General features: G+C 40.3%; 1 protein-coding gene across 1 annotated transcript; it reads right to left on the reverse strand.

Moving 5' to 3' along the window:
• Positions 1–16,233: 16,233 nt before the first annotated feature.
• Positions 16,234–104,442, reverse strand: SPTLC3 (serine palmitoyltransferase long chain base subunit 3). The gene is made up of 12 exons (XM_086631109.1): positions 104,329–104,442; positions 69,227–69,418; positions 67,479–67,633; positions 66,424–66,572; positions 55,290–55,414; positions 53,616–53,709; positions 44,404–44,509; positions 36,990–37,209; positions 34,723–34,849; positions 19,830–19,965; positions 18,720–18,849; positions 16,234–16,347 (listed from the first exon to the last, which is right to left on the reverse strand). The coding sequence occupies exons 1-12, from the start codon at positions 104,440–104,442 to the stop codon at positions 16,234–16,236; spliced, it is 1,662 nt and encodes a 553-aa protein (XP_086487235.1).
• Positions 104,443–144,179: the final 39,737 nt, after the last annotated feature.

Here is a 144,179-nt window from a genome sequence, read left to right on the forward strand (position 1 = left end):
GAAACATTCTTGTTAGAGCATATGCATCCTACCTCACTCTTTGATGTAGTTACAATGGAATATTTTTTTTTTTTCTTATAAAGAATGGGGAAAAGACAACTTCAAAATAAATGGATCAACAGCATCTCATCCTGAATTGTCTTGGTAAAAACATCCAGCAGAAATTACAGCAACATCACAAATCTGCAGACCAAATATCTCAGTCAAAGTATCTATTATTGCTTGTTTTCATCTTTCTCTAAAGGGAAGCTATGTTTGACCTCTAAGGAAGGTCAACAACTTAATTATTGTACTCAAGACAAAGCTACTCTGTGCACAGGAAATGAACACTGAAGAGAAGCACTTTGAAAAGAAAGACGTTTTACTCTCTTAAATAAATGAGACCTGCAAGATTCAATATTGTTTTCATCCTGACTGAGTCTTCTGGCTGGATGCTAAGTGATGTTCATGGGGTAGAGACAGGAAATCCAGAGGAGGCTTCCTGCCTTTGCAACAGTAAGCTTGGAAGACAGTAAAAGAAAAAGTCTGTACAGGGAGGGCTCTCACAGCCATACTTTGTTAGAAAGTCAAATCCACTTGCTTGAGAAAACCAGCACCTTGAGACATGTTGATTAAAAAACCCCGATCGCTCCTTACGCCAGGACACTGGTTAGAAGAGGAGAGCTCAGATCTTCTAGAAAGTTGCAATTTGAAGAACAAGGAAGAGGCAAGAGTAGTTAGGCTCTGTGACATGCCACCTTCTGAGAGAACACCTAACATTATAGTTCGTCCAAAAATCCAAAACAGAAAAAAGAAAAAAGCTGCTTTGTCGGCTTGTACCTCAGTTGTTACTTTACTGCCATATGTAGGAGCTATGAGAGGTTTGATTAGTCTTTGAGGTCCTTTCAGCAAAAATGCTGTGCTGTTATTTGGGTTTGAGCTAACTGGTGCTAACCAGGCCAGCAGGAAGGACAGGCTGTTGCTCACAGAAAGCAAGGAATGGCACAGCAGGAATGTGGAGCATTAGGGTTGCAGAGGGAATCCAGCTTCACCAAAAAGCGCAGAAAAGAGATGCTATTTACTGGTGTTGGAACGGCATGAAATTTAACTAGGGTGGTCTGGCAAAGGGTGTAAATCACCAGCCACAGGCCTTTTCCAGAAAGGAAAAAATGCCACTTCTAGTGAATAAGGCAAAGACTGCAGCCCTGCTCTGAGGGAGGGAGTGACCACTTCACCATCAATCAGATGAACGTCCAGAGTACATGAGCTTGGAGCGTTGCTAGTCAGATGAACGTGGGCAAGTGGGTATGTGTCTGCTACCTCTTTCTGGAGCTTAACAATATGTTTTTCCAATATTTGTACTGAAGTTTGTGGCCACAGGCCACAAGTAAGCACCTCCATAGAAATGGCCTGATTGTTACCAGTGCAGAGTGTTGCTGCTTCTCCTATAGCTAATGAGAACTGTCAGCAAAGGGCACTGCTGAGCGCTCTGTTTATGGACTGAAGATCAAACCTCCCACCACTCATCATCATGGCATGGCCTATTCCCACCCTGCGGCACAGACAAGAAGCTCCGCTCACCATCACCGCTAGTTCTCTCTCTCACCATTCCATCCCACTCAGGCTTTGAAATACCTCACTGGTGTTATATGGAGGAGGGTGGGAAGTCCAGGAAGGTAAGGTAATCCCTTCTGGCTCCCTACCTGCAATATATCCACACCTGTGGAGCTGCTGATGCTCATTTTTGGCAGCTTACCTACCCAGTGATGACTCAACGGGATGATGTTTTCCAGGAGCACCCCAGTGATTTACAGCTCACGTTGCGTTTTCAGAAGTCAGACAGAACTCAGGAGCCTGTCTTAAAAATAATACAAATGGCAAATCAATACGGCAGGGGACCTGTGGAAAAATCAATAGCAGTCATGCAATGAGAAGCTATCTTAATCCCCACTGACAAGGAAAATTACTTCAGTTTGCACAGATAACCTTAATCCTGGCATTTCTTACCATCTGAATACCTGACAAATTCTTTCTTACGTAAAAGGAAGAACAATCTGAACTGCTCAATCTTGAAGTGTTTATGAGCTCCAAGAATGCAGAGTGATCTTTCCAATCCAACATCACCATTTATCCAACAGATCTTTAACGATGTTTTGAACTCTGATTTCCACAGGGCCTTGTTTCTTCACTTACAATTGGCAGAGCTACCCTAAAACTAGAATCCTCCTCAGGTAATTGATGTGACAACTGGCAGTGTTCACAATTGCAGGATATTCACTGCAGATGCTAAGGCATTTAGAGGGAGAAGAACCAAAGAAGTTTCAAGTTCAAAATCAGGTACTTTCTGTCTTTTTCCAACTCTTGGGAATATGGGGAAAAATTGTCTCAAGCAGGCAAACTTTCACTGAAGTCTGCACAGTAGCTGAGAACTGAATGGTCTGGCTAACGAGAACGACCGATTAGACAGATTTAACATGAACAGATTTTAGACTGGTTGGGATTGGATTTAATCTGTCCGCGTGCATGTATTGACAAAGCCCACAGCCTGTATCTGGGCCAAGGCTTTCACAGTCACTGCTTCCAGGATGTAAACTGTCATCTGTAGTCTTTGTTCTCCACTGCATGACCTTGCATTTTGCTGTTTTAAAACACGTGTTCAGAGGAGTTTAGTTTACCAAGTGTTGCAGTTTGCCTCGCAGACTTGACCCGTCTTGTTTATTTACCACTATGGTGTATCTGCAACTTTTCCAGCAGCTAATTTATTGTATTTTTTTTCTTTTAAATCCTTGATAACAACAATGAATAGCCTGGGGGCTAAAGAACAAGTCATGGCAGAACCTTCACAAAAATACCCTCCTGATACCCTTCTGTTCTGATATATGTTTACTTATTTAATATGTGCTACATTTTGGGTAGTGACATTTTAAAACTATTTTGTATCATTATTTTTATTATCAAAACTATACTGACTGGTATCATTTATGCCATCCTCTCTTTAACTAGATGTTGACTATCTTGCACAAATGATTTTCTTGCAGTTGTCTCAGAAGGGACATCAGGGTAACTGGCCTATATTTACTTAGAGAGGCTGGAAGAAGGAGGTCACCTCTTCCATCCTTCTAAAATAATGAAACATTTGTTCACTTCTAGCTCTCTGGGATTTCCCTAGTACCTTATGAAGTAAGAGTGTCCACAAGAAATGTTGATATAAAGTACAGACTGCTATAAGCAAGAGAAAAAAATCTTGGCCTCGAGGCTTGGAAATAACGTTGTATAACACTTGGTTTCAACCAGATCAGTATGGATATGGATAATATTCGTTTCTGCGGATTAGTAACCTGTCCTGGTTTTAATTCTGATGTATGCAGCTCCCTTAGAACTACATTCAATTTCTGCAATTTATGTCCATCTAAAATCTCCAATGTCAAATTACGGAGTTGCGCTGACTCCAGCAGCGGCATGACGTAGCATTACCACGCAGTGCCTGGTTTCCACCTGTTACAGTAAATTTCCTGCATTTGCACTAAACTGTGCCCCAGCTTGCAAATAGCAGCACAACTGGCCTGAATTGCAGGATTTTATTAGACCTCCTAAAGTAATCAGTTTTACCTGGTTTTGAGTTTCATTAGGAAAGCTTTGCTCCAGCTTCAACCATTTTTAAGGGTAACAGGGGCATCACCACACCTGTTAAAAATGGAGACAACTATTCATTCTTCAGGAGAACATCAGTGCATGGAGACATCACTAGGAGTCTGTCTTTGACAGCAGACATGTTTTTCTATTTTTTTCCTCAACCTAATTTTAAAGGCTCAGAGAGAGATGGTCTTTGGCTTTTCCCTACCACAGTAAATGAATTGTCTCCTCCTTCACACTTCTGTATGCTGTGCATACATGGAGCCATTTTAATGGGACAGCAGAGTTGCACTGAAGTCGCAGAATACTTCCTGAAGGCCTGATAGATAAACAGATGGCAAAGAAAAGGAGTTCCTATACACCAAGGAAGACACAGCTCTGAGGAACAGCATGAAATATGCCCTGAAGTACCTGCAGCTATGTCCAGTTGACTCTTCTCCTATATACACTAGAGAGAAATTTATTTTACTGATAATTCTGCTGGTCTCTGACACTAAAGCCATCTAAAATCAGAGCCTTAACTCTGTAGGAAGAAGGGTACTTAAACATTGATACCAAATTAGGAGAAATCCCCCAAGAGAGACCTCTTTGCTTAAATGATCTGTCTTTAAGAGACTTCCCCTAGGTTTCCAGAAAACATACAGTAGATTCAGCTGTTTTCTCTCATTCTTGTGCAAAAAAAAAAAAAAAAAATAAAAAGAGAGAAAGACGACATAGCTAGAGATCCCTCTTGTCTTTTTTTGTTAGGGTACATCATATCTGTTTGCTTATGACATTACTTTCTTTTAATCAAGAAGTATGGTTTTCACAGACACACTGTTTACACGGGCATAGGGTCAATCTCTGCATTTTCTTCCACCCCTACTCACAAGAGAAAGAAAAGAAAATTGCATAATAACAGAATAGGTTTCACCACTACTTTTAGGGCTGATCCAATATCAGCATCTCTCTTTCAAGAATAACTCCCACTTTCAACACCACAGAGGTAGAACTGGTCTTTATTCTTCGTTAAACATCCAGAGGGCCAGATATCCTGCTGGAGTGCATTAGAACAGTGGCCATGAAGCTCAGAAAGAACGAACTCACTCCGCACTGTGGTTTCTTTCAATTCTTGTGGACTCTGAAGGTTGGTTTCCCCAGATGAACCCACAAACGCACCTGCAGAGACAGATTCCTAAGCTTGAGAGGCAGTACCAGCTCCACATCCTTCATTTTCACATCTATTTCTTAAAACATTTATTCAGGAGGTCAAAGTCTTAAACTATTTGATGCTTTTTTCTAAATCAAGAGCACTCCTGTTGGGTGACTATTCCGTGGCAATATAAAATTGACCAAAAGGTTTGGTCAACAAAACAATGTGAGGAGTCCCAGTGGTTTAGAGAGGGATGGAGAGTTCCAGCTGTAGACTTTGCACCTTAAGGTTTGCTGTAAATAAATTTATGCCCTGTAAAGTTCCTTCTGCTCCTGGAATATAGCATTTCAGGACATATCCTATATCCACTTAAGCTTTTCCATCGATGTTCTTCAAATTTGTAATGGAAAGATTGAACTGAAAGGTGACACAATAGTTCAGCAAGACCCCTCTGGTTCTTGACATTTCTGCAAAGGCTTCACCCAACACAAACTCCGGGAGTGCCAGCTGTGATACACAGCAAGTGCAATCCACCAGTGGCCAGGCAGAGATAGCCAGCCTCTCTCTCCAAAATGATAGCAGTGGAGTCCCACCTGTGCTTTCCCTCCGGTGTGTTATTCAGATCAGGAGTAGGAATCACCTGTAATAACTGCCTGGTTCAGCCAATTTTACCGTAATCATATCCCGCTTCTTCTCTGACCTAACTGGGTGCAAGCTGTCAGCAAAAATATGCTGGTTCCTTCTTGCAGTATTAATTTTGCAAGCCTTACAGACATTATTTAAAAAAAAAAAAAGAAACCTGTTAAGAAAAACATGTCTCTTGTCTCCATTAATAACAAAGGGTGGAATTCAATGTTGTCTTGATGCATTTGTTACCAGAAGAGTTTCCTTCTAAAGTACAAAAAGCCACTGATATACCACTGATACTAGAGAATTTTAAAAGCCTTTGATGTGCTGCTTCTCGTGTGGAGAAAGGGGCTAACTCTGTCCGTTCACACATCAATTTCTGTCCGTAGCTTGTGTCTTGGGCTGCAGCAAACAAGCACTGCAATTTATACCAGACACTGGAGAATATGAATATTTTCTTTACTACTCAGCTCCAGGAAAGGGTAATTACTATAAGCAAAACCAGATGACAATCTGAGAATATTTTATGATCCACTTTCATTAAAAAAAATCTCTATTAGCCTTAGAACAATGGGGCCAAATTCACACTTGGGGTAACATCACTGACATCAGTAGAATACTAGAATTAATTTGGCCCATGGGAGCTACTTGAAAATATAACATACTGTCACAAGGATGACAGCCAAATTCTGCGAAGAAAATCTTTCTATACCGACTAATTTGGCTTTAAAAAGACAGCACAGCTGTACAAGCAGTAACCCAGTGGGCTGGATCTTCAAGTGCAACTCTGCTTACATCTGTACAATAAAGCTCAGTTATAACTACCTGAGAATCTGGCCAAGTGCCTTTTCCAGACCAAACAGGACATCACAGTACAAATATTATTCGGCACCAGAATGATACTTACGTGACATTCAGAAAAACAAAGAGAAAGATACTGGGAGGTAGAATTTAAGAGCAACCAGGTAGCCAAAGGTCTAAATGAAATGCTGATATCCCTCACTAATCCTTTCTTATCCTGTCTCCTCTCTCTCCCACCAAGCAGTCTCCTGAACCATATTAAGCTGCTGGGAGAATCAACAAGAAAAGCAGAAGGCTCTTTTGCTGTTTCTGTCATCATTTATTTATTTTTAAACAGAAAATTCTTGTCCGTTTCAGTGATGACGTTTTAATGAATCCATCAATCACTGCAAACTCCAAACTAGAATCCAACATAAAAGAGACCTATTTGTAATACGTGACCTAAGCTCATACCTAACAAAATTAGTTCTCAGGGAGACAATGCAGGTCTTTCATTGCTGTCTCCATGGAATCGTAGATGATTAAGCTGGACAGGGTCTCGTGGGTCCTCAAATCCAATCCCCTACACCTAGCATCACTTTATCCCTGCGTTGTTCCCTTGAGTGCATTATCTAATCCTTTGCTGACTGATTGCGACCCACCTTACAACTTCTCTTCCATGGGCAAGTTTTCATTGTGCGTTGCCTAAGCAAGCTCTTGATCATCCTTACAGGTCTTCAGTTCCCCCTTATCGATGATTTTCAGGGTGTTTGGATCCATGCTATCTCCCCTTCCCTTATTTATTTTAAGTCTTTCCAACATTGCCTTTTGCTTTTCTTGATTCCTTGCTCATTTGCTTGGCACATCTCAGTGCTGCCAGTTCCATTTAAAGGGCAGCCCACTCACTGCTGCATCACAATTCTGCCACCATGCTGGGCTCTTCAGGGCACATTCATAGCCAAATTTTGAATTTTTTTGGTGGCTGCCATATGCAGTGAATTCCCCAACCTCACTACATGATGACTCAATTCTTTGTTTCCCTTTTTATGGCTAACAGAACCATTACAACTTGCTTTCACTACCTTTGCACCATTTCTCTCAGGTTGACGTTTCACAGTTCTCACTTCATGCCTCTGCTTTCTTACCATAGCATCACTTTTCTTTGCCACTTGTCCTGTAGATACAGGAGCTGAGCTTCCTTCTTATACCCAGATTGAGAGGATTACTCAACCAGTTGGATTGAGAGCATTCTCCCTACCAACTCCTCTTCCCCAAGACTCCCCTCAGTGATGCCACCGAGATGCAAACCCCTAGGATGATTTTTAAAATAAAATCTGACTTAGAGAAGAACTTGACTCCAAATTCAAAACTTTCGAGCTCTCTACTCTTCACTGGCTGTTATTTTGGCTGCTGGTGATTTAAACTTACACAGATGACAAACACATTCAGTGTGCTGCATCCATGGACAAATATCCCTGCTGGCTTCAGAAGTATCAAAGAAAGCAGTTGCTGCTCCCTCGTGGTCATCAGCATCATCCCTGCTCTGAAAGTTACCATTGCCTAAACTTTGCTTCTATTTACAATCTTCTGTCTACGGTCTGTCTATAGAGATCCTTTTATCTATGCTCTCGGTTAAGTCAAAGCGAACCACGGTAATGAAGACTTACTACCGAAATGGCTTAAATCGAGCCATGTCTGCAGCCTCATGGAAGGACTTGACAAGACTCAGATCGGGACGCTGTTACAAACTGCAGTTTCTAAAGCAACTGGGCGATCCTGAACTCAATGATTTCTCTCCATTCTTTTCCACTTTCTTTTTTACCACTTGGCAAAGTGTTTTCACTGACTATGTCTCCTGTCAGTACTGTCTGGCATGAAGCCGTTTTAAAACTTAGGTGGCCCCTTGATTATCAAAGAACAGAAAGAGACCAGAACCCTTATATTGTATACAATACAGAAATCAAAGCTTAGATGTTATCACACAGCTGACCTCCTTCTGTGCTCACCATGGATGGCATCACACAGTAAACCTGCAATTATAAAGTGAATAGCAATTTCAAAATCTTCAGAAAAAAAGATCTTCTTATATTGGGACCAGCATAGACTGAATATTTTGCTGTCAGTGTGCCTTTATTCTTTTGAGGTCCATTGTCCCTTACCATATTCACAACAACATATTTCTTTTCCCATCTGTTAAAACCCAGCATGAAAATCAGACAGGGCTCTTGTGCCTGTTTCTCCCTGTTTTACACTTGAAAGCTGGCTTTACTCACTGCTGCCAATTTAGTCCTGGAAGGCTAGTATCACAAGTGGCCAAACGGAGACCACCTTCTGAGAAGAATCTGCTTTAGTTGTTTGCCTCTCAGTGATCAAACATGCCCCAGTTTCCTTCACAGAGTCAGTTCTGAGGAAATATATCACTTTTTATTACTTTATCATTTTCCATTGGGACTGGAAGAGTTCTGTGGAAAAACTACTGCAGCATCTGTATCTTAAACCATTGTCCTCTCTCTGCTGGGAGATGTTCTTGGCCTGTTTCCAAAGTATCACTTGTCCTGAACAGAAGGCAATCCTTGTTTCCATCAGCTTTCCTTATTTTTTTTGCCACTGGTTCACATCTAACATTCCTAGTTATGGAAGAAGAAGGCATCTCTGCTTTTGGACTCCACATTGTTCCTCCCTTATTCGAAACAATCAAGGAATCTGTCTGCTGTCACGGACACTGATGTCATACTGGTGTGGTGAGATCTTCTCTTCTCTTCTTCTTGTCCGAAAATCAGTCTGTCTTTGCTTTCCCTCTTCATTCTACCCTGTGGAGTCTCAATCCTGGCTGTCTCCACTGTCTTGTCATTTTGTCTTTGGGGGATAGTTTCCCTTCCTTTCTTCTTTGCTTCTGAATTGTTTTCCTTCTTCAGTTGAACAAATTTGTTGTTCAGCTTCACTTCTCCTGCACAAGCTAATTTCATCCTCTCTCTTGTACTTGGGTAGAGTTCTCCTATGGATATCCCTTCCTGTATTTCTGTTCTCCAGGCCTTCTTCTTCAGAAGGTGTCGTACTCTAGTATTTCTTTTGCTGTCTCCTCAGGATATTCCTCAATCACATCTTTGAATTCCTGTCTGAATTTCAAGTTACCTCCACCTGCCTCTTTAGTGCTTGCATTGTTTCCAACATGACTGTGGTCAAATTACATTCATACTTACGATCCTTCCATCACATGCCACACTGCACTGATGTGCAACTGGGAGCTCCTGCAACCATTCATCATCTTTGTGAACCCATTCCTCTCTTGTCCATTTCCAATTACTTTTCAAAAGAGTCTGACAGAGTTAGGTACCAAAACTCCACTGATACTTAGTAGGTGCTAGGTGCATTGGTTTACAATACGTGTTAGAGAAACAGGAGACTGTCACAAGCTGTTAAGCAATAAAAATCCCTGCAACATCATCTGTTGTGGTTGGACATTTTATTGAAATCCTGGATAGTCATTTGCAAAAAAGCTGACATGCAGGGTTTGGATTTAATCTTTGCATTTCCACTCAAACTGTGGCATTGTTTGAACACAACAGCTTTGGGATCCTGGCAAAAGAGTAAAACTGTCCGAGCTGTTCCACTCTGGTTTGAATTATCTCTCTTTTTATTTATTTATTTTTAGCTTTGAAGTCTGTGTACTTTAAAAATCAATGAACATCATATTAACAAGCAGACACTAATTACATTTTAACAAACTGGAAAGGCTTGGTTACAAATCCTTCAAAAGATAAATTCACATTTTAAAAAGCTTCCTAATCCAACTGGCATCATTGTGGTAAGACACTGACAAAGCCTGCACAGAATGGAAACGTTAAAAGAATCTGTTTTCCAGAAATGTTTTCTATGATTTATAATTAGTCTTCATCATTGTACTGTCTTGTACACTAGGTCTGGTAAACGGAGCACTTGTGACTTGTACAGGATTAATGGAGAAGTTCTGAAATGCAGAAATCAAATGATCACTCAGATAATAACAACACTTAGCTCTTTTGTAGCTCTTCTCATCAGTTCAGCTTCGCATTTTATAAATAAATCAGGATCACTATCACAGTTCTACAGAAGGACAAAAACAAGGCAAGGAACACTAATGTGTCTCATCTGCAATTACTTAGCACAACAGAGACAGATCAGAACTGGGTCTCTTGCATCCAGTTTAGAGCTCTGGCCCACAGGTTAGAGTGGTTTGCTGAGCAGTTTTTAAAATATGGGTATTGGAGTGTGCAGTGGGAGTCAGAGAGTTTGTATGGGAAGTTCTGCACACTTGGAAATGCCAAAAGTGTAAATAGATGGTCCAGGAACTATGACAAATATCATGCCTCTTCTAACCACTCTGGCTGGAAGTAGCTGCATCCTTGGTGTCAGGGATTTTTGTAAAGCAGCACCCACATGAAAGTAGGATCCCCAGCAATGCACAAAACAGTTTCTGTATAGTGCAGAGAGCCGAGTCATCATGAGGTTTGTGTGGTAACAACAAGGGGAGAGTAGGACACACGCAGGATACTTGTGTCGGAACAAGCTCCAGGAGACACACGGGGGAAGAAGCTATGCTTTTGAAAAGTCCCCACTGATTTCATCACTTCTGTGCTATTCCAGAACAGATGCTGAAGAGATCAACAGATGAGGAACTCACTTCAGACAAGAGGCTATCTGCAGCACAGCAAACCCAGCTTGTGCCAGGAAACATTTACTCACTGCAGTGCCATGGACCATATAAGGTCACATTGGACCCCAGTGGGCTGAGCCGTCCACTTTATGCTGTGCTCTGAACTGGTAAGATAGACCTGCTGCTTCTGTGCTGGGAGTGGAAAAGAAGCTACTGAAGATAAGGGCAACAAACATACTTTATGGCATGAGATCAGTTCTATGCTCCAGGAACTGGAGGATATGTATACCATGACCCATTCACAGGATACTAGAGTCAGCTCATGCTCATAGCAAATTCTTTGAGACAATTTCCATGGGGGTGATAGAAAAGCAAGCTTCACCCATCACATCTGGCACCATTGCTCCATGTCACACATACCAAAATTTCTCTGTCTGTTACTGCAAGTACTCGACTTACTTGTGAGAATTGATTTTCTAGACTTCCTACAGCATCCTGCTTTCACAGCTACATCTTCTGATTGAGCTGATTTGCCAGAAAGAAACTCATCTGCAGGAGTGACCTAGAGGCCATGTCCTCCTGTATCTGCAAAGAAGAGGTTAGACTGTCATGCCTGTCCTGGAGCCACATCAGCTACACCTGGCAGAGCAACACAGGCAGTTGTCACCATACCACAGCCACTCCCAGCAGTGGCATCCCAGCCATCACAATAATCAGTGATGCTGTGCACAGTTGTCACTTGAATGATGTCCGAACAATTTTCAGCATCAGCACTGTTGCCTCTAAATGGCGGCTCAAACGTTGCTGCAAACCTGGTTACTCCTGCAGCACAAGCTGTTGGACTTCCATATATTGATAAAAATTAATACTTGTTGGCTTGCCACAGCATCTGGCAGAAGCGACTCTCCAAAAACGATCTATGAAACATAACAGAGTACCAACTATCAGACATACCTGCTATGGCACCCTATCTACTCTGCTTTCTCTTCATAAACAAACTGGAGTAACACACAGGGTGTGATATTGCTCTTTTTCTGCTTTGCAGTCACTATTTCGATAGTAAAGACCAAGTTTTCCACCTAGCTGGTTAAACAGGCTTAACAACTCCTGTAACACTCACTTGCACAAAAAAATTCTTTGCACACAACTGGATCCAGTCTCAGTCCCCAGGTCTACCACATCTCTCCAGATCCTGTGCCTCTACATTACCCTTTTATTTTGATTAACATGGGATATAAATAGATTTATCATTGCTCCCTTGTGTCACTTGTCAGTGATATACTACATACGTGGAGACGCACTCACCTCTTATGTGACTGCTGAGCAACCAGCCTGATTCAGACCCCAGACTCCTGTTCTGATGGCGCTGAATTATTATTTTGCGTGGTCACATGGGTGGTGTTTTTGGGACCATCCTGACAGGTCTGAAGCTCTGCCTCACTAATGGACAGAGTGAGATTGTCATTGTCTTGTGAGTGGTCTGCGGTGAGAACAAACACCACTGGATGTGTGAGTAAACAAGGGAAACACCTAGATACTTTTTTTGAAGGCATCTGGAGGCTCGAATGTTCAGCTGCCAATGTTGGAATGACATCTGCCATTTCTCAGCTGGTGGTGTGGTTTCTTTACAAGTTGGTCCTGATCTGTGTTTCAATTTGAAGAACCATTAAACTTTATGCACAAATAAAAAGCAGATCATGTATTAGAGAATCTCTACTGGATTTCTAAGCAGGCTAGAAAGTACATAAACACCTTTAGTGTAGCTTGCTTTCTTACATCATTATTTCGTTCTCTGTCCCAGCAGGACAGGGAAATACACGATGCACCTTCAACCAAACACATTGGGGGTGGGGGTGGGACGGGCATGGAAGAAAAAAGGAAAAAAGGGAAATTGAAATCCTACCTTGAGTAAATTCACTCCCATATCTCGGTCCCCCGTGAAGAGCAGTGGCTGTGAAATAGTCCAGAGACATCAGCGTTCAAACCTTTCTGAAATAAATGCAGGCAGCTCACCTCAAACTGACAGGTTGCTCTCATGCTTGCACTAGCTTTAAACCAACGGTATTGACTTCAAAGTAAGATTTAACCTGATCTACACTTGCATGATTGATAGATCAAGCCCATTCTTGGTTCAACAGCTTGGGCAGTTCAGATTTGGTTCAGCTTAGAAACTTAGCACCGTATGTGAAAAAGAAAGATTAAAGTCTGCAGGAGCTGATGAGGATACCAGGAAAAACAGACAGAGTGAGGCAATGCCTAAAAAGCCAACTGTTACACTTCAAGTTCTCTGCAGCTGCCAGTGTGCTTTCCCCTGGACCCAGAGGACAGAAACCAGAAGAACAGAGAGAACAATATAAAGAGGCAGGAGAAGTGGATGGGGGAACCACCTTGACAAGTTAGATAAGCTCAGGAAATGAAGGCTTTCTAAAATATGAGGTGGGATAAAGGTATAGAAAAGGGCAAACAATTCAGATACTCTGTCAAAGAAACAGCTCTTGAGTCTTCCCATAGTGTGAAGGCCAATCACGGTTTTAAGTAAGATAACAAGATGCTGGAATTGCAGCTTGCCAACAGAAAGTTAGTGTATTCATACTTACATTTCCACTGGATTAAAATATAACAACTTGACCAATTTTTATTTATGGAAGGCAGTTCTTCTTCAAGACCTTCTAAACCAATTACAGAGAACTACATCTCCCGAGAACATGTATGCCTGAAGATGGAGTATATTCTAGGTAACACGTGATCCTTATGCTGGATGTGCTTATTCCCTAATAAGTATTCCATCCTTTTTTTTCTTAAGCTGGCTAAAATAGAGTCTCCAAGCGCTGATCAACTTTAAATCTATTAAAATTGATGTAAATCTGGAAAAACTCCACTGAAATTGCTCTGGTGGAAAAGCCAGTGCCAGACCATAACTAAGTCTCATGGGGAAAATCTAAAAGTCTGAAGTTCTGGGAGTTTTACTATTGCACCAGTGGAGCAGGGATTTCTCCCTAAACGCTCCCCAAGCCCCGGGATAGTCAGCCTGTACTTTCTCTAATGTGTAAGAGATGGAAGAAATCAGAAGAGAGCATATAATAAATCAACTGAGAGTGTCTAAAAAATAGCTGTCCTGTCTCCTTAATATGAGAGAGAGTAATGTTCTGAGGGCAGGAGGAATTCAGCTTTAGACAGAAAACATTCCCCTATAGGGGTACAAAAAGTGATCATTCTGTAGCTTAATCAATCTCAGGCCTCTCTTTGAGGGAAAGAGCGTGTTGCCTGCAACAGCACGTGTAGCAACGTTTGCTGAAATATAAACTACGGCCGTATACCCCAAGATGGAAGGTCAGAAGTCAACTGAGGATCTGGCCGCAGATGTTCGGCAACTGAGATCAAAACGCAATATATCAAATTCCGTACTTTTTCTCGAGGAACAGGTTGCAGAAATTTCTCAACCCGTCTTCTTCGCAGTAAAGTGCGCTCACCCTGCGTGTAACAAAGCTGTACGTCACAAATTGCCAGGTTGATCAAAGACAAAGTTCACGTTTCCTAATTTCTCTGTCCTGTGCTTGAGTATTTTAATATTTATACACCGAGTTTGCTCTTACCCACAAACACAGCTCCCTTGAACCTCTGTTTTTCAAGTCAGTCTACCAAAGTGAAGAATCATATGACACCGTTTAGTTCTCCCCCAGCCCTTGATATATGTTTCCTAAAGCCGACATTTGATATTATGGAATGTGTTGTAATCAATTCTTAAAGTTATAGCACCACTGGATTTTTATTAACTCGCACAACAACAACAACAACAACGAAAATCCAACAAAAAATAGGCCCTCATAACCAATCAGCCTGGTTATATCCTGAAAGCTGCTTTAACAAGCAGGGAGTAATATAGTGTAATTGGTACTCCGCAATTTAATTGTTCTGTTCTTAAATCTAATATTGCAGCTGTGGGTTAAGTTTACACCACAGCTTTCAAGAGAACATGAAAGTGTGGTACATCTGTGCAACAGAAAGCTAAACATCTCTCATCTGATGTGTTTACAATGACATTTGATAGCGTGGAATGGTTTGCAGTTCATTCTTAAAGCTGCAGAATCGCTTTTCGACGCTGCAAAAAAGGGAAAAAGCCTCCAATCTCCTTCAAACAACTCAGCCCACATAAGCCTGACGATAATGCTGCTGCAGGCATTGCAGGGAAACTGCCGACTGTAACAATTCCTTCGAGTATCTTTGAGCGTTTGTCACTCGGGCAGCAGAAAAGGGGACAAGGACATTTTCTCCCCCAGATGACATAAACAATTATTTGAAAAACAAACCGTTCAAAAAAGTCTGCAGTTAGACAAGTAAAACAACCCCTGACATGCATAAAACAGACAAGTATATTTCAAGAAATGTTATTAAGTGGATGATTTCAGCACATTTAGAAACAGAGTTTTCAATTTAACAGGTGGCAGAATCACTTATGGTATCTCTGACTTCACATTCTATGTAACTAACAGCTTTGGCATTATGTACTTGTTAGTGAATTTATTAAGCCCATAAGTAGTTCAAGAAACTTAAGAACGGGTTCATAAATGTCATCTGCAGTTTCTGAACTGCAAGTATCTGACTGTTTTGATCAAGGTTTTTACGGGAAAGTTAAATGGTTATTAAAATTATTTACTACTGCTACACGAGAAGGGAGCAAGCCTGCTGAAGAACTTACGTTGTGATAAGATGTGAAAGGCTGTAGGTCAAGTGTGTTAGCAGAAAAGCGTTTCTGTTTATGTCTAAGCCCAAATTTTTGTACGTTACGAAGTTTATAGTGTATTTAAGTGGCCGAGAAAGGGTCTGTGGAGGGAAGGAGGCATTTTCCCTTTCCCATACCTGCTGTCAGAAACACATGATCTGATCAGGCTACTTTTCTTGTTCTCAGCATTAGCTGCCTTCTAACATTTTCTGTCCTTAGAGAAATGTGTGATAGGGCAACTTAGTTACAGAGGTTACTTTCTGCTCATTCCTCCGTAGCAGTCCACACCGACGTCTTGATTGATGCCCTTCAACAGATAAAAACAATCTCACTGACAAAGCTCAGCTATATTACCATACTACAGTGGAATATATTCCGGTTTTAAACTTTATTATTTCAGTCACAATTAAGACTATCTGAAGCCTCTTCATAAAAAGGGGCCATAACAAAAGCTGTACGTTAGCAAGTCGATCAATGGACGCATTCATTCTGCATCAAAAATACCGTAAGAAGGACAGATCTCCTGGGGAGGCAAATCTGTATCAATATTTCAGTCTCTTGAATACAGAAATTTGATACAATAAAATGCAACACCCGAGCTTCCCCTCCTTTCAATTAACTGAGAAACAAAAATTGTCCTTAGAAGGGAAGAAATGCATTTGTATTTTTCCATTTTCGGGTTTTCCCCCCGTTCATAGCATCATAATGTTCTCTTCATGGGTGGAAAACTTAATCTTCAAGTTCAAGCCTAGTTTCTTCATACAGTTCAGGATGAGATGACTTGGAATACCGGGAATATTTCAGATGTAGAAAATCACCCAATTCATCCAGAGCATTCAAAACCTGTAAGATCATTATACTGTGTCAATTCTGTTGGAAAAGAAATAAAGTTCTAGTAACCTCTACTTTAAAGCAGAACAAGAAGATCATAAAAGCATCAATTAAAGAAAGTTTAAAGGGCAAATAGGCAAATTTTTCTCTTATTCTCCTGCAGTGAACGTCAATGCAGTTGTAGATGTACAATAGCATCTATGAGAACAGAGTTTACTCCTTCAGTATGTTATGGTTTATTAGTAAGTATATTAATTAAGCACAGATGAAAAAAATGACCTTTTTCTAAAAGCACAGGGAGACAATAATCCAGATAAAAAGTTATCTTTGCTTGTGCAAGAGAGATGTGTAAGGCAATACCTCAATATTTCCCTACAGCTCCCAAAGACTGGAGTTGCCACTGCGTTTTCTTAGACAGGACTCAGCCCACAGTGCTGATCAGAGTCACCATAAATAGTCTGAATAGTTTCAGATATTTTTAGTTCATTCCATTATTTTCTTGTATTAACATCACATTAATAATGCTCTAATATTGTGACACACTTTGCCGAGCTGCGTCCCCAGCTCTCAGTAAATTCAAAAAGTAACCAGGGAACTCTATACCACAGAGAAGCAGCTCAGTGTTTTGCAGCATCTGATCCACATTCAAGAGCAGCCAACCTTTTGGCATCAAAGAAGAAAACCGCAATTTTGATTTTGAGCCTGTTTCTGTTAAGTCACTAAAATGAGCTCAAGAACAAAAAGGAGTAATTTAGTAATGGTTTATGCAGAGAGATAGCTTCAAGGTCATTAGGGAAGTTATTCTTGGGAGCTTGCCCTTCCATGGATCTTTCCTCTTTTTAGTTCCAGGCTGAGATTTGAACCGAATTTTGCCAAAGGGAAAAGTTTTCATTGTGCTTGTTACCTGTTGTTACCCTAGGTTTAGGCATATTCACAAAGTGTTTGTCCTAAAAACTTTCCATCTGCAAGTAATTAAACTCAGGGCATTTCCATCCCCCCATACTGTAAGGACATTTAAAGGACGCCTCAAGTACTACAGCAATGATCCCACTTTCAAAGGCAAAAATACAGCATGTCCAAGAATGATGGCTGGGGAGTGTTTCAGACCTTCACTGGTACCAGGAAGCAACAATGTGCAGGTAGCAGGAAGTGAACACGCAAGGACGGCCCAAAAATGTAATAGGCTTGACATATAGTGGGAGAGGGGGGAAGGAAAAAAAATCAAAGCAGTAACCTCAAGAGATGAATCTTCAGATCAACTTCATCTCCTATTGCTAGTTACATGAGCCAAACTCTACAGAAACAGCAAGAGCTGGCAGTGACCAGACAAGGATGTAGCTATGTCCTGTTCTACGCAACGTTATCTTTATGGTATCATACCTTGTTAATAACTACTGCACCTTTAAGAGCAGCAGGAATTTTACACTGCACACATGCAAGGCAGGTTTTTCCATGTTGTTTGAGAGGGGTCTACACTGGCGTGGGAGCTGGTCAGTTGGGCAGGGCTCTGGCCCCAAGCTCCATGTGAATCTCGGGATGCAAATGGAGAACCAGGGGCTCTCTGCAGGCACAGGTGCTTGTCTGCACAAAAGAGTGGCATCTTTAACTCAAATACCTTCCGTGTTCATGGGTTTTTTGCTTTGACCGAAAGGAAATAGCCTGAAATTTACTGTTAAGCCTCCGTGTTTCGTGCCTCGAAGTCGGCTTATTCTAAGAATGAAAAAAACATATAGCAAGCCAGGCCAAAAACACCTTCGGCAAGAAAGGGAGATGGAAAATTTCAAAGAGTTGATTTTAAACACATTTCTGACTGTGTTGGAATGGAAGTTTATGATGGAAGTCTCAAGATACTCTTAACAGTATTTCTGAGATCAGAGAAAGATACAGAACTGAGACAGGCCAGACAGCATCAATTAAACTTCATTAGGTTCCAACAGTTCCAAATACTGTTTGCAATTTCCACCTGTACCCCCAAGGCTGTCCCATCTACTTCTGCAATTCAAGAAACATGTGGAAATATGGAATGAAAATAAGGGTATGGAAAACTTGATCTTCAATTATTTCCATATCGTTTCATGTTTCCTACTCTGATAGTTCTGACCTAGCATTTAACTTTTGCCTTGCTGTGCTCTTCATGTAGGTCTTTATTAGTTATGACAGATTTGGTCTCTATTAAAAATAGAAGAACATAACAAGTTAACTGTCCCATAATTTATTTTAAAAAATAAAATATATAAGACTAAAATGCCTTTAAAGATCAAGGGACAAGGCCAGAAAAACAAATGTAAAAATGAATTATTGAGATTCAAAGTAACAGACACGCAGCTTCTCCCAACCTCCTTTGCACCTGAAATTAATTTCAGCAGGACATCTGCTGTGCTTACCGTGTCTAACATCTCCCGTGTATGTGCCGCTGACACACAAAACCGAGCCCTGGATTCTGTGATAGGAGTAGCTGGAAACCCAACCACAACCACCCCAATATTTTTTTCTAACATGCGTCTTGCAAAAGCCCTAAGGAGAGAAGAAGGAGAAAAAACAAAAGTAAATTATCTCCAATAAACTGGCCACAAAGAGAAAACACTCAAGTATAATAAAACAATGGGTAAAATCCTGTCTTCAATTGAAGTGGATGGTAATATTCCCATTGAATTCAATAAGAGTCAGAATTTTACAAGTAGGACTGAGATTCTTTGGTGCTTCACAGCTCATGAAGCCAAGTGGCTGTCAAACACTAGAAGTGTGATGGCACAGAGAGCATTGCAGAATAGACATGATTCATTTATGTCAATGAGAGGCTTTGAGTGCAAAACATGTGGGCGTTTATAGTCCCTAAGCACTGAAGAAGTTGGGCTTCTGGAAGGTATGAGAGCTGGGTTCCTGCACATCAACAGGAATAAAACAATCAGTGTGATGGATTTTTTGCTCTCACAATTACTCTGCCAGTTTAGGAACCTTTTGTGTGGTATGTACTAGACTTAGAGCACACAGCCACCCTGAGCTACGTGTAAATGCTCCCAGAGCTCAATCCTTACATTATGCTACTACTGACTTCTCGCCTGCATGTCCAAGCGCACAAGTGCTGCTTGATAGGTGCTGAATGGGAAAACGTACAAAGACCATTCAAAGATCAGATGGGGAAAAAGAACATCCATCCAAAACAATTCATACACCAAAGGCAATATATCTCTTTTTATGATCACAAATTAAAAAAATCTAAACGTATTCAAATTGAAAATGCTATCAAAAGTATTATTCCACAGCAAGTTAAAAAAGATGAGACACTTGAAAAATTCGGAATACTGGAACAGCTCAAAATTAAGCCTAGGGCCAAATTTAAAACAGAACATAACTAAATGAAGAATTCAGCTAACAGTGTATGTTTCTCTTGTGAAGCATCTACCACACATAACTACATTTTTCACAGTGTATACTGAATAAGCTATGAACCTGAAAAGCGTTTGTTTTGCCAACAGTTTTTTTTCAGTACTTACCCTATCTTACCAGGCATATAAAGGAGTAAGGGGACAACAGGAGAATCATCATTGCCATAAATGATGAAGCCCATTTCATGCAGTCTTCGCCTGAAGTATCTTGTGTTTTTCCCCAGCTGGCGCACTCTTTGGAGCCCTGAAACGAGTCAGTCAGGAGAACAGTCAGTGCAAAGATCGTAGCTAGAGTCTAGCAACAGGCAAGAAACAAGGCTGTGTGTAACAGTCCAAAAGAGTTTTGTAGGATAGACAACTGGTATTCCTGTACTTGTGAGGTGCCTTCCCATTGGCAAAAACGATATGTCTTCTGGGGACAGACAGATAGGTGAACAATTTCCTTTACTGTATTGCGCTGAATAAAGCGTACTGAATGACACACACCTACAGAGAAGTAGTTATATGTCTCTGTGGATACAGGATATGTAAATAGAATATGTCCTTTCTCACCCTAATTCACTATAAAAGGAAACAACCGATGTCTACAGATGTTGATACATACGACAGCAGATGCATGTCTTTTCCCGTTAACAATATTCCGCAGGGGTCCTCTTCTATCTTAGCTAGTTCTGTGCATATAGGTTTGGTTTTAGGTTTTTTATTCTGTGACTGTAATAAAGCTTAAAGTAGAAAATACTGCATTTTGGGTCAGCTCGAAATAATGCTTTTGTTGCAATTTTTTAGACAAAGGAAAAGCATGTGACAAAATTTGTTATTACACAAGGTCTGATCTTCTACAGTTTTTTACCAACATTCAGCGTAACTCCAGTTACTTTAATATGCATCTACATATGTAATCCCTTGCTGAGTTCTGCTCAGTTTCTCTATCCTCTTATCTTGCTATTATTACCTCAATATCATCATCTGACAACAGAATTTAGTCATTCCAAGACTTCAAGACACAAGTTCTGTTCTCTGCATTGTCCCTGGCCTCATTCAATCACGAATCCACTGATGTGTCTCCCAGCAAAACTGACAGGAGAGTTGAAAACAATTATTTTTAATGAAGGAAAAATACAAAAAAAGCAACAGAAAAAAAGTGCTTGAAAAGTCATCTCAGCCTTTTCTTTTGCAGTGTCACTAAGGAGCTGGTTTCTGACAAGTGCAGCTCCTTCCCCACCTCTTGCATACAAAAGGGAAGAGCCACACTCAACGTTACTGTAGGTAGAAACAGTATGTCCTTTCCCCCACTTCACCTGCACTATATTTCATCAGCGAGCTGATACATGTGCAGCTCTTCCAATGCTGTAAGGTGCTGACAGAGATGGTGCCACCTACCCCATACTCACATGCTGCTCCTTCCCAGTGCCTCCCCAGTACCAGCCCTGGGTTCACACAGCCAGGTCCGTCATCTGCCTGACCTCCCCAGAAAGGAAACTGCCAAACCAATGTCAAACAGAGCGAGTCTCTAAACCTAATCGCTGTGCAGCTGCTTGTGCCTGCTCAGCAGAGCTGGTGGCAACACATGGCGAGAGTTGGATTTAGAGGGACGGATCTCAGCTGCGCTCTTGTCTTTCATTTTCCTGATGTTCATCAGCTCATACTTTCAATATCACATTATGTCACCAGACATGAACAACGAAGCCCCCAGTACAACTCATTTCCTCTTCTTCACTTTCCTTTTAAGGTACCTTTGCACGGATGTATTACATTTTCACTCTCCATTTGCTTTTTCATTTTACTTTACTTTTCATTCACTTCATTATTCATTTACTACTTTCTGCTGTCACCCTTCTCTGTCTCCTAAATTCCCATCTTCCTCCTTGTAAGCACAGTGGCCAGTTAGGCCTTTGTAGCTGCTACATACCACCTTTGGCAGATTTGTCCTCAGACCACGTTCTGCCCCATCACCTGCTGTGGCTTTTCTTCCTGTTCCCTCTTGGCTAAGGTGGGATCACCACACCGACATAAGCCTCTTTCCCATTAATCATTTCTGAGTGTGCACAGGTTTGAACAAGATCTACTGCTTCATCTGTTCTGTATCTTCCTGAGGTAAAGTTCTGTCAGTGTTCTGGCTGGAAAATTTATAGGGAAACCGGGACTTGCTTCACAGTGATCAGTGTTTTGCTGACAAATTAGAAGATCTCATAAAACCAGTGCATTTGTAACTTTACACACGAAACTGCCCACGCGGACAACCTGTTAGTTACAGTTTCAGTCATTCGGTTTAAAGCATTCGGTGGAAGAGATCTGCTGGGTTAGAAAAGGCCACAAATAGTTTAACCATCTCTCTAATGCTGCTAAAACAAAACCAGCTGTGCCAGAGCAAGGAAAACAAATGAAACACAAAAGCATCCTACTACAAAGCTTTCCAGTCACTAATAAAAACAATAGTCTGTGGTATTTCCAAAAATATTTTTGGTGTAGTAGATCTCAAAGAACCAGGAGGAAATATCGAGGAGGAGGAGGAGAAATGGGGGCAGGGGAGATGGCAAGGAAATGCAGTTAGAGAAGAACCACAGAATAATGTGTCTGAAGTCTAAAGAGAGAAAGTTTTCCCTTGTTAGAATTTGTAAAGATGCTATTAGCACCTCCCAAACGCCCAAATTACAAGGAGGAGGGTGGGGGAGTAACCTGAACTGGGGGCTCAAAACCACTGCTTCTTCTTGCTCTCTTAGGAGCCCCTGAGCTAGTTTCCAAACTCTTAGTCCACAGCATTTGAAACTACTAGATTTTCAATTAGAGAAAGTTTTCATAAATGCAGATGTTCTTGGCGAGGGCAGTTTAAGACTTGCTGCCTTCCCCTTTCTATTCAGCTGCTTACCACAAAGCTGGAAACAAAGTGTCAGCCGTGCAAGATTCCAGGCTGTTGGGCATTTATCAAACCATAGGCACATGGCCCAGAGTTGATCAGTTTGTCTCTACTTATTTTAGGTACCGGAAATCCAGACTCCAAAGCAAGAGAGGGAATCCAGCAAAGGAAACATTAGAGTTGAAAGAAGGAGTTTCAGGCAACCCCTCCAAAAGTCAAACACCTCTTCCTTTGCCAATCTTCCCTTGCTAAATCTACACCCTCAAACAGTTCGTGATGGGACGGACCCCCTTTCAAGATTCCCTGTGGAACTAATTTCAAGCTAGTTGGTCCTGATGCAAAAGAGCCACTTTAAAGTTTTAGCAACATCCCAGAATAGTAATTTCATTTGCAGGGATGCATTAAAAGAGCCAAATAAAAGATCAGAGCACTCACATATATCTGGAGGGGAAAAAAAGCACATTAGGAGACGATTGCTACACACACTGTATTTGTGGGTGGGTGGCTGGGAGGAACCTATTTCTTTACCAAGTGTCAACATTTTCCTTTCTCTTGTTAACTTTTGTGGTCAAAGACCACATACGCACATCATACACACAGCCATCCTATATGCTGTCCTGATAAGAGCAACAAAAACCTTAAAGTTTCTAACTGTACTTCAATGCTCTTTTTCGTTCCTTTATGGGACTCTCCAACGTCAGATAAGGAGGCAGATCTGAGCAAAATGTTTATTTTGGTCTCATTGGCCCAATTTTTCCCCCACATTGCAGATTAGATCAGTGTAAGAGTGAAGAATTCAGTGTAGAACCAGATCTTAGTCCAAATTCACTGTGGTACGTTTAACTGAAGACATCACATTTAAAACTGTTTTCCTTGATTCTTTAGGCTGTGATCTTGCATCTTTTATTATTTATTGAGTGAAAATCCACAGAGTCAGACCTTTGAGCTAAAACAATATAGCTGCATCTATTTGAGTGTAAGGATTTATCTGTATGGCACTAATTAGAGGATCAGGTCCTTAGACTGTAAACATTAAAAAAATGTTAAAAAATTCTGTAAAAAAATTCCTAGCTTGCAAAATTATTGAGGATTTACAGTCTATACAAATAGCTTATAGCAGATCATGCAGGATATTCAGACAGTTATATTCCATAAAACATGTGAACCACAACACAACATATGTTCGGAAAAAACAGCCTGGACAGGGAAAACTGACCCTTAGCTAATTAAAACTAAGCCTAAGCTTAGTTTTAAAACTAAGCCTAAGCACCAGAGTTTTCAGCTAAGGTTGAGCATGACCTTATTAAGAGCTCTACATCTTTTTATTAGCTGAATTAAGAGCAGACAGAAAGAGAGAAAAATGAAGGATAAAGGATTCTTAAATTTCACAAGTTATCTTCTCACTGCTTGGAACATACAGTGACACAGGGCCAGCTTACTGTGATTTTGTTGAAATATAGGATTAATCACCTGGATGGTAAAACAAACCAGATTTACTGCATCTGTAATCCACCTACTGCTGGCATTTACATTTGTTGCACTGCTTTAAAAGTGTTTGGTTTACTGCAAAGTTTTAAGGTGTTGGCAATCCTGGGAAAAATGCTGATTACATTTTTATTTGACATGCATAATTACGTATTGCCAGTTTTAGCTCATTAATTTCTGCAGGCTTTTAGAAGGCTTTATAGCTCAAAATTAATATGGTTTAGTTTAAGGAAAAATACAAAGAGAAAGCAAGAGAGAGAGAGAAATGATAAATGATAGTGGCTTGCTCATAATTTCTTTGAAGCAACAAGCTTTTTAAGAGAGTCACGTGGAGTAACAGACTCAGTAGATGCTTTGCCACACGCCAGGCTATGGCTTCAGACCTGCTCTCAGTGAGGAGCTGCTCTGCAGTTCGACAGCAGGAAGGTATCCTGACTACACGTCCGAGGGCCTGAGCTCAGGCGGGTGTCACCTGGCACAGCTCCACGCACTTCAATAGCGCTTTGCTATTCATGCCAGCTGAAGACCTTATCCTGGCAGCGGAAGAGGTAGTAAAACTGTCTGCTCTCTGAAACAAAAGTTTGTTTTCCTCTTCCAGAGATGTCTGCTTTTCACCCCTGCAAGATTTTAATAAGCAGAGAAGCTGGCTGCGTTCAATTCCTGCACAAACATTCTACCTTTGAACTCTTCCTGTAGGCTTCTACTCTTGGAAATTCTGACTCAGTATATTGAAAACAGGAATAAGCAACCTGTAGCCTTTCATATCAAGATCTCAGGTGTATTTTAATTGAAGGAGAGCTATTTTTCCTGAACTCCTTCCAGGAAAGATAATCCCACGCCGTACTTTTTTTTTTTTTGGCGTGCGGTGGACTCTTCAAGACACAAATCCACCTGCTTTAATCTTCTCCAGCTGTTGTTTCATAGGGTCTTTCTAGAAAATTAGTTACACAATCGAACTTTTGCATACTGGTGTCAGCGTGTCACTTCAATCTGTGTTCCTTGGATGGAGAACTCTACTCCCTACCCTCCTCTACTAACAATTAGATAGTAAAAAGCAAACTTTCATAGGCTGAAAAAAATTTGGAAAACAATAGCTCTTCCCCACTAAACTGTTGCAGATGGACAGATTTTCTTTTTTTTCCTCTGGTTCCATTATAAGAGTAACACACATGTACCTCCATGTGCATTAAATCACAAATAGAATGCTATAAAACTGGGGTGCCTAAAGGAAATATGTTCTCAGATAAAAAATCTTTATAAAAGAATAACTTTGCTATGAACTGGGGAGAAGTGAAGACATTTTCTTCTACAATCTAATGCCAACTAGAAACCTAGTAATTTCAGCTTAATTCAGCTGCTAAATAAGCCCTTAAGGATTTATTTTAACGGTGAACTGCTGCAAAACATTTTCCAGAGCAGATTAAGGGCAGGAAAAGTGGCAATTTCAGCTGAAGCAAAAAGGAGAGAAATGGTACAAATTCTGTCTTTTTTACTTTATTTCTCAAACGAGTCAACTACGCCTACCCAGCACCTTATCTATATTCCGATATATCGTGTAAGCATTCAGTGTCCCGCACGAGAGCGGGGACAGAGCAGCCAGCCTTGGCTGAGCCTTATTTACTCCCAGCACAGGTGATTAATCACAAAGCCCGTCAGTCCCCCTGCTGCAAGCCAGGCAGCGCGCAGCACGCTCCATCTGAATCGCATTAGGTGTTTCTGAAACGCCAGTGATCTAAACGCCGTCAGCAAAGGCACTTCTCTCCTTTGTGCTCCTCAGGCTGATAACAGCGCTGGATTCCTCGGGCAGCGGCAAGCAGCATCTGGAACAGAGGAGGGATCCTCATGGTCTATCCCGGTAGCAAAGACACCCTTAAAAGGTGACCATGTCATGGAGCTGTGTGTTGTGGTTCCCGGTGAAAGTGTTAGCTTGCTTTGCTGGGTACAGGCTACGAGTCACATCCAAGCCTGATCACACCCCTCCTCTGCCTGAAGTTAATGCTGATTTGTGAACACAGGAGACACCTCTCCATGGGTAGGGTCTGCTAGAGGACAACAGCACTGGTTTCACTGTGAACTTTGAATATGGAAAAAGTGACTTTGAATGAGGTAGAATTTGATCAATCCTCAGAGCTCCTACAAATCACTGCAAACACTATTACTCCAAAGCTCCTGCTTGTTCAGATCAACTGACCCTCCATGAATATAAATTCCAAGCTCAGCAGAGGTGCATCCCGATGAAGAACAAGTCGGGCAAAAAGACCAGGAAGCCCGCGTGGATGAGCAAGGAGCTCCTGGACCAACTGAAAATGAAGAGGTTAGCCTACAGAGGGTGGAAGCGGAGACAGATAGCCTGGGAGGAATACAGAGAAGCTGTACGAGTGACCAGGGATCAGGTGAGGAAGGCTAAAGCCCTGAAGGAATTGAATTTGGCAAGGGATATAAAAAGCAATAAGAAAAGCTTCTATAGGTATGTAGGGGACAAAAGGAAGTCCAAGGAGAATGTAGGCCCCCTCCGGAAGGATACTGGTGCTCTGGTTACCCGCGACATAGAGAAGGCTGAGGTACTCAATGACTTTTTTGCCTCAGTCTTCACTGGTAAAGCCTCTTGTCTTACCACCCAAGCTGTGGAAAGAACTAGCAGGGACTGTGAGGATGAACCACCTCCCACTGTACTTGAAGAGCAGGTTCGGGAACATCTGAGGAACTTGAAGGTGCACAAGTCCATGGGACCTGATGAGATCCATCTGCGGGTCCTGAAGGAACTGGCGGATGAAGTTGCCAAGCCACTGGCCATTGTATTTGAGAAGTTGTGGCGGTCTGGCGAGGTCCCCGATGACTGGAAGAGAGGGAACATAACCCCCATCTTTAAAAAAGGGAACAAGGAGGACCCAGGCAACTACAGGCCGGTCAGCCTCACCTCTGTGCCTGGCAAGGTCATGGAGCAGATTCTCCTGGGAACCATGCTAAGGCACATGGAGAGCAAGGAGGTGGTGGGTGACAGCCAACATGGCTTCACCAAAGGCAGATCGTGCCTGACCAACTTGGTGGCCTTTTATGATGGGGTGACAGCATCGGTGGACAAGGGTCGACCAATGGATATCATCTACCTGGACTTGTGCAAAGCTTTTGACACTGTCCCACGTGACGTTCTTCTCTCTAAACTAGAGAGGCATGGGTTTGATGGATGGACCACTCGGTGGATGAGGAATTGGCTCAATGGCCGCACTCAGAGAGTAGTGGTCAACGGCTTGATGTCTAAGTGGAGACCGGTCACGAGTGGCGTCCCTCAGGGGTCCGTGTTGGGCCCGGCCCTCTTCAACATCTTTGTCGGTGACGTGGACAGTGGCATGGAGTGCACCCTCAGCAAGTTCGCTGATGACACCAAGCTGTGTGGTGCCGTCAACACGCTGGAAGGGAGGGATGCCATCCAGAGGGACCTCGACAGGCTGGAGAGGTGGGCCCGTGCCAACCTCATGAAGTTCAACCAGGCCAAGTGCAAGGTCCTACATCTGGGTTGTGGCAATCCCAGGCACAAATACAGACTGGGTGGAGAATGGATGGAGAGCAGCCCTGAGGAGAAGGACTTGGGAGTACTGGTGGACGAGAAGCTCAATATGAGCCGGCAATGTGCTCTTGCGGCCCAGAAGGCCAACCGCATCCTGGGCTGCATCAAGAGGAGCGTGGCCAGCAGGTCGAGGGAGGTGATTCTCCCCCTCTACTCTGCCCTCGTGAGACCTCACCTGGAGTACTGCGTCCAGTTCTGGAGCCCCCAACACAAGAAGGACATGGACCAGCTGGAGAGGGTCCAGAGGAGGGCCATGAAGATGATAAGAGGGCTGGAGCACCTTTCCTATGAGGACAGGCTGAAAGAGTTGGGGCTGTTCAGCCTGGAGAAGAGGAGGCTCCGGGGTGACCTTATAGCGGTCTTCCAGTACCTCAAGGGGGCCTACAAGAAAGATGGGGAGAGGCTGTTCAGGAGGGCCTGTTGTGATAGGACAAGGGGTAATGGTTTTAAAATAGAGGGAGGTAGATTCAGATTGGATATTAGGAAAAAATTTTTTACCATGAGAGTGGTAGAACACTGGAACAGGTTGCCCAGAGAGGTGGTGGATGCTCCATCCCTGGAGACATTCAAGGCCAGGTTGGACGAGGCCCTGAGCAACCTGATCTAGTTGGAGATATCCCTGTTTGTTGCAGGGGGGTTGGACTAGATGACCTTTGAAGGTCCCTTCCAGCCCTAACCATTCTATGATTCTATGATTCTATGATATTTGGCTTCCTTTAGGACATGGACTGCATGGCGGGTGGCCACACTGGAACGGCTTGTCTCACTCATTTTGAGTAAAGATGGCAGAATTTAGCTCTGTTTCATCATCTGCTGCCGGGAGAACATCTGTGATGTTCAGCTCAGACAAATAATAATTGTGACAGCATATTATCATCACTAGCATCTCCACCGTCATAGTGACTGGGAGCCCTAGTCATGGAGCCAATGCTGTGCAAACAGGGAATAAACTCACTTAAGCGCTTTTAATGTAGACACATACTTATTGGGAATATTAACTTACTTAAAATTAATCTGGGGTTCAAGCATTCTGCTTGATGAGGACCCGGGAGGAGCAATCATCTCAGAATGAAGCAGCAAAATGAGAGTTTGAGAGGGAACAGTAAAAAGATACGCTTCAGTAGGACTGAGTCTGCAAGCTGTTTCGAGCAGGTTCAAGGGGTCCGTCGCTAAGCAGCTCGCAGTATTAAAACTTCCAGCTATAGTTTCATGACCAGTTCGGTCTGGCACAGACTTATTTTGCCGCAAAAGGGACCGTTCCTCTTGGCTCCAGCTGCTCGAGTCCTGGCACTGGGATTATGTAGCCATATGGTAGATTGGCTCAGGGAACCAGTTTGGCTGTAGGCTAACCATTCGTGGCAGGGTCGGTTATTTTTCAGCGAGATCAGTTCCCTGATTCAGTTCATCGCACGGCTGCACGAACACTGATGCTGGCATGAGGAAAAGGGGCACGAATAAGGGGACAGGCAGAGGGTGAAAGGCAAAAAGGAGGGCAAGATTGCCCTTCCTGGCACCAGTTTACATCAGGTTGTGGTGATGCGAAACTAAGGTTTTTGAATTTACAGAGGAGCCTGACAGGCAGAGCTAAAGCAAAAGATTGCTGAAGCACAGATAAGCAGTGGAAAATGTTGGAAACTGAGCATTGTAAGAAGCTAGTCCTCCAGTTACACAAAACTCTAAGGCAGATGAAAATGTTTTAAAAAAGAACCTTTAAAAAACAGATCTTTTTAATGCCAAGCCAAACCAGAAAGCAGTGTTCTGCAGCTTCTCGCAATCTGAACGATCTCAAACGCAAGAACTCAAAATCTGCCAAAAGTAAAACCAAAAACTAGCCGTTGCAAAAAGATAAACCAATCAGCACAAACAGCAAAGTAAATTAACATTTTAAAGAATCCCAGGAATTATCTTTTAACATAACAAGGACAGTAGATTCCTGAGGATAGGGTTTTAAATTTTTCAGCATCCCATAAAAACATATGAAAAATGCCTATTGCTGTTAGTGAATTACTGTTTGCCACACATTAATCAGAAAAATGGTGTCTTTGCAAATGCTGCGATTTGCTTTTTACATCACTATAATTTATTATTAGTCATCAAGAAAATTGCTTTAGATCTTCTAGCAGTCTTAACTCAGTCTGCCTAGTGGTTCTATTTTTTACCTACCAGATTTAAGTCTCAAAATATGCTTTTAGTATTCTCAGGCAGAAAGGGGAAAAAACCAAACGTCCGAGGTCACAGCTGGAGGGGCTGTGTTGCATGCAAGTAAGTGTATTTGAAAATTTGCGCAGGGTCCAAACACTCTGAGTCAACTACAGTCTCATCACGGGGATAAAACCACTAAGGCAGCTGCTGAGTTTCCTGAAGTGTCTCCAGTGATGTAACGAGAAGCCACGAGGAGAACATATAAAGAATATCTATACAATGAATTATAAGGAGTAAATGCCATGGGAACTTCTGCTTCCCATATCTCCTAGTAAATGAGGGGAGACACATTTGAGATGAAAAGGCCACAAAGACTTCAGAGGGATAAAATGTTATTTTTTTTTAATAGACTGTATGAACTGAACCGTGGAACTTATTGCCTTATGACATTACTAAAGGATATACAGCTGCCACAAATTCATAAATTTTTGAACAACACTATTATAGGAACTATGATACTGTCTATGACATTATGGCACCAAGAATAAATGCTTCTTGTTCCACAAGCTACTGATTTTCAGAGAGTCCTGTAAAACATGGCATTGAAAAATGCCAGGACTTGTACTCTACAGAAAGAACTTGGTCATAGTGACCCCAGCCTACCCCTCTGTCCCAGGCAGGAACAACTGTGCATATCGGTTTTGAGGAAACTACTATCTTCTCCTAACTCAGCATTTCTTGTGCTTGGTTTTCTCAAGTCACAGCAGAAAACATGGCAAAAGAAGGAAACTGTAATAGCTGGCTGTGGGCTCTGCAGTGTCCTCCCAGTCACATTATCATGACATTAATGTCTCACAGCTATCACAACTACTGATATGAGACATACCTACAAATTTATAGATCATTTCTGTGGGAGATACTATGTCTTCTCCGTATCTTTTTACTTATGTCAGTGCAAGGCTTTTAAAATGAGAACGTCCCATCCAAATTGGAGTCTCCTGCTGCAAAGGAAGGTAAGCACACAGTTTTCCACAGGAGTTTGCCGACCAGAGAAGAACAAGGAATATCTGAGGTGCCAGCACTAGTTTGGAGGGTTGTGTGTTTGCTGTAGTTTCTTGCAGACACATTTGTCTCTCTTCCTCTCCTTCCCCACACCAGGTCCTTTTTGTTCACAGCCTCTTCAGTCAGTCTTTCTCAGCATGTCATTTTGGTCCTAGTCTCAATCCTTATCATTCACTTGTTGTCTACTCCCTGTTCTGACTCCTTTGCTTGTCAGTGTCTCTTCTCTTTTTGATCTTCCTGGCTCACCTCCCTAAGTGCCTGAAATGCAGGATGAACACAGGTGCTCAGGGCCCCAGTCCTCTGCCCAGGCTCCAGGTGGGGGATGCTCTGTTCAGGACCACTGAAGATGAAAGATGCTCCTTCACTGAGTGGATCTTGAGTTTTGTCATCGTTCATTCCAAGTAGAGATTTTTTTTTTCAGAGACTGTAAAATCACAAGACTTAGATGGTATTTCATAGACATGGCAAAAATTATAAGTTTGGCTACCACAATCCAAATCTTCATCCCAAAGTCTGGAGAAATTGAAGCTCTTCAGGAGAAAAAGTTTTGTTCTTTTTTTTTTAAATTGGTTCCACCTCCCCCCTGCTTTTTTTTTTTCCCTAGATTATCAAAACCCATACATGTATCTAGCTTTCTTCTGAGGAAGGCTGAACCTTTTTTTTTCATATGAAAATATTGAAGCCTGAAACTATCCACCTGTTGTGGATAATTTCCAGCTAAACAGCTCAGGTTTCATAGAATCATTTTTAAAGTGCTAACCTATTCCTTCACTGTAATTAAGCTGTACCCTCTGTGTCCATACACATTTATTCATATTTTGCAGTCATGCATCCAGTATACTGATCCAGTCCTGGAAATGCACACCCTGATTCCTTTTCCAAACAACCATGTTCTTACTAATTGAAAATAAAAGAAGAGAATATGGGAGATCAATCATTTGGATACACACCAGGATAAACATCAGAGGTATTTCACTGAATTTCTGGCCTCTGGCATTATCCACTATATAATTCCACCTATGTTACTTTTTTCCGGATCAGCTGCTTAACAAATTAGTGGAAAATAACTAGCAAGAAATTGAAGGGAAAGTAAAAGCATAATGTCTGGGAAAATATAAAAGACGACCGTGAAGTGCTAAAAAATATAGAACAAAGAGTTTTCAAAGCAGCAATTTAAGTGACCAAATCAGTCTTCCTTCCCTTAGTTTTCTGTTAATCTACTGAGGAGTCAGCCACAAAGTTCAGATGTAAGAACTAGCCAGGTTAATACATTTGTCATTCCATTATTTCACACCCTTTTCAAGAAGCACCCTCTAGTTGACATGCAACTTTTTAGCAAACTAATTTCATTCTTTTCCAAAACATCCCAGCATTTTTCGCAAGGCTCCCTCCTCTACAGAAATGCCCTCCCCTCCTACAGAAATTGTGGAGGACAATTTCCATTTCCAAGATGGAAATGTCCTCCACTTGGAGGACAAGCCATCAGTGGAGATGTCCTTATAAATGATTCTCCAAATGGTCCTGTGGGAAGAGAATGCCATTTGACATAAATTGCAAAATAAACTCCTTTTATCGATTCAACAGACTTCCAGAGAATAAAGGGTCCATACCACCCTGTGACAACTCTGGTTCACTTGAAACTTCTCTGCCAGGTGCCTCTGCTACACGGCCCATGGTCTCACAAGGGCAGCTCACATGAAGGATTCACCATTTTCTAGGACAGCAGACCAAAAGAACTCCACCAAGGCCACTGTTGTCCTTGGAAACAAAAATATCTAAGAAGAGACAGTGTTTTCTCCCTTCTGCTCCCCCCTCCTTTCTAAGCCACCACCTTCCTCTCTCTGATGCCAAAGCAGCATTGTAGTGTGGTCCAGCACAACATTTTTTCCTGTGTTTTGGGTTGTGGGTTTTTTTTGTAGTCCACAAGACAGCCTAATGAAGGGAGGCCCACATGAAAGAAAAACCAATAGACTAAAATAATGAGTCTGGCTCAGAAGGACAAGAAACATTTTTACACATCATAGCCAGTTTGCTAGCCCTTGTGCAATACTCCAAGTTGTGATATATGATTTATTAATTTGTTTTTCTATTCATTTGCATTTCGTATAACAAGACAAATTTAAAAAAAAACCTGACAGAACACTAATTTATTTCATAAAGGATTTGCAGAAGACTTAACAAGCCCTCATTTTGTGCAGAAATACAAACATTGTGTCACTAAACGACACCGCTTCTGGAAAAGAAAACGCTGCAAACTCTTAGCCCTAAGACACGCACATCTTAAAAGGCTCCGTCTTGAACCGAGTTCTCCTATTAGCCTGCACTGAACTGCATGCAGAATCACGCTAGCTGAAGATCATTTTTAAGAGGCTTTGAAGGCTTGGAAATGCTCTGCATGTTGAATATTTTTAGTGTGTAACTCCCGGGAAGGCTCAGTGTAAGGCCGCCCTCTGACGGCAACCAATTCCCACAGCCAGCGCGGGGAGCGGCACAGCGGGACAGGCTACACAGAGTCCCCGAGGCAGGAGAAACATGTCAGAGCTGGTCTCTTCTGTCCAACAGAGTGTGGGCATCAGCATACGCAACCTCGACCTTTCCAACGTCAAGTCGGAAACAGTTGCTGCGCTCTGACTTCTCTGCCAAGATGACAAAAGTGTCATTTCCTCATCGTCTACACGTCGCGCTGGGGTTTCGCTGCACTTCGTTATCGCACTAGGCAGAATTTGGCACTGGGTCAGGATTCTCTACCTCTCCTTTTGTACATCGGGGTTGTGTAAATTCTGGCCTTGTTGAAGGGCTGCAATAAACGTCTTAATGGCCTTGTATCTCTCATGGTTTGAAACACTCTCTAGGGTGCTGCAACAGAATAGTGCAGAGCAGTATCTCACCTGCTCTCATAACCCCTTTTTCCTTTCCATTCTCACCTTACCCCGGTCATATCTATCAGGGAGGACTACTACAGAATTACTCTGTTAGTCCTACACAAGGTAAGAGAAAACAGCACAGCACGGTGCTGCTGGACCAGTATAAAAGAGACTGCAATTCAGAGCAGAATCTGTTTCTGCGACTGCATGTTACACAATGACACGATTCTCAGGCATTCCTGACAAAAACTATACAAATTCAAAAACCATCAGCTTTTATCTGAGTTGGGTTTTAAGTCCTAGAACATTGAATACATATCAGTATCACTTTGAAACAGCAGCAGGTAGATATGTCACGCAGTTGTTTTGCTGCTTGCTGCCTAGAAAGTGTGTTACTCAGACGACCAGACTATAGCTGCAGCTGCAACTTCAGGAGAGTAAATCTAATTAATTTTTCATAAAGACATCAAGTAGTCAATTATTTTGGAACAAAATGTACTTTAGAACTAGCTTCAGGACACCATAATTAAAGCCTGAGTGAGGCAGGAATCAGTATAATCATCTTCTCATACTATTATTTAACATACAATACCTGTTTTGAAACTGCACTGTGCTTGAGTTGCTTGCCATTTTGAAGGTTCACACTTTCAAAGAAGCTAAACTGACAGCATCTAGCCCATAAATGGCTAGCACGTCCTTATGAACCCCTCCTACAAAGTCAGACAATCTACTCAAAGGCCAATTCATGTACTTCTATTTGTTGCTGCTAAGCAGAGTGGGCTGGCAACTACAAACCCAGAATTCCGGATTACTTCCATCCCTGTTGCATGTGGATGAGTGTGGAAAAAGAAACAGAGTTGAGAGTACTTAGAAACAGGATGATTTGGATACTGATTTTACAATCAGAATTATTTCCCTTGCATTGCATTACCATACTACTTTGCTGCTGGAAGATGTTTCGTGTGCACCTGTACACAGTAGATGCTCTGGTAGTAATTGAAGTAAGTGAAGTCAAAGAAGGTGGCTTACCTTGTGTTGTCCCGTCTAGTCCCATGAGACATTTCATTGCCCTGATGATCTGCTCTGCTACGGGTGGACACATAGATGTGGCGTACACAGCACTGTGAGAATGAGTTCGTAAAAAGTCCACAAGGTCCTTACACAAGCAAAACAAAGCATGAATGAGCTTTGAGACGGCCAAACAGCAGATTTCCCTCTTAACTACTGCAGGAGTGAGAACACGCAAAAGGAAGAGGATGTTTCACCAGTTATCAGTTTGCTTTCTTGGCCGCTGCGGTTAACACATGGCCTGAAGAAACATCAGGCAGGTGGGAACACTTCACCATGTAAGTGGGGCAATTTCAGCTGAAATGCAAAGTCTGGAATAAAATAATATTTACTTCTGTGCTAAGACTTATTATAAAAGAGTCAAAATCATTTAAAGACCAATAAACAGCTGCACTTAAAATACTACTCTGCTCCTCTCTGGGAACAAAGCAAAGCCTACATGACATCAGTATAGTTCCTCTGCCACAAGACCTAATCCAGGAAAAGCAACCTTATTGGGATCTATCTTTGGCTATTAGCATACAAATTTCTTCCAAATTGAAATTTTCCATCAGTGTGGCAGAGACAGTCACATTAAAGTTGGTGTAGTTGCTTAAACATTTCCTTGTATAACTAAAAGCACAGTCTGTGCTCCTAAAAAAAAGCACTGATGTACTGTAGGCATGGCTAAAGCACCAGTAACTCTCCTGAATCCAGGGACACTGCTGGAATTCAGCGCTTGATGAAGACCATCGCTGTTACGACAGCTTATACTTCCTAGTGCAAAACAGCAGAGTAACAGTTACCACACTAAAAGCTGGATGCATGTTAGTGAGAAAGGGATGAGACCTGATTGAAAGCTGCCTTTGATAAAAAACACCACCAGAAAAAAACCCAAAGACAGTAACACGAATTACTGCCAAAAAAGCTGTGGTAACTCTAATGCTAAGGACAAAGATCTACCTAACCTTATACGGTTGTGCATTGCTATATTGCAATCATAATCCTAAGGGTTTGACCAAATAGCTGAGAAGGCTTCTGCACTCTAGCAGATGCAGAATAAACAGTGCCACAGGGATTTTTTGGCTGCAGAAATTAACGTAAGTGTGCTAAGTATGTCGGGTGAGCAGCTGCCACCAAGGCCCGAAAGCCTGAGGCAAAACTTAGTGATACGCACAGAAGTGAAAAGAGCAACTCACTTCCATTGGAGAAAACTTGCAAGGATTAGATGATGAATTACTTCAGGCTGCTTTGCACAGGTCTGGGCTTCCTATAATTTCTAGCTACATTAGCCACATTGTCTTTGGTACGAGTTAAACTTTCTGGTACAAATTCACAAAGCAAAGGAAACAAAGAAAATTGATTCTTGATGTATATTACCATAGCCTGTTTTAAGATCTCCAAGGGCAAAACCAAAAGAGTCAGTAAAAAGGACACACTTCATACTTTCTTGTAGCCCTTGTATTCTACTCAAGTGCTACCCTTATTAATGTTATCCTGACAACAACCATGTAGGCCGTCTAAGCAGGCTTCCGGCTCATTCAGCAAACTACTTAAGAAATACATTCGGCAGGATCTGAGAAGGGTAAATAATCAGCAATCACTTGATATATCTGTCAAACAACAAAACCGATGACATTTCACAACGGTGCTGATTAGGCTTTCTCTTGTTCTGCACCCCCAGTTAAAAAAGCTCTACTTTTTGTTAACATCTGCTGTTGGCAAGAGGTGGTTTTGTTAATGTACGCAGAGCAACTGAGGACACGGGTTTTCCTATTGCAAAAGGCCCTCAGCAACTCTTTTTCTCCATCCTCCTAAAAAATGCAACTATGACAATCCACAACTGTTTAGTAATTTTATTATCAGTGGATGAAACTGTGGCTTTAATCTCCCAACGTTGCTCCACACACTGTTTACAAATGTGAAACAAAGTAATGAGCAATCTGCATGCAAATTAACGTCGTGAAGTATGTTTAGCCAACGTGTCTAAACATTTCCAAGAGAAACAACAATCACCAGGGTGGCACAGAAATACCCAACCCAAGCAAATTACATAACATGAACATGAGACAAAAATAAGAAAGTCTGACTGTTTGATGTGCATTTGGGATCCAGACAAAAACGCTGCTAACTTTAGAATAGTGCTCCTGCAAAACAGTCTACGAGAAAAGATAAATGAAATACGTCATGCATAATGAGAAGGTACTTCCCCCCACCTTGATGCTAAAATGTTTGCGTCTTCCTTTTACCTTTCTGCCAGCTATGTATCCTCCAGCTGCGCCAAAGCTCTTTGTGAACGTTCCCATTAACACATCAACATCGTCAGGACTCATACCGAAGTATTCCACAACCCCTCGGCCCGTTGCGCCCACTGCGCCGATGCTGTGAGCTTCATCCAAGTAGAGGTAGGCTTTGTATTTCTTCTTCAAGGAGACTATCTCTGGCAGGCGCACGATGGACCCTTCCATGCTGCAGATGGAGAGAATCATGGATGAACAACCAATCCTGTACTCTCGCTTTTTAAGATACTGACAGAAAATAGAGGCATTAATTGCCTTACTCCATGAAAGATCTTCTGGAACCTCAATTTTTATCTACAGTTCAAAGAAAAATTGCAACCCTTTCCCATCTGCAGTGAGAATAAAAGTCAGTTTTAGAATTCAAACAATCAAAACCAGTCAAAAAGTGTTTGAACACTCGCAAATTTTCAACGTGCCAGAAAAGAGAAGGAAAGGTATGAAGTGAGCGGGAGATACTCACACAAAGCAGCACATTACAATTCATTACAAAACAAATACTATAATGAATTATAAGGCACTGCTGTAATTCAGTCTGGTCCTTGCTTCATCGTCAGCTACTGTGGCAATATTTGGGATTAACAGCTCTAGAACAAATTACCCCGGTGCAAAGTAGTTGGGTCTGACGTGCACAGGAGATGGGCCACCTGAAATGCACAGATGGTGCCATCACTCAAAGCAGCTTCGGTCTTCAGAGTGGACAGAATCAGGGATTAGAAAAGGGAGCTCCAACCTTCCCCTGACATTTTTTCCTCCCAATATGTACTTTTTAGGAATTGCAGCCATGCAGGAAAAGGAAATATTCTGAACTTGCACTAATGGTGTATTGAGATTTGTAGAAATAAGAATTTCTTCTGTATTGTTGGTAATGATGTCAGAAAGTTGGAAGGCACAGAGGAGCCGTACAGCAACATGAAAGCCCAGAGAGACAACTAAGAAACACACTCTAACCTCTTAAAGATGAAGTATCAATAGTATTGCTGTGAAGATTATTACGTCTTGAAAACCTTTCTGGGATGACTATGGCTATGCCTGGATATGCTTTGATGCACTCAGTATTCATTTCATAATGAGTTAAACATGTTCTCTTACACCAGCTCTAGTGAGCAGGTCTTTAAATGCTAAATACTTCCTATCAAAAACAAAGTGAGCGCACTGTGTGCCAGGAAAACCAGTGCTCCGTGGCTAAGGCCCGCGGCTAAGGTATATCTGATTGCAAATGCCACAGGAGTTTCAGGTAAGCAGAAATGTCAAGCTTGTTCCCAAAGAGGATGTACAAAAGAGCAGCACAATCAACACAACTTCTTGGCAATTTTTAGATTCTGGACCAGTGGCTTTCACAGATTGCTTTCACAGATTGCTTTCCCAGCTCTAGCTGCACTGTGCAGCTGGAAGTTTGGTACCACAAAAGGAGCAGGATGTGCTTTTGGCACTTGGGAAATTTCTGACAATTTTAGTCCTCTTTCATCCTTTGGTCTCCTGAGTAAGCTTGGAAACAGCTTGGTCTCCAGTTTTGAAGGAGGCTTGCCCATAGGCAAGCCTCCATTAGTTTGAAAGAACACTATGGGGGAGCAGCCATGGACAAGGGTTGCCTGTGCTGTTCATACCGGGAGGTTTGGAGAGCCTGGCTATGTGTGCCTGGAGGCATATTTTTGTCTGTCAGGTGACTACTGGCAAATCTTGCCCTTTTGTCTTGCCCAGCTGTAGAAGAGGCAGCTGTGGAGCTGTGTATCAGCACCACGGTCTCCTGCAGCAAAGAAGGGTGGGCTTGTACCGCGAATTCCCAAAGGCTGGGCTTTCTCACTTTTCCCAAATGGCACTTGGCAGCTGGGGGAGAAGCAATTTGAAAGAGCGCAGCTATTTTCCTAATGACTACAAGGACAGAGCCCACAGTCCTCACACAGCCCAGAGTCAATGCATTAGTCAGCTAAAAATTATCCCGAGTCACCAGCTGTGCTCAGGCATGCAGCATCGTACGTGCTGGGGACGGCGGCTTTTGGTTGCCTGTAGGTTGGCTTTATGGTCAGAGAGCAACAGTGGTTCCAAGGAGCACCTCTGCAGAGGGAAGCAAATAGGCATCCCACCCCTCCACGTTCCTGCAGACCAGCTAGGCAGAGAAGGACAATAATAGTTTTTCCACATTTACATGGACATCATTAGGCTTAGTGGCTCATAGACATTCAGATGGGAGACAGTTTCTCTTCAAAAAGACAAGAGCAAAAGCAGTAAATTAAAAATGCAGAGCTTGATTTGCTGCATATTTGTGGAATAGAAGCAAAGTTGTTGCTGAATCTCCGAATACACAGAGCTGGTACATGACTGTTGCAAGATTTAACCACTAAGACGATTTAATGAAAACTTTTCTTACTAGCATGAGTAGGAGATTTCTCTTTGAACTCTAAGCTGTTTGGCAAAACAATGCCCTTGTGTGCAGTTTCCGTGCTGACGTACTGCTCTTGAAAGATGCTGGCTGACACAAACGTTACAACAGCTGACAGAGACCCTCACATGGCCTTGAAGTGTCCATGGAGTAGATGAAGCGCTGCTGATTTCGTGTACATTTTCTGCGCTGCCATTCAAACACGCCTCAGCCCTCCCGATGGCAGAGATGAGAGCTGTTTTGCTGCCTACTCTGTTCTTGGTCTCTCTTTTGACCCTGGGAGATGGTTTGCGATATGAACACTGCTCTGTTTAGAACTGCTCCAAGATAAAGCTCACTTCACATAACCCCTTGGGTAGCCCAAATGGAAAGTTTACTGAATCCTTCAGTAAATATTGATGACAAGTGAGTTTAAACCAGAGAGCCAGAAGTGACCTGTAATTGTGCTGTCTCAGTTGGGTTGTGTCACTTTTACAAAGCTATTGATCTCTTTCCAGATCTGCTCAAGCACACAGGGCACATGCAAAAAGCTGGATGCAGATGAACAAAAGCTGGCTCTGCCCAGGCCACACGTTCTCATCATGTGGTACTACATCCTGTCTTGTAGCAAGAATTGTTAGCTTGATGGCAGGGATGTAAAGCTTCTAGACTGCAGCTGACCTTCATCTCCCTTGTTCAGTGGGCAGGCACAAAAGCTTGCTTCAGTACACGCTCCGTTTCAATCTACTTCCAGATGTGAGGAGACAATCCAAAATTTTGGGATCACTAAATTTTGAAGCTTGATTCAATCCCTACCAAACCACTGAGATTCTTTCTGATGCAGCTGATGAATTGTGGAGCCAGGTACTTTGAGAGACAGGAGGTGTGTACTTGTGCTGGTCACTTTGCTTGGAACACAGGCTCGCTCTTGACAAGATACTGACAGTTTTTGTCCGGTTTATTTTGGAACTTCTTGGGGAAAAGAGTTTTCTACATCATACTATGGTACCACGGTTTCAATTCTTGTTTTCTGTCAGGAAAATTAATGTACCGATATTGAACCTATTATCTTCTTCACAGTTGCATCACTCAACATCTCTAAACATACATGCCCTATAGTACCATTATCCTTTTAACATTTGAAAACTTCATCTGTTCCCCTTTTAGGCTAGTTTGTAACTGGGAAAATCCTTCCTTTCCTGACCTGTTACTCCCAAGACATATGCATTTCATTTTAATGTTTATTTTAGGTATTGTTTTCTTACATGAACCTTGCACATTCATACAACAATCTCTGTTTTGTAGTTTAGAGCAATAGTTTTAAGGAAACCTTCCAACCTTGCCCTGAAATACAACCCCATACATTGAAATGATAGAAACATTAACCTTTAGTGCTGGTCCCTGGCCAAAGACATTCAATGTTACCCCATTCTTTTCTGGAAGTCCAGTCACTTAATCCCAGAAAATAAAAAATAACCCTGATAAATTTCCTATGGTATTGACATTGAATCCCAAGGAACTTCTATCGCACATGAAAAGGCACCGGACAGTATCTAACTTATCAGAGAGCTATTTTCTGAGCTGGAAGGGAAAATACCCAAATTAAATTAAAAGCAGGGAAAGAAAAAAATCAAAACCTGTCTGTTTTGATCAGTTTCTTATGCCCCATAACTCCTGCCCTGGCCCTTGGCCTACCTGACTCCTAGGTAAATATGTGTGCAAGAGAGCAGAAGCCTACCACAAACCATGTAAGAACACAGTAACTGATTAATCCTGAACTGGAAATGGTAGAAGCCAAGGAAAACATTAGCTGGAATTTAAATAATAGAAATATGATTTAGCAAGTCAGTTTAACTTATGCCCTAGACACTGCCAAAATTTGTTCATGCTTTTTGTACTGAAGATTGATGGCTAGATGGTCTCTCTCAGCTTGGAATGCAAATGGAACATATTTGCTCCTAGGCTAGTCCAACTCAAGAACCAGCTTTCACTAGTAGTTACATTTTCTTCTGATGATTTTTTTTCTTTTTAATATAATAGAGACATTAAAAATCAAACAAATATATACTCATTGCTGTTTATTTCACATGTAGCTTGAGTGCTCCCCAAGTCGAGAGGCCAGTTCTGCCTTAGGTTGCAACCAAGCAAAATCTGTGGCTTATGGTTTCAAATGCAAGTCTGATTTCCAGAAATGCTTGTGTTGGCTAAGAATGACCCTTTTCAATTTTGCCATCTGGTAAGTTTGGGCTCATACACAGTGTAAACACTTTAACATACTCCTAATGGAAACAGAAGGCAATTTTTTTTCCATACCATCAACTTCACCATACTAAGACTATGGTGCCCCATATAACAATATTTTTTTAAAGAAGAAAAGCTTAGTGTTTCTTTTGCATCGCTGGAAAAAACATTTCTGTAAAAATTGGCCAAGGCAAACTTGCAAGTCAAGATATTTTTACTTGGACAATGGTTCTGACCGAGTTATTTAAATTCTGTATTAGTTGTCCCTGAAGCATAACTTAAGTCCTTTAAGAAAAAAAAAAAAAAAAGGCAGCATTAACTATTGCAAGAAGAATTCATTAACAACACTCTACCTCCTCCTAAAATCTTTAGATGAATGTTAATTTGGCGTCTGGCAAATCTTCAAGAAAACTAACATTAGCCAATATGGGATTGGAAAATTTTGGTCTATTTCAAAAATCATGGGCCAAGAAAGGAAAGAACATGCACACCAAAAAAGTAAGAGTCTTTCTAACACGTCTTTCTCCAGCTTTTCTTTTGCAAACAAAATGTTACTAGCTACTTACTGGATTAGACTCCACAGCCTGTGAGTCTGCTGCCAGCAGCGCTGTAAGGACAGATCAGCTGCGTGCATCTTGGGTTGGCAGTGATGGCAGGGATACGACACCGTGGGGTGTGGTGATACTCTCAAGTTAGAGCAGACTTGCTTTGCAACCAAACCACAATCTTCAATTTCGGATCTTCTTAGACTATGAAAACAACTAACCAACCAACCTAGCTACTGCTAGGGCTAGTTTCCAATAAGAGACTATTAGAGAGCTGAGCTTTGTTTTTCTTTTATTTGATGCCTTTCACAAGCACAGACACTCAGGGCATGAGTGCCCTTAACATTATTTAGCCCTTATGGCACTGAAGGAACTTTATGGTTCCTTTTTAGTGAGGTTCTCTGAGGTTTAACACATTTTTATTTTGCATTCCAACAGAAGGTTCTTCGAACTTTTGAGAACGAAATTCCATTTGAAAATGAACTGCAAAACTGGAGGAAAAGAAAACTCTATATCAAATAAACATCTTGAAATAGAGTTATTATAGTTGTAAATATCTGACAGTGGGTTTGTCCCGCTGCTCGGACCCATCTATGCTTTTGTGTCACCAGTCTACCTTCTCACTCCGTAGTGGTCAATATCCAGGGTAAAGGATTCAAAAGTGAACAAAGCTCAGCAGCTGGAGCGTTTTCTGCAGGCCCTGTGACCGATAGGAATATTTGTCAGTAAAATGTTGGTGGTCCACTTAATTTCTGCATGATCAAAGTCCTTAAATCTGAGCTTTCTTTTGGTAGTGCCAAGCTATGTTTATTTGCAGTTCTGCTCTGTTTATTCTGGTTGAAAGGAGACATTCAGCCTGCTTTGAATCAGCTGATCTGCTGTCGACCTGTTTCAGCTCTGAGTGAGAGGTGTTTAGATAAGGACTGATTTGTTCTCTTTGCAGATGGAAAATGTTAAGTAAAAAGAAAGCACTGACAACTATGATGTTGTGATGACACGAGATCGTAAAAGATTCCTTATGAAAAAAGCTGATCAGTTCAACTGTGCTAGCATTTCTCATTAAATGGCATAAACGACTGCCCATCCAGACTGGCTGTATTTCAGCAACACATGATATGATCTCTACATACAAAGTTTAATGTTGCTTTCGTAAACCATGTCACGTCCTGTGAATGAGTGGTTCTGGTTTCCTTCTCTCTGGTGCAACCGTCACTACTCCCAAACCTATCCTTCTCCTACTCCTGCCACAGTAGCCTTGCCCAGATCTCTGCAAACTCTCTTACTTGAAGAAGATCCCTGCTTCTTCAGCCCTTACCTCCTCTTTATGATCTCTGTCTCTCCCTGCTCCAGCTCCTTGCCCACCAGTGGCTCCCTCTCCATGCTGTCCACCAGCCCCATGGTTGCCTCCCCAGCAGCCTTCTCCTGATTTGAGTGGTTGCCAGGATGAAGCCCAGGATGGTGCACCTGGCTGGTGCCTCTGCTTTGCTCCTCAACTTTAGTGATGGTTTGTCCTTCTGTTTGGGTGTAAGATGCACCACACTAGTGAACTGGAGCTATCCGATTAGGATGCTCTATAATTACATGGTATTACTGACGTTGATATTATCTGATGGATTCTCATAGGCACTTCTCATTCAAATTCCTCCAGGGACTGGGGCTACATGAAATGCCACTATATAAGTCTTTGAAAGTCAGACTTTTAATTGTTTTTCCTGTTAAAGCGTGAGTCTATTAGATCCAGCGCTAGTTACTACAAAGGTGCTGATATCACTTGGCCTATGTTTAGCTTGAGTTTTTAGATTCCAACAGCTGAGTAAGAACTGGACACACAGAACTTAATTAGTTCTGTGTAGTTGTCTTTTGATCTGCCGTGCGTAACAAACAACTCTAGAAAACTCCGCTTACTCATTTAGCAAAACTCCTCACCTGCTATAGCTCCATGAATTTTATCACATCTGTGAAAACATACACCAGCTGATAATCTGTCTTGCTCTCACAGTACATCTCCCATTCCACTGTGATTTGCTAAATCAGCACTCGGGACAACGCACAGGATCCAACCCAAGCAAGTTACACCAGGGCTCAGACTGACGTAATGGAAATCAAGATACTTATAAGATCACAGAATGTCACAGTAATCAATATATAGGTACTCAATAAATCATTCTGTCCACAGAAAGATAGAGAGTACTTTTAAAGGGTTTTTAAAACACAAACATACCTGTAAATGCCCTCCACAAGGATGATAATTTTCCTCCACGCTCTACGGCTTCGAGGCTGCCCATATACTATTGCATCCCTCAGCAACTTCTCAAGGCTCTGCATATCTTTATTTAAAAATAAGAAAAAGAAGGAAGGAAAAACATTAACAAAGATTTTTCTAAAGAACTTTCTATTTTCTACTGGCGACTACTTTTTCCTAAACAGAAAAAGGCAACATTAAAAAAATGTGTCCTGAAGATAAACTTCCTTTATTAGAAGGCAAAACTCAATGATTTATTTAATTTGCCTGAATGCAATCTAGTGACAAGGAAAGTTACAAAAAGCTTCCAATTATGCACCCTACCTGGGAAGCTTCTAGAAATTCTTGGCATATATTTTTATTTAAAGCAAAAGGGAAAGACTTTCCTCAAGTACTGAGGCTAACTGCCTGCTGTTCTCTGCATGGGTTGCTGATACTCATGTCTCAAGGCTTCTGAACAGTGAGTTTTTGCTTGCTTTCTAACATCACCACAGGCTCATTAATAACATGCACTGCTTCAGCAAAGGTTTGGATCAAGCTGCGTGAAGCACGGTAGGATGGCAGCAAGAGGAATCGTGTCCTCCTCAAGAAGGAAAGTGAGTGAAAGATTGCTGATGAAAGAAGGAGACGCAAGTGGATACAAGCATGTGGCATGGATACACTGATTTGGTGCCAAAATGCTTGGCACTGGTGAGACTTCGATACAAGGAGGCATGGAACAATGTTAGAAACTTAGCTGCTTTCTCAAGGGTTGAGTGTGAATAATCTAACAAAATTCTTGGAAGTTTTGAAAAACACAGAAGAAGCAAGAGAAAACATCACAGGAATGAGGGTCAGAACAAACGTAACTCTCAAGACAGAGTTGAAATCTAACCAGCATTCTGCTGTCTGCACATGAATGAACTCTCTCCAAAATGAATTATTCTGGTACTTTTCAGGAATCTGGATCGACATTTCAAAAGGTTTTCAAAGAACATCTTACAGAGACTTGTAATAGCCCAAGGAACACTATGAATCAGCTCAAATGGTGAGTTGAGAAAAATCAATGGCATTTTTTCAGGGTATAACCTCAGTTTTTCAGCAACACATCTTCATGCAGTTATTATAAATTTCTAAAATAGTACAAAGCCAATCTTTAAAATACAATTGTCCCAACTGAAGGAAATACACCTTAGTTATATTATGTTGACGTATAGCTTGGTTTCCACCTGACTGGAGGCAGGCCATTTGCTCAGTAACTATCCATCACGAATAACCTGGGACCTGAGAGATGGCCAGGCTATGATGTGAGCCTTTCCCCTCTGGTACCTCACCACTTGCTAGTACCATTTACTGATCTCGGTGAAAGATAAATTTCTCGGAAACACCTGTGCCCCTCTGCACTTTACTGTGCAATCTCTTGACCTAGGAAGAGCTTGCTGTAACTTGCAAAGCACAGCACATGCACCCTTATTTCACTGGTGCAATCATCTGCACAGCTCCAAGAGCTCCGCGATGGAAACGCTGTTATGAACAATGCAATGCAGGCAGCACAGTTTCCACTAGATGGCGACCAAGGAAATAAAAGTTCCTTGGTGATTTAACAGGGGAATTTATAACCCACCTGAGCATTTGCAGCACATGCGTGTTTCATGTAAGAGCGCTGCTCACCTTCTCTTCTGTTTTCAGTAGATAATATTCATAAATCTTTTTGAGTTCTGAGAATTAAAGGACTCCACAAGATAACAGAAAGCTCACTCAGTTACTCAAAGTAAAATTTGTCGCCCCCTTTTCTCCACTGAATTATTTCTCTACTGAGGTCATTGTCATCTAAATCCTTTTGGGACCTTTGAAACCCTCCTTTGAATCACACAAGGTCTTTCAGTAAGGTCTACGTGTCAGTCCAGATTGGTTCTAGACTTCAGGAAAGTCAGTTCGCTCAGCCCTCTGAGCCAAAAACATGGCTTGAAGATTCAGTTGTTTTAACATACATACACATGAAAAGAAAGAAAGGAAAGAGAAGCGGATAGAGAGAAGTGAAAAGTATATAGCTCTGTTTAATAGAGCTGTTTAAGAAATACATGGATGTGAATAGCTCCTCTGTCCAAACTAGTGTGGAACATGAGACTGAAGATAAGGAAGAACCTCTCCAAGGGATAAGCTTTCCTGACTTTAAACTTGACATAGTCCTGCAGGAGTACAGGCTAAGGACATGTCTGTTTGCAGGATCAGGCCTATGTCACTTTGGTTTTGATGTCTCATTCTGAAAAACGTGTGCATGTGACCCTTTCTTAGGCCTGCAACAGTCAAAACATAATTTTTTTAGGTGAAAATGAATTTTACTGACCTTTTTACTCTGTGCTGGTAGTGCCTCATTTGGAAAGGGGAAATTAGGAGGAAGAGAAAAATCTGTTACCTTTCATCTTCCTCTCAAAAATCTGCTTCTGTTGCTCAAAGTGAAGATACAGTGCTCTCTATGTGCTTGTGCTTAGACTTTCCAGAAAGTGGGATATACTGAGCTACAATGCAACCTCAAGTGACTTTCAGATATCAAATTATTTGCCCATTAAATACAGTTAGACTGTGAAACACTGGGGCATTGAGATGATTGAGTTACACGAGTCCATCTTGAATAACCAGTTATGGAGCAAATAACTGTCCTTCCTCATTTGAACATCACCAGCCCAGGCTTTTCAGCGGTGAAGACTAACAACTTTTCACCAGCCCAGGAGGTGTTAAGAATTTCACTTGATTAATTAGTCAAAGCACAACCAAATCTGTCTTTGTCTCAGTTTCCCCTTTCTCTCTATGGCATATTGTCTAGATATGGAGGATACAGTTTTCTAAGTGAGGACAGTGGATCACTTTGTTTTTTTAGAATTTAATATAGACTTGCATAATCCTTATTTGGGATCCTTCAAAGTTACATCAATGGAAATACCAGCAATAGAGACTGTCAGTGGGTCGAAGCAAGTCTGGACCTAGACAGGCAGCCATGTGTCATGCTGCCTCCAGTGCAGGTGGGACTCCAGGCTCCTGAAGGGGTCCCTGCCCTCTCCCAGACAGGCTCAGCACCTCCTCGCAGGGAGACACGGTGTCTCCACCCATCATCCTTACATTGCAATGCCGGAGATGTCATCACCATTCCTCTGCGTGGGCTGGAAATCTCCTGCGTGATGTCAGCTGAATCCTTTTTAATTAAAATAAACAGGCTACTACTACCCTTATCACATTTTTCTTTCCTTCACCTTGCGTTTGCCACTCTCATTTTCAGTTTCTCCCATTTTGCAATCTCATGCAAGTTCCTGCAGACTTTGTGGCTACCTGTCCCTTCTCAGCCTCCTGTGGAACCACCTCTCCCCTGCTGCGTTACACCTGCTGCAGCACGTGCCACCTCCTCCTCTCTTGCTTTCCCCACCACTGGTACCTTTCCTGGTCACTGTCCTTTTGTGGGTGACTCGAGCGGCTAGCTCCAAGGCTGTCCCTCCTTGCAGATCCCTAAAGGAACAAAGGGAAACTACCACAAGGGTTTTGTTGATCTAAACAGTAACTGTAGAACTGTAGAAGGTGGTTTTCATTCTAGTGAAGACGTCTTTGAAAAGTCCCTGACTGCTGGCACAGCTCTGAACAGCAAAAGCATCTTTAGAATCATTTCCCTGAAGTCACAGCTTTGAATATCTTCATTTGGAATGGGGAAGGTGGGAGTGGTGATTACTGCAGCCAGAAACAGCCTGAGACCCACCTGCCTGCCCCTCAATAAATACGTATCTCCGTGAAAGTAAAGAGCACTCACTCAGGAGAGCTTCCTATCGACACTTGGCAAGTCAGACGTGGCTTTCTCAAATCAGAGAGGGCAAACGCAGACACAGCATGCTTGGAGCAGGATATACCAGTCTCCTCTCTGTGGCAGCGTCTGTATGTGTCACAGGGAAATACACACCAAACTGGATTAGGCTGCGGTTCACCTATCTGGTGCAATGATCTTGTCTCTGATAGTGGCCAGAGGCTTCAAGGAGGACAAAACCTTAGTGGGTAACGTGCCTTTCAACCTGCTCTGCGATAGTTATAACACTGTCCTTCCTTCTTAAATTCAGGGGCTGCTTACACCTTTGGAAAAAAAAAAAAAAAAAAAAGAAAGAAGCCATCTTGTACTAAGCAACTGCAAACTCTGGGTTTTGCAGCCAAAGAGATTTTTCGCTAATTTTTACCTGTGCGTTTCTCTCTTTTGTTTCCTCCCTATTTTATTTGCTTGCTTGCTTAAAGACATGCATTTATAGTTTTACACTTTTTTTCTCTTTTTTCCTTCTTTTCTGCTAGCAAATACATTTGCACTGAAAGGTGCCTTCTGCTGTCTAAAGTTCTTCCAGTGTTAACTACAACTCTTCCAGGTGGCTGTGTTTTCTCTTTAAGGTGTCCTCATGGCACACGTATCTGAACTCCAAAGCATTAATTTGACTGAGTAGACTGAGAAATGCCAGAATAGAATTAACATAAATTCACAACTCTTGTCCAAGTAGGAAACTACATTTTGTATGGAAACCTGAACAGCTCACACCCGCATGACACTTCTGTCATCAACCACCTGATTTGTGAGAACCTAAAAAACCCCTTACTACTTTCACAATACTCTGAAAAGGTGCGTAAGGAGGAGCTAGGAATGTGCTACTGTGATCTTCATTTCAGATGTGGACTCAAGCACCAGATTAGAGGCCAGATTTTCATCTAACCAAGGTGCTTGGTTCTGCCTTGCTGTTGCCTGCCTTCCTTTTAGCATCACTTGTTCTGACTGTGTGTTGAAGTGCCCTTGCGATGAAGAGAACTGGAAATTTTTCTTCCACATTGGCCTGATTTCTGTGCGTAGTCACGACATTCCCACAGACTGCTCGTGACTGCATTTGAGCTGCTTGATGCCATATGTGAAAAATGTAGTAGAACTAGGAAGAATAAAAATATCCTAAACCTTGTACAGCACCTTCTTATACGGGCTGATATGAACAGAATTCAGTTGGATGTAGTCAGTCAGTAACACACTCATCTGTCCACTGAATGAACAAAGACAGCCTCTCACCTGATGCCAGTGTAAGATGCAGAATTGCCGTGACAGAAAACCCTTGATAAAATCACAAGCTGATTAATGGTTAGCTACTTGGTTTTGCTTTTCAAGTTTTATTGGAAGGGTCAAGGGATTTTGTGCATTTCTCTCAGCCCAGGTATGTAAATTCCTGTCTGTTTACAAGGAAGGGATTGTTCACTGGGAGGCAAGGATGCAGGGCACGTTCCTGTCTCCAAATGAAAATGGACTTACAGGTCCACGGCACATTTTTGTTCTATTATTCACTTTCAGGCTTGAAAACCTTCTCATATGCCCGTGCAATGTTTTTATCAAAAAGGAGAAACATCCAGATGACTTTTACTTTACTTAGGAGAAGCATAGAGGTCTAACAATTTTGTCTGTTCTAGAAAAACTATTCAGATTTTTTGTGAAAAGTGTAATGCCTAGGACAGCTACCCACTTACTGAAACAGTATTTCATTAACTTTCCTAAGAACAAGACTTTTATTATACATAATTAAGTCAATAGGTAGAGATTACTTCTTGGCTTATTAATGAAATAAGCATAATTATTTACTTTTGAGTAATGACAAATAGATCTAGTATTACAGATTATATGCTTTGAAATAAAGTAACACAGTTTTACAGAATTAGCTACAGCATAGACTTTGAAAGATAAATGTACTGCAGTAGCAGGTTGAAAATGCCAGGTGTTACTCTCTTTTCTGTGAAATATTTTTATCATAGAACAAAGTTTCCTACAATTTTTCTTTTAAAAATAGTTTTTTCATAACAGGAGGGAGAAAGGAAGAGGGCAGATATATTTACAATGCTAAGCTTGTTAGAAAGGGAGGTTACTAGCACACACCTGTCGTGGTTTTTGTATAATATTCAGGAAGCAGCAGGTTCAGAAAATATAACATTGCGTCGCTAAACGTTACATAATTATTCCTCCTCATTTTGATAACCATTTATACCTGCAACAAACATTCACACCTCGTCCTCTTCCCAGTGTCTCTTCTACACCTGTGCAACCAAGGAAGTCGGAGCCAAAGTAAACATGTTCTAGGCAGTTCTATCAAGAGTATTACACAGCATTTCAAAAGAGGCTGATGTAAGCAACAAGGAGCATGGAAAAAAGTCTCCTTTCTCAAGTTGCATCCTAACAGTAAAAAAGGTAACTTCAAAATCTGCTGCCTGATTTGAATTTATTTTGATCCTCCAGCACAGAAAGCATGTCTCGGGCACTAGTGGTGGTACCACCTCTCCTATTGCCTTTAGTGTAGGGCAATACTGGGTCAAACAGTGTCTGTGTGTAACTTGGCAGAGCTCCAAAGGAGATGAGCCAACTCACGCCAGAACACAACTTGGCTCTGTACACACAAGTAAGAATGAAATGCACATTAATCCCTATTCCTCTTTGGGGCAGGACTCTCTATTCTTTGTTTTGCACCTTGCTGGAGAATTGTTCCAACTGCTCACCAAAGGGCCTTAGCCAAGTCTTGGACACAGTAACATCCTCTGGTTGATGCCCGGGGCCAAGCTCTTTAAAGGATCATTGATTTCCTTATCTGAAATGACATACATCATTGTCCTTGGAAAGAAGAGGCAGAGGGTATTGCCTTTTACGACTAGAATACAGAGGAGGATTTAAAAAAGTAAGATAAAACACATTCCTATCTGATGCTGAAATTAATGCTTACGAGAGATCTTTAAGTGGTAACTCAAGGTGCAAAGGGCCAATACAACATAAGGAACCTTTCTCTTGCATCCAGCAATATGACATTGACAATGGCTTAATTCCCTCGTTCATAAGCATGACAATGACAGCACTGACACACTCCGACAATCCGGGCACGCGAGTGCATGCCTGTATATATGTTATATATCCACACACAAGCAGGATGGAGAATCTGGGAGCATAAGCAACACAGCTCTGATCTAACAAAACAAACGAGCACCTGCCTAACCGAAAAGAACTCTCCCAACATAAGCTGGAAGTTTTGGTCATGTGTGTCCTTAATTAATTTCCTGTGCTGACTTGTATTACACTACTCCCTGACAGATCCACAGAGAACAAGGCTAGACAGTCTACTTCGTTTTGGGTGAAACTGCCTCCTACAAAGGCAGTCCTGCTGGGTTATGCTTTCCACGGCTGTCTTCTCCCAATATACATCCTATTTTTTCCAAAGCAAAAGGCACATGCATATATTTCTGCATGCGTGATTTTAAAAGCTTTTGGCGATGTGCAACTCAAGGGTATGATTAATGAAATATTCAAAAGAAAGACTTTTTCTAACCATGGAACTAATATACTGAGAGACTCACAGTGAGCCGTGAGATAGCACCAATGTATGAAGCTTCTTCACCTGAAGCTTCTCTAAACACAACTTAGGTTAAGACTCAAGGCCTACAAAGTTGTGATGACAAAAGCTGATGCTCAGATTCCAAACAGTATTTGCATAAGTTTCCACAGTTTCATTTTGAAAATAAGTTAAGGTGATGTCTCAGAAACGGTGTGCAAGACTGACTTTGGCATATCAGATCCCCAACCCAGAAAGCAATGAGTTTTTCCAAAGCAACCTGGATGGGCTTCCACTGATGTTTGCCGACGCCCTTAAAGAAACTGTCTACACTTTCCAGTGCTGGATTAGTGCTTTTTGTACAGGTCACTATTATTTTTAGGTTCACACATTATTCAAAAGAACATCAGCTTTAATTTACCATAACCACAAGCAGAGGCTGGTATCAGACTCTTGGGAGCAGAATGAAATACTGGAGGACAGTTAGAGATTGAACTCCTTAAAGTGAGAATGGCAGCTCCAAGTGATGTCTTCACTGCTTCCCTAGCATTTGAGAGTAATACACTTCTCAAACTGGAATGTTCTTTGAAATGCTGCGGGAAGCGACACAAGCCAGCTGGGCTGCACGCAGCATAGATGGGTGGAGAGGCTGAGAACATTTGGATTTAGGTAGCAAGAGGTCATCCTGCAAGCCGTGATGCAAACCTAAGTTTGAATGGGATCAGGCACTGAACAAACAAAGCAAGAGCTGAGAATAGACTGGTATAGCAACCAACCATGCCTAGCACATCCACATCTGCGGAAGTGAAGCAGCTTGGGGCATGCTACAAGCTAATCTATGAATAATTACTTCTGTAAAAGCATTCAGGTTCAGATGATCTTCAGTTCTTGAATGATCTTCAGAAATTGCTTCTTGCCCAAATTATGAATAGATATTAATTATAACAACACCTTATATTATAATTATATGTTCTTTTCCATCCAATAGATCCTTAGGCCTTTACAGCACATGCATAATTCATATTTGCTCACCTCAGGGCTGAACACAACACTTAATAAAGAGAAGAGACTGTATTAGCTATTAACAAAGGTGATCAGATGTCTTTTCTCATTGCTCACCACTTCTCTAGCTTCTTAACCTCTGTTGCAATCATTGCCTGGTGCAGCAATGGGGATGGAAAAGGGAATTACAAAGAGGAATAAGGGAAAAAAACAAGCTCTTGTCATTAAAGCCAGTCACAATGTCTCTGACAGTAACCACAGCAATATTAACTAAATAAAACTTAAAAACCATGAGTATTTTAGAAGATAATTATATGATTGCAAAGTTAATGTGTGATTTCTATACTAAAATTATACTTCAAAGAATATTTGGGATGATGCTTTTGATATAACCATCTGCATCTTTGTTACAGCCCCCTGGGAATTCAGGGTAACCGTTTCAAAGTAATGCCACATTAATGTAACTCTAGATGTACTGAACCTGTTAGAAACAGAGGCAGGAAATACCAAGTATGTTCTAAGAAAGTTTGTACTATTTTGTCTATAGTGGCAATAACAGTAAAACCTTTATGACAGCACACAGTCATTCAGCATGTCAAAAAGACAGCAATGAGGTTAAGACTCCAAGTATTGAAATTCAGGTCCAACCTAATTACCCAAATTAGGCACAATAGCAATTACAGTATTAGACTATTAATTTTTCCCTCATCAGAAATCACTCATAATATTGAACAGTTAGCTCTTCTGCCTGGACAAAAGTGTTATCTTTGACAGCAAAGCAAGCATTGAAAGGAAGCATTCTTGCCTTTGATGTGCAAACAACTGTCTCTAAGTATTTTTAACTTCAATACTCACTATTATGCTTGAAGATTCTAATAGTAGCACCTGAAAGCCTCGCACCAAGAACGAGAGAAGTGTGGTTCAACTCATCACTTAAAATGAGGCAGCCCTGTGGAGAAGGAGTACAATAAGCATCTGCATGAACTGGGAGGCTGTTGACACGCGTGCATGTATGTGTCAGTGTACACGTGTGTCTATGATATAGCATTGCACCTACTGAGCTGCAAGTATTAAACATGAACTGGATTTTCTGCCACTTTTCTGAAGGTGCCAGGATGCACTGCAAAGGCAGGCAGAAACCATGGGAACAGATAGTCAGGCGTTCCCAGGTGGTGCAAAAGGGCCAAATATTTCCTGTAACTGGAAAGTAGTGAATAATCCTGGTAGAGATTGACTAGATTGATTGCTTTATAGTAAAATCAAATAGACTGTCTACAGTCTATTTTGTGTTGCAAGGAAAATGCAGGAGTAATACTGAGGCTGGACTGACACCAGCACTTTGGGGCGCAGCAAACAGATCAGGACAGATCAATGCCTCATAAATCCCACTTCCATTAAAGCGTGAGTGAAGCCTAGGCAGCAGGCAGAGTCTTTCTCTAGTAAATGCATATACAGTTCACCAGTAGTATATTTTTCATTAATTATGTCAGTTGAAAACTCATTTTCTTTTTAGAAATCCAAATAGAAATTCAGGAGAAATAACTGTGTATGTTATATTAACAGAAGTCAGGATTCACAGTTGAAATTCAAGCTGCAACCCTAATTTAGCTTTCCATTAGACATCTCGTGCTGCAGTTCATTACCCACGGGCAATACAACATTAAGTAAATACTTATTTTGGAAACACAGATTATGCCCAGGTTGAGAGATACTCACACAAATCTGCCTAAAGACTGGTATGCAGAACTAACAGGAAGAGCATACATATCTTGTCAAGAAAATGTAGCTGCTAGGCTTAATTATGGAGGAAAATTTAGAAATAAATCTCACCAACATAGGGTAATCACATAGTTCTGTAATATATATTATACTACTATAAAATATTAATAAATAATAAGCTGTTATAGTTATATTCTATATTATACATATAGTAACATCTCTACTTATGCCACTTATATCTAAATATCCCACCTCTGACAGAGGCTTGAGTCTCCTCATGAGGCCAGCTAAGTGAGGGAAAACTATTTTATAGCTAAGCAAGGGACAAGTATCTTATGTCATGATGTATGCCTGAAATCTCACCAATTTACCTTTACTAATTCTCTGTATCTGTTCTCTTTGAAATTGCTGGACAAAAAAATATCCTAATCGTCATCACTCACCACAGACAGCTGGGCAATATCTCTGCAAGTAACCCACATACTTCATCCCACAACACCTGAGCCACGGGATGCAACATTTGCTTACTTTTTAGGGAGAAGCAACTTCATTGAGAGAAGCTAAGCAACCATATCACTCATCCTTAAACAGATGTTAGGTATGCATGATAGCAACACCCAGAGCTAGAAAAAATGATGAAGGGGCATATTTAAGGTCACAAGGTCATCAGCCTTATGACTCATGCATTCCTGATAGCAAGCTTTGTTCCTTGAACAAGCCTTTCCACTTAATGCATGCACAGAACACTACAGCAGTTGCTAAAACAACTAACAAATGGCTGTTCTATCTGTTCCTTAAGGAAGTACTCACCTTCCCAACAAGGGCTGGAATATTCATCGAGTTAGTTGCAAAGCCCATGCCAAACACCATAGCATCTTCCACGCCAAGGAACTTGGCCACAAGTTTCTCTAGTTCTAAATGTTTGTCTAGGGTGCCTGCAGAAAAAAGCACAGCGAATCTTAAATCTCATTAAACTGTGAAAGGTATGAAGTCTAAGGACACAAAACATATAAAAGAACAGGCTACAAGTGTGTCATTAAGCTATACGACAGTAAGTTCTAATGAAGATTTTCCATTTGTATCTTGTGCATGTGGGATGATGCAAGAAAAACTAAGGAATGCAAATCAGCTATAACTAATGCTAACAAATAGTGTTGCTGTTAAGGTAGCAAAGCAGTTGTTTTGGGAAATATTTTCTTTTTTTCCATAACAACTTTGGACATAGTTTATTCTGAAGAGTAATTTTTTGCCTTTTTCTCCCTCTGCAATGTGGACAAAAATACCTCCTTTTTACAGGAAACGTAAGACAAACATCTCGGGCATTTTGGAGTTTTCTCTGGATGTGAGAGCAAAAAAAAAAGAAAGCAAAAACTGATGACAACAAAATTCTTCCATTTTTTCTCGGGTGCCTATGTATGTGTACAAAATCATTAATTATGATTTTATATGCACAAACAAAAGTGTTCTCCATCTTTTTTTCTACTTGGGGAAGGTAAAAGCTATGCCACTCTTCATAACTGATGATAACTCTCCTCCTTCCTCCTTCTCAACAGTCAAACATAAATGATAAGGCAACACTAGTGTGCCTTCTTTATCGTATATTACTTATCTAATAGTGTCTGGAGTCTCCAAACAAACAAGGTGCTCAAATTGTCCAACAAAAGCAGCATCTTTCCTGCCCTGCTCACTATGGAGGATGACAAAACACAAAAGGCAACAAACGAAAGAGTGGTGTTAAAGGATTGAGATAAGAAATAACTTTGAACAGTAATGAATCATCTCCACTTGCCAGCTCTCTAGTCTTTGGTTGCCTGGCTGTGCATTGCAGGTACCAAGGCAGAAGGAACTCTTACAGGATGATCTGTGGGGAAGAAAAGAGAGTGGCCTGTGGATTCTGACAGAGCATTTCCCCTACGAATAAGGCTGTAAGCAGGGAAGAGAAGAAAAACATTAAGGGAGTATCTCACCTTACTTGTGCTGCACAAATTGATGTCACAATAATATAGGCAAAGTGAATTGCAATTGATGGGAACAAGAAATCTGTGTTCACTGTGATAGACAGATGAACTGAGGAAAGCAGAAGCTTGGCTAGAGTGTCTCGACAAGAATGATGAGTCAGGAAGATGATCTTACCTTCATTATGAGAAAGCTCATTAAAAAAAAAGATAAAAATGGCAGCAGTACAGTTTCAGCAACAGCACTAACTCAGTTGGTTACAGTGAGATAATGTTTTCATTATTTCTTCTCTTTAAATATCCAAAGAAAGAATGGCATTCACTTGGAAACAGAATGTGAAAAATATCATGCAGGCACGTGACTCTCCCAGGAGATAAGGAGCAAGGATCACGTGGCTCGTGGAAAAACCTGGATTACATGGACAGCAAAGAACATCGGTGTTGTGATTTTGCACAGAGCCTGCTCAGGTTCTGCTAGACCTGAGCCAAGTCCAGCAGAGCTTCAAGAGTATCTCTACTCTCATTGTATCACATTGTGTGTACATTGAGCTGGGTTGTACCTGGCTCTGTGCTCTCATAAGTTAGGTAACATGACTCAGAAAATTTGGCTCTGCAGAACCTCCAGCAGACGTGAGCTGACTCTGCAGGAAGCTCTTTGAGGATGGTTACTATTCGTGTTTGTAGGTCCTGAGATACACAAGGATATGTGCTGGCTCTGCACACACAGCTCCACGAAATACAAAACCACATAGTGTTTCAGAGTTGAGCTGCTCACCGGAGATGTGTGTGAGAATCCATGTCTTCATTTGTAAGCCCAGTAGGTCTCAGGGTGTATTTCTATGGTTAGTTCCATATTTTTTGCAATTTGGGTCCAGTTAATCTTCAAGCTGGTTACAGCACTCATAGCCAACTGAGGGTTCTAGCATGGTCAGCTGCCCTAGCGTTCCCTGCAGATGTTGTTTTGTTTCTTGAGCGCTATCAGCACACAAGGAGAAGATGAAGTCTGAAATGGAAGCTTGAAGCCAACCATACGATGGTCACAGCTTGAATTAGGAGGTTTGGTTGCGTGAGAAACAAGCAGGGTGTGCTTTGCAAGACAGGCATTTTAAGGCATGAGAAAATTGTCCCCGACTCTTCCAGGGGCTGGGGACACTGACTCTGACGCTACCGGGGTGGAGTTAAATTGCTTTTTGGGGTTGCATCATATGTTTTCTGTTTTTAAAAAACAAGAAAAGCCTGACTCACTACAGATTATTCTGTTCAAGCATCTATTAGATGAACCAGAAAGGAACAGCATATTTTTGACCTATTTTACTTCATTTTGTGATGGTGAAGAATGGGACATTCTGAACGCGACCAATTCCTGCTTATTATGTATTAATCCTAACAGTGAATGCAGATGAAATTGTGTATTTCTATTGCCTGAAAATCCTGGAATATCAATTGGAATCAACAGAGGTTTGCTTTGCAAAACCAAAACCTGAACGACAAGGATTTGCAAAATAAGCCCTAGGTATGAATTACTTTAATTATAATTGCAATATTGTAGGTGGTAGGTGAGGTGTTGCAGAAGCAATACAATACAAATCAGTACGGACAGTGGGAGGTTTGTGACAGCGATATATATTGAATAGAGCTGATAAAGCATATTAGCTTGCATTCTCCCAGGTTTAAAGTAAAAAGGGTATTTAGTTAATAAAGTATGCTATGATTTAATCAGATCAGAAGATTTCTCCAGTATCACTTCTGGAGAAATTATATCACTTCTCTCCACTGGAGGAAAACTAGGGGTCAGATAAGCTCTACTGGAACAATACTTCTCCACTAGCATTCCTGGCTGGTCACAGCAGCCACTCCAACAAGCATAAACAGCACTAGCAGACATGCAAATTTGATCCAAAGGAACTTCCACTGGCACAAGCTGCTACATCTCAAGCTACGTAAGAAAGGCAATAATTACACTGGTCTTCATTAAATACCACCTTAGCAGTGTCAAGTCAGGTTATCATGGCCCTTAAATTGTCTTGTATTGTGCTGGATTCAGACCAGCGTCACCATCTGGTGAATGAAAAGTGATATACTAGATATCTTTATACACTGTATAAACAGATACTTTCTATACTTGTCCTGTATACAGACATTAGAATTTTTCCCCATACTTTACCTGCTCTGGTTTTTATGCTGACGATAGCTTGGTTTGACCTGGGAAACAAGGATATAACTAAATAATGTACGCCATCTTACCAGGAAAGATTTAAGACAAAAAGGAAAAGAGAAAGCTACCTCCATCTTTAAGATCAAAAGTGGAATACTTTCTTTTCAAAGTTATTCCTCCCTCCTGAACAGTTGCATGTGATAGCGTACAGCAGGTGTTACTGTGTTTCAAGACTATATAGGTGCTATGGAAAATAAAATCGAAGATCTTATCAAAAGTGGACTTTCACAATGTTAGCCACCTCCACAGATTCCTACACTTTTCAAAGCAAATCCTCTCCTTTTCAAAATCTGATGAGCCAGTTCCCTCCATTAACTTGTCACTGCACTCTGGGACAGGGAACATGAAATACACTGTCCTTTGTTAGGCTTTCATAGGCTTACCCATGCTCTTGGGTTGAAAGTCACTGTCGGTCTATTAGACAGATAAAGCTTGGAAATGCAGCTCCCATGATCCAGTTCATTATTTATCTTTGACACTTTCAGCTTGGACAAGGTGGTTTATGCCACTGGTTAGTCTGCCCAATACAGTCTTTCAGGTTCTTATGTGCTAATGACATGCACTGGTTAAACTGTCAACCCTGGCAACAATATCCTTTAATGGAAATTTTCTTTTGGAACTCCAAGACCCAAAGAAGACAAGAAAATAGAATCATAGAATCAAAAATGCCTGCTGGCTTCACGTTAAACAAAAGCTGGAGGAGTAAAATGATATAAGCAACAAGTCATTGAAAGAAAAAGAACAGACTCCCATAAAAGCCACGTATGAACAGCAACTGGGAATCCTATGGATCACTGATGTGACTCACCAAGGTGAATAAGAACCATTACTCTATGAAAATGACGGTTTGTCACAGGTATCCTTAGGAGGGCGGAGAACAGAACAAAACACTTAAACTTCCCTGCCACATTTGAAACTTAAGGTCACAAACTCATTCTACTAAGGTATTTGTTGGAGATAAAAGAATAATATTACTGAAACATATATACGCTTTTACAAAAGCAAGATTGAATGAGTTATTAAGAGAAGGATGAAGAAGCAGAAAATGTAGAAAGTGTATTATTTATTTACACCTTTCTACAAGAGTGGATGGTAGAGATAGCATCACTGTCCGACAGAGCCCACTACAAGAGCAAAGCCTAAACTTGTAGAATGATACTTATGGGCAAGAGAGAGGGAGGGAAGCACACAATAATGTTATGTAGCTCCTCGTTTAACACTGTATGTGCATAAAAGAGCCCAAAATAAGTGAGTTTTGAGGAAGCATTTGGAAAAAAAAAAGAAATGTTCAAGCTTTCTTAATGTTGCTACCAGCTGATAGGGCTTTCATATCACAAAGATGCTGAGGATGTCATAGATACAATAACGTACCTGTTTAATTTACTGATTCTCAAAAAAGAGTACATTCATTTTAACAAAACTTCCAGTTTAATTTAGAACTTCCAGTTTTTTTTGGTTTTTTTTTTTCCTTTATAAAAACACAACGCTAAAATTTACAGTTGAAGTCCAGTCCCTTCATGCCAAAGCCTGGAAGGCAGTACCTTCAGTGTCCAAATATTTCCATGCACATAGATAACATTATATATTGGAGATATTTTGGGTTTTCAGCAGGTCACACAACCCTTAGTTACTCCTGATGCCTTCAGTTCCACCTGCCAGAAGACGGACTGTCCAGAGCTTAATCATGCTTTGCAAAGCATACTTTTGCAATGGTGAAATACCAGGAACAAACTTGACCTTTTGATCATAACTTGGATCAGTTATTTATGAGGGTAGGCCCAAAAAGGAAAATGATGCTAGTAGGAGATGACGAAGGAAAATTCCTCTCATAAACTGTTTCCTAATTTATACCACACTCTATCAGAAAGGAGCCAAGATTATGAAATATGTATATAAAAATACACAGCAATTCTCATTTATGTGGCTGTATTTCTCTTTAAGCTTCTCTTTTGAAACTGTAAATTATGGGAACTTTAGTTCTTTATCTCTTTCTCCTAACTGAGAAACGGACCATTTATTTCTATGTTTGTACAGTACTGAGTTTAAAACGAGCCCTCACCCTAATTGAAGCTTTGAAGCAGTACAAAAGAAAGAACGGTCAAGTAACTATTTTTACCTTCTTGAAACGCTGCTAGAAATTCACATTAGGCCTTAAAACCTAAGGAAATGAAGGAGATGGAGCTACTTTTGCAGTTTAAATGCTGGCACCGGTTTTCAGATTTGCTTTTTAGAAATCAGATCACAATCAAAGATAAAAAAAAAATCCTCAAACAAACAAAAAGCCCTGCAAACTGAGCGCAAGCTAGGTGTTAAAAGGTGATCTCCTAACCATGCCCTCCAGAATGAATCACCCTGCAAGTGTTCTGTGCAGGCTCCATCTTGTCTTTTGGTCCAAGGCATGATCACAGGAGAAGGATTTCAAAAGACAGGAATCCTGCTTGGCTGCTTGAGTAGCACTAATGATACATTTGCTCCTGTTACTCACGTATATCATCTCCCTAAGGAATAATGGTGAGCTGGATAAATAGAGCATTGGAACTCCAAGCTGCTCATGTGACAGCTCTGTCACCACCCCGGTGCTAAGCCTCGGAGCATTCAAGGCCTTATCTTCAAAAAAGAGTGATGTTACTGATTTTACCATCATCTGCAATCAGCGAGCAGGAAACAGCGTTAAATAATCATCTGCATACTTCTCCCTTGACAGTTGTTGCTTAAAAAAGGCTGACTATAAACAGAAGAATGCCAGGATGGGCTCAGACAAAAGGCTTGTGAGCCTGCCTTGACAGTAGCCAACTCCCACTCTGGCCATTAAAATACACTGGTTTGCACAGGAAAAAAAAAAGGACTTCACATTCAAGATGTCATTCTTTACACTATACAGAGGAAATACATGCTCTTTCAAATTTATTTGGGTTACTATTTGTTAGCGTTTTTATTAAGTTAAAAAATAACACTTCTGAGAGGAAGTTTAAAATAAAAAAAACCCACATAAATAAAACATAGTATAGAGGTTTTTTGGGGGTAGTTTACACGAAATACCTTAACTTTCTGAATACTCCAGTTACTGGAATAGCTGGTTTCCAGTTATTTAAATCCTTCAACGTTTAATAATTATTGTCTCAGACCCAACATTTATTCCTGGAAAACAAATCCACCTGCTTTTTCATGTCTTGATTGGTATCTTTACTTATAATGAACTAGCCAAAGAAATAAAAAATTGACTTCTTCTGCACCTGCAGGGGAGACTGCTGCTGACAAAAGCTGTTTTAACTTAAATTACACCCATGGTCAGTTTTGTCAGATATGGTAGATGCAGATCTCTCTGCATCGTCCCTTGACACATCACACAGTTAATGCAGCATCTTTTCCTCTGGCTTCAGTAAGTTTAACCTTGCCATTCACAGCTGTGCTCAGAATGCCCTTACCATTCCAGGTGAATTGTCCTGTTGCTCCTCCCAGCCTGTCCCTCTGACCAAGAAAGTCCTCATTTTACCTCTCCAGCTGCTTCGAAATTTTCTGAAGGATCTTACTTATGCTTAAATATTTGCTGCCAAGATCCTTCAGGGACTTCATCCATCCCACGTACCACACAGAACTGAAAAGTCTTTCACTTCTAAGCAAAACATATCAGCATTTTTTGCCTTCTGCTTATCTGCAAACAACCACTTTCACACATTCACTCAAGCTACTGCTCTTAGAAGACATTCCCCAAGCATACATGCAACTCTTTCTTGATCATCTAAGTGTCTTCCCTTAATGTCTTTTTAATTTTAGTGTCCTCATAACCAGTGAAAACAGTCAGGTTGCTGCTTCACTAGTTCCTTATATGCTGCCTCTATCATAAATACTGCCCAACTTTATAAAAATATGAGTATGTGCATGTTCCTGATTCAAGCCAAATCTGTACGATGATTTGCTAGTCCACAGGTCCAGTATTACTGATTGTACAGCAATGGCCATAGGCATATAAGTAACAATATAAATTAATAATAAACAACTAATTACATAAAATAACACTAAACAACTAGTATTAGATGCACCACACCACACAAAAGGTCCCTTTTGCCCATAATCCTTCATCTGACAGTGGCCTTGTATTGATGTCTGGAGAAGAATAAAGCAGGACAAACATATATATAGAGTAGTATTTCAGCTTCCAACTAATTTCAGCATAAGAACATCCTGAATCAGACAATAGTTTTGATTTCTCTAGTAACTATCATTTCTCCTCTGCACGTGACCAGTGTCCCCTAGAATGCAGAGTGTAAAGTTTTAGCATCTGCAGCCACCTTTGCAACGAGTTCCTCAGGTCTGCCAGCCTCCAGTGTGAAGAGGTGCCTCCTGTATTTAGACAGAAATCTTCTACCAACTTCATACAATGTCCTGTAGATCTTGTAGTGGAAGAGACAACAAATAGTTTCACCAGAACTGCACAGAGGTCTCAGATGACAGCAAACCACAGCTTTATGCAGTGGCATACTGAGGTTCTTTCTGTTGGCTTTCTGTTCACTTCCAAATAATCTCTAGTACTTGATTTGCTTTCTGATCACTGAAAAATAAGCTAATGGAACAATCTTTCATGGAACTATCACTTATAACCCCAAGATCTTGCTCCTAAGGGATAATAGTTAGCTTGGTCTTAAAAAAAGGAAAATATTTTCCTTTCAGATTGAAAATCCCACAAAAGCCTCAGGAATGCATCTTAAATGACAATGCTATACTAAGAAAGTGATTTATTATTATTATAATTTAAAAAGAGCTTGGAATTAAAAATGGAGTGAAGAGCCTTAAATCTTTTCATGGAGGACAAATCTAGGAAGATCATCCACTGTTTCTATCATTTTCCTATACTTTTGTGCTTAAGCAGAAATGTCTGTTCAAGTGGCATGTGCATTATTATTTTAGAGAAAGAAGCAGGGCTTCACATTTCTCACTGAAGTGAGAATTTTTAGAATTAATTTCTGAACTATGCTTACAGACAGTCTTAAGTTACTTTTCTGGGAACGCAGAATAACTGTTTTACATTTAGCAAGGTTTAGCTTCATTAAGTTTCCTTAATAAAACACAGTTTTGTAAAGATATAAACAACCAAGTTGAAACATCCATATTAACTTATTCTGAGAGCAAACTACCTGCAACAACATTCTGATATGACAGCATTTTACACCCGCTCCACAGTTTGCACAGTTACAAGAAGAGGAGTTTAGGCAGAAGATCACAGGACAGTTTTACCATCATGTATTTTTGTAAACATCACTCGCATTAAATTTGTTTTTTTTCTTTGTTTTCCCCTCTCTCTGAAATCTTCTCAAAGTAGTAGAATGATCCTTTTCAAAAAGAGAGACCTATCGCTGCTTTGAGAGAGATCTTGGTAAACCCCCAAATGTGACAGACACTTCAATGCACATAAGCAGGACAATACTTTCAAAATCAATTCGCTCAAAATTATAAATATGATCAAGCGCTCTCTTGGATTAGGACCCCACAGACAATTTATAGCCTTGGCTCCTACAGCTCACTGCATTTTTACTTCAAACCACTTCAGCTCAGCCACACAGTAACAACAAAAGTTTTGAAATGTTATCTGCCCAGAAACAAAATCATTCCATTCTATTTTTCTAAGATGAAGACGGCAAATGATAATTTAAAAAGGTAAGATCTGTCATACAGACCCTTCCCTACTTCTCTCTTGAAAGTATGTGTGTATATATATATTTAACTTGGATAGAATCCAGAGAATGGATCGAGAGCAGCCCTGAGGAAAAGGACTTGGGAGTGCTGGTGGATGAGAAGCTCAACATGAGCCGGCAATGTGTGCTGGCAGCCCAGAAAGCCAACCGTGTCCTGGGCTGCATCAAAAGAAGTGTGGCCAGCAGGTCGAGGGAGGTAATTCTGCCCCTCTACTATGCTCTTGTGAGACCCCACCTGGAACACTGCGTTTAGCTCTGGAGTCCCCAGCACAAGAAGGACATGGAGCTGCTGGAGCGGGTCCAGAGGAGGGCCACGAAGATGATCCGAGGGCTGGAGCACCTCTGCTATGAAGACAGGCTGAGAGAGTTGGGTCTGTCAGCCTGGAGAAGAGAAGGCTCTGGGGTGATCTTATAGCAGCTTTCCAGTACTTAAAGGGGGCCTAAAATGTAAAGAATGGATGAGGCTTTGGGCAACCTGGTGTAGTGGAGGGTTTCCCTGCCCATGGCAGGGGGGTTGGAACTAGATGATCTTTGAGGTCCCTTCCAACCCGAACCATTCTATGATTCTATGACTTGTACAATGTCCTTTACTTGTAGCCCATTCTTGCACTGTGAATAGTCTGGATCAAGTTCATGGGACTATTTGTTGTGAATCTAAAACTTTGCTCAATCTGTCAAGATAACTATGAGTTGAGATGAAGAGAAAGTCCCAGAAATCTGTATACGCTGGCTCTCAAAACAGATTATTAAGTTAACTAATAAGATTTTTAATATTTGAAGACAGAAACAATGTTTTCATAAGGGTTGGTTTGGTTTTTTTTGAGACTAAGTCAAAGTCATGCAAGTCCTCTATATAAAAAATTCCACCAAAAAAAAGATAAAGAATGAGGTACACTAGGCATGTTCTTTGACTTACTGAAAACAACCCAAAATGTTCTCAGACAAAACAGAACCCAAGAGAAAAAGACACAGAGAAATGTTCCTTCAATACCTTAGATGACTAGTAATGGTGACCACTTTCAAGCATACAATGCAGGTTAAACAATATACTGCAGTCACCAGATGGGTCACCCACAAAAGGAAAGTAGGGTCAACCTGTAAAACCTCTCTGAGTGGTGCCACTGACGTATTTATTATTGGCAAATCAAACCATTGTGACAAGATAAGAATCAGATGACAACGTTTGTTTTATTTTTTGTCTGGAGACAAGATTTTAAATAGATTAAAAAAAAATATTTTTTTTTTCCATAATATTTCTGGAGGAAAAGAATTTGCTTTGAGAGATACAAAATGACTTTTTTTCAGGTTGCTGGATTAAAAAAAGCACAACAACTAACCATCTATAAAAGACTGCTCATGCTGGGAAGCCTATCTTTTTTTTTCTTCTAACAGCTCCCAAGAAAGATAAAGCCTGAAGAGAAACCTCCCCTTGCATTTCTATGGCTGGAAATTGTTTTCTCTGAAATGCAGGCTGATTGCACCACTAGGAATGCAAGGCTTTGTGTAAAAATATACAGTTGAAGGTAACACTACATGCAGCCTCCGAACCAAAAAAAGTAGACAAATCATAAAGGACATATAAAGCCTTCCTGAATTTATTCCTTAGAGGCACAGTAGAAATTTCTATGTTGGGCCCATTAATGTCTCATAAAACATTACAATATGTTCTTAGAACATAAGATTAAAAAAAAAAGTAAAAGCTCATTTTACTCATCAGAACATTCTATATGTGGTAACTGATATAAATCTATGATGCAATTAAATTTGCCCTAGAACAATTCTTGAAGTCTCAAAGTTTATTTTACTTCTTTTAAAAAATAAGTCTGTTACTGCCATGATTAAAAATGCCAGGCCACTATATGACACATTTGTTTTTGCTTTTCCAAAAATTAATAATATTTTTCCTTAAAAAATATAATCCTTAGGTGATAATGAATAAAAAACCCCACAGCATCATTTTTAATCGTGAAACAAGTACTTGTTGATGTGACTAAAATTCCCTAAGTATCCAATTCCTTCAAGATATCTGTAAGAAAAAGCATATAGTTATAGAAACTTTGGTGGCCATCTAGTTGTTTACTCACCCATTTCCTGTCTGGTACTGCAGATTCCTGTCCCATATTTTTGTAACTCTATGGTCACAGTTTTCAAAGCATTAACATCCGTTTCTGCAAAGCCGAGGTAGTTATAAGAACCCATATTGATTACATTCTTGATAGTCCTTCCTGTAAACCTATAATTAAAGCAAATTTTAAAGAATAGTGCAACTTTCCCTCCAACCTCAAACAAAAAGAAAGTAAAACCCCCAAAATTTTCCCATCAAATTTTCTTCCACTCTCAAATTCCTATTTGGGAATTTACAATCTTCATACTTTAACATCCTAAAAGATTTTCCAGCCTTTCTATTTTCCAGACTAAATACTGCCTCCTGCTCAGAATGTTCTCCAGATTCCAAGCTGACAATAGATGACAATATACTGGTATTAGGCGAAATGGTGCTTTTAGGGATGTAAATAAACAAACAAAGCTAGGACTTTACATAGGGAACAACTTAAAGACACTATTTTTTTTCAAGTAAATTGTCAACAGCTTCCAGAAAGTCCTGAGTGTGGGAAACATTATGAAACATTCTCAATAAACTGAAATATAGCCAAGCTACACACTATGTGGCAAATTTCCATATCAATTTAACTCAGCAATAGTTGCAGTACACTGAAATCTTCAAGCTGTAAACTGCTTAACATTCACTGCTAAAGACTTACTAAGTAAGTAAGAAGCCACATATATGCAATGCAAGAAATTATGATTTAAATCCTAACCAAGGGATATCACAAATTTCATTTTAATATTCCGACAAAAGGTCCGTCATTACAAATGAAGCGCAAGTGGTCTTGTGCTGACACAGCCAAACAAAATTCCTTTACAACAAGAGTTCGGTTCCTTCCATACTGCATTTCCAAACAATATTCAGAAGAAAGAGGACAGGCTGTCAGCACAGTACTGATTTCAGAAAAAACCATGCTGATGTATATTAGTCAAAGCTCTAGGTATGAGGGGCTAGATGCAACTTTCTGTGCTTTACAGATGTATCAGGAGTATTCTTACGAAGCTGACAGCTGTGGAGTGTAAGCTGACTCACCTAAATGTCCAGTTGTAATCATCTGTAATGCGTTCCATGAGGTCAAACTGTGGCCCTGGGACACTGCATATTGGACGGTTCCAGTTATCCCGTATTCTCATATAGAGGTTTCTGGTGTAAAAGTTCTCAAAATCTTGATAAAGTGGCACAAAATCCTGGTTTGAAAACATGCACAGGGTTATATTGCTAGGAAAGCGTCTGCTTCTGTACTCAATCAAGTCATTCCCATTAAAAAGGAAAAATTGATTCATAAGTAAACAAAGAACTATGAGCGCCACATGTTCCTATGTCACAAACAACTCAAATCAGCAAATATCTTACTTTAATTCCCTTGAAACAGTGTTGGCTTTTTTAGGGGCTGGGTTTTTTTTGTAGGGTTTTGGGTTTTTTTTGAAGGGTCAATAAGTTGGCCTAATTCTCAAGTCCAATACTTGGAAAGCTGGAAATGGAAGAACCCACGATTCTTTCACTTGGAGAAACCAAATGCTTCAAATTGAACATCTCTCTACATGTGGAGCAGATTGCAAAACTAGGATAAACAACTCCTTATATTTCATGAAATGCCGGATACATTAGATTAAAGCTAGTCCAGTGTAATTGGTCCGGGCATTATTGACCTAGACTGGATGTGCAAACAGCCGGTTAAAAGACAACCAGTTTGACTGACAATTAATTAATTTTTATCTATGGATTTTACTTAGAAATTAAATTAAAAGAAAGGTATGGAGTCTAAACAAAGTTTTATACAAAACAGCGATGAAGCCATATTAGACACTGGATAAAATAAACTGATAAAATAACACAGCATGTCGTTACACATGCAGAAGACTGGAGAGTTAAATGAACACATAATCCACGGTGAATGGTAAAAAGATTTAATTGGCATGTCTGGAATCAAAATAGCTCAACAAATGGCCAAATCATGAAATGAATTGAAAAGGATACTCCAGGAGAATGCTGATAAAAAGACTGCACCCTGATACTTCATTAAGTAGTACACGCATCTTTGAAAAGTCAAAACAGGAAACAATTTTTGGAATTTTGTTTGTAAGAGGAACAGTAACACCATTTGCATTTCTCCTCCATTATGCCAAGTGTTACTGTAAACGATGGCTCAAACTGCAAAAAAGAAGGAGCAACAAAAAAATCTAAACAAAGTTAGAAGGCAATTGAGCTTGCTGAGGGGCAAGTTTCACTTAGAACTATGTGGGATGAAAAAATTTTTAAGTCAGGACTTGCAAGAATTCAGGCTACATTCACTTTGTGCTGGGACAATGGTTCCTGAGTGCTCTGTGACCAGCAGTTCAGCAAACATAAGTCAGCAATTACAAAGACTTAGCACTGCCTATCCCTAGGAAGGACAAAGGAAGACAGCCAGACGGGACAAAGACAAATTGATGCTTAAGAGATTTGAAGAGATGATATATTTAACAATAAGGCATGTCTGAGTTTTCTTTTCCTGTGCATTGACCTAATACACTGAGATTCTATTTTGCTGAGAGTATTCTGACACTCTTAGAACAAGGTGAACATCTCTCTGCGTGAAAATTATGATTTTTACATATATATACAGGTACATATTCATAAACATGCGTTTAACTATATGGCAGTGTGTGTCATTCCTCTCATCCCTATGCAATGTTCTTCTCCAAGATGAAAGCTGTCTGCCTTGTTACTCCAGTATCGTACATAACTTGCAAGCAGGGGAAAACTCAGCTGTGGATACACGATGTCTTTTTCATACATACTTTTTGTTGTTCTCTCTCTGCAGCAACGTTACGTTTTTCTAGTCCCCAGGCTCTCATAAAATCTCGCAGGTAGCCAAATATTGTTCCCACTCCAAAACCCACGAATGTAAGAACAGCAACATACATTGGTGCCTGTTCAAAGTGCTCGATAAATGTTTTTTTGTAGAGAGTTCCATTTGATATGCCATTCTTCTGAAAATATAGAACAGAAACTTGGGATTAATACACTTAATCTCATCAAAGCTTAGACCTTGAGGCAAATCTTTATCTCTAATACGCCACAAATTAGGAGAGACGTTTAGACCTCACACTGTATCAGCTGATGCAACCTATACCTGAAGAGGAAGACCTTTATCACGGCAGTTGTTACTGACCACTACAAGTATCTTCCATTTTCTCTCCTCTCCACCAATGCCCTCAATTACAGGTGTCTTCAACACCACTCCCTTGTCTATTTTGAAACATGTGAAACTCATGAAAGATTGGCAACATATTATTGTGTAATTGGACAATTATTTCAAAGGTGATTAAATGGAAACCACAATACTCCGTTCTTGCAAGACAGAGCTATAAAAAGGGAAGGGCAGCATTAAAAACTCACCTACACTGTGCCTGACTCTGCTTCTGGAAGTCTTGTGTAACTAATTGCAGCAACTAACCCATATGCAACAAATCCTGTCTAAAATAGGGCACCTTCACCATGATGTCCTTCAGATCTGAGGATCCAAACCAGTTAGGATCCCAGTCTTCTATTTCTGTTCTGATTTCACAAATGTTTCTAATCATATTTTCAGTGACCTCTTCCATAGTTTTAAGGGTACTCAAGAAAAAAAAAAAAAAAAAGGAGCAGAGACATACAGACGTCTGCCTGTTGGAATTAGTGGTCCTATTCTGAGCAACTTCTAGAAATTTACAACCATGTGTGGACAAAATATTCTAAAATTTCCATTTTCAAATTCAAGAAGTGAAGTTTTTCAGTTGTAATCTTCTCAAATCAACCTATATTCAATAGGCTTATCAGATCATTCTTTGAAAGAGAGGTGACTTCCTTATTTCTGCAAAATATGATGGCATTTACGGCCACAGTCTAGTAACAGCCAGCCTGCCAATTCAAAAATAAAAAAATGTAATTCAGAAGAAATAGTGCCCACTGTGAAAAAAAAAAGAAAAATAAAGACACAAGACATACATTTTTGAGCCTATTATAAAGGAAGACTACCAATATATGAAGAAATACCATTAATACATTGCTGCCTGTGGGACGGATGAACTAAAAAAGTACATTATCTATTTACGTAATGCAGTAAGTTGAAATAGAATAATAATTCCAAGAATAACTGCAAATTCACTGTACTTGTCAGACCTAGAGCATTATTGATCTTCATACTGCATTAAAATGCCTTTATCCTCAAAAGATTTTGATTTCAGCTGTCCAGTCCTAGATTCACAAAATTTTCTTGGGAGAGAGAGAAAAAAAAATAAGTAAAAAAGATGTTTGGCTCAAAGTAGAATATAAAGATTTAGAAGGAAACCCAAAATGGAAAAAATTGCTGGTAGGGCTAAATAGAAACACATTTAGACTTTGGAAAGACTTACTGCCCTGTGAGAGAGAAGGAATGCAGGACTGGCCCTCACCATGTGAGGGTAGACCTTTGAAGCAATGCTACACATGCACTCCTCCCTCAAGATAATTGCTCTTTTAAGGCAACCTATTTACCATGAAAAATGTTTTATGAGGATGAGTTAAATACATGGTCAAGTCATATTTCACATGAGCCACAACAGCTGTGTGCACACAACAACAAGAAAAAGTAAGTACTTCATCGATGATTAAGCTCAGTCGTATTACCTTGCACTTGCCATGGGCTAAGAGCGTACTTATGGTCACCAGTGGCAATTCGATTGACACTGGAGCTTGTCGAGCTGTGATGATGTGATAATGCACCTGAGCCCAGCGGAGAGGATTAGCGTGATGATTCTGTTTATCAACTTTATTAAGAAACACTTTGCTGTTATATATCTTATTGGTAAAGGAATAGGGAAGCTCATATCAGATTCGTGCCTTGCAAAACTCTTCTGCAATAAAACTCTTCTGTTGTGGAACTCTAATTTCAGCTGCTGCTGTTTTATGCAGTTGGTATGACATATGTATTTAAACATGTAACCACTGTCACCTACTATGCTTAACACAAACAGCTAGAGTAAATGTCATCAATAGTAAGAAAGTACGAAGAATGCGGAGTCAGACTGCGACCCAAATTCTCCAGTCTATGAATGATGAAAACTAGGAGTCTTAAAAGAGTGCAAGGTTAGTACAAGGATGGGAGAATAAATTCAGAAAAATACAGTGACATCTTGTCTAAAAACTTAAATGAAGAAAACAAAGAGCATTTCATCCATCCCTAGAGTCCCACAAAAAAAGCAGAGAGTCTCAGAATTGGAATAACCAAACCAATTGGATTTGCTGCTTTTGGAAAGTGGTGATGTGAATGCTTTTGTGCAGCACTTCAAATCCAAGCACTGGGGTACAGGTGACTGACTTCATGTCATGAGGAAGTTCAACAATTTCAGCCAACCTAAATGGTCAGTGGATGAATGGCTAATTGCCAATTTGCATCACATTACTGTTGACTTTTTACATGTTATCATAAAGTTTTATTTGAGAAGAAAGAGGTGGAATTTGAGACTGTGCATTTAAAGCACCTAGACAGTGAAGAGAGATGTAATTAAGCTATTGCTGGCACCAAAATCAAATACAGCAGATCTACAAATGCCTAAAACAATTCAGAGATCACTAATAACACTAGTTACACACTGGGTGCTCTGCTGAATTCTACACTTACAAGTATATTATCTGTAATAACACCAGTAGTAGACGGCACATTTTTTAGCTCCATATCTCAACTGTAGCAATCCAAAATAGCAGATGATTAGGCAAAGATTCCAAAAACAAAAACAGACAATGCTACTTTCCTCCATATATTCTCCCAACTTCCAGCAACTGGTGGCTTTGAGATTGCATTGTCACATTTAATAGTAATCAGGGGATAACTATGAATTTGTTCATCATTTCTGAACCCACAAATACTGTGGAAATGAATTGTGAATTTTGATAATTTATTTAATCTGTTATAAAAGTGTTTACTTTTTTAATTATAAAATTACCTGATAATTCTATTTGACAATTTTATTTGACCATTGTTGTCTGTTTAGCTTTCCTACTCAACCAATTACACTACTCATAATTTTCTGTACTTAAATGACTTCTGCCTCTCCACTTGTCTCTTCCCAAGCTGAAGAATCTTGATCTATTTAAATCTAGTCTAGTGTTCTTGCCCTTTCAGAGATTTAATAATAGTAAAAAAAAATAATCTATATTTCAATGCTCAACTTTCTCTTCATTCTGCAAAGTTCAATAATATCTTTTTGAGATGCAGGGGAAGGGAATCGAAATTGCTTACACTTGAGGACACAGTATGGATTTATACATCTGCAAACAATGCTTTGTCTCGTTTTCTGTTGCTTTTTTTAAAGATTGTTAACATTCTATTTGCCTCCTTGCCACAGTTCTCAGTTTCAGGAATGTCTCTTATGATTACAATATATCCTTCCTCAGTGGCAATAAATACCTAATTTAGAGCACACTATTTGTGCATTCTTATGACGATTTCTCCAGACTCATTCATTGCTGCTTATTTAGTGACCTGCAATTTTGTCTACTGTTTTATCAGCATTACACACTACCAACAAGAACTTTCTGCAGTGCTTGCTGTCCAGGACTAATTTTTCACTACTCAGAACAATTTGGTATTGTCAACACATATTGTCACCTGTTTTTCCTTACCCCTTTTTCCAGACCATTGGTGAAAACATGAGAGAGCACAGGTCCAATAAGAGATCCTTGGGGAACTCCATTCCCAGCATCTCCCTGGTCACCTTTTCAAAAATCATATCTTATTTGTAACCCTTCATTTCTGTGGCAAAAAGATCACCTCAACCAACTTAAGCAGTAGTCCAGAGCTACTCAGCAATTTAATGTTTGGCTTCCTTTAGAAATCTTGAGTAAATCTCCTTTGTGATATACTAATCCCCACTTTATTGACTTGCTTTAAAAATTCTGCTGGCATTCTAAATCAAAATGATTTCTCAGTAGTCTGTCACAGAATAAAGATAATTTCCAGGCACAAATGCAAGGAATCCACTAACGCAATGTATAGACATCCAATGCAGAAAGGCTATAGATGAAATTCAAAATGAACGGCTGTTTTGCCATGGAGTTTGACAAATTTAGAATTTCATTGACTTCACAGAAACCAAAGGCGCAATGAGGATTATAATATGCAATTTCTGTGTGTTGAGTCTCTTCTTAGCTTATTAATCAGGCTGCCTTGTACTCTCTCTCGATACCCAAGGTAACACTGGCAGCTCAGCCTCACAACTCTGTCTGTAGCACAGTTACAGAGAACCCATGTCCGCAGATTTGGTAGCAGCCTTAAACCACAGCTTCAAATTGGTTCCAGTAAGACACTCGCAGCAAGAGAATTCCTGGGCAAGATTTTGGTGCCAAGGAAGTCAACAGAAGTGATGTCAATGCAGTAAAGTCAGTTTTAAGTGCAATACCTCTTAGATCTCCATATTCTGTAGTTATCCAAAGTACTTTGAAACTCCCCCCTAATGAAGAATCCCCTCCTAAACGCCTTCAGCTTTTAAAATGCAGAAACGAACACTAACAACAAATCTAACAGTGCTATCAGAATGGGCACCAGTATAAAACACCAAATATAGTTTTAATTAACATAATTTTAATCAAAATAGCTTGCTGTAATAATACTGTAAACTAACCTCGCAGTCTATTAAGCACATTCCTGGCAACACTTTATAAGGAATAGTTACAAAACATGGTATTTGCATCAGCAAAGAAAAATAAAAGATAGCTATGCAACAGCATGAATAATACTTAAATATTTGTTCATACTACCCTTAAAGTGAGGAGAGAATCTTTCATTGCTTTTAGGTCTTGTAGCCTCTGGAATAGTGCTAGTTAGCATGAGCCAGATTTGTATCAAGGGGAGAGCTAGAAATTGAACAGCATAGACATAATGTCACAGTACTAAACGTGTGTGCTGGTCCTGATTAATTTACCAGCAAAGAGCTAATCATTTATGCTGGCATAAGTTAGGAGTAAACCTGTGTGAGTGGAGTTGCGTCAAGGAAACTGAGACCCCAGAACTCCTGTTTTCATGCAAGACTGTTCTGTAGAGACAACATAAATGCTAAAGAAATCCAGAAATCCCAATCTGCTTTATGAAACTTCTCCTTAATTAAACATTTTTTGAGCTATGATTGCCACTTCCAATACAGCAGCAGTAGGTGCAGACAGCTGTATCCTTGAAATAAAACTAATGGGAGAATAATAAAGTCTCCGTCTTTAAACATAAGTTCCTCACTAGAAATAAAATCTGATCCAGAAGTGGATGAAACTTTATTTTACTCTCCCCTCAGTTTAAGAAGAACGTTTCATATGTTTCTGGATTAGATTTTATCATGCTGTTGCATACAACCTATTAAAAAAACAATGCAAGTTGATGTACATAAAGCTTTAAAGACAGATATGTATTATGAAGACATAGGTGTTGAAAACTGTGGAACAAGTGATAGCCACATTTACTCAATACCTGCCAGATTTCAAGATGACATTGAAATCTTGAGCAAATTAGGACAGTGTGTTGGTACAGTTAAGAACTGATGGGACAATAGACTGACAATCACTGACACAACATCTGATTGCTTGCAGATGGTTTGGTTCGAAACAGCTGTTTCCTCCCTAGCATTAGAAGAAAAACTTCTGGGATGAGACCCTAAATGTAGGTGACACTAGGATGTGAGAGACAGCCACGTGGGGTTGACAGGACCTATAGAGGCCCACACTCTTCTGGAGCAGAAGCTGAAGATGGGGTAAGGCAGGATCCCATTTTAGCCATGAGAAGGGTACGGTTTGGCTGAATCCCACTCAGAGCTTGCCACTGGATAGTCACAGTTGGAAGTGGCTGGTATGCAATTCTGTCCTCTATGGATCATTATTATCAGAAGGCTGAGTCTCAAACTGTCAGGTTCTATGCAAACCCACCAGGTTGACTGCCATAATTATTACACTTTCCCCAAATCCACTACACCTAGGCATCCATTAGACACTGGGGGATTCTTACTGATTGCACGCAGTTCCCAGGAGAAGAAAAAAAGAAATTAAAATTATGAAAATGAGAAATTTCCTAAAATGAATATACTATTGACACAAATTGAGATTACTTTGCAAATCTCTTCAGCTACTGGCAATGATATCCTTTACTTTAAGTATGTGGTTTCTTTTCTTTTACAGGACATTTCAGATCTTACAGGCTGAAGTTTCTAAAATTTAAAACAAAAATGGCTACATGGGGAATTCATAGCTTACTGAGCTAAACAGACAAGAGTTAAACCAAAAATAGGTGTGAAACTTATATGACTAGAAAGTGCTAAAATGAACGTTGCAGCCTCTTGCAATGTGACAGTAATAAAAAAGTATAATCTTCACAAAACACAAACTATAAGTAGCAACCAAGTAAAAAAAATTTTAGTTCTTATTACTGTGTGTCTGCAGAATCCTTGGTTAGACTGATTATTGATTTCTGCTGAGGTTTCAAGCAAAAATATATGCCTGGTAGTAAGGCAGTCGATAAGGTCTAAGAGTAGAATTTCCAAGACTGTCCAGAAGGTTTAGGAAATATAAGACACCTTCAGAATAACTTAGAAATCCATGTGAACTTGTCAGAGATTTAGAATTTAACAAGTGAGGAACTCTGAAAAGTTTGCTCCCTGTAAATAACTGCTGCTTGTTCTGTTCTGCTACTTGAGATTGAGATTCAGAGGAAAATTGGGTCTTTTAACCATACACTTCACAAGCACCAGGAAACGGCTTTTGATTTGTTAATCAACTATCATCTCAATATTGACTAAAAACTTGCAGCCTCTCTGTACAAATTCATGACAGCATACTACAGGCAAATACCATCCAAGGTACGAAAAGACGGGATCTTCACCTTCCACATTTGCATCATTTTTTCTTTCGAGCACAAGTGAAACTCCAACACATTCACCTTATAATAAATTATTTCAACACCAAATAATCAAGTCCTGCAACATTGACTACGACACTAATACCACGAAAACACAGACATGAATGACAAGCACATTAGAAATATCCTGTTAAATTGAAAACATTGTTATATAATTAGGAAAACAACACCCTTACTATATAATTTTCAGACTAACACTTTGATGCTAAAATGATACTTTTGAGTGCAACATAGGATGTTGGAAGGATGCAGAAGACTCACTCATAAATAACATTCAGGAAGAAAAGAAGTTGGCAAAAGTCTAGAGACAGCAGTGCCAAGAGGTCTAAACTAGAAAAACAGTGAACTTGGGAAGGTGCACATTTCATTGTCCAAGTTTTGTAAGTTTTTATGCAGATATTCGTACTCATTCAAAAAACCTCTTAGCCTGGTATGTCAGGATATGAATTTCTAGCCCTGCACACACTACAAGCAATGTGCATTCTGGCATCAGTAAATATTTGTTTGCAGTTATTAAATAAACTGGCTGTGTGCAATTTTCACAAAAACTACAGATCAGCACATGTTTTCATCTGGTATGAATTTAGTCCAGCAAGTAGAACTGCACATTGCAGAATGGTCATACTACACTGCTTGTCAAAAGAAAAGCCACATACATCTCTTTACAGCACAGAAGCTTAGAGTTGAGTACAAAGAGTCAGGACAAATGCCAGCAGAAATCATGAAACTATAATGTGATGATAGGGACAAAAATCCAAGAAAACACTACTTTGCACTGCAGGTTTCAGAAATTGTGATATAAACCGTAACAGATACTATCCAATATCAACTAAGGGACTTAAAGTGCAGTACATGGGAGATAAAAAAAATTGCATAGTAAACTTCTCCCAATGGCTTTACACCTGTATATTGCAAGCAATAGCAAGAAACACTTGAAAGGAAAAGGAATATGTATGCCTGATACAGCTATCACTCTGTTTACTCCCAGAAAATTCACAGTGGACTCAACATAACTAGGAAAGCATGAGGGCAAAGATGGAGCTTATTAGAGACAAAACAATGAAGTTCACTACCCAGAGAGATACTTACAAAACCCCAGAAGGTATTTCCTAACTTTACAGCAATAACACAGTAGAAAGCCAGGCACGTTGAATCAGACAAAAGAACTGGATGAAACGCCTAGGTTACAGCAATCCTCACATAGTTCATGGCATCAAGTTGCAGCAAGTGTTTGCTATTGTTTCCAAATCTTACAGTAAGCGACAAGATTCACACTGTGTGGCCGTATCAGAATATCTCCCCATCATTCAAATCTTCGGCTTTAAGAATAAACAAACGAACAAAAAAGATGATGATGAAGTGGTATCACTTCAAAGGTTGTCAGTTTCTGCACATCATTGGTGATGATCTACTAATACAGGAAATTTTTTCCAGAAGTGATTTAGCATTTAGAAATTAATTCTATGGATCTCATATACATTTTTTTTAATAAGTTACAAGACTGTAAGTGAAGGGAAAGACGCTTGAGATGATCTAACCAGACTGTTAGTGATTTCGCCCAGTGTGGATTCTGAGCTAAAATCTACATGAAGCAATCCACCAACTCCATTTCCCACACAGTGACTTTGCAAGGAGCACCAAAGAATGTTTTAACTAGCATCAAATTGCTTTCCCTGTAAAATTCTCTGGTGAAGAAAACGCTATAGGTGAACAGACAGATCTTATGCACTAACTTCCATGACTGAGTCATCACTGGATCTCAGAGCTTTTCCCATTATATAGTAGAACAGCTTCAAATACAGCCAGGATTTTGTGTAGGAGACAAATGGAAACAGCTTAATAATGAGACACATCATCTCCTATCTGAATGGATGTGTCTCTGGACTTTCCTAGATCACACCAAATACATCACAAGCTTCAATATTTTAATGTATTAAAACTTCAGAAACAGTTTCAGGCCATCATTGGTTCCTGAGATGAAAACACCTGTTTTGATGAAGACTTCTGGAAGGCTTAATACACCAGGTTGCTTTTTAAAGGATCACAAATCTAATTTACAGGATTCACATTTCCTACTTGAAAGTTGCTTATCATTAGAATAATTTGCACATTATTCTAATTATTCTGAGAGTTATGCACAGGTTAAATCAAAACAGTGTGCCTTCCAAGACATTCCTATTATTCCAAGGAATAACGTATCATATTTCAGAAAGGTGATGACAGAGAAAATCATTGCCAATTTTGTTAATGCAAGCAGAGTCTTAGCTGGATTTATGCTATCTCTTCCAAGATAATTAACTACTTTAAAATGATATTTAAATACCAATCTCTTGGCACCACAGACAAAGAGGAAAGACAGAGATATTAAAAACTATAATAAAAAATTACCAATGTAATGTTAGGGAAAGCAGAATTTTCTCAAGAACAGCTGTGAAAGAGGCAATTGGGATTTGTGTTGCTAGTTTTACAGGTAGGAGAATCAAAAACTCAGCAGAAAGATGACTATATGGGTAGATAAGGTCCTTCTCTGAACTATGATAGGACTTACGCATCAAAAAAGAGCCCTAGAGAAAAAAAACACATTCAGAATAAACTCACTTATTATATAGCACATTGTTTTTTAGGTAGAAGAATTCAAGGAAGATGAGGGAGACAGCCATCCTATAAACATGTCAATAGTCTCACGGCACATCACAGTGGGAATAAAGTTGAGAAAATGAATAGCTTGACACCTTCAAACACAAAAGAAGCTGTCGAACAAGAAGACAAGAATTCATTTAAGCAATAGTTAGGCAACTTGGCAGCAGTGCCCATGGCATATTTAAAGCCAGATGGACTATACCAAAGCCACCATAGGAATTGGCATACCTGATCAAATCAGTGCATCATTTAATGTAACAACACGACAAAGGGCTGAAAACCACTTATCCTCAAACTATCTTGCAAGAGCCCCAGAAAGTTTAGAGCAACCAGAATTCACCAACTTGTGCCGTAATGCAGAAAAGTTCTATATTTTAACAGAGGACATCCAATTACTTACTTCAGATTTTTTTTTCCCACCTAAAACTCTACAGGAACAACAAAATCCTTCTCTAGCTATATTTTGTTTGGAAAATATCAAGAAAAGGTGGTTTCAATCTGTTATGATTAAGCAATGCCCATCTCTATACCTATGAGGAACTCACAGGTGGACTCCTCCAGGATCCCAGAGGTGGTATTACAGTTCTTCAAGAGGCTGTTGTTTCTTACTGATTTCAATTTCTGCCTTGTGCAAATGCAAAAGATTATCTGGGCCTTGATGACTTCTTAATGTCCATTCAATTGTGATAATATTCATCAACCATTATCAAATTGGCTAATTCAATCTTAGAGCTCAAAACAAAATAATTGTATACTACTTCAGTTGCTTGAAGATCAATTAAAAAGAACCTAGAAATAAAGTGTTACACGATTTTTTAATACATCATACATTAAAATACTCTTTATGAATTGTTCCAGTAATTATGTGAGTCATAACACAGAAGATAAGAATGACTGGCTTTCTCTCATCTGAACCTTCCGTAACTTATCAGGTTTGCAGAAATCACCCTTAAATAAATGCTCTCCTCGACCTGATAGCAGTCTTGATATAGACCAAAAATAAAAGTCCTCACCCCACCATGTACTAATTTTCATCAGAAGATCCACATCTATCTAGAGGCAAACACCTAGAGGCTATGGTTCTTGGCTGAAAAGACAAAGATTAGGAAAAAGCAGCACAGCAGAAATTCAAGGGACAGAAATCAGGTGCAAGAATACTGAGACAAAGGGGTGACTGAAGCATGTTTTGTTGGTTCAGCAAATGAAGACACCTTTTCTAATGCATAGCAAGAAGCAAAAAGCCAGTTAGATAAGCCTTTGGATTTGAATGATTTTAACCTGTTTTCTAAGAAAGCAATGGCTTATGCCCTTATGTTATCTCTCTCTCTGCAAGTACCTCTCTAGTGGCTTTTGAGTTTGTAGACCAATTTCAATCAAATCCGATGAGAGAACAGAAGTCTTCAAGATATGAACTTTCCTAAAAGCTTCAGGAAAATCTGACTTGATAGTGTAAAGAGATCTAAATCATGTGCTGAAGGAAAGACAGCCATAACTTGGCTCATTAGCCACTCTTAGAGTGAATTACACAAGCACAGGTGTAATGACCCATGAGCCAGCATCTACATAGCTCTAAACAAGGTTCAGCACATTCTGTCTCTTGCCCATCTGGAAAGAGAGGATGTGGTAGGCAAGTTCAGATGTTCTGGGGTGGCAGAAGATGCTGGACACAAAGTAAGATGAAATAAGACTTCATTAGACCCATTGCTCATGGAAAAAACAGTTGTGGACATTTTGTAAGCCTTTGTCTTACCTCCAATATTATTTCTTCCCATATTGCTGTGGGGCAAATTAAAAAACAATACTTAAAACATTGCTGCACCTTGGAAGTAGTTTAAGTAGACATTAGGGCGTCTTAAAGTTTTCATTTATACTGATCATAAAATGGTAGAAATCAAGGGACTTAGCAAAATCAGGAAATGGAACAGAAGAAAAACAGACTTCAGCAGAGCACAACGGTACTCAGAAATAGCCGACAACTCTACAGGAAGCAATATTAAAGCTAAAAGGAGTTAGAGAAAAAAAACCAGCCATCTCTTCAGAAAATAACATTAAGGGCAAAAGGACAAACCACTCTACCGCTACTAAGCAGTATGTAGGTCTCGGCTGAAGTACTCCATCAAGCTTTGGGCAATGCTTTTTGAGAAAGAACAGGTGAACCAACTGGAAAGAGAAGCATAAAGTCTGGTCAAGTAAGTTTTGAGGAAAGAATGAAAGAATTTGAATTGTCTAGTCTAAAGAGAAGAGAAAACCCTAATGACTGCAGCCTAAGAATCGCCAAACATGTAAAATGTAACTGCAAGAGGAAGAGAATAATCTATGCTCTGGAAAGCATCAACATGCTTAAATCACAGCCAAGGTGATCTAAATCAGACGTTAAAAAGAACTTTCTACTCATAAAAGCAGTTTAACATGAAGCTAGTTTAACTGCTAAAAGCAGTTAAACATGTCTAGGTTGGGTATAAACAAACCTCTCTGTCAGGAATATTCTATTTACAGTCAAAGCTCATACTGTCTAACGAAAATACCAGAAAGCAGTTATGTCAGTATCTTAACAAAATCCAAAAATAGAGTGGCACAGCTTATGGGCTAAGAGGCTCCGGAATAGCCTTCAAGATATACTAGCATAAAACTAGCTCTGGATAAAACTGAGTCTGCCTTGTTGTACAGAAACTGGATTAACTGACAACTCAAAATACTTTTAAGTCTTGTTACCTATTTTTCCCGTTTACTTTACATTCAGAAACCTCACCATGACATGAAACGTGGAACAGAAAAGACTGAGCACTCCAAAAACAGCTGATACACATTTTGCACAGAGCGAACTACAAGCAGATATACATGGATGCTGGAAGAAAGAAGTAGATATATAGAGCTTCTGTTTAAAACTAAAAGAAAATTAGCATGACTGGCTTTTGGCAATCATTTGTATTTGGAGAACTTAAATCTGTTTAGCACACTTTACAAATCAATAAACCAAGTTCTGGCTAACAAAGACGTTATAGACTTTTTTTTTTTTTCCTTTTGTGGCCCCACAAAATCCCCCGTTATGGCTAGCTCAGTAACATCTTTTCATAGCACCATTCTAGTATACCAATCCTCTGAGAGATATGATAACGTTTCTCTGACTTTTCCATTAGGATAACACTTCTGTTCACGCATCTGTGCCCGTGCTCCTAAATTTGGGAAGTACTGAGAAAGATCAAGAGTAGTTGGTAAAGTAAAGATTAGGCAGGACCATTTAGAAGGGATGTGCTGAAACTCTGATCAACCACCCACACACTCTCCTGAGCTACCTGACATGTTTCAGGAGTGACAGAAGATGTCCGTACACCAATCTTATTTCTCAAATATAACCATTGTCAACAAAACCCAAAAGGAATGCTCACACTCACTCTCTCTCAGAAAGGATCGTAGTTTTAAAACCCATTAAAAAGCAAAGATTTTAAGGTACTAGAAAACAAATAGTGTCATATTTCTGACAAAAAATAGCTGTTGTTTATACATGATAAGCAAGTCATAGTAAAACTTCAGACAAAAGATAAATAAACCTTTTTCACAAGACCTCATGTTTCACTTCTACCCTTCCACATCTGAAAAAAAAAGAAGAAAAAATTACAAACCTGAACGTAAGATTAACGTTGTGCCCTTCTATAATGGCTGCTACCAATATATTTGTGCAATGAGGCAAATAATGACCAATTGCAGGAGAGAGGTGTCTCAAATTTGTTCTGACAAGTTTAGTTCATCCAGTAACTACTCTGAGAAGGTGAACTATACATACTTACATCCTACCATCTAGCAGAGAAAAATATCATTTACTTCTGAGGAATGTCGACACGTGCAAAGTAATATGATCTCACTAGCATGTCCCATGGTACAAACCAGTTGATAAAGAATGAGTAAAGCTCAGTTGCAGTGGGGAAAACCAACAACAACTACCTCATGCACATAAACTCCTCACAAAATCTAAGGAGACACTCCTGTAGGTAAATGTTTAGATGTGTCAGACATAATTCTTCAAAGTGAATTCTGAAACAAAACTAGTGTGCTCTGATAATGCCTTGCTTTATGTTCTTTCCCATTCCACATGGAAGGAAGCTCTGCACTCCCTTCATTCTCATATAGGAAATCAATCATCGAAAACTGAATTAAGAAATTTTATGTGCCCATGCTGACAGCTCCCTTATGGACTAATGGAATAACTTCAGCCTGCATAAAAAAAAAAATAATCAGTTGATACAAAATCAAGAACGACAAGAGAGGCACACAGAATAACTGTCATCATTCAAGAATATCCCCCTCTGGGGCCCAAATTCATATCATGTAGTGTGGTTTTCTCCCCCCTTCCTCCTTTTTTTCTTCATTTTCATGGATCAAAGCTAATCTCTTAGAGCATAGCAGCTGCTGGAAGATAAAAAGTGTAGTGAAAAACTATTTGTAGTTCCTACATATTTTTTTTTTTTTTTCTATGTTCTGCTCAGGAAGAAGAAAGTAGAAACTCTTAGAACAAAACTCAGCTAGAGCTGCTCAACAGCAGGGACTCATGAAGCAGAATCCAGGGTCTTTTGGTGGGGGAATATGGCTAAGGCACTGTGAGCTCCAAAGAATGCACAACTCAGTACTCGCGAACGGCAGCTATGGGCACCAGCACAAGGCCCTAGAGAAACTAAAAAAGATGAATCTTGCTTCCAGAAAAACAGAACTGTCAGCTGCACAGGCTAAGCTATGTAATTAGCTTGAGTTACCTGTTTAAATTATTGCTTGAATTATGGGAGGACCTCATGTTTCCAAAAATGTCTCTTACTCTTCCCTGCCACCAGCCGTGCTTCCACTCCAGGCTGCCAGGAGATCACACATAATGTCCTCTGCTGCAAAGCTACACTCCTTATTTTGCAGTCAGTCAGTCCATGGGCAGGTGATATCTGCTATGCCTGTAGGCAAGGTCTTGCCTCGGTGACATGCAGGGGCTCCTGGCTCACAGCTTGAACAGGAGCTGGCAGGCTTGCCAACTGCTTCCTGACACTGAGTTTTATGAAAGCAATATACCTTGGAAGTACCTTCCCTCTGCAACAGGTAATGGCTCTGGAATCAGGCTCAGCTCAATCAGAGCAGTGCTCTGGCTTGAGTCTTGCCTACATCCACACAGAAAGACATGACAGTTCATATCCCTGTCCAGTTCCAGAGTCTAATCCCCAAAGTGTACTACGATCTCCAGTTTGAAGTCAAGTTAAAAAAGAAATAGATGAGAGGTTTCTCTTTTTGGATGAACGGACAGTTAAGGCAGTTAAGACTAAACTAAGTGTTCAGTGTAGCTATGTCCATTGCAGCTGTTGTGTGGAAATGATATAGAAACGTAGAGTGAAAGGCATTGGCTTCCCTGAGGGACCTTGAAAGGTACCAACAAAAAGTTATGCCCATTTCAGAAGAATTGGAGAAAAGCGTGCAGGGGCATTATATCACTTCATGCCAAATACTCTCAAACATAAATTCTGTGTTCAGGTAGTTTACTTACTAGTCGGCCTTACCAAATGCATTGCTGCTTCATTCTCACAAGACCACTATGAGCCAAAGCATGGGGGTAAAATCCAGTATCCTCTGTTATTTGTTAAAGAACAAAATGTATTAGAAGATTTTATTTAAAAGAAAAACTCCTGAAGAATGGAAGAGTATCCAAACTAGGATTCTACCATAGCCACATTATCCAAAAAGGTAGGCTTGGCTAGATCTATCCACTGTACGCCAAAATTGCTTGAGGATAGCCAAGTACTAAGATCGGGTCCTACACCATGCCTAGAGAACTGAAAATGTAACTGTCAGACAGTGCAATGGTGAGTGAAGATATACAGGAAAGTATGGAAAATAAAAATATAACTATGCTTAAGGTTCAGATTATCACTTATGTCTTGACCAGACTGGAATGTCAAATCTTTAAAGTACCCTTACTCAGGTGCATGTCATTTGCATTAAAACAAAACATAACCCCTCTAGGGGAGTAAATTCAGGCCAAGAATGGAAAATATTTGACATGGGTATTCCTCCACTGCCAGGAGAAAGGAACACAGACCACAGAATTTTGAAAGATTTTTGAGTGGGAGCCATTCCAAAAATTTGACTACTTAGTTTGCAAAACAGAGCTCAATTATTTTGAAATTCCATAAGCATCCCTGTGTCTCTGTAGCGAACGAGAGCTAAGTGTTACCAATTTTTTCCTGTGTTACAGACCTCAGTAGAATAACGTGGAAGGCTTGCATTCCTACACAAAAAACTGCAACTCTATCCTCATTTCCTAAGATCCACCTCAGTCCCACACAGCTGTAAAATCTTCTACTAGTATCTTAAGAGACACACTGCTGAGGAGATCACATTTCCCCAGAAACACTACAGCCCAATTTTGGATTTGGAAAGAAAAACGTAAAATTTAAGTATATTCTTCAAGAATGTATGATGAAATGGATTAAAGCACTCCTACTGGCCCAGACAAACAGAACAAGGATGTTGCAAACAGTTACAAAAAATGTCATGCTATAATTCTCCTAGTGGGAGTATGGTAAAAAGCTGGCAGCAGCAGCCGTGGCAAGCACTGCTGCTTTTGTTTTAAATAAACGTTCAGTCAACGCTGAAGTATTTCATTTCAGAGTACTACGTGTTAGTCAATACACATGCTGGCTGTGAAATAATTCATGTTTCCGCGGCTATCCACTTGCCAGTCCTATCTCTGTTATTTGCAAATAAGAGGAAGGAAAAAAAATAAATCAACTCCCTTCCTTTGAGATGGCAGCTGCTTGCAGATCTACATCTTCCCTCCTAGTGCCATTCCTTCGCCTTGGTTCCTTGCCTTCATCCTGGCTGAGATCACCTGCCACAGACTCAACCCATCCACCTTTCACCTCTTCTTGGCTTTCCCTCTCTAGCCTCCGGCTACGCCGGCACCCCCAGCGAGCTCGGCACTCCCCTGACCTGGTTCTCACGGCGTGTTTGGCTCCTTCGGGCAGCTCCACCTCTCTCCACCTGAGCACCATCACACTGCTGAACACAGCTCCCTCCTTGGGACAACCAAGCAAGCCAGACTCTCCAGTTCAACCACTGCTTTATCTCACTGTCTCATTTCCACTCTGACTGGCCAATTGTCACTTGTGAGAGAGCTCTTTGTCCCTTCCGTTGACTAACACGGATTTTTTCTGACCTTGACTTGAAAGTGAGGAGGAGCTACAAAAGTTCAATTATGATTCCTTGACCCTGATAATGCCACTTGAATAAACAGAAATTGTGCCAGGTAGGTATGTCTTATTCACAAGCATGCTTTTCTCATAACAGATGTGAAAGTGGGACCTAAACCAAAGTGTTTATTTAAAATCGTAACCTGCTTAGCTTATGACATACATGGCTTTGTATCTAGCTGGTGATAATCTGAATATGCAAAACTAACCAATATTAGATAAATTAGATATTATGCAGCTCGAGAATTAATTTTCCTATTCCAAAAGTGACTAGTATCCATAGGTAAGGACCTCTTTCCAGCAGCTTTAGGGACATCCTTTCCTTCCAATGCATCTTTCATGTGGACAGTTTAGAATTTTTTTTCCCCAGTTTAATCCTCCTTTCAAAACAGAATGTTTCAAAGCCCTGGCAATGTTCTTACCTACTTAAATGTTAAAAAAGTGTTGTTTATGAGCTCTGCTAAATCTTACATGTTGAACAATACGAGCTGAAAAACACTCCAAAAATCACAAACTCCTGTTCGGTTTTGCAACGATCTGCCAGAATATGTGAATAGATAAAATGTAGGTGTGTTCACTTGTTCTAACCATGGCTAAATGAGGCTAATAAAGAAACAAAACTCCACCAGTTGTTTCAAGTTAAGAAAAAAATTATTTGTCCAATAACGTAGAAAGCAATACTGGTTCATTTGCCTCTACCATAAGTTTCAAGAAACTGTGCCAGAAGATTTATCATCAGACTTGGTAACTCTGTTGTCATGATCTCACAGGCAAAGCTGTTTCCTACACCAAAAAGGTATAGTTGGCAAATACGACTGCCTACACATGATCAATGCCCATCTCTCATACCTGGGCTGAAATACTGCATTGCAAGCCCTGTGTGAGTCCTGTGGAAAATGGCTGGTTTTTTGGCCACACAGCCAAGCAGGGACGTAACATAATCAAGAATGGAACAATGGAACACACTGTGCAATAGGGACTAAATCTAGCCTTGAAACATCACCCATAAGCCAGGAAGATGTATGGGGCTGGAAAAAAGGAAGATAGGAATAAGCAGCAAACAGTGAAGTTTGCAAACAAATTATTGTCAGTCAACCATGGAGGTTACCTTCTGAGAAGTGTCAGGGTGTGGAGATGTTCTGATTAGCTTCCCCAGCAAAACATCACTCAAAATAACAAGAAAACTAAAGAACCCTCAAACTGTCCTCTGCCAGTCTTTTAGACTGCATTTTAAAGGCAGAAGCCTTGCTTGGATATCTGGTCAAAAGCTCTTTAACAGGCTTTCCACACTTATTCTATGAGTAGCCCCGAAAAACAAAATATTCTAACTATAATTGCCTAAATCTCAAGAAAGTAGTAGTCAAAGCTCTCTAAAATGCCTAAATATCAACCTTCAGCACAAGCTTACAGAAACCACCTCTCACAGAGTGAGAGGTTTGCATTTGTTCAATTTCTGTCATTATGGAAATACAGCTCCCACCGGAATGGCTTCACTGAGTAGGTGAGGTACTTGAGCAACAGGAGGTGAACTGAAATCATGCAGTCTTTGTGAAACGGGTAAACACCAGCCAGATGACAAGGATGAGTTTGAATCCACTAACCGTTGGACCAGTCTTCTCTAAAAATGAAGAACTGATGCATCACTGAATTAGAATTGAATTACTACAAAACATAAGTATAACATTTAAATTGGACTCAAGTTTCATCTGTAGATAGACCGGTAGAGGAGAAATATCCTATGAGAAATGAGACCAAGATATGCTTTTCTATCCTGACTTACTAGCAGCAACTTGAACAAAAGATAGGTCAGACTGCTTTATGCAATACTGATAACAAATCACTGATATTTGAAAAAGTGGGAATACTTTGATGAAAACCCCTGTGAATTAAGGTACACTTAATAAATACTGCTCCTATGTGCACCAAGTATTTTACAAGAGGAGGACAGAAAATAAAGTCTTTATCTCATAAAATTTACAGACTAAATAAATTCCAGAATAGTGCAATGATAAGATAAGCACCATGCAGAAATGAGTTAGAGCAGAAGTAAACAGAGCACTGTGAACTCCAAGAATAATAAATTCTGGGTTTCTATGTGCTTCTCACGTTGGCTGACTTTGGTGTCAAATAAAGCAGCTCATGGACAGGAACTTCCTTCTTATTTAGGATGTAGATCAAATCTCCTTTCTACTGCAGATTCTCCAGGGTATTGGAGGAATGAGCTCACACTGCAGCTTCTCTTTCAACAGGGAACGTGCAGTGCCTCTCTCCTGTGCCCAGCTGCCTACTTTGAGGAAAGAGTGGATGATATGCCTTTGTCAAATCTGACTGAAAACGGCTGACTAGTGCACAAGTTGTTAAGGAGTTGACAGAGAGACAGTGTCCCTAAATAAGTCTTGTTTCTATAGTACACGAGGTCAAAACCAACCAAGGTTGTATAACACTACTGTGCTGAAAAAACAAACTACATAGGTGTTTTTTTCTTTCCTCCCTCATACAACACTCCCCTTCCTCAACCACATACGTTTTTGACACTTATAAACTGTTCAGCAGGGAATAATAATCATCATGCCTACATAATGTTTTAAGAATCTGCATACCTTGTCATTGAATGAAAATTTGTTTCCTGTAAATATGAACATCTTTATAACAAAATCACAGGATTACAATGTTTTGTTTTGTGCATAATGAATCAGCCAAAAAAGCCGAAGTCTCTGATAATAATACTGACAAAATCAAATAAAAATACGCTTCACTTACACAAACCCGTGTAATTCTCAGCCCACATATGAGACAAGTTTTCAAAATGTCTCCAGTTATACTGAATCACAGATATAAAAAACTACTAATAGTACCTTATCTCCACGAATTTTAAAACATTTTCCACCTATTGATGGGTAAAGTTGATTTTTACCTTCTGATTTGCTTGGTTCAATTACGCTGTACTGAAAGCGTAAAGAAGTTCATGCCCACATTTTCAAAAGCATTAATTAACTGATCCTTTGAGTTGGGGGTGAGACAGAAGCTTTCAGAGCTCCATTCAAGATCTGTCATGCTTGGTAATACCACCCTGTTCATTAGTAGCAGAGAGTCTGTTGCCTCTCACTCTTGCATAACCTCCAGAGATGGATCTCTAATGCAAAAGCCACAGTGATTTCTTTACCCAATCAAAGAGGTGATGACAGGACATCCTTTATATAGCAAGACAATAAAGAGAAGAGATTTCTCTTGTCACAACAGAAATTTAGGAAAAGCCAAGACACTAACAAAGTACAGAGAAAAGCCTGTTGGAAAAGGACAGGTGAACCTGTGTGCCAGAGATGTGAGGAGACTAATTAAATCCTTTTCAGGGATGCAATAAATTACACCTCTCCTGGGACAAAAGGTTTAACCTAAGGTGAAACTGAATTTTAGTAAAGCTACTCCTCAGTTCCCAAGCACATCTCTTGTCTCAGAACACAAATTTACTCATAATTATTTTGCCAAGTCTTACTAATGCACACAGTATATCTAATATTTCACACCACTGCACATCAACACACCAGTTCCATTATTATATATCTGAAAACAGACTACAGAACTGATACAGAACTGATACTGATACTACAGAACTCAAGGGGGCCTACAAGAAAGATGGGGAGAGGCTGTTCAGGAGGGCCAGTTGTGATAGGACAAGGGGTAATGGTTTTAAAATAGAGGGAGGTAGATTCAGGTTGGATATTAGGATAAAATTTTTTACCATGAGAGTTGTAGAACACTGGAACAGGTTGCCCAGAGAGGTGGTGGATGCTCCATCCCTGGAGACATTCAAGGCCAGGTTGGACGAGGCCCTGAGCAACCTGATCTAGTTGGAGATATCCCTGTTCCTTGCAGGGGGGTTGGACTAGATGACCTTTGAAGGTCCCTTCCAGCCCTAACCATTCTATGATTCTATGATAAGCTTTCTATCCCTCGCAAACGTGCGTAGATTTTAAGAACAAGCAATTAGACTTACTATACATCAACAGCATACTTGTCACAGAATGAAAAGCAAAAATGTTAACTTTTTTCTTTAAAAGGTGTAGATTTCATTAGTTTTGGGCGATAAGACAAGAGGAAATGGGTATAAGCTTAGTCAGGGGACGTTCAGGTTGGATGTTAGAAAGAATTTCTTCTCTGAAAGGGTTGTCAGCCACTGGAATAGGCTGCCCAGGGAGGTGGTTGAGTCCCCATCCCTGGATGTGTTTAAGAAAAGGGTGGATGTACTGCTTAGGGATATGGTTTAATGGGGGATCAGGGACGGTTGGACTGGATGATCTCTAAGGTCTTTTCCAAACTAGAAATTCTATGATTCTATGATTTTGGCAAACACACATTTTTGTTTTGGAATCTGTACTTGTTCCTGCTTGGTTATGGGTAAGAATTAGATTTTAGAAACAAAGGTTCTGAGTCCAACTTGAAGAGACACTGTTAAGAAACTTATTGAAAGCCCAAAATTTCTAATAGACAAGTTCCAACCATGTAGGATTCCTCCTAGATTATTTGATAAAGTAATTTCGTATTTCTGGGATGAAATTGGACTGTATACATGGAGAAAGCAGAATCTACTTTCTAACACCCCTTCTATATTCACCCACACTAATCCAATACTTAAAGGCTTCTAAAATCTCACTATGGGTTCTTTTATAACCTAAGGCAAGTGGAAAGAAACTGAGGATGACGGCCCATAGGTGAAGGATGATTGTGATCAGGAGAGAGGAAAAAAGGTAGAGATTGCATCAAAACAGTTTGAAGAGAGTTTTCCTTTGTGATCAAAACAAAACTACGAAAATCCAAGAAGATTTCCCCCGTTAGGATTAACACGCCCTGGTACCTGCTGGAACCTCCCATACAATCTTACCACCCACATATGGAAACAAAAAAGCTGTTTACATAACAATGATGCAAGAAAAAAATTGCACGGGAGTGCAATGCCTCACATAAAGAAGATATGACATCAAGAGACGTGCAGAGACACATTTTGTGCTAGAGACAAAGTAAAACGTTCCCTTTGACTATGCCTGATATCAAGAGCTTGCAGAAAGTTCAAAAGCTCAAATTCATGAATTTACATGAATAGGATCTTAAAAAGCTGCTAAAATATATTGATTTTTTGAAGGTTTTACTGGACCATGAAATGTCTTCAACGAAAGCTCGTTTGCTTTGAATCATTTCATTGTTTGGTGTCAGTATCTGGGTAGCACCTGAAACTTTGAGACTGATCAGCAAGTGGCCCAAATAGGAGACATATTCGATCAGATCACAAGGCTGGGATTCTTTCAGGGAACAGCTGACAATGAGGTTCGATGTGACAAGGATGGGTGGCATTAAATTTATTTCTCAAGTTATATTCCCTGGCCTCCAAGGTTCTCATCTAAATCACTATTGTCACTGACACATGGCTGCTAGGACTGGGTGAAAACATCTGTATCCTGCCTTCTCCAGGCAGTGGCCTGGGTGATCTCTACAGACCTCACCCACAGCAGTGTGCACAAACGCCTGATCGCAGCTACCTTTACCTTCAGGAAGTGCAACCTGGAGACCACAGAGAGAGAAATGTTCCTTTCAGAAGGCAAACACAAAGTTCTGTGGAGACACAAGGAAAAGACAGGAAACTGAAATACAAGGACAGACTGAGGCATTCTCTTGCAGAACAGCCCCAAGATGCTCAAGAGTGTACAAATGGCTGCTGTGATTCCATATGTAGGCTGACAGCTTTGCGACTGGGAGAAGATAAGCCACGTTGAAGTCTCAGATAACTATATATGAGTCACAGAGAGGGATGTATAGCAGCTCTTCAGACCACAGTAATCAGCAGCAGCAACAGGGAAACAGAAACTCAAATGGAAGTTCCTGGAAGAAGCAGAGTGAAGCATGATGTCAGTTGAAACGACTACGAGTCTCGGCTCCTCACCACAAATTTGTCTTTCCATATTCCTGTTGATAAGTGAGTAAATCCTCACTTCTTGGTAGGCTGAGGAGGAAAAACAGATTTTTTGGAAGAGGGGGAAACGATAGAGTACATGTCAAAAACTGTACTTAGCCAAATAAATGAAGGAAAGGATACAGCTGAATAATTTCCAAAAAGACTGAAGTGATCAGAAGAACAGACAAGGCTTTGCTGTATTACATCTGCACTGGATGTTCTCCCAGAAATTCAAAATACTTTGCGAGAGAGAAAGTCACCTGACCAGAACAAGTTAAATGTCACTTCATGCTGAAGACATGGGTACACATAGACAGTATCTGCCCTGGAAATTCATCTCTTCACCTTGTAGTTTTATACTAAAGCTATCTTGCTGAATACTCTAGCTCGCTGGCTGAATTAAGATATTCGAGAGTGCAAAACACTCCAGCTCTTCTTCAGTCTGGCACACAATACTGCTGGTTCCTGCTGCCTGCTCTTCTTATGTGATGTTTTTCTTCCCAATTCAACATCCATCCCACAACGACAATCCTCTTAGACAATAGTCTCTCAAAACTTCTGGCTTGGTTGCTTTTGAAAAGCGTTTTCTGCAGAAAAAATAGATGCCTGTGCAGGCTCACACATTTGGTGTAGTTGGCAGGATCCAGGAACAGCCATGAGATGGCTAGCAAGAAAGTTGGGGGCTGGAGAGGCCACACAGAGACTCCTCATATTCTGGGATGGCCCAGTGCTAAGCCCGCCGTGGCCACTTTCCTGGCTACATTGGCTTCACCAGAAGCATGGCCTGAAATAGATGACGGGGCGGTGATTACCCCTCAGATAACGGAAACGGCCATGTGTGGATTGCCATGGAAAGCAGCATTGGGTTCTTCTTGCAAGTTAGTGGGGAAATTGGGATGGTTATTAGTTACCAGTCTTGACCGTGAAGTATTGCACTACAGAGTAAAATGAGACAATTGGAAAAGGAAGTCAGGACTTTGTAAGATGCAAAGGTGATCATGCAAGAAGTAATTACTGCTCAAGCAGAGGGGTGCCATGGGCTGCAAGATATTGTAGAACTGTTGACAGTGCATATTGCTAATAAATGGAGGGGGGGAGCGAGCAAGCAGTTGTGTGGTGCTTAGCTGCTGGCCAGGGTTAAACCACGACAGTCATTTTTGGTGTCCAGCGTGAGGCATGAAGAGTTCAAGATAATGACAGATTTGACTGGAATGTCCTAGATCCAATTTATAGTTGTTATTGCTGTTTAGCTGTTAATCAGCAGGCTTCTGTGCCTGCCATGGGGCTTGCTTGCCTTAGGGGATATTAAGAGTCTAATGCTCATTAGTGGCGGCTTTTTTGCTTTTGCTGCTTGCTGTACTGCTTATCATCTTACTCTGATGTGCCTGGGAACGTTCTGACAGGAGCAATGGCTCACGCATTGATTACGGGATTAAATCCGGACAAGGTAGCAGCAACGAGAAGTAGCAAAATGCAGCTTTTGAGGGGAGTGTGTGCCTCACTAAAACCCTTGATTATACCAGCGGTCACAAATGCTACTGGTAACGTAGATACCCTAGCAAATACCTTGAGGGAAATTGGGGCTATAACTTTGGGACCATCTGTGCAGGTGGTGAATAAAGGAAAGCTGGCAAAATCAAAAAGGAGTTACACCACGGGTGATGAGGAAATGAATGTGCAATGATCTTATACAAGTCGGTATCCCACAATCAGAATGGGATTACAACATAAGAAATGTTTTGCCAATGGCAAAAGTTAGCGCCTGTGCAAAAAAGCCAACCACCCCTGGCCCCACCACCAACTCTGCACCTGCCCTCAACCCCTGCCTGCCACCTCAAGACAAGGCACTACCTGGCACATGCCAAAACAGCAGAAAGAAGGTTTGGCAGGTCCCCCAGAATTGACACCACTGTAGCCTCTTACCGTGAGGGGGGATCAACGCCGCTATGCTCCTTTAACTATAAAGTCATGGTCTGAGGGGATTTCACGTTCGTTAGCTCCGGTGGATGCTGGAGCTGAGGTTACTGTATTACACAGCAATATTAATAATAAAGATGCCTCATCACAGATCTGTGGATTGGGAGCGTTAATTGCCCCAATTAAATAACATATTTAGGGTATTGATGTGTTGGCAAGATGAACAGTTGAAACTTTAAATGGTTGCTTCTGCTTTGGGACTTCACAAGTGGGATTTGCTAATCGATCTACAATCGTCTTGCATGAATTCCTGAAGTGGGATCCTGTTGTGTTGTCCATGCCTGCCAAGGTGGTTAACTGTAAAACAATATTGTATTCCAGAGAGGGAGGAGGAAATTACTCAAACCATTCAGGCACTTCAACAAGTGGGAATCATTAAGAAAACCATGACTGCTTTTAATAATCCTATTTGGCCTGTTTAAAAACTAGACAGCACTTGAAGAATGACTGTATATAATAGAGAATTGAATAAAGTCACTCCCTTACTTTTAGTTATGGTTACTCTTATAGAAAATATCAGCAAAAATTTACAATCCTGGAAGGTGGTGACAGATCTTGCTAACGCTTTCTTTTCAATAGCTATTACCTATTTATGAAGTATGAGCACATAATTGTACTATTTGTACGCAGCCTCATTTAAAGGTATTGTATAGGCCACGGGGTCAGTGGACTTTGAGTATCTGACAGGTTGATTACATGGGACTGCTGTCCCTGTCGAGGGGGTGGGGTATGCACTGCTGTAGATACAGTGTCAGGACTGTTTTTTGCTAAACACCAAATATGCTCATCAACATAACACAGTTGAGGCACTAGGAAAACTCATTCATTGATATAGACCTCCTCACCAAATATGAAGTGACAAAGGAACACACTTTGTTGGATATAATGTCCAAGACTGGGCTCAAGGGCTAGAGAGAGACTGGATATTCCATGTTGTCTACCGTCCCAAAAATGAAAAAATGTATGGGACATTGAAGGAACAATTAAAAAAAGCTAATCAGTACTAAAACTTTACAACCCTGGAGTTCACATCTTACTAAAGTAAGTTTTTGTTAAATAGCCGGAATATTCATAATCAAACACCCTATGATCTTATTTACAACACCTTCAGTACAAAACATGGTGAAGACTGAAATTCTTCCAAATCATACCTCTCCCAAAATATTAATTACAGAGAAAATGGAATTGTTTACAGCAACGGATGGCATGGTGGGACCACAACCTATTAGTCTAGACATGAAGATACATATAATAATCCCTGAGAGTGCCATATGGTTCTGTACCCCAACTTCTCCTCTTATTTTACATCCTCTATTGATATCAGATTCTCGATTTCTTGTACTTCAGGGATCTTCAACAAATACCTGTGCCTTATCTAGAGGAGACAGCATTGGAACAGTTTGATTGGTGTCACAAACTCATCATTGAATTGAAGTTCAATCTGAAGAAGTGCAAGCCGTAGCTCTTGAGTCTGTGCGAGCAATTACACCACACCAGGTTATCAGACCTGGAGTGATATTAGCTGGAGGAGCTGGAGCATTAGTGGAAAGAGATGACACTCCTGTTTTTCTCCCTTTTTGCAGGTTGGTTCATTGTGCTTTGTAGTCTTATACTACAGGCACATGCCCTGGATACATATCTGTGAGATCAACATGTAAATACTTGGATTTCTGTAACTCATAGAATCATAGAATGGCATAGGCTGGAAGGGACATTAGAGATGATCTAATCCAACCTCCCTGTCATGGGCAGGGACGCCTCTCAACTAGATCAGGCCACTCAAGGCTCCGTCCAACCTGACATTGAACACCTCCAGGGAGGGGGCATCCACAACTTCTCTGGGCAATTTATTCCCAGGTCTTACCACCCTCGTACGGAAGAATTTCTTCCTAAAATCTAATCTAAATCTGTTCTCCTTCAACTTAAACCCATTTCCCCTTGTCCTATCAGTGGACACTCTTGCAAAAAGTCCCTCCCCAGCCTTCCTGTAAGTTCCCTTCAGGTATTGGAAGGTAGCTATTAGGTCTCCCCGAAGTCTTCTCTTTTCAAGGCTGAACAATACCAGCTCCCGCAACCTGTCCTCATAGCAGAGGTGCTCCAGCCCCTGGATCATATTTGCGGCCCTCCTCTGAACACGCTCCAACAGATCTATGTCTCTCTTATGGTGGGGACACCAGAACTGGACTGAACTCATCTGCCTTTTGTATTGAGAGAGGATTAATAGCTGCAGATCTTTTGACATATTTCCTCGGTGTGCCAACTCCAGTAGCTGTATTACAGAATGATGCTCTGCTAAGTGGTTTTGATACTCATGTTCCTCATTGTTATTTTTTCCGAGTAGGTAACAGCTGTACTCCAAGAAACATTACAAAATCAATTAGCAGTGGACTATCTCCTTCTTTGACACCATAAACACTGCTCTGATTTTAAAGGCATGTGTTGCTTCAATGTAAGTGATGAATCAGCCAGCGTAGAGTACGGCATTCGACGTCTTCAGGACTTAACGCACCAAATGAAACAATGTGGTGGTGGTGCCTGGCTGGCTGAGTGGTTTAAGTTCCCTGACAGGATGAGTGGAATACCTGATTCAAAACATTATTGTAGAGTTGTGTTTATCTGTTTTCTATATGTGTTTGTTATGTATCTCTGTAAATTATCCTGCCTTACACCCAACAAATACAAAAGGACACCTCCAGCTTTGCCAGCCCCAGCAGAAGTGGTCCCTTGAGTGATGGGGTGGAATGTGGGAGAATAAGGGAAGACTGGCAAGGAGGATTACGAACACACTCAGGTGACCTGCCAACTGAGGTGTAGAAAATACATCAAACTAATTGTTATTTAGCCTTGTGTGTTGGACAAGTAGAACATATGTGTTTCAGTAACATAGGTCTGTGATACACTTGGAAGCACTCTATTGAACATCTTGACATTGCTGCCCTGCTGTGGGAAAGATCTAAGCACAGTGGTAAACTATGCCTGTGTGAATTCCTGAAATACAGGTAAAAACAGCAGTTACAGTCATCCTTTAGCATGGACCAAGCTATGCAGTTCCTGAGTCCTCGCTTGCATGCCTCTGCCCGGGTGCTGCTTTGAGGATCCCCAGGTTGGTGAGATAACAAAAATAAATTTACTCTTTGCATTTCATCTGTGGTTTTGTGGTTGTTCCTGCATCCTGCCTGTGCTGGCTCACACAGAGACCCAGACAGTCCCTAAGCAGCCATTATCTTATCATTCTGCCCATTATATTTGTCAACTTGCTTCTGTAATGCAGCCAACTACGTCCCTCACTGACACAGCAGGTAGAAAATGTTTATTACCTTACTTGTTTCTGAAAGCTGGATCGCCACTTACAGCTTGCAAAGGTTATTAACTCTCATGCTGAAGGGATGTAAGTGGACAGGCAATGGGACTAGCCACTTCATGGCTTTCTTTTACTAATTACCTCTACTGAGCAAGAATAAGCTGCTTGCAGGTAATTACCTTCAGAAGACCCACTGGGGTTATGCTTCAATTCTGTCCATTTTTCAGATCACTGCATCTGACTCTCGCCGGAGAAATTCTGCTTCCTTACACTAAAGGGCCACAGACTAACTTAGACTGGATGGGCCCTCAGGTGGTCTCTGGTTCATCCTTGTGTTCAAAGGCAGGTCAACATCAAATTCCCAGTAAGGTGCTCAGGGTTTTGCCCAGCTCAGTCCTGAAAGCCTCCATGATGGAGGCTCCAGAGCAACATGTCCCAGTGCTGTTGTCTGCATCTTGATTTCCCTCCCCACCCCCCATATATGAAACCTCTCCAGCCTCCAGGCAAAGTATGAACCATTAACTACTACCTTTTATGATTCAGCCAGTTATTAACTCATATAGTAGTCTACCCATTGAGACCGTAATGTCCCAAGTGGCATATGAGGACAGTAAAGTCAAGGCAGATGACATCCATCACTCTCCCTTCATTCACAAATCTAGTCACCTCATCATAGAATACAGTCAGTCAAACATAATTTATCTCTAGCACATCCCTGTTTCGTATTCCCAAACACCTTCCTCTCTATGCTCCTGGAAACTTTTGCTAGAAATGATCTGTCTTTGGAAGACAGGTGGAATATTCGCCTTCCTTAAGTCATCAGGGATCTTTGATATCCATGACCTTTCAAAGATGATAGTGTATGATATCACTATGACATCAGCCAGCACACTTAGGTGTTTCCCTTCTGGTCCCATGCACTTGTATGGGTTGAGATTTCTCAAGAGATCCATGACTAATCTTCTTCCACTACTGGTAGTTTGATGACACAGAGGCTGGGAAGAAAACTTGGTTGGTGAAAACTGAGGCAAAAAAAAGCATGGAGCACCTCAGCCTTACCTGCGTCTGTAGTCACCCATCCCATTGAGCCATGGGCCACATTTTCCACGTTTATTCATTTATTGCTACTGTAGCAGTAAAAGCTCTTCTTGCTTCCCTTGATGTCCCTTGCAAATGTTGACTCCAGGTGAGCTTTGGCTTTCCTAACACCATCCCTACATGCCCCTGCAATGCTTCAAAATTCCTTTCTCGTAGCCGTTTCCTCCTTCTACCTCTTGTATATCAATAATGAGTTATCTGGTAAGTTAAGCCAGTCTCCTGATACATTTACTTGATTTCACGAGTGTAAGGATGAGCTGTTCTTGTGCTAAGAAGAGGCTGTCCTTAAAGACCTGACATGCTAGGTCTTTCAAGTCAAAGCAAATCAATAGATGATATTTTTGTCAGGGCTTAAAATTCCAAAATTTAATTACCTGAATTTAGAGATTTCCAGGTGTTAACAGAGCAGTGACTCCAGCCCTACTACAACACCTACCTACTGGGCTATGTGAAAAATCTTGCTTGTAAAGTCTCATGCAACACACTTAAAGCATTGCTACAAGAGTCGTTGACTGTTACATGCGCCTACACAGTGGTCACATCTCAGTTTGCAGAAAGACGTCTTCAATGTTTCCTGCTTCCAATGCATTGAGCTCATCACATAGCAGGGTACATGACAGTAACAAGGGTGTGGATTTGAGACCTGTGATTATTAGCCGAGAGTGCTAGTGCAAAGCCATGAATTTCTGGTGCTCGAAACCAAGAGGAAGAGAAGGCAGGAACTGAGGATGAGGAGTTCATGCCAGTGGTGCTGCTGAAGGAACAGGTGTGGTAGAGAACTCTGACTGGAAACCAATTCTCAATATCTTCCTGTTGTTACTACAGCTATGAAACCCAGAGGGCTTATGGGGATTGCACTTTCCACTAACACATGCACAACGGAACAGGTTCAAAAGGCTTAGGTGCTGCAGGGGAAACAGGCTGGGGCCAACAAAGTCCCCTTTCAGTTTGTTTTTACCCAAAGCAACAGCAAAAAATGAAGATCCTTCCAGAAAAAAAAAAAATTTGGTTGGTAGATCATTATGGTTGCACAGCTGAGGCTGCAAACATTTGGAAGGGCTGTAGTCTGATCAGCCTTAATCCTCTCTCCTTTTTCTTCTCTTATTAATAAGCCTTATCGCATGACTCTAATTGTGGGAAATAGCTTTCCCCCCCCCCCGTAGGACTTGCTAACATTTATATTGAGTTTGCATCCAAATGCCCCCAGTTACACTAACTACTGCAAAAGCACATGAATCATAGAATCATAGAATGGCATAGGCTGGAAGGGACCTCAGAGATCATCTAATCCAACCTCCCTGTCATGGGCAGGGACGCCTCTCAACTAGACCAGGCTACTCAAGGCTCCGTCCAACCAGGCCTTGAACACCTCCAGGGAGGGGACATCCACAACTTCTCTGGGCAATTTATTCCAAAGTCTTACCACCCTCATACTGAAGAATTTCTTCCTAAGATCTAATCTAAATCTGTTCTCCTTCAATTTAAACCCATTTCCCCTTGTCCTATCAATGGACATTCTTGTAAAAAGTCCCTCCCCAGCCTTCCTGTAAGTTCCCTTCAGGTATTGGAAGGCAGCTATTAGGTCCCCCTGAAGTCTTCTCTTTTCAAGGCTGAACAATACCAGCTCCCGCAACCTGTCCTCATAGCAGAGGTGCTCCAGCCCCTGGATCATCTTTGTGGCCCTCCTCTGAACACGCTTCAACAAATCTATGTCTCTCTTATGGTGGGGACACCAGAACTGGACGCAGTATTCAAAGTGGGGTCTCACAAGAGCAGAGTAAAGGGGGAGAATCACCTCTCTTGACCTGCTGACCACGCTTCTCTGAAGTGCTATCTTCTCTGAAGTAAGAAGTAAGTGCTATCTATGTACGTGAGAGGACAGAGCACAAAGAAATTACAGCGAGCATTTACAACATACAAAAAATGATTCCTAGGAGAACAATTGCATGGCATATTCCTTTCATGACTCTCTTTTTAAACAATCAGTGTTTTCTTTAAGATCTTCTTTGGTGAGTAAGTGACATTGTAGTTCAGAAAAGAGAGTTAGAAAAGCAGAGAAGCTAAAAGCATGGAAGGGTCTGAGACTGGCTGCTGAAGTGTTGAATCAATAGCAGAGTAGAACAGTTAGGAGCAGGTCCAGATGTCACAGGACAGAGGGTGAATACAATCAGCTTCCAAATTTCACAGTCCCCAAATGTCGGAGACGATCACATTTTCAGGCTTTCAAATAAGTGAGGCAGACCTTACTGGGTTTGATCTCATCCCAGGCTCTTTTAAGCTTTCAGAAAGGAGGTTGAAAGCCTTGGAAAAGTCTGTAGTCTTGTTCACTGTAAGCTTCTTCCAAGCTACTGCCATTCTCAGAGCAAAACAGAAAAAAAAGAATTTGCAAATAGCTTTATACTGTCTTGGGTGCTCTCTAAGGCATCCAAGGAAATGATCTACCAAAGAAATAAAATTGTTCCGTGTGTACTGCAGGAAAGAAATGTTTCCACTGGACAAACATAGTTTGTTGTGGTTTTTTTTTTTGTGGTGTTTTTTCTGTTTTGTTTTGGTTTGTTTTTTTTTTTTTTTTAATTCAATGTCCCCTACAATTGACATCAAATCAACAGCAATATAAGAGCAAAAGAAACCATTGCTAGGAAAACACCTTCTCCAGGCTACAGGTCCTGGAAGAACATAAAGCATCTGCCTGTGTTATAAGCACTAGTGAAGTGGAAGACATGGCCCACAACCCACCTTCCAAAGTTTAGGTCTTACTGTGGCCCAACTTCCAATGAATGCAAGGACGCAGCATCGTTGTGGGGACATGGTTAGGCCTGATGTCCATTAGTACATGGGAGCCTGGGCTAGCAGCTGGGATTAAGTCAGACTCAAAGTAATCACAGAAGCTATTTGAACAAGCAGTCCCACCCCAAAGTGCTGCATCTTTTCCCTCAAAATCAACAGCTGCTCCTCTAATAGGATGCTTCGCTGCTGCTTTATCACTCAGCTACCTCCTTTCCTGTCCCTGGCATGCCACAGATTGCTAGTAGCAGAGAGAGTGTCCGTACTCCCCCACATTTGACCATCCCTAATTACCTTCCCTAAGTCATTAAACAAAATCCTTTCTCTGGGGTTTTGCTGTATCTGAATTGCTTTTCTATTTCTGTCATGCACGTGCAGACACACAAAATGTTCTTACATCATTAAGATGCAAAACACATTGCTCCTGAGCCAATATTTTCAAAAGCAGTGTTTCCAAAGCAGTGTTTCCTGAAGCAAGTGCTTCCTTTGGGCTCCCCTACAAAAAAAAATGGTTTATGGAGCTGATTTCTGCAAAGCCTGATGTTCCAGTCAGTCAATTGTGTGCAACTATTGCTATTTATTCCTGACTTAGAAGCCTTCACTGTGCCATGCTCTCGCTGCAGCCTCTGCCCCACCAGTTGCCTCTCTCTAACCAGAACACATCTCTCTCCTCCCCTCCTTGCAAAGTAACACAGCTGTAACTAACCCCAAGAGTTTCAGAACTGCCACAAGTCCCAAGTGCAAGAACCAGCATCGGTCATGTCCCCTGAATAATCTAGCGCTATACTTCCCCTCCTATGTAAAGGTGTTTAACAGTGGATTAATTTACTGAATAGGCAGCAAAGTACATATGTACGTGTGTGTGTGTGTGTGAGTGTGTTAGGGGAAATAGGGGCAAGATGGAGAAAGACCGAAAAACGAGGAAGGGACGAGGATAACTGGAATCATGACAAACCTGGGTCTGGTTCCTGCACAGGCTTCCTTGTGCACCCAGGTGCCATATTCCCTGCTCCTCGGATCCCAGCTATAAAGTAGGAAGCACACCTCAGCAAGGTGTAGCAAATAGACATACACTGGAAGGCTGTGTGAGTCGCACACCTACAGCAGTAAGCCTTGTAAACAGATCGGGTAGGAAGGAACAGTATCTGTTCCTGTAAAATAGGATAAAGCGTAAGTACCGAACAGGGTGAGGCAGCTGGGGCGGGGAAACAGACCAGACAGGAATGGGGAGATTCCTACCAGGAATGAGATTCCTGGTTCATACAGGGCTCTTGTCTGTTATTGTTTCCTTCTTTCCCAATCTGTGCTTGAAGCAGGAAGAGAGGGGAAATGGTATGCAATTCGGAACACAGTGCTAGACCCGGACTTTCCAAATCTCCCTTTGATAAGCCTCCTGAACTTTCTAAGGCTTGACTTCCTTACCACTTCCTCAGTCATGGATGGCATTTACCAGTGGTTCAGTGCTTCTTTCACACATAAAACCCCTTCTCCTTACCATACGGTGCTTGTAAGCCTTCCCTAATCTAGCAGGTACGTCTACTAACATTTCCTTCATTTCTTTGCCACCTCTTTCAGGCCAATCCTTATTTCCTTTTTGCTCACCCTCAGTAATGTTCTACTTTACTTCTCTAGCCATGTCTTTCCTACTAAGGAGGAAATCCTAACTAATCCCCTCCTGGGAGTCTACTGCTTTCAAAACCGCTCATTGGCAGCAGGTTGACAACAACCGCATGGCAAGGCTTAGTCCTTGAAATTTGCCACTCAAATTGAAATCAAATATTTCAGACATCATTGTGGCAAATAGCTAATACATAAAATGATGAGGAGTTGTGTGATACATAAAAGGATGCTAGATTAGGTTTCTGGAAGCAAATCCCAAGAAAGGTCTTTTCAATCATTGCACAAGCTTTTTTGCCTTCCTCATCCTACACAAGCCAGTGATTGGGATACACCCATACCAAGGGAGACACCTAAAGCCAGACAATCATTAAGCATGACACTGGGCGTGCCTTCATTTCAGTGCTAGGCGTGTGAGCGCCCCATTTAGAGAAAGATATAAGATAGCAGTTTATTTGTAAAACAGTGGAGCCCTCGCCACAGTTGTTGTCTGAAGCTTTCAACAGGGATAGCCAGGTGAGTGCTCAGGCTCCAGAAGCAACCTCCTCCGTCCCCTTCTCACCATCACACCACACCGTAAAGCCAGTCTTTTTCTAGTCACTACAAGACTTTCTGCTAATGATCACATCAAGATCCAGAATTAGGACGCTTCAAGACAGACAGTGCATTCCCAGTCAGAACAGGTATTGCAGACAGACAACGTTTAAGATTTGGGCTTTTTTGGCAAAAGCATACCTTTGGGTTTGTGGTTCATTCTTTATGGTGCTTGATGCCAACTGTTCTACAAAACGTTCACATAAACGAGAAGTACTGGTTTCAAAGAGAACAGCTTGAGAAAACAGTAAGTAAACTGACTGGGATTTTAAGCAGTACAAGGCTGGAGAGCAGGCATCAAAAAAGTACAGGCATTAGTTAAACCAGCCTTGCAGTAATGTAAACATCAAGACAATACAGCTTCCAATCTATGTTTGGGTGGTTGGTTTTTTTTTTGTATACAGCAATAAATCACACTTTAAAAGCCACTCCACACACACTTTAAGTTGATAAAACAGCTTTCCACTAGTGATTAATACATCACGAAGTCGAGTCCACCATCATTTAAGCTTTAGAAGGAAACCACTACATTTCAGTGTGCTTGTGTTTGTTGTGTTTGGTATGAATTAGAGGCTAGTTAGTCCACAGGACCAACAAACAGTATCTTGCACAAGCATTCACAACTCTGACTGCTGTCTAGGATGATAGGAAAAAAGTGGCTTCAGGTTCTAAGATTACAAAATTTAACACACAAGCCTAATCCATACAACCTGTTCAATGGAGGCTAAGACCGCCATGAAACTACCCTAATAAGTAATATGGCAACTACCTATTTGTTTTCAACATTAAGGCAATTAAGGTAAACAATTAAACCTTACCTTCATTCCTTTAGTAATTCCATTTTTCTTATAGATTCCACTTTTTAAGAGGTTATTCTGTTTCTGGTGATGATGATGTAGATGTCCATTGCAGACAGCACTGGGATTAGCCATCTGTTTAAATTAGTCAGATTCTCAGTTCTTAAGGGTGTCTCAGGTCTTTCTACTGTAAAAAAGACAGTGGGATGAGCAGATAAAGTTCTTGGTTAAGGCCTGAAAGGTATCCAACTGGTCCGTCAGGATTTTCCAGGATGAGAGGAGGAACTATCTTTTGCAATATCTTAGAAACTTAAAACTGTTTCTTTCATATACCTTCAGCCCCAGCAAGCTAGAACGCGAAACACATAGCAGGAGGCGTGCTCTTAAAATCTCTGAAAAATACTGCTCATTGCTGGCTGTTGTACGAACACAGCTCCCGTGAGTCAACAAGGCTGCTGCAGCTATCAAGAAGTGGGTGGATTCAGAGGCGGAGACACTTAAAGATATAGTACCTCTTAAATATTTCCCAGCGAGGAACATTACTTTTTTTCCTCCTGATTACACTTAACGTAGAGCGATGTGACTCCGTTTCCAGTAGAGTAATAAAATGTTTCGAAAATTTAAACAGAGTAATCTTTAAAATTACATAGTTCATCTTGTTAAGAGTATATTGGCTGAAAAAAGTAGTATTTGGCTGACTAGAACAGGACAGCTATTTATTTTTGTTTTTATCTCTTCTTACATAGGTAGCATGATAGACACAACATTAACCCTCGAAGGAAACTGAAAGCATTTTAGTATTAAAATGAAATTTTATCTAGAGCTAAAATCAATATATTTGGCCCTATCCTACAGATGCATGCACAGATGTTTCCTAGAGTGAACTGTCCCTTTAAACTCAGTTTGGCCAGTAATGGGACAAATGGAATGCTATTATAATTAATAAGAAATGAACTTTTATAAAGTTGATTAATTTAGTTTTAAAACAAGTCAGGCTTTAATCACATGTGAAACCACTAGGCAGGAGTAACATACATCCTTGCTTTTAAGGCAAGAGTTTATTGATTGTGGAAATACATATATTGTCTTTGCTGAATCAGATTCTCATGTTTCAGATTTCAGTGGCAAAACAGAAAAGTATAAGCATCTCTGGCAGCATTTGATAGAATCCCTTCCTCTCAAAATAATTGAAATTAGTGTGGAGACAGATTAAAGGAAAGCTATATTATAATATCCATTTTGGAAAACAGTAAGGATGAAAGACTGAGAGAATAAAAATACTTGGAGTGTTTTAATTAAAAAAAAAATTACTATGTCATCTTGTCAATGAAATGTAAGTGATACACAGAAAAATCAGCCTACAACTTCAGGATGTAGAATACAGGAGATTAAATGTTAAAGGAACCACTGTGAAAATTTACAGGGAAACACATTGCATTGGTTTTGGAAACCTGTCTTAGACATGTACTGAATTGCTAAAAATGTATTTTCTCCTTTGAAGTGATTTGCAAAGTGGGATATCTTCAATGTGTTGGAAAACTTTTCATCCCTACTTAAAAGAGACCTGAACTGAACTGTGTTTAAAAAAAATATCTGTGCAGCCTTCCTTCCACGTTTCACCTCATTTCATACCAGACAGTGGTCTGCAGAGAATTCCATTAAGATCTGCAGAAAACCTCTACAATACACTATAGAGTAGCACAACTGAAAAAGCAGTCCTTCTCTAACAAGGTTTGATTTTTGTATCATTGGAAAGAAGCCTTTTACTTATGTATTCCAGTTAATAAGACAGTAGTAGTTTTGATCAAGAAAACATCTCCTTAACTGACTAAAATGACACAGAAACAGTAAAATGCCAAAATGTTTTGCTTCACAATTACACTAGATTCAACATCAGAACTCAGATTTCCTAGGTTTTGTCTTTCTGGTGTTTTTCCTAGGCAAGAATGCCTCATTTCTCTATGAATCAGGCTTTTTTAGGCTTCTTTAAGGCATCTGTAAAGATAATTGAATTATAGATTAATTGTGAATATGTAGTGATAAGATAAATTGTTGGTCACGATAAGTGGCTAGGAGTTCATATGAGGACAATGAGCCAGAAGTAGGTGGAAAGAATAGTAATATTTGCCTGCATTTCTATCACCTATGGTACCATGATAAATGGAACAAGATAATGTAAAGCATGCTCTCTGCGCGTGGCAACCCCCTCCCACCAAGCAGCAGTCTTCATTTGGGAATTACTTCCTTGATTGTCACAGCAAATCAAACATCTGTAAAACATGCCACCTGCTCAGTCAGTTACTGATCATCTTGACCCTGTTGTGATAAAGTTAAGACAAGAAAACTTACCAGAGTAGTGTTCTTCCCTTTAACAGCTTCCAGTGTCTCAGCTAGCACCTCTGCCAGGTGTGATTCCCAACAGACTCGGCACCTTCTGGGGCACAAAGTGGTATAATTAACATCTCATGTGTGTCTTATTCTTTTTTTCAATTAGGTTTATGAGGGAGTGGAATCTCTGATTAGATAACAGTTCAGATGATGCAAATTCTGTCTCTAGTCCCAGGCTGTAAGTCTACACTTGTTATCTATTTCAAGGCCCATGAAATACCAGTGCCCTTATACAAATTAAACAGTGAATTAAATACGCTATATTAATTTTAGTTTTCAGTGTCTCTAATGTTTAAGATCACAAACAAGCAGCATGTAAAAAAAAGAGACTATATAGAAATATTAATTTAAATGAGCAGTTTTAGAAACCTCAGAGAACAGCTGTCCTTTCAGATTTCTTTTAACTGTGCTCTAAAATCCAGAGCTCACAAAACAAATACCACTAGAGGCTGAGTAAAATTCCTGTCCTGATTCCATTCAGAGCAAAGGATTTATAGAAGAGATGAGTCTGGCCAAATACACACAGATGATCCGTAAACAGGATGTGGTATTTCTCTTGCAGAAAAAAAAAAATAAAAATGTTGAATTGTGCCTGTCAGAACTCCATCTTACTCAAAGCCATCTGTTACTCAGACTTCTATGTCCATATCTACCATGCTACCGATTAGATGCATCTAAATCTGTTACTCAAAAATATAGGAGTCTACACTGCCTGGACACTGGAGGAGGGACTCAATCATTGTGTACTTTGCAACACTAAAACCACCAACAGCAACACCCTGTCTCTTTTTAACATTCTGAGAAGCACGACGAAAAAATTTAGTATGCTGACTGTACAAGAACTGTGTGTAGTTAACTGCAAGGGACCCCAATCCTACTAAGATTGTACGTGTGCTTCGCTTCAGAGGCTTGGGTACTGGTCAGAAGTAACAAAGGTGCCCTTCATATATTGGCAAGAAGATGGTGAATTTCTAAGGTTCCTAGCAGACCATACACCATGTTCTACATAAATGCTAGTAAAGTTTGTAAGATGTGGCTACAATTACTATAAACCTGTAGGAAAATCACCAATGAATTCCCAGGATGTAGGTTTTACTCCTTGCTTTGTCATTATCATGTTAGCACCATTGTGTCTTTGCAAACTCACCTCTTAAAATCAGGATAAAAATGTTTAAATCCTTTGTAAATGCCCTGAGACAAATTGCTAAGGAGTATGGTGCAAACGTTAAGTAAAATATATATAGTTACTTAGCCCAGGTTTAATGCCAGAGCAAAGAGAAAAGGGAGGGGTAGGGCAGTGTCTCAGCAGTCTTTCAGTATTTGAAGAAAACCACTTTCTGCTATGCACTACCATTGTTACACAGGATAGGTTAAAAGGTTGACCTCTGCGGATGCACTCAAAAAATGGAGACAAAACCATCTAACTTTCCATTGGACTTTCTGTCCCAGTCAGACCATTTAGTGTCATTAGAGTGGCCACAGAGTCCACATCTGTAATAGCACTACTGGATTATCTACCAATAACAAAAGTACATGTCGCAAGAAAGTGTGAGAGCTGATCCCCTGAAAACTGTAATGTCGTAAACCAGAAGGATTTCCACAGGATCCCTGCTCATCCCAGAGAACAGTTAGTTACAGCATAGTTGTGAAACAGTCTTGCAATCTAGTTGCAAGATCTTGATAATCTCAGTTCATGACAGATGCAAATTTACATGCCACTCAAAACAATAACGATCTATGCAAAGACGTCTACTGGCTTTATGCTTATTTTCACTGGAGAGACATCAAATAGGAGCTGAAAAACTGGGAGGCTAACTCTATTCTTTTGTTAAAAGTCATGGTTCTAATAACATTTACATTATCTGCAGAGTATGCCCCAGTAGTGGGGCCTTCTTGCTCTCCTGATCACTTCTCTTACAACAGAAGCCCGCCTTATAAATTCTGTGTACCATTGATGACTTATTCTCTGATTAGGATCCCAGTACGTTTGGTACTTGCAGACACATGGATATGGGGGACAATTCCTACCTTGGATATGTAAATGACTGACGATACAGCAACACCAGTGAGGCTGAAATAAATCAGCAAATAGGGAGACACCATAACAACAAAGCAACAGCAAATAGCAGGTATCAGCTGGCTGGTCATCTCCTTGGGTGTCCTTTCAGATTCATCCAGACTTCACCAGCACTGGCTGTAGGCTAAACTTCCTTAATATTCACATGGAAGAACCCCTAATCCATGTTTGCTGCATTAAACCCTTTAGCCAATACATATGTGGGAACGAGTCAGGATATCACCCTACATCTGGGTGTAAAACTGCGACGCCAACGCCCATGGGTCCCCCCAAGTGCCCTTGCTCGGCTGCCTCTTGAAGGATATACAAAATGCTTTGAAATTGGTCAGGAAATAAATCTAGAGCACCTCAGAACCAAGACCCATGGCATAGGCAGATGCACACAACCAGCATTGCAACAGAGAGGACCTGCTACAATGGACAGGGCTTCTCCAGCCCTGGCAGGTCCGCGCATCATTTGCAGAGCCCTGGGACTGGTATGGTTGCCTTTTTTCACTTTTGCAATGTGGGAGCTGGAGGGGAGAGAAGGGCACAAACAGGCTCCCCAGGGGTGAGGTAGAGGAGGCTATATACTCTGAGTTACATCAGATGTTAGTTGTTGGGAAGATCAACCATAGGGAAAATTTGCACATTTTACAGCTTTTCTGGGTTGCATGACATTCTGGAAGAGAGGCTGAGAGATCTCCAGAGCAGGAAGGTCCTGCCAACAAGATAGTCTTGCACCACTTAAAATTCCTTGAATTCACTGCAAAATGCTCACACTCTGGCATGAAAAGCACAGCCAGAGGTGTGGGCATAGGTGCAAGAACCCATGTCCAGCTGTGAAAGCTGAGCTAGCCCTAGGAACAAAGGGCCAGGGGAGCAGGCAAGGACTTCGAGGGCGCAGTCTGACATGCTTACAGCTACTGCACCGCAGCCTGTTGTTGGACCTAACTGGTGAACAGACAGATTAGATTTATGCAGTCATTTGATTGCTCATTATAAAAATCTTTCTGGGTGAAGCAAGAATACCACTTCTGCAATTTTATCCTGTCAGCATGTACAAATGACTACTGTGTGCTAGGAAGCAACTTTTTTTTTTTCTACTTAGGTAAACTACTTTAACTTTTGCTCTGCAAGTGCGTATCAACTCTTGATGAGTTTTCCTTATCATTGCTTCTGTTCTAAGGGACATGGAGGTTGCCATTTGGCTGGCAGAGGTCCCTCCTCCACATCTGCAACTAAATCTTAAAAGGGATTGAGGTCTCTTCAGGGGCTATTGAATGAAGAAGCATTGCTTCATAGCTTGAAATGTGACTCCAGGCTTCTGAACTGCATTGGTTTTCCCTAAGAGAAAGCTTTTAGAAAATTCACTGTGGCTTGTGAACTACCAGAGTGCAAGAACTTCTTAGGGATCACTCATATAGGTACTTAAGGAAAGAAAGTCTATTGTACAAACTTGCAGTCTTTACACAGGGATTCACATATTTGAGTGGTCTACAAAAGATGGAAAATTTCATTCGGTACACTATGAAGCTACAGCACTTTGTGCAATTGTCTTGAATCAAAAAAACTCCCACCACCTTTAACTGATTTTTTTTTTTCCCCCAAATGGGCTTTGAAAATTTGTTATTTAGTATAGCAACAGTTCAGATGGATTTGTTGATTTTTAACCACAGAGGTGGGACATTACTGACCTACTTTCAGGCTCATACCTCAAGGAGTGGCACAACAGCTTGATTCTGTGGGAAGTTACATGCACACAGGTGCATGAAGAGAGCACTTCCACAAAGAAAATACAAAATTCCACATTTTTTCAAACAGTTGGCACTTTCTGCCCCCTCCTCCCATTTGATCTTGTCTCTAAAAGGAAAAAAAAAAGTTTATAAGCCCCTCCAAATCCAGCTCTAGGCAGTCCAGAACAGGTGTCACCCTTTAAACTTGACACATCTCATTAAACCTCTCCGGTTCTTTCTTTGATGGATGGCCTAAGGGAAGCTCTTGGGAAATAGCATGAAGCAGGCAGAGACTTGATCTTTTACATTTTCCATCTGAATTTCATCCATATTGCTTTATCATCGCAATCCATTGTTTTTCCCTTTCCTTCCTTTCAACATGTTTTTGTGGATAGGCTCTCAGTAATTCCCAAAGAGCTTTTGGCCTTCATCCATCCTGCTTGCCCACAAAATCGCCAGTAGACTCAGAACAAAAATCCCACAAACACAGAGTAGCCAATGAAAATTTTGAGAATTCATATTGGATGGCACCAACAAAAAAAAGTTTGTGTGGGTAAAAGGAAGGGAAGAGATTTCCAGTTCTGATCACAGGCTAGCAGCAAAGCAGTGGTATATATGAGTATTTATTGGGAATCAAAGGTTTACTTTGATGTGAGCAAAAAGTCACTGAACTGGTCAGAGTGTGAAATCTACAGTCAACAGGCATAAACCAATACACTCATTGAAAAGACGTGAAGAACTGGGCGCCCTGTATGAACACTTGTTAGACCACCCAGGCTGGCAGTTCCATACACTTTCAAAAACTTTCCCTCAGGCTCATAACTCCTATGAAGGCAGAGGTGAATTCGGTTTAACAACTCCATTATGCTATGTTCATGAAGGGATCAAAAAGCTTTTTAAAAACAAATGCCTCTTCTTATCTCAGAAACGGTTGGCTTAAGGGACTGAAGAGAAGTGCCAGTGAAAGAAAAGAATTTTGACAAAACTGCTGCTGAGAGAGGGATGAAGTGCTAGAAACTTAAATGAAGAGATGTTTCTACTAATTATTCACTTTGTGGAGAAAGGAACGTTTCCTCACATCAACATGAAAGTATGTGCTTCCAAAGAGAAGCTCAAACATTGTTGACTGGAGAACATGCTCTATTTGTGCTGCTTGCACAACCCTGGTGCAGAATATGTTCTGAATTTGGCTTTCCACCAGCTCCATGTCTTTTGTTTCAAATTTGTTGTAGGCTCTTCAGAACAAGGCTCTCATTTTACATATCAAACATAACGGAGCTCTGATCACACCTCTCAGAGCTTATATAACACAGGAAATAAATTATCTTTTCCTGAAAACCAGAATTTTGCTGTTTGATATCAGTGCAACCAGGACGAGTTGAGCGCACTAGTGAAGTGAATTCAAAGCAGATAGCAGTGTGTGAATTGCCAGACCATCACTGATAACTCAGGTACCCTCAATGGCAGTGGAAACATCTAAAAACCCCAAACTAAACATGGCATGCATGACATTTCTCACTTTAATGTTGCATTCTACTAAACCCTCCCTGGATGCACTTAGTGTTAACGTTCCAGTGCTACAGGGAGATGTGTTGAAACCTTACCGTACACTTCTCTGAGCAAAAAACAGTGGCTAAAAGGAGGCGCATGAACTAAGTGCAGCTGCTTCACTAACTCGAGTTATGCAGGACACTACTGTATGTCTGAATGCCAGATCATCTGATTGTCGGATAGCAAGGTCTTTTCTTAGGGGTCTTTTGTCATTTTTGCTTTTACCACTTTAACATGTAACTGTTGAAAAGACAAATACAATATATATCTTGCTACCCACAGATGTCATTCCCTCCTCGATGAAGATTGAAGTCTCATCTTACTCTTGCACAATAATAACAAATCATTTAAGTCAATATATGTCAGTGGAGTAACAGCAGTGTGAATAAGTTACTAGTTGTGGCAGACATCTTCAATTTCTAACGATATTTTAATCCTAACTTTTGTCAACAGCATGTCAGAAATTAGCATAAGTTTTGGTGGTCTTCTGAAAAGCACTTTAGATTATTAAATCCGTAGATAATTTATTATAGACTAGTAAAAGACAACAGACTGGCATGCTATAACCAGACCTAAGCTTCGTGTATCAGCATGCGCACATCACTTTGGATGTTATTCTTGAACTATATAAGGAAACCACACATTGCAAATCTTCAGTTTATATTCCAGAGCCATTAATGATGAAATCTACTCTTCAGGCCAAGGTTTAGATAAAATTAATAAACTATTCTCTGGTTGCTGTTTATAATCTAAAGTACACATCTTAAATATCCTAAGTCCTAAAGTACACATCTTAAATATCCTAAATATCCTATCCTATCCTAAGTTCGCCGATGACACCAAGCTGTGTGGTGCCGTCGACACGCTGGAAGGGAGGGATGCCATCCAGAGGGACCTCGACAGGCTGGAGAGGTGGGCCCGTACCAACCTCATGAAGTTTAACCAGGCCAAGTGCAAGGTCCTACATCTGGGTCATGGCAATCCCAGGCACAAATACAGACTGGGCGGAGAATGGATCGTGAGCAGCCCTGAGGAGAAGGACTTGGGAGTACTGGTGGACGAGAAGCTCAATATGAGCCGGCAATGTGCTCTTGCGGCCCAGAAGGCCAACCGCGTCCTGGGCTGCATCAAGAGGAGCGTGGCCAGCAGGTCAAGGGAGGGGATTCTCCCCCTCTACTCTGCCCTCGTGAGACCTCACTTGGAGTATTGCGTCCAGTTCTGGAGTCCCCAACATAAGAAGGACATGGACCAGTTGGAGAGGGTCCAGAGGAGGGCCACGAAGATGATAAGAGGGCTGGAGCACCTTTCCTATGAGGACAGGCTGAAAGAGTTGGGGCTGTTCAGCCTGGAGAAGAGGAGGCTCCGGGGTGACCTTATAGCGGTCTTCCAGTACCTCAAGGGGGCCTACAAGAAAGATGGGGAGAGGCTGTTCAAGAGGGCCAGTTGTGACAGGACAAGGGGTAATGGTTTTAAAATAGAGGGAGGTAGATTCAGGTTGGATATTAGGAAAAAATTTTTTACCATGAGAGTTGTAGAACACTGGAACAGGTTGCCCAGAGAGGTGGTGGATGCTCCATCCCTGGAGACGTTCAAGGCCCGGTTGGATGAGGCCCTGAGCAACCTGATCTAGTTGGAGATATCCCTGTTCCTTGCAGGGGGGTTGGACTAGATGACCTTTGAAGGTCCCTTCCAGCCCTAACCATTCTATGATTCTATGATTCTATGATTCTAAGTCTGCATTAGCTCAGTTATGTAAATAAAGGAGGCTGTAAGTTTTGAGCAGAAAAAAACAACACTAGGCTTCCAGGTAGCTAAGTTTCTACTAGTTAATCAGACGTATTATGTTACGGAGGAAAAGCATCATGGTTCAGGATAACTCGTTTACCATGGTAAGTAGTTTCTCATATTTTCTTATATTTTTGGAAGTCAATTAATATTGTAGGGCTGTGCTTGTGCTTGATCTATTAAAACTTAGGGTAAGGTCCTCAGCTGGTTTGCTGTCACTAACATTATCACATAGTCCCTTTCGTTTTTTTTAGTATCTAAAAGCTGAAAATTAAATTATAATATCCTTGGTATAGTCTAAAAGTTTGCATATAACCACTGCTTTTGGATATTTCTCTTGAGAAACGAGGCTTCTAAATTCTTTCTTTCCCTTTTGCTTATTCTGCCATAAAACTTAAATCCTCAAACCACACGTACTCTATATTAAGAGTCTGCTGCTATCAAGACCTGATCTACTGGAAATTCAGTCACAGTTGCGCTTTCGTCTGAAAATACCTATTTAGCTTTACAGTTTTTTGGTCGTTATGTAGATTAAAAAAATTTTATCATTGTTTTCATGATTTACTGGATATAGTCAATATCATAAAACAAGTTTAAAATACTAATTTGAGACCCTTTCCTTTCCAAAACTTTTGGATGCATTTGAGTCATACTTTCAAGTATTAATGCAAAATCTTTTGTTGTTATTGAAAGCTGGGGATCTCCTGACAGAAAGTTAAGTTCTAAGAGCCTAAGTCACCAGTTAGAAATACAGGCTTTGCTGCAATATTCTCAAAGCGTTCGTGTAGGATTTGCAGGGGAGAGGAATATTTTCTGACTTTAATTCCAAAGAATTCTGCTAACTCTTGAGTGCAGTGAGAAGCTGGTACAAATATTTTTCTAACAACACCTCAGATGGACATACAGAAGTCACGTCAGGTAATAAAAGAAAACACAAACAAGTTACTCTGCTTGTAGGGAAAAAGTATCAGAAGTTACCTTGGGTTTGAATCCCCAGACTTTCATATTTGGGCAACAATCCACACCCTTAGCATAAGAATTACAAGTTTACCTTTTTCTACTCACTGTACAAAATAGTCTTCTGGCAGATGACCTCAACACTGCTAGAGCAGTCGAGTAAAAGAGTTTACCACTTGTAAAGGGAGTGATCGGAGTTTATCCACGTCTCTGGATAAAACAGTTAATTTTATTAACCTTTTATTTACCAAGCAAGTAGTTTTATTTTTTTTTTTAACTACCTCTTCTTCTCCCAAGCTCCTCTTCCTTCCAAACTATAAGTATGCCCCTGACAAAAAAAATGTGTTCACTAAGACACAGTAGAAACTTCATAAAGACTCATACCAATAAATATCTCATACCTAAAACTTATATTTGGTGTTCTATAACAAGCTGTACCACAGGCCTGAGTAGAAGCAGCCCAACGAGTTTCCTTTTTTGCGGAACAACAAAATCTGCTATTCTTTAGTTACAGATCCTGCATCTCCTTATTCTTTCATGATGTACAATAAGACGACAGAAAACCAGTTGCAAGCCATAAGCATATATATACACTGTTCTCCTGGTACCTTAAGCAGTATTACCAGAACTTGTTCTGAGTGTATCTAGATGTCAATCAGCTGTCAGTACTCGCAACATTAGGAATTTGTTGGGATTTTTGATGCACGGCACAAGATCTGGTTAGGAATCCATACCCACCCCCAGGACATTCGTGGCACCTGACACTTTAATCTCCTTGCAAGGATTAAGACTTGATAAATCTCACAGCTGATACAATTCTGTCTCTATCTTACGATATAAAAATAAAAAATACCTGACTGGTTTATCATGGTCAGGCAAAACCAACAGTAATACAGAACATCAGACCTAGACAAAAAAAAATAACAGTACAGTAACAAAGAGCCTGTTGCAAAAATACAGCAGTAAGCAGAAGTAAGCCCAGTATACCCTTTTGCTCTAGCTTCTTCCACTTACATATATTATGCTACTACTACATTCTTACCTAGAACTTGGTTGTAAAGTCGAACCTATAATTCTTACTCCTTAAATGAAAAACTTCTTCATGTAGCTAGGCTCAGTGAAGCCAATAGAACTACTCAACCAAGTCAAAGGCTGAAAGAAGTTTACAAGCATCAGGTAGAGACAAAACCTCTTTCTTGGAATGTTTTTCTACTGATCTCCTTCATCAATTATGTGATCCACAGCCATGTAACCTCTACAGCTGTCCAAGGCAGATTTCAGTCTACTTTTCTGAGACCTCCTGCCAGTCAGGCTAATTTGTTTGCTGGGCTCCATAATTTGGAATGAGCCAGTGTGGTATTGTCATTGTTTCCAGTTGTTGACGTGATGAATGGAGCAGGGACAGCTCTGTGCCATCTGTTCCTTCTCTGTGTCATCACCACATCAATTCAGACAAGTCTTTCTTAGCTACAAACATCTGGAACATTAAGACAACTGATACTTAACCAGGAAGCCAAATCTCCTTAGTATTACTAATAAAACTGAACTAAAATGCATAGCTTTAACCTATGTTTAATGACGACGTTTCAGGCTCTGAACAGGAAATTAAGAAGTGATTTCACACCAAGCTTAAAGGTTATTGCTCATCGTTCTTGTAATGTAATTGTTCAGTGCTTCCAGAAGCATGAGATTTATACAGGCCCAGATGAGAACTAGTAATGCTACCCTGTTTAAAAAAGAAAAATAATAGTAGCATTGCAAAACACCCAAAATACATTTTTTCAACTAACAACAAGTGACTCTGTTTTGCAATTCTTACTCATTTAATGAAGCACTTCATGTGATTAGACCCAGCGAGGTCAATAGCCCAACTCATCCAAGTAGTAGTTATGCTTCAACACCTTTTTATTAGCATTACTATATTTAGTGACATGATAGAATAGATTATTTGCCTTCTTCATTGCCAGTGAACAAATCATTTCAAGAAGTGACACAGAATTGGATTATTGTGTAAAATGTGACCCCATACACCGACTATCTATAGTCTCAATTGCTATTGTTATTGCCTATAGTTTTTTTATTCATCATTTCAGTTCTGTCCATCCTATCTCTTAAGGAATAGAGATTGAGAGACCAAAAAAAGAAAAAAAAAAAAATCTGTTTATTACTAGCTATTATGTAAAGAGCTGGTAGCTAGGTTGCCTTACAAAACCTAAAAAAACTTAATTCCGTTGCCTCATGATACTTTTGTATGGCTGACATAGGTTATTTTTTACCCTACCCTGTCAAACAGATTGAAGAAACCAAATTATTGTTTGCTTTGTCTACTTACTGCAATTTTTCAAAAGGTTTTCCAGATCCACCTTTTCCTGTTGTCACTTGTGCAGCATTTCTTTTGAGTTCTGCTCAATCTATGGCTTTTCAGACTTAGTTGCAATTCTTTCTCAATTTCATGCCTTGCTGAAGTCAATGGAGCTCTGAAAAGGAACCAAGGGTCAGGTGGGAGGATGAAGGGGTGAGTGAGAATTTAAAAATTCATCTTAGAAATTGGTCCCAAACAAAAGAAAAGGCATCATTACAGAATTATCTCAAGAATTTTTTTAATCCACAAAGTTGAGACATGTTTTGAAGTTAGTTTAAGCCTTATATTTAATCACACTATATAATTTTGTCAACAAAATAAAATATTTTTCCTTCCTTGGGGTTATTTGTATTTAAGATTTAGCATACAAGTCTGAAACACCCTGCATTTGTTACAGAAGCTTTAGGAACACACTCTGGTATTCCAAAAACACCGTCACATTTCAGGAGCTAGGACTCCAAGAGTTCAGCTCCAAGCTAGTACATATACCAGAAAATAAAATTATCTGAAGGTTTCCCAGGGCAGCAGATTCTATTTCAATACATTAATTTCAGTCACAAGATTTTCATTAAACTCACTCATATTCTTACAGAAAACCAGATTCTGATTGGAGTCTTTTAACTGTCATGCCAAGACACTGGAAAACTAAAGCTTCTTTCCTATGGTGTTAATTCATTTTTATATTCCACGTAATCTCTAATTTTAATATTATGCTAGATAAATTTGACAGATCTCAGTGAATAACTGGTACCAAGGGTTGCTTTTTTTCCCAGTCTCTGTAGTTCTCATTTGAAACAAATCCCTATGTCAAACAAAGCAGCGTATTTCATATCATCGGAGAAGGCTTGGTAAGTTGGGCCTTAGAGTACTTTTGGGCAGGCCTTGTTCCACTCTCCAGCTACGTGCATTTATCTCAGCCTGGGAGGGGACTCTTCCAGCTATATTTAGCAGTCTACTGCTTGTGGATTTCAAAGCAACCTTCCCTATCCATGAGACTGTAACCCAGGATAGAGGTCTTGTGCTGCTTTTTCAATGCTACTAGCATTGAAAATTTCTAGCTATTAAGCAATCAGCTACAACTTGCTCCGAGACTGGCACGTGTCCTTCAGTTCCAGCACTTTCACTGTAGTTAACAGACATCTAAAACAGTCTTTTACCTTGAGTAGTTCTTTTCTTCAACTGTTGTTCACTATGCTGGCAAACAGCAGCTGATGTCCTAGATTTACCGCAGCATTAATGCAGTTTCTTTGCATAAGGTTTCCTTCTTTTCCTTTCCTTTGCTGGAGTAAAGCATGCTAAAAATAGAACAGAGGTGACTCAAGACTTCTGACTGGGATAGGCAAAAACTGAGTATTCGTCAGGGAAGGAGAGAACTGAGGGTGGGAGGAAGCTTGGTAGTCTCTGTTTTCATTGAGAATAGGTGTAGAGAGGCAAGGAGTGCAGCAGGGATTGAGAACTGTCGGCAGAAATTCTGGAGCTTGAGGTTTACTATTGTACTTCTGTGAAAGAAATATGAGCAAAAAGGCCTTCCTCCTTTCCTTCCCACTGCCATGCTTCAAACTCCAGCCTTTCCCTTGTCAGCTCTAGCAGCCAATTTGGCTCCTAAAATTTCTAGTTCTAGTAATTTAGACAGCTGAGCCATGGCTGTTTTACTACCCTAGCTGCCAGCTGCCCTAGATGATTGCCTCCTTTACATTATCCTTAAGGCGGTCCTTAAACAGATCTGGCAGAAACACCTGGTTTTGGAGGCCAGTTTCTATAGACCTATGAACCAGCTGACTTACATCAACAGCACTAGTAGAGTACATGCTACTCCTTGCCATGTAAAAATTTCAGAATTCTAACACCATTTTTAGCCTTTTTAGAACAGTGTGAACGTCGCAAGCTTATCACTAGATTTCTGAGGCCAGGGGACACCACTGATCTTGAATCAGTAGATTCTTGAATCTTGAATCATTAGATTGATTAGATCCAAGATTAGCACAATTTTACTCAGACAGTCTGGTGCTCTATTAATGAGCTGGGTTTGACTATAGGATCTCTCAAGAAAATGCTCTGATTTAACCAGAATTCCTCAACAATGAAAAATACAATACTTTAACAGTATGTTCAGCATTACCCAGGTGCAGATTTTGATGTTTAAGACAAAGACTCAAACACACACAAAATTAGTAATTCCATGTAAAACCAAAATCTAATGGGAAAATAAAAAGATCCTGTGATAACTCTGCAGTGACTCATGGCTCTCTCCCTAAGAAGACACATGTGCCTCTCTGTCCAAATTCAGATTTACACCCAGGTTGATTCAGACCAGAGTCTATCTAGGCCTAGTTTAAGATTGATTGTATTCTTACTAGCTTAATTCACTGTGTCTTACTGAAACTTGGCAAGAAAGTTAAACATCCACCCTGACACGCAAGTTTCAGACTAAACCAGCCTTCCACATGATGCTTTATTTTAATTAACTTCAGGAAGCATTATAATTAAAGATAAATCAGATTTCATATAGTATAGAACAGCAAGCAAATAATCCTCATGCTTCCTCTTTTCCATATATGCTTAATTAGAATTATTGGTGGACTTTACAAGAACTGAAGCCACTGTTCACTATCATGACCTTTTGATAACACAGAACACCTTTGAATTAAACCTTTTTATCTAACTACTCCTCCCAGAACACCAGACATAGCTTTTCTTGCAAACACCCTTGCCTTCCTACAGTTACATACATACTTTGAATATTTATGATCAAATCAATATAGCCTGCTCACAGTGTAAAGGTAAAGCTAGGAATAATTCTTTATAAGATACAGTAAAATTCCTGACCATTCTTACAACGTTTCTTAAATCATCATTATTAAATGTGGTTACTGTTTGGATTCTAATGAGTCTTCTTTCCAGGGCTGTCGTGGCCTTCCTAAGTCCCTCAGGGTCATCTTCAATAAAATCCAAGCTGTTTTGCTATCTTGTAACAGTACGAGATAGCTAATTATTACTGAGTTAACACCAATAAAAAGCAAAGACTTTTGGGTTAACACTAGCTGATATGGCAACAGAAGTCAGGATACTGCGTTGTTTAGTCTTTCTTCAGACCTCAGGGCATACGTGACGACGTTTGATCTCGATGGAGAGTGTGTATTTTACCAGATACTGGGATATCCTAAATCGTTCACTGGGACTATGAAGGTTTCCTAATCAGTTCAAAGATAGTTCTCTTAATACGTATTTACTGGATTCGCATTTGAGCCAGATCCTCTGAGAGGATTCTCCTCCCACACTTAGCATTGCCAACTGTCTCAGTTTCATCAATAGTCTAACGGCATTTAATGTTTTCTCCTGTAGCCCTAGCTCCTGGAGCAATGGGATTTTGTGAGATTAGCTTTATACTTTTTGTTTGTTTGTTTTTTTAATGACAGCAGAGGAACACTTGAGTTAGTGCTTTTTGTATTTTCATGTATTCCTTTACAGGCACAGAGGCAACAACGTGGTGTCTTAATAAAAGCTGAGATTTTCAGATGTGGGAACGGGGCTTTAGGATGAACAACCAATATAGTGAGATCCACATTGAACCTAAAGCCTTGGCAATTCTGGTTATGCAGCATTTTGTAATATTTACTCTGAGACTGAGTTCCAGTGTTTCTTCCAATAAAACTAAGTTCATAAATTGCATTTTTACTTTTCAACTGACCTTCTACACTTGAATTTTATTTTCATAGCTTAGTTACAGATAAGAAGCAGTTCACATTACTTTTTGTGCTGCTCAGGGAACTAAAATAACATTTCATAGAATTTTTCTATGTTTCAATATTTCTTTTGGGTCAAAACCAAAATTGTTTTGAAAGTTTTTTCCTAAACAAACACTTGAATGCATTCTAGTTACCATTTTTTTGTTTACTTTTTGAATTTGTCTATTTGTCTAGACTATTTTTACAGTGGGAGACAGAAGTTCAAATTAATCCTCTGCCAGATTCATAACAGAGATTCTCAGCCTTTTTCTTCAGCAGGGACTTAAACCACTAAATTCACTGTCTTTCTTTTACTCTCCCACACTACAGCCAATTAAAACTCTATTCATATTCCTCTAAGGAAAATTTTTCAGTGAAACAGATGCAGAACTATAGAGAAGTAAGTATTGCTTTGGGAAAATAAGTTCAGAACTCTCTGAGCCTTGTATTCCTCAGAGTTTTGTTATACTTTTCATTTTTTAGCAGTTTATAGCATAGGGTTGTTTTTTTTTTTTAAATAAATATAGCATATTGCAAAATCAGTTATAAATCCACAGAACATAGCCTTCAAAACATCATTCGCTAATTGAAGACTATTTAGATATTTTTTCAGAGGGCACTTCACTGTGGCCCACTACTGTTGGGCTTAAATGAGCCACTGAAATAATACTTTGCAATGTGTAGGCACTTTCTGTAGCTGTTCTGGTGCTCACTCTTAGCAGCCTGAGCTTCATAACCAGTAGGATTAATGTCAAATAGATCTCAACGAGGCACAAATCTTAACCAAAATCTGGAAGAATACTTGGTATAGCTATTCCACTCATTCCAGTCCTCTGGCAATTGCTGAGCAACGCTCCCAAAACTAGAACAAACATAAAATACATCTTTTTCTGACACACTAAATGGCATTGAGATTTTAGCACAAGCATGTATTTTGTGTTCATTAGCTTTTTACAGTTAGCAAGAATCTTCTTATCTAGTGAGATGTCACCGACACAAAGGCTCATTTTCAGCTTCATCAAAAACCTGTTTGTAAAACTGGAGGAATAAAGGACTTTAAAACTGCCCAGATGAATGAGCTTGTGCTGACCTCTGATGGCTGTGAATGTGTATGATACACAGTCCTGCAATTTGGGCCTCCTTAGGAGCTCCAGTGCTCTAATTAAAGAAGTGTTGACACGACAAGAAAAAACCTCTTTTGAGATGGAAACCAAATGATTTATAAGAGGGTCCTGGGTTTATTTTTGCTCTGCACCATTATTTTCATCTGAAAGCATGGTGAAAACGTGTACAAGTCAAGTGCTCACAAAAAAAGTTATTTCCAATGGAAAGTCTGTTTTTCTATCTGCTTGGAAATGTCAAGAAAAGGTTTTATTAAATCACCTGCCTATTTTCTTCTTTCTTTATAAATGAGGTTATCTTTCTGATCAGAGAGCAGAAAACACAATGAAACATGAAAAAACTACTGCCAAAATCTTAATGGCTGTTGAGTTCACAATATAACACATAAAACCCCCAATTCCTAGCACTTCTAAGCTGGGAAGAGCACATGAACTTAAGTCACTGTCAGTATGGCAGAAACTGTCTTGTGATCTTTGGAATGGGCCCACCTAGGCTACCAAAAAGGTTGGCAGGGCAGGAGGGGGTGTGAAGGCAGAAAGAAGCCACCTTCATTCTGGCAAGATTTTTTCCAGGAGTCTTATTAGCAGCAATTTTCAGCCTCTTCAATGGAAATATCACTTTTATTAAAAAAAACAACCCACAACAAAACCAACACATGGGTCTTATGAAGATAGCCTGAACAATCCCCAAAAGCCTGATAAAAGAGCTTTGAGAATGAAACAAACAAGTGCCTAGGTTCCCTATCTTCGGGAAGAAGCTGCAAACCAAACATCTACTTGAGTATCTACCAAAGACTGCAGAAAAGAAACTCCCTACATTTTAAGTCAGTCAAAAAGAATCACGTCTCAGAAATGAAAAGGCAGAAGTGGAACACAATGTATATCATCAAAATTTCTTAGGCCTTTTTCAACAATATACCACAAAGTTTTCAAGAAAATCAGCTGATCACCAGCATTTGGTTCCTTTCTAAAAAACTGCTCCTTAAAAGCGCCATCTGCTCCCTCCGTATGTCCAGAGCCACGCTTGCTGACTTGGGTGACACAAGATACACATTAAAAAGTGAGGCTTGATACTCCGTGCTTAGCGTGAATGGCTGAGGAGTGAGAGGTTTAATTTCCTCTTGGTTCCCTGTGTTGCACACAACGAGGCAGAGCTGAGGAAACACCAGGATCCCCCCAGCACAGCACAGGATGGGGTATAAGCATTGTCACGAGAGAAGCACTTTGTATGTGGTTATTTCTTTTAACTTTTACATCTGTTACCTTGAATAGACAGAGAAGTTCACAGAAGTGTAATAGAGGAGGTGATCTGGCCTCTTGTCCTGAAGTACTTCTGGTGGCATCAAGAGTGTGTTAGAGTGCTTAGAACCAGTAGTGAATCACTTGAAGCAGCATGCTTGAATACTGGCATGTGACCAGTGCCACTTCTGTGCTCCATCTCCACTCCATGTTCAACATACCGATACATACTGGCTGCTCCAGGAAATCTGTTCGATCCCTTAAAAAAAAAAAAAAGTGATCTATATCAAAGTCTTTGATATTTATAAAATGTTGTTCCTGAACATTCAACATCACAGTGTTTGCAGAGATCCAGTAACATGGCATTGGAGTGCATGTTTCCTCCTGCCAGTTGAGTTTTCACAGAAGATATCACCAGGAATATTTAAAATTAAAAGAGAAAGAAAAAAAGCTCTTGGCCTCTATAATCAGTTTGAAAATTCTTTGCTCTTAAAGTTGAGTCCAAAGTAATTCAATTTGAGAGAAAGATTCTCATTTGTTTTGGTGGGCACTGAGTCAAGTCCCTGGAGCTCAAAAGCACAGATGGGAACATGAAACCAGCTACAGAACTTCCATCTTGTTGGATAGCCTGACTTTTGAAAATTTTATTTTGTCCTAACTTTGGAGAAAAAATCATAATCGTGAAATACTAAACAGATTGGCAACTCTGAAATGCGTTTGATATTTGATATTATTTAATATCAAAAATAATTTGATATTAAACCTGAAAATATTCTGTCAAATGAAAAGGAAATGAGAAAGTCAAAAGTAAATCAGAAAATGGAAACAAATCAATTCATTGATTTTTCGGAAACATTTAGAAACATATCTCTCAAAGGTATAGTTGAGACGGAAATAGTCCTGCAAAAAATTATTATTTTGATGAAACTACATTTTTCCAAAGGAAATATAAAGGCAGCAGTCTTGGCACAGCAAATCCTGATACCCTAGGCATTGCCAAAAGCCCTTCCTGAATTACAGAGGTTCAGTTCCTCTGCAGGGAAGGGGCAAGGAGGGTTTAATGCTAATTTCTTGCTGATAAAGTAAGGCCATTAAGAGACTGTTTCAGTGTTTGATTTAAATTAGAGGAGCCTCATTACTGGACAATGTGACTGCAGATGAAGATGAGGACTTTAAAGGTTGAACTTGCCAGACAGGATCTGAATCCATCTGAAAAGCTCCTGCTAATCACAGCTAGCTAGAACCTGATACTGAATAAAGCACTTTTACTCAACAGCACCTTAAGCCTGAAGTGATCATCGAGAAAGAACTGAGCTTTGGAGGAAAAGCTCCCAGCAAAGTCACAGCATCCCCTCTGCACCTATTTCCACCTTCTTTAAGGCTTTTTATGCTGCCAGAGAAACAGGCTTCAGCAAAATCCAGACCCTTGCTTGCCTGATGTATCAGAGACCTTTGTAGCTTGTGAGCTTTAAATACAACCAGGTGTGATTCTGTGTAAGAAAGGACAGTGTAAAGTGGTCATGAAAGAACATGCTCTTAGCTCACACTACGTAGATTTTTGAGAGGCAGGTCATATTATGTGCCATAAACTGAGTGAGAAAATACAGCTGGCTTAATAAAGCACAGCACTGGGTTGAAGTCTAAAATCAACAGGAAAAGTACCAATTTGCAGGTGAAGAAACAGAGTATCGTGCCTGACTCAAAGTCACTATTCCTTTTGCCAGAGAACTGTTGAAAAGTGGTGCCTGGGTGGCACCTGCAGACCTCCTGCTGCATGGACAGCAAGCATCGGTGGCTAGCAGGCCTTTCAGCTGCAGCCTGCTCTCACACAGATACGTTCAACATCCAAAATTATACCCATTTAATTTCTTACTTTAATTATAATGGCGTGTTAGAGTGTTCTGAGAATACAGTGGGTAACATCTCTAGATACTTCAAAATTAAAAGACAGTATATATACACACACACACATACTTTTTAATTTCTGCCTTGGCTTGGATTGTGCCAGGTGGATGGTGGGTTAGTGCAGAATATCATGATTGAAGACTAGAAATTCAAATGTATGTCTTCAGTGACTGGCGTGTCCTTAATACTGAAAATTATTTGTACAATCTAAAAAATTAATAAACACCTTGCGTCAAACAAGTGCCTGTTCAAATGACTTTTACAGCAAAGTGTCACAAATGTATTACATAACCCACAATTCACAGTTCATTTTCTGGGATAATCACACAATTAGCAGGAAAATTGGTCAATTTATCAAAAATTTCATTATGTTTGTGAGCATTATGCTAAATCTAGCTTCTGCTCACTTGAACTTTGGTTTCTGAACTGCTACTGTTGGCACAGATTAATGTAATTGCAAGAGTGGCTCTGATCAAATCTATATCTAAAACTTTTTGAAAGAAGATGATAAAATTTGTTTTATCATGAAGTGGACAAAATAAAACTAAATTCACACTTAATAGAAGATTTTTCAGATTGGCTTTTCTCATCTATACTGGAAAGGATTGGACACTCATCAACTTCACTCTTTAGTAGACAGAAAAATCTTGCTAGTAATATATTTTCAAGAGTATTTGAGCTGAAACATCTCAGGCACTTTTTTGACCTCACAATTATGGTCAATCTTTGTGCTATTATGAAGCGAGACTGTGTGCTAAGAAGTTTTTTTATAATACTGTGGCTTTCTTCAGGTCACTTGATGCAGCTTAACTGCAATGTGGGTTGTTGGGAGATATTTCAAGAAAGGAATGGGTAGACAGATGAACTTTTAGGAAAACAGGTGAGAGATGTTTCCAAGTTAGGGAAGAACAACACACTAAGAGACATAAATGAGTGTGAGCACCAAAAATAACTCAGTATAACTTCTTTAATAGTGTAGTCAGGAAATTGTGGGTGCAGTGGGCACAGAAGAAAAAGTAAAAATTTTTTATTTACAATGTTATACAGACTTTTTGCCATTACACAGTGAAACGAAGAAGTTGAGTGGCACAAGAACAGGGTCAGGACTGTGTCCTATTAATTCAAATTTGACAGAGAACAGAAACGATTAAAAAAGAATCATGAAAACCTGAGTTTGTCTATTTAAGAGCAGGAAAGTCAGAAAATCTCAGACTGTCACTCTGGGGTAGAATGATAAATTGTGCAGAGATACCAAATACTATTCCTATGTTAATTACACCTGCTTCAGGGGAGAGCAGATGACAGTGGCACAGGAAGCCCACAGCTGGATAAGCACTTTAGAAGTAGCTAAATCTGAGCAGGTACATCTGGTAAGGAGAACAGCAGAACACCACGTACCAGTGAATCAAATTGAAATATACAATTGAGGAATGAACCAGGAGAAGGAAGAAGATTGCTTGCCTATGGGAAAAGATAAATTTCTTCCAAGGTAAGTATTGTACCATCAGCTTTGTGATCTCCATATTAGCACAACCTAGGAATGCTGCAGTTAAAACAATTTATTCATTGCTCAAGATGCGCTGTGTATAGCTGGGGTAATTAGCACACACAAGGTTGTGAGATTTAAAAAAAAAAGACAAAAAAAGACAGCAATGTCAGAGTAATTCAGTTCTACTGCGAGATAAATTTAGCCAAGTCAACCTTAGGCAGATGTATAGCACTGATCTTGTAGACTGCAGTGTCTCGCCTTCACCATGTTTTTCCTCGGGAAAGCTGAGGTGTATTAGCCACCCTGAGGTTAAAGGGGGTGGGGGGGAGTCGGGAAGAAGCTCCTTCAGCCATGGCAAAGACAAGGAGTCAGTTTGATTTATTGTAAGGTAAGCAGGAAGGTTGTGCCTAGATAAGAATATAGCACTGGCCTTACATACTTGGCCAGAGGCAACTACCTGAAGTGTCACCTTCCCCTTTGGTATTTGTAGTGACATAATCCACATTTGTTATCTTACTCAAACTCATCTGTCTTGAGCAACAAAGGCAAAACCTTCTTCTATTTTGGTTTTGAGGTCAAAGGAAAAGCTTGGAGAAGGTTATTAACAGAATCAAACATATTTGGAATTGCTGGGAAATCGTTCTGTTCTGTTAAAAAAATTGGTTTTTTTTTTCCTCTAAGTTTAGGAGGGTTTTTGTTTTGCTTTCAGTAAACATCATGTAGCTATTTTGTTCAAGCTGCTTTACCTTTCCCTTGCCTTCACACAAAATGATACATCAATTCCCTTTTAGGTATCCCTCTCCAGATTGCTTCTGAGAATGAAGTTATTTATGCAGGATACAACTGGCACCTTTCTCTGAGGTTAGGGATCAGTCCCTCCTCCCCAGGAGCTTCTGGAAGTTAATACCCCCAAACAGCAGCAGTCAGCAATTTCAAAACCCAGCCACTTAAATTAAAGGAAAAATCCAGGCTTTATAGACTAAAATGGAGGCAAAGTCATGAAATTCATATTAAGCAACATAAAATCAGATCCAGACTAGACCTTTTCTGTTACAATTTGCTGACTAAGCAAGAAGAAAACCTTACACAGCAGAAAGGCCAGCTTCTCTTAAAAACAGCTCACAATCTGTCAGGCATCTTCCCTGAAACTGTATAACTTCTTTCTTCTATACTTTTAGGGGCCTTGTGTTTAGGTAAGAATACTCTTTATTAGCAAGTGGGACATGAGGATTACTCCTATTTTAATAGCTGCACTTACTGAGACCAGAATGCTTTTCCAACTGAATTGTTCGTTGAGTTTGGACTGAGACCACAAGATTTATCTTCTATACCTATCGTGAACATTTCTGTGTATCAAGGGTACATGGTCATATCAAGGAATAATTCTGATCCTTTGCTAGGGGCTATAGAATTTATAATTAATAAATTCTGCCTATGTAATTTTAAAATGCTCAGAAGTTTACAACCTGAGTGGCAGGCATTCAGCTCACAGTAGGAGCTGTAGGGATGTTAACAAGCTGGCCGACTCAGCTGGTACCCTTGTCCTTCCAGCTGTATCAGTTTGGTATCAGCTGAATCTTATTTAGAACATAATACTAATCTGCTGCTGATAACATGTGAGATAAACACATCACAGTCAGAAGCTGTCACAATCTAAGCTAAATTATTGAGGAAAAAAAACAGCGCAGGAATTCAGAATACGAGACTTACCATTATCACGTGGAATGCAGTGGTCAAATCCTTAGTGTTTTCAAACAATTTGAATATGTCCACCAAAGCAATCATGTGTGTCAAATATTCACGACGGATATCTGCCACAAATCATTAGTGAAGATCAACCAGTACATCCTTCTGCTCCATTATATAGCATAACCAGCTTTTTGGATACCTTTCTTATGGTTTCGACATCCTTGCCCCTCTCCCCTTTATCTTTTACAACCACTGGCTGTCATCGAGTCTCAAGATTTCACTGACCTACAAAAGAATATGTGACAGAACTCAAAGACGGAGAAAGAAACAAAATTAATCTACATCCATTTTAAATTACATTAGAATTAATAAGCGACCTTTTACTTCACTCTAATTTTTAATTGAAATCCAATCTATCTGTACTCAGAGGAACATGTAGGGCGTGATTTTCAACACTGGCTCAATTTTTTCTAGCTTTAAGCATAATTGGCCTCAGCAGGGACAAAAAAGTAGGCAAGCCAGGGAGCTCTCAAACGTTGCACAGTTTGTGCCAGATAAAAACACCGATAATATTTCCACTGAATTCACTGTGGTTCGGAGCTTAGTCCCGAGTACCAGCATGCAGCTGTAATGGCTAGTGACAGCAGCAGTATGTGAGAAGTTTACAAAATCCCTGCCCAAACACCCAGCACCGTGGTACCATATCAAGACTTCTCCTTTGTTTTATTTTCACCTGGAAGAGAGGTAACATGCTCAAGCATTACATTGAAGACTGCGGTAAGAGGAGGAGCCAGTATATCCACTATTTTGTCTCTATGTTCTAAAAAGATCTGGAGACAGGCAGTGGAGTGAAGTTACCTCCTTTCTGTTGAGAACGAAGCCTATCTAAATGACCTCAGATCTAAGAAAGGTACAAACCCAGTTCAAAATAGAAGCCTGGCAGAGTATCTGAGATGAGAAAGAAGATACACTGGCTTAGACCCTCAGCATGAACAGCAAGACATGCAACTAGGCTAATTCATCAAATGGTAAATCTGGTTTAGTAGATTTGAGACAACCAAAGACCCAATTATTGACTGCATCACTTAATGATCCATATGATGGAAAAGGTTTTTAATAAAAGCCAATAATATACAAAATATAAGGATCCAAGATATCTAATCCAAACCTTATACTAAACCCAACTTTTTAAAGATAAATATGATTGTCATCTTCACTAGTATGTTCTTTGCAATATATACCTGAAGGTGTCATAGAAGCCCAGGGACAAGCCGTTCTTCCCTTCTACACTGACATGCCTGTTGACATCAGCTGTGCGTTTGCTCTCCCCAAGCAGTGGATCAGTGCTGAATCCATCATTTTTGATGGCAGCTGGCCACATAGTCCTGCAGTATAAAATTGCTACCTCTGAAAAGCCACAGAAAACCTCTGTACAACCAGTAATATGCTGATGACAAAGCTTGTCTGCATCCCAGATGTCTGCAGCACTCCTAGGACCCATTTTCACATGCGTACATTTCCTTTCTTGTGGACTTGTGCTCAGCCTGAATTCAGACTGTCCACAAACACCATCTGCCCTTGCAATGAGCACTGTACTTGCTCTGTTCTGGGCTACCAGCAGCCTACACTGGGACCTGGAAACCGAGCATGTTGTTGTGCAATCCAACAGATGGCTGTCTTGCATTTCTTTCCATTAACAATCATATTTGCTATAGAGAAACAACTGTCACTGTTCTCTGGAATCTATTTCCCATCATGATTCCAAAAAGAACGAGTAAGAAACTCCCTAAACCCTTCTACCACTTATACAGGTGAAAATTTAAATGTGACATGACTGCTACATTGCTTATACTATAAGCAATGAATTGAAAAAAAAATTGAAAAAAAAATTGAAAATGCTATACTGAGCCTCCATTTTTTTCTCATTAGGCCTCATCAATTACTATATGAGATTTTTTTCTTTTATTTAAACCTTTTCAGTGTATCTATTCAGCAGAATTAAAACAATAAATACACACAGATATAACCACCATCCAGCACAACTAGGTAAGAGTACCTGGTATACACTACCTAGGAAATCAGAAAAATGACCCAACAGTTTTACCTGACCTTCAGAATCTGTAAATTAGCAGTTATTTGTAGATCCTAAGCAGACGTGGCTAAATACCACAAAAAATAGTGAACAATTTTATCATAAGCTCTGTAAGTTCACTCAGTTATTATTTGCGGTTTATTATTATTAACTGTGTATGTATATCGGCATAACAAAAGTTTTTAGTCCTGAAGATGTTTATGAATCCTAAATATTTCACAAATAGTCAGTGAAAAATTATCCACGCTGAAAAGTAATATTACAAGTCATTATGGGTTAGATGTTTTTGGTTCTTTTCCATTTTAACAGACTAAATTATCTAACCATAATGTAAAAACAGACAAATCAAAGTGCCTGAAAAAATATCAGATTCTTAAAGAGATAGTAGCAGGGGATAGTTCATAAAAAACCCTTGTAATTTTTTTTTTTAACTGTAAGAGAATAATTTTTGAGCAATTAACTCATTCATAGAAAACCTTACCAGTTCAGGAACAGAACAAAAGGAAAAAAAAGATCAATCAGTTCAATAGTTCATCAAGAATAATTTTGAACACTTCTAGTCCACAATGGACTTAAAGATTTACAATTAATCACTATTGTCAGAGTAAAATCCCCTCTATTCTTGAGGATTTAAAATAAATTAGACTGTATTCTGGACAACTCCATTGTTCAACAGACATAATAAACACAACTGGAAAGAGTATTTAGTTCAGATTAGTGGACAGAAGAGCTAAAGGCAAACTGAAACATACTGCCTACAGATATTTGCATGGATACCAGTTTTAATTCTATTTTGTCTGTATTCACATTTGCGGTTAGCGTTCCCCAGAGAACATGCGTATCAAACATATACCAGCAAATATTTCCGTAGTGGTCTCTTGAAAACATATCAACATTTCTTCTTCATCATCCTCTGCCCACAGAAAACTTTGTAGAAGAACCCTCCCTGCCCTATTCTAAATGCTTTTAGCCGAAAGTAATAATATTTTGGATTTGAAGCGCATTCTTGGAGCTTCATGCAACTTCTACTCCTTTACATGTTGGGGTCAAAAAATAGCATGCTTTCTCCTCCTAGGAAATGCATGTAATGCCATATGAAATGTAGACTTTAGGAAGAGAACCCAGGAGGAAAAATAAGGACATAGGACAATAGGATAGCATTTTGTCATTAAAATACTTATAGTTTTGCCTAAATTATCTGACCAAAGCAGAAAACCACTGAGATGCTGTAATTCTATTTTCAATTATTTCTGATTTTTTACACAAACTTACCCTTTCTCAGAAAGTAGACTGTCTAGATTAAAATTATTTTTTAAAATAAGTATTTTTGGTGGAAAACACCACAACCAAACCACATAGAACAACAGTTACAAATTCCCTATTCTATGATAAAAACTAGAATCCTGATCAGAAGGTTTATAGCTTAGCCATTAAGAGAACAGAAACACTATCACGTGACTAACATGTCAAATCAAATACCTCCTCTAAACAGATGTCAAAAGGAACTTACAGCTCAAAGTTACTCAGGTAATCATTCTAAATAACAGATATGTTTGGAAAAAAACCACTGCTGATTTCAGAAAAGAAAGGAAAACTAAAATTTATCAAATACAATTTCTGCTGTTATTTACCATAATACATACTCTTCAGTATGCAGCTACTGGGCTTCCAAAACTGTGCTATCATGTGAAAGAGAATGATGATGATAAAGTCATACATAAAAGGTTTGATTTTTTTTTTTCTGTCATAACAGAAAAAAAATATCTATAGTTAATTACTGTGGAGAGAGTTTGTGTGGTGTCAATTCTTCATCTTGCCTTTTCCCTCTCTTTCAGTAGGGGATCTTTTTTGACATTGTAGAGGCCAAATATGAACGCAAGGCCAGCAGATGAAGCCAGAATCGGAGAGGAAGAGGAAGGTGGTAATTTGTGGAATGTCTTTGCCTGGAGTCTTTCGCCAGAGTCCAGTCTCCCCAAGTTGCCAAAGATTGTGAGGAAGATGATGAAGAGCATGGACCTCAACAGCCCACCAGGATGGTCAGTCACTCAGAGGCCAAGTCTGCTGCTTGCAGCACATTCACATGCTGGTGAACAAGAACAGGCAGAAGACCAGGGATGTGCCACTGATTGCAGTCATGGTATCCCTGAGATCTCTTTGTTCCATGCACCCTGATCCTGCAACACCATTTGGAAATAGAAGAGTGAATAATGAGCCCCAGGTGGAACCAGCATAGCTATTTTTATATTCTTATGCTCCTCTGAATGCAACTTGCATTTCTTCTGCAAACACAGAAGAGACAGTCTTGCCCTTACTGTGATGCCTGTGTGTATTTTTTGAAAGCATATACTGCACAGCAGGTTTTTCATCTGTAACAATCGATGGCCAAATCTTTTTGTGTAGCACTAAAAAGAAATCAATGGCCAAGTTTTTACTGGAAAAATATCTAGCCTACATTTATAAGACAGCAGAATATATTAAAAGACAGTATATTTGTGAAGTGAAACACCCACAGGTAAATTGTTCCTGGTCCAGTAGACAACACAGCTCATAGTCTAAGGGAAAGTTTTATGGTTTACTGAAGTCCTTGCACAGGGGGGACTCACAAAGCAAATATCAACACAATCTTTTCCGAGAACCAATCTCTTTGCAGACTCTCAGCAACTCTTAAAATTCATGGTGTCATTGCCTTGCACACAGCAGGCTTCTTTCTTGCATGATTTGGGGTATTTATTTACTTTTTAATCAGAAGAATGTTTTCTAGTGCCAAGTTGCTGGGAATTATCCAGACCGCTGGTTCTGCTGAAGCTGCATAACCTCTAAATCTAATCCATAATATAATCCTTTAAAATCTAATCCATAATGTGTTGAATTGAGTCCAGAGGAGAGTCACGAAGATGATCAGAGGGCTGGAGCACATCTGCTATGAAGACAGGCGGAGAGAGCTTTGTTCAGCTTGGAGAAGAGAAGGCTCCAGGGACACCTTCCAGCAGCCTTCCAGTACCTAAAGGGGGCCTACAAGAAAGCTGGAGAGGGACTTTTTACAAGGGCGTGTAGTGATAGGACAAGGGGCAATTGGTTTAAACTGAAAGAGGGCAGATTTCGATTAGATCTATGAAAGAAATTCTTCACTGTGAGGGTGGTGAGGCACTGAAACAGGTTGCCTTGAGACACTGTGGATGCCCCATCCCTGGAAGTGTCCCAGACCAGGCTGGATGAGGCTTTGGGCAACCTGATCCAGGGGAAGGTGTCCCTGTCCACAGCAGTGGGGTTGAAACTGGATTGTCTTTAAATGTCCCTTCCAACCCAAATCATTCTATGATTCATAGACACCCATCTCCGTATCTGACTGACACAAGGATTGACAGACTCATCACAAGCAGGCTATCATCTGCAGATGAATGATCACAGCCAGGTCTCCTTAACATACTCCAAGGTTACCTTAGCATCTAGATGAAACTTCAAATCCCTTGCAGTCAAAAATAACTTCTGACATTGGCTGTGGAGAAGAGCGACATTCTGCAAGTCTTCGCTGTAAGTGCATTGAAGAAGGCACTATGGAGAGGGCTACTATGGGATGTTGCCAGGACCATATTTTTTGTGGCCAACAAAAAGAATTAATATGAGCACTTCTTTATTCCTGTATTGGTGAACATTATCAAAAGCTCCTTCTAAGCAGGCTGCATTTCATATTTGCAGCTAATGCATTCATAATGGAACTACTGGACCTATCATTGATACTTTAATTTGCTTTCACATTGTTGCTCACCAGCCTGGGCTGTGGCACCAAGGACGCTGTTGCATCTTCCGCAGTCAGGAGGAAATGGCCTGCCTCTTGTAGGCAGGGTGGGTACCATTTTTTGTTTTCACAAAGGCTTTAAGATGAGCAGAGACCCGGTCCATTCATCCAACTCCAGCACGCTTCCCTCCCGCGAATACCGCGTCGGGGCTTGCGGCTTTACCTTCTTCTCCGAAGGACTCTCGCTCGGGCTCCCGGCTCCGGCTCTTTTGGCTCGGGCTCTCGGCTCCGGCGAGGGAGTCGGGGCTTCCCAGGGTCTCATGGATGTATCACGTCGGGGTCACCATTTGTTGCTCACCAGCCTGGGCTGCGGCACCAAGGACACTGTTGCATCTTCCGCAGCCAGGAGGAAATGGCCTGCCTCTTGTAGGCAGGATAGGTACCTTGAGTTGATTAGTAATTAGTTCATTATCTCAACTCAGTCCAGCTGGGTAATAATGATTGGTTGCCATATCACATCAGTTTGGCTAAAACTTGTTTTTTTATTTTCTTGCAGTCTCCATCCCTTCTTTTACTAAATTCCCTCCTGCTTCAGAATATTTTAGCTTTCTATGTTTCTGAGTTGAAGCTAGCAAAACCTGCTGATCTGGCAAGTGAAAAGACTAGCACTGAATTTCTAGATACGGACAGAACATCTCATGCTATGGCAAAGTCTTCAAAGGGGTGCGCCTCACTCTCAGAGCTCTTGAGTTTCTGCAATCGCTCACAGCCCTTCCCAGGAATTAGCTTTCTTATCAGTGAAATCTCCACAGTTTTTGATGTTAGGAATGATATACAGACTGCTTTGCTTGACCTCCTCATCAGGATGCAGCAGCTTCAGCAAACCATTGTCACTGGAGCTGATTTAAATGCACAAGAGAAACAATTGTGATTTGCCTACATCTGTACACTTATCTCTATGCTTTGATAATATTAGGTTGCTAGGAAAAGAGTTTTCTCTGCTTTACATGTACTTATGCTCAGCTATTTCAGACTAACTGGCAAACTACAAGAATCCCATTCCTGGATACAATACTGTCTTGGAAAACTGTCATGGTGCCCACAACCCAGTAGGTCTTCAGCAACACCTAAATGGGTGAAGCTGGCATAGTTATTTCAGAAACTGGGTAGCAGCGAGGGTCTGCATGAAAGAGACGTCTTCTAATGACTGTTGTCACAGGAAAGAATTAGTTATCTTTCTGTGGTGGTGCGGGAAGATCACATAGATCTACACCCAATTAGGGTAGCTTCATAAAACCTTTATCCTTCCTTAAACAGGGGAATCATTCTGGATCTCTCCCTCCATGCTCTTCTGGAGATGAAAGGATTTACCCTGGAGGAATCACTAAGCAACAGAAGTAACAACTGTAAATACTTTAACTGGAGTATGCTTATAAAAATATTTTTAAGCAAGACATACCTTACAGAATGATGTTGATATAAAACACTAATTTTCACACACTAGGGAAAAAAAGGGGGTAGGGGGAGAAAAATTATACAGAACAACAACAAAATCACACACAGAAACTAAACAGATAAAATTCTACTATTATGTCAAGGTAGGTAGCAATAATCATTGTTGTCATAATACCCTTTATATTAATTCAATTTATACATTAATATTTGTACTTCTTGACTACCATGCACTTACTAACCACCCAAAATTGAACAGCACATCCAAAGAGCATGTGGGCCATCCTCTCCTCTGAGGATTGTTTCATTTATGAGCAAGTGAAGCGAGCATTAAAGCCTTACTAGAGGTTCTCCCATGTAAGGCTGTGAACAATAAGGAATTGACTGTGATTGTAGGAGGTACATGCTTCATTGCTATGACAGATTCATTATAAATGTTGATTATTCCCAGCCTTCTAGCAGAGCATGCGTCTTTGTAGCTGATCTGATGGGAGCCTGCTCTCCTACCATTCAGTTCACTTTCACGCTCGTTTCTAAAAGCAGTCTCTCATGGATTTTGTTCCTGCAAATGTAGCACCTCCTTATTCCCAGTCCTGCTGTGATTTTTGTCAAGCTTAACTTGATAAAACAATCTTCAGGTTAGTCTCAGTCTAGGATGGTTTTAGCTTTATTGATGCCATAGTTATTAAGATAGATAATAAAAGGACAATGAGAGATGGTAGCACTGTGCTATTAAAATTATCTGATCTGCTGTACTTAGGATCTTGGATTTTGTTGCTGAGGTCAGGATATAGACAAAAGACAAAATCATAGAAATAAAGAACAGTAAGTGTCTTTTAGAAACTATTATTAGCTATTATTATTATTAATATCTTTCTCAATTCAGTCATCTACTTGAAAAGTTTATGAATGAACATTCTCACCCAACTAAGTCAGGAGGTTGACAAGGAAACACAGATCTGAATCTATGAGGTGCTAGTTCATATCCAGTCTAGAATGGTAAGAGTCAAAATTATCTTCATAGAAGCACTGTTCATACTAAATGAACCTCTTGAGGTAAAAAAAATGCTTCCAGGAAGTAGAAATGCCATGCTCCTCATCACAACTGGCATCCTTCAATGCCTTTTAGAAGAGATCTGATTAAAATTAAATCTAGAGGTATCCCCAGCTAGAAGCTGAGACACACCACTGGAGAAGCTTGTTCTCTAGATCAATATAAAATTACCAGTTTCTTGCCTTCTCACAGTTGAATGTGTACTCTGCTTCTTCTAAAGTCAGTGATAAAGTACATAATAAATACCACTCATACATTATAAAATAATACTGGATAGTTTCACGACTCAGACCTGGACTGGGACACAGAAGATCTAGACTAATCTCCTAGCTCTACCTTAAAGTTCCTGTGTGACTGAAAAAAAAGTCATGCCATCACTCTGTATCAGAGTTACCAGATCAAAATCAGAGCAAAGCAGCCTTTCATCCCTTGACTTCTTGGCTTGGTCTAAATGGGTTAAAGAAGATTTAGCCTCAACTCCTACCTTCCTGAACACCACATTTGTAGGAACATCGTGTAATCATGAAGTGCTTTTGTAGGGACTGAACCCCATGGGCACAAACCTAAAACTAATGAGCCCAATACCAAGTAAAACTTGGTACAGCTAAACTGAGGAAGTGTGGTCTGGATGATCAAGTAGTGAGGTGGATTGTGAACTGGCTGAACGATAGAAGCCAGAGAGTGGTCAATGGGACAGAGTCCAGTTGGAGGCCTGTATCCAGTGGAGTCCCTCAAGGGTCGGTACTGGGACTAGTATTGTTCAACATATTCATCAATGACTTGGACGAGGGAATAGAGTGCATGGTCAGCAAGTTTGCTGATGACACTAAAGTGGGAGGAGTGGCTGACACACCTGAAGGCTGTGCTGCCATTCAGAGACCTGGATAGGCTGGAGAGTTGGGAGGGGAGAAATTTAATGAAATACAACAAGGGCAAGTGTAGAGTCTTGCATCTGGGTAAGAACAACCTCATGTACCAGTACAAGTTGGGGACTGAACTATTGGGGAACAGTGCAGGGAAAAGGGACCTGGGGGTCCTGGTGGACAGCAGGATGACCATGAGCCAGGAATGTGCCCTTGTGGCCAAGAAAGCCAATGGCATCCTGGAGTGTATTAGAAGGGGTGTGGTTAGTAGGTCGAGAGAGGTTCTCCTCCCCCTCTACTCTGCCCTGGTGAGGCCGCATCTGGAATATTGTGTCCAGTTCTGGGCCCCTCAGTTCAAGAAGGACAAGGAACTGCTTGAGAGAGTCCAGCGCAGGGCCACAAAGATGATTAAGGGAGTGGAGCATCTCCCTTATGAGGAAAGGCTGAGGGAGCTGGGTCTCTTTAGCTTGGAGAAGAGGAGACTAAGGGGGGACCTCATTAATGTTTATAAATATGTAAAGGGTGACTGTCATGAGGATGGAGCCAGGCTCTTCTCAGTGGCATCCAATAACAGGACAAGGGGAAATGGATATAAGCTGGAACATAGGAGGTTCCGCTTAAACATGAAGAACTTCTTCCCAGTAAGGGTAACAGAACACTGAAACAGGCTGCCCAGAGAGGTTGTGGAGTCTCCTTCTCTGGAGATGTTCAAAACCTGCCTGGACGCATTCTTGTGTGATCTGATCTAGGTGGTCCTGCTCCGGCAGGGGGATTGGACTAGATGATTCTTTGAGGTCCCTTCCAATCCCTAACATTCTGTGACTCTAAGTGCTGTTTGAGCTCATGCTAACAGGTCAGCTATCGGACATATTGCCCTAGGAGCCATCTCATTCTGTACAGTTGCCCAGAAACCCCCAATTTAAACACCTGTGAAGCAGAAGCAGCTGAGCTGCGACAGCAGAAAACTTTGAACACTCCGATGTAGTTTTCCAAGAAGCCAACTCTGGTATCTCCCCTCCATGCTGCAGCACTGATGTATCCTTTCTTAAAGACAGGACATCGTTCATCTCTCTCTTGCCGAGTACAAATACCTTACAAGTCAATTCTGTGGCTAATACAAGCTGACAAAAGGAGGCTTATACACTGTGCAACAATACCTGCTGCCACTCACTCAAAGAGAAGATGCTTCAAGGGCAGCTTGCTCCTATGTGACACAAGTACTGCTTTGCCAAACAGAACAGGTGATTTGCAGCAGTAGCACTGTTTCCTGCTTTAAGTCCTTCAGCTAGAGCGTCAACTTCCATCTTGTGGCACATGTGGAGATTAAGCGGTATCTTAGCCTGCAGTGGTTCTGCTAATTTAAACACAAACACACTCTGTGGAGAGCAGAGAGCCTGAAGGAGGTGGGAGGAGCAAGCTGGGGGGCTTTGAAGGAAGCGCAGCCTGCTAACATCTGTCAAATCTGAACAAGAAATAGATAAAACTAAATTAGAGATCTATTAAAAATGAATAATGGCATCTGCAAATGAAATTAAATCTAAGATAATCACTCTAATAGCAGGGTCTCTGGTGAGCATTAATGCTTAATTTTTTCTTATATTTGATGAAGGCATCTATTAATTAAAAATATTTATACAAGGTAAAGGCTTGACAGGAGTAGTCTGTGCAGCTGTTCTTAAGGGAGCTGCTTCTGCTAATCAGCTATTTTAGAAGAAAACGCCTCTACTCTATACAACCAAGGCAAGATGGTACTTCAATAAATCTTATTTAGGGCCTGTACTTTCTAAATATCCTGTGCAGCTTGAATTGGGCAGAGTAGGCTGCTTTCTACAGATGATATAATACACTTTCCTTCCCATTGTTTTGTTAGCTTGTAATGAAAATAAACCTTCATCCTATCCTCCCCCTGCCTTTTACCTCCCTTTTATTGTTAAGCTTTTATTGAATTGTTGAACATCCAAGTACAAAGGCAGATGATCTGATACGTGTGAACGTACTGTACAAATGAGGAGGACAAAGCTAAACACACGTTCAAGAGTAGGTATGAAAATATTATTGGACTTTGAGGCAGGGACAAACCAAGATCATGTGTCATTAATGAGACTATTCAAAGTAATTTTGATAAAGTTATTATTCTATTGTCATCCAGTACTGAGAAGGAAACACTTAGCATTTGGAAAAAAAGAATTGTTGATCACTATGCAGCTCTCCAGGGCACTGACTCTTTCAGGATTTTCCTCTTTGTTGTGTCCTTCCCCCCCGCCCCCCCAGCTTTTTTTTTTCTTTTCCTTTCTTTTTTTTTCCTCTCATCCTTTCAACACAAGCAGTGCTATGAAAACAGAGAGGATTAGAAGTTGTCCCTGACATATTTCATTGTAAGGTTGTTGGTTTTGTCTTTCTGCATTTATTAGTTTGAATTCTGTATGAGGCACCTGTTGGCTGTTGAGAATAAATCAACAGGAAGGTCACAAACAGCTTTGTATTGTATGCTGGTCTTTTTAAGCCTGTTGAGAGCTCACTGCTTTGCCATACAGGAATCACTGCTGGAAAGAAGGCCAACCACGCTGTTTAACACGATTTCATTATGTGAATTGTGTGTGAATCATGTAGACCCTTCGAATAAAAGTTAATCTTAAAGTCCTGTTGCTAATATTGTCATGATTAACTCAGGCTAGTGACAGCAGGAGTCTCGATTCATGTACCAGTTAAGTAAGCTATAGTTAAAATTCCCTACAGTTAAACTTCCCTACCATAGCTATTGCTACGTTGCCTGGAGAGAAATGAGCACTGTGAAAGGGCACTTAGAGAAATAAACAGGGAAGGTGATGTATGGATGTAGCTTTCTGAAAGCTCTGATAAAAAGGCCTGGCTGTGCAGTCCATCATGCTTGGTAAGTCAAGGATGGGTGGCATAAAAGCAACAGTGATGAATGTGTTAAATTGCTAAAAAGTGGAACAGAAGGACAGCCTAGAAAAAGTGGCTTTGACTTAACAATTTCTTTTGATTATGCCATGATACAACGCTGTGGCTGGCCGTGTGGGAACAACAGAATAAATGCTGTGAGCCCCCTCTCTTTTTTTATCCAGCTGCAATGCAGCTGAAGGAGGGGACAGAGCTGAAGTGAATCCTGGAGTCAAGAACATTTTTTTAAAGAAAGTGGAATGAAACAAAATGCATTTTAACACATGACTTAATATAGATTCTGGCTCACAAGAATGTCCAATTCCCCATGCCCTCGTAAAACTACAGCTGGGCTTTAGTATCAAGTATATGTATTTTTGTTGTTGTTATTGTTGTGGTTAGTAAAAGATACATTTACAGTTAGCTCTATTGTTTTCATCAGATTGGGTGTTTGATTAAATATTTCTTTACCTCAAACTATTTTTTCATCCATCCCTGCAACTTGGAACCACAGCCAATACCAAAGTCAAAGCACAGCCAGAACATCCTTTCTTGCATAAAGAGAAAGCTTTAAGAGTTGCGAGTGAAATCTATTCCATGGCAAAGCTTCAACTGGCTTCAGTAAAGGTAAGACTTTTCCCAGTTATTTCAATGTATGAAGAGACAAATATTATAGTTCAATCTACCTTAATTTTACTCAATTTAAAGGAACGTTCAAATTATAAGTAATTATAAATGTCAGTCAAAAATCCCTCACTTTCTCACTGATAAGGAAGGTGTCAAATGTCAGCCAGTCAGGTTCTTTTCCCATTAAGAGAGTGACTTTTCCATTCCAATTTTATAGATGCTGTATGTGCTGGTACAGTAGGAATATATATTTAGCAGTTTCAAGAGATTATTCCAATGACAACCAAGTAAGAACTCCTAAACTTTAGCATTTGTCCATCATAACATACAGCATGAATTGGCCTATTCCCCAGACACTTCATTCAGAATAAATTCTGATGATACTGACACATCGAGCAGCAAAGCAGAATAGACAATAGCAAAAAGAAAAAAATAAACTCCCAAACTATCAATCTGTGTCTAAGTGTTAGTGGACTAGCATTATTAATGTTTTTTTCAGTTCCATTGATGGGCACCACGCTGCAAGTATCATGCAGTGCCAGCTCGCCAGCTCGTGTAATTGTCATCTTTCTGAAAAAGGTGATGGATCTCTGCAAGTTTTCCCCCCAGGTGAGAATCTGACCCAATATTTAGATGCAATACTGCTTTGATAAACTTGCAATATAAAGAAAACGGTGGCATAACAGGCAAAAGCCTCGTCGTGAAGTCAGGAACAGAGACAACTGTAGTCTGTCAGCACAGGTGAAAGAAAAGGGGCTGAAGAACAGAATAATAGTGATAAGAACCAGAATTTGAGTTCATTAGCCAGAGAAGACTGAGGCTTTTTGCTGGCCATTTTACAATTCTCTCACTTGACTTGTTTACGGATGGAAATGTTTGCCAAGGAACTTTGGAAAAATAGTGACATATGAACAATCTGTTGCGGCATATTGTAGCGGTGGTGTTTGTGCTGCTATAGTTACTAAGCTTTTAGCATTTTCATAATTTGTCTTGAAAAAGCTGGAAATTGGCATGAAGTTTTTGGGTGCCTCTGTCTTCAAGTCAGATGGCTTTCATATTTTTTGTTACATTTCTGTAGATATTTTTTTTTCTCTGTGAAGAAAAGCCTGAAGATATGCTGTGTCAAGGAAAAGGAAAAAAGCGTGCTCAGTTGAAGAAAGAAGCAGAAAGTGGGAAAAAACCAAAATGCATTGCAAGATGAGGAGGAACAGGTGCAAACTTCTTCTCAAGGTGAGAAGAGTGTTTACAGGATACTCACAGGTCTCAGTTAACTGCAAAATTCATCAGGCTGTGCAAAGAAGGCCTTGGGATTTTTACTTTATTCTGGTTTCAGATATTACAATGAAGATTTACTTCAATGTTAGTCTTTTGTACAGAACATTAGCTTGACTCAAATCCCTGGGTTCCAGTGTTCTCATTAAATGGACTCTACAATGATCAAAGCACACTGAGAGAAGTATGAGCTTCACGTATTTTAAGTGTGGATACAAAATGGGTACAAGAAACTGCAAGGGCAAAGCAAGGTACAAGCAAGTTAAAAAAGAATGAACTATGCCATCAGCAACACCACCAAAAAAGACTGAACAAAGGAAAACACAAGTCTCCTGCTTCTATCTGAGCAGGATGCCTTAGCTCTGCTGGCCTAACGCTGACTCGTAAGATACATTGCGATTGCATGATGAGCCTAGATCAGAACCTCCTGTTCAAGTACTTGAGCTGTCATATGGCTCTGCTGTGGTGGGACAGGGAACTACCTACCAGAAACATGGTTTGTGCAAGCACAGCAGATGTCTGTTGGAAAGAAGTCTAGAGAGGAACTGAAGAACCAGGGAAAAAGGGGATAAAACTCGAACAAGATTAACAGTGACTAATCCAACAGTAAGGAGAAGAAAATACCATATAAAAATTTGCCATGAGGGAAGCTGGGGAGTGATAAGTGTGGCCAAAAGGCTGGTATATGTTACTCCATTTGGGAATCTTTGTCATTTCCTAGGGCTCTGCATATGGGTAGTTCCCATTACTGCTAAATGCATATGAAATATTAAGTTTCAATCAAAAGAATAAGTCTGTCCTCCCCCTCCCCAAACCACGGCCCCCACAGAACATCCTACGCTCCTGCCAGACATCATCCTAAACACATGGAAAACCTTATCTGACACATGTAAGGTTAATAAGGCATTTAGCTAGTGTTATAGAAGTCTTCGCTGCTCAAATGTCATGTCTTATCACAATTCTGCAACAATTTTCTTGACAATCTGAACTTTCCATAGGTCTTTTTGAGGGCGAAGGAGGCTGAAAGAGGAGTATTACAGTGCTGTTGATGAACTTGTTAACAATAATGCTTGTTCTGTGCAACTTGGGGAAGAAAATATGTAGGTAATTCTGTTTGCTTTTGACGTTTTGCCTTTCATAGTAGTTTAACAGGGAGACGCATAGAGAAGTTCGTGACAGAAGCTTTCAAATCAGTCACAAATAACTGAAAAATTATACAGTGTATGCTTAATCAACAGAATTGATTAACTGAAGATAATGTAGCTAGGAGGCTTGGTGTGATTAAGCGGGATTAGACATGTATATGTAGCATGAGATATAACCTATCAAGGTTTGTATGGAGTTATATCCTTTATTATATTAACTGAACTATTTATACATATCTTTATATAGATTATAATGAGATACCGATGGACGTATTAGAAACGATTATGAACTGAAAGAACAATGGCTAGCCCAGACCTCACTAACAGCTATTGAAAAGAAAATTCCTCCTCTGGGAAGTTTATTTCACAATATATCTTCTAATTTACTCTTCAGGAGCTCACATCAGCCACTGTTGTATGCTGGATACCTACTTACAGACCTCTAGCACTATCCTGCAACACGATTTCTATGTTCTGATGTTCACCCCATCAGTCCCTGTCCTGCTGTCTCATACCATGAAACACAAATTGCCCGTAAAAATGATAATTCTCTTATTAGCTTTAAAGGTCAAATCAAATGATGTGGAAAATATGCAGTGGTGTGACATATAATTTACATAATTGCCACAAAACCACTGCACTAAAGCTGTGTGGAAAAATAAAAATCAAGCTTCACTCTGAGGAAAAGCCAATCAGCCAGATTTGCACTGAGAGTAAAGTGGAGCGT

Source organism: Tauraco erythrolophus, chromosome 2 (genome assembly GCF_009769465.1).
Source record: "Tauraco erythrolophus isolate bTauEry1 chromosome 2, bTauEry1.pri, whole genome shotgun sequence".
NCBI classification, from domain to species: Eukaryota; Metazoa; Chordata; class Aves; order Musophagiformes; family Musophagidae; genus Tauraco; species Tauraco erythrolophus.

Bases quoted from the DNA above. Each gene is read 5' to 3' on its own strand.
- SPTLC3 (XM_086631109.1), bottom strand. From the start codon at position 104,442: ATGGCTAATCCCAGTGCTGTCTGCAATGGACATCTACATCATCATCAC. The intron at 44,510-53,615 runs GTGAGTATTGAA...TTTTAAATAAAG, and splicing joins TAGAATCTTCAAGCATAATA to ATATGCAGAGCCTTGAGAAG. The intron at 16,348-18,719 runs GTAAGCACAGCA...ATGATCTTACAG, and splicing joins CACGGGAGATGTTAGACACG to GTTTTGAATGCTCTGGATGA.